This window comes from Porites lutea, chromosome 13 (assembly GCF_958299795.1).
Source record: "Porites lutea chromosome 13, jaPorLute2.1, whole genome shotgun sequence".
NCBI classification, from domain to species: Eukaryota; Metazoa; Cnidaria; class Anthozoa; order Scleractinia; family Poritidae; genus Porites; species Porites lutea.
This window is the reverse complement of record NC_133213.1, coordinates 19,091,982-19,233,200: the sequence shown is the minus strand read 5'-3', so window position 1 is coordinate 19,233,200 and position 141,219 is coordinate 19,091,982. Positions and strand designations below refer to the sequence as shown.

Sequence of the window (141,219 nt, the reverse complement as noted above, 5' to 3'; positions counted from 1 at the left end):
AAACTTTTGCCTGCTTTCTAAATCCATGTTATTGAGAAACATTACCTTTAGGTCAGAGATTTCTTGATGACAGTGAGCAGATGATGCATGACTGAAGTCTTGCCTGGCAGACCAAAGGTAAGTACTGAAAAAAAAAATGCAAACATGGTAAAAAAAAACCAGGAAAGAAAAATTGGCAACAACAACAGCAAACATGGCCTTCGCCCAAGTTGTGGACATATAGCACTGGGTCATTTCTAGAAGATGCCCAGGACGAGGCTTTTTTTAGAAAAATCTGTAGCCTTTGTTGAACTGTTCAGGATGGCAAGCAAACTTCATCCAAATGCAGTTTTCTTTTAGTTGAAGGTTCATTTTCCATCTACAAATGTCAGTATTACTAATTAGAACGCATCCTCTCTTCTTGACCAATGGACTTCTAATCCATAAAGGTTGCTGTATTTACGAGGCGTTAGTGGGATTCAAACCCAGGCCTACTATTTAAGAGGAGCGAAATATGCCGTAATAGATTCTCAGTTTTCAAAAGCTAATTGTCTTGTTCTTGAGGTGTTATTTATTTAGATCCTAAAAGACTCCAGATGTCGCACTCTGTTTGGTCTGAATTCATGAGGTCCTACCCAGCAGTGACTTGTAAACGATAGAAGGGATACTGCTTTTCGACAGAGGCAAGTACAAGAATAAAAAAATATCTAATACTCCTATTTCAACAAATAATTTTTGGAAAGTTAGCTAAAAAGAATTTGGGCTCGGATGGAAACTGTGTGCGGAAAATCCCAAAAGTTTTGTATTGATGGTATTGTACGGCTAGTTTGTACAGTTGGTTATTGCATGGTTAAAATAAGAGGTTACTATGATGTCGGGCATAGCAGTTTACAATACTGTATTTATCCAAATTGACAAGATCAGAAAGATCCTCAGCAGTATCCGGTAGTTTGAAATGTAGCTTGGTTTGGTCGTAGCAGTCCTTTTCAAAGTTGCAACTGTACCCATAAAAGTATTTCCGGTTTTTCCTTCGTTTCTCGTTACGTTGCTTCCCTGAAGCGCTTAATTGAGCAATTACACTTCTCACCTCAGCTTTTCTTCTTTTCATTTTTCAGATCAGACCATCGCGACTCCGACAGACAAGACCATGGTCGCAGACAGACCATTAATTAGACCATTAATCCTGTCCGTCAGACCCGATCCTACATAAGACCATTACACAAGATCATCAGTCCATCGACCCCAGATCAGACCACCACATCCGAATTCCACGCCAGACCATCGTCAGACCCGACCACCAAATCAGACCATCAGACCACCCCCACCGTCAGACCGGACCACCCGAATCAGACCACAACAATAGATCCCTGACTGCTCAGCTTCAAATCAGCACGGCACACCCAATCTACTGAAATGGTACAGGTCAGGTGCATTCCTTATGGGTTGGGTCAAGGGGGGTATATAGAGCTCTGGATGAACCTTGCAAAGCATACTTTCCACACACATTCGGCTTGAAGTCTCCGGGCTTCTTATTCGGCTTAACTTAACTGTAGTTAGACTAGCTAGCGGGTTCCCTGGGCTGGTAAGGACCTCCCCTTCCCTTTTCATTAGCTGGGTTCCTTTGCAGGTGTTCGGTCAGCGACAAGAATTCGGCTTTTAGGAATAGGTTCGGCTTTTAAGATTCGGTTCGGCACCGACTTTTTTCGCCTTTCCTCGGATGGACTTCGCCGCAGCAAGTTGTCGTCGTCGTCGTCTTCACTACGATGTCCCGCTTAGTTGCGCCAAATTTGAATTTATCTATCACACTTCACTTGATAGTCTATTCGCTGGTCAAGTGAAGCTTTCACTCGCAAGGTTCAACCAGACTGATTATTGTAACAGATAATTTAGTAAACTAGAGACTCAAGGTCATTCAGCTACAGTGAGAAGACCTCATTTGGTCACTGCTTACAAGCTCAGTGGTCTCTCTAGTTACAGGTAGATAGTTAGTTTAGCCTTGCAAATTCGAGTCTGCTCCCATCAATTTTTTGTCTTAAGTTTTAACAGTATTGGTGGGAATTGAAATTTTTTTTATGCGCATTTGCAGACTTCGAACTTGTGAGGGTAGATCAGTTGAAAGGTTTAGTCGCACAACAAAGGTAATCTGCGACTAGGCGTTTCTTCCCGCCAAGACTGGGTCAACACCTTGTTGCAGGTTACCAGGGTAACATGGGACAATCCACACACCATAGGCTAGATCGTTTACAAATCGTAAGCGTAGGAAGTCTTCGAGACCAATCTACGACGCAGTTTCATCGCTGGAGGATCACGAACATGCCGATATGCTCTTAGAAGAATTAGTAGCCCACGGAGTAATCACGAGAATGCTACTAGGCCGAATATTTCGGGGACACACATGTGGAGGCCCACCATACCTTGATATGCGTGTCCCTGAATGGCATTCACGTGATAACCTCGCTGGTTATAGATAGTCTTTCATTAAGTAGCAGGAGAGAAAATTCTGGTGAGGCATCGTTGACACTAAGACGATCTGATTTGTCTTCCTGTTAATTTTGCCTGGCTGGAGGGTTTTCTTCTTAGCAAGCCCTGCATTGCACTATGCAGGCACAGATCGTCTACAAATGGTAGGCGTACGTAGTCTTCACGTCGACCGTTCGTGGTTATTGGTTTCTTCATCCTCCAGACGTTGTCAGCTTGTTCTACCTCCAACAGCTCTTGAAGTACGTCATGACTGGGACCAAATCCTATGCAGCACATCGTTTCTTCAACATATTTCTGAATCTTGTAACAAAATGTTGGAAATTTGAATAAAATACATTTATTATACTGTTTCATATTGTATTGTGGGTCCACTGCTACATCAAGGGAAGATGCCGGCCGAAGAAAGAAGAACAAAGAACCTCAAGAGCGATAAAAAGATAGTCCAGTAGTCAATTCACTTAAGTAGGCCAGGTATTTTCCTTTGCAGCCATGAACGGAAAAGAAGAATCACGTCGGACCAAACTGGACAATCACGACGATGATCATGATCGTTTACACTAAGATGTCATTCTGCTTCTACGCAAGAAGAAACCGAGGGTATCGTAGTGTAAACGACTTCATGATTAGGAAGGCAAGGTAAAGCCAGAGAAGACAGCATATAGAAATAACTTTAAAGAGCTGTCTTGACTAACGTTGACATCCATAATAAGGTACTACATTTCACCCCCCCACCCCCTCCTTCCAAGTGCAAACAAATTTAAAAAATTTCGAAACGAATTTAAAAAAACATTCTTGAAATTAAGCAAATTAAACAATGCAATTACAAAAACTGTTCTGTGCGAGTTTGAATTTCATATTATTTCGGATCCCTCGTTCGGCAGTTGCTGTTGTTGTCGCTTAGTACAATGTTAGTTGAGACAGCTACTAATAATTAATAATACAGATTTTAATTGGCCGGCCGGACTTCATCTTTGGAGCAACTCTAATGCATCAACAACAACATCATCTTCAACAACAACATCAACAACAACAACAACAACAACATCGTCACCATGGATATACCTATCTACGCCTTGGTCTATTTGGATTTTTGGTCCCAGTATCCTTGGCTCTTTGTTGGAGGAACATGACGACAGAGGACAGCAGCCCATATAAGGTAGGGCTGATTGATGTTGGTACAAATTTTGCAAAAACAGACTCGTTTGGTCTAAAATAGCGTACGGCAAATTGAATTTCTACGGCAATGTTGTTTTTGTAAGAAGATTCGTCGCTTGTGCAAACATTGCACCACATCAATCAGCCCAAGCAAAAAATTCAACGTGGCACGAGGTATGTGGAATTTTTTTCTTTGTTAGGTGATCAGATTTTCGGTTCGGTCCATTCGGCTTTTTCCGATCTTCGAGTCAACATTCGATCTGGTTCCGTATTCAGCTTCGAAAAATGTGAAAGCTTGGTATCGACAATGTTTCGATAGCAAGCCGCCAATCCCTGCGTACCGTCTGAGGGACCCTGGTGTGTTTCATTCGAGGTGTCAATCAAGGTTTATGGACACATGTCACACTCCTCGGTCTCACTCGGACGCCAAATTCTTGTAGGAGCGCACCCCTTGGATTTCTTCATTTTTGTAATCGGCAAACTAATTCAATAAAAACTCTTTAATCAAGGTGTTGTCTGTGTGATTTTTTTCTTTAGTTTAATGTTAAATTTATAGATTAAGTAGCTGTAAGTACTAATGATGATTTGATTTGCAGGGATATTATTAATTACAAAATACTTGTTGTAATAACGGCACTAAAAATAAAACAAACAACAAAAACACGGAGTTGTGAGTGTGATGTCTTTTAACACATTCAAGCGCGCATTGACTGACGTTATGTGGTGCGTCAGTATGTTGTACTGTAAACACACAAATCACTAATTTTTCCATTTCAGGTACTAGTACGTCGAAAATCATATATTTTTTACGTTTTTTGGACTCTACCTCCAAGTTTTTCTTGACGGTTAATGGAACTTTTTTGGGCGCGCCCTTTCAAGATCGCACAACCTTTTTTTTTTTACTACATTGGTACTATTTTTTGGATGCGTTCTTGAAGAAACGCATGGAAGTCGGAAGTGAAGAGCTGAATGCAGAGAACAAACATTTAATCAGGGGTATTGTAATTGAGTTGTACGTAATTAAAAGCTGATGAAAAAATAAAGTTTAACAAACAAAACAAAAAATTCATCAGCTTGATTTTTTTCCTTTAAAAGTTGTAACCAGTACTTAATAACATAAATAAGTTAGATTTTGTTGTAACGGAGTTCCTTTTCTTTAATAAACAATAAAGGTTGGCCAACACAATAAAGCTTCAAAAGTGGATTTTTTCTATTAAAGCGATAACTAGTAATCTAACAAGTTTTATTTCAGGAACTTCGGACGTCATCTTTGAAGACTCTTTTTTTTGCTCGAACATCGCCGCCTCGAAGACGTCTTTTTGGGCGCGCCCTCTCAAGACCGAGCACGTCAAACTGATCGTTTGACGTATGCTCTCTAGAAGCTCGTTTTGGAAGTAATTCTGTCTGCGTTCCTGAAGAAACGCATGGCGACCCCGATTAGTTCGACTTAAAACGACTCCAAGGTCTAGAAGTTAAAGGTAAGGCAGTTATTTGTTTCTTTTGTCAGTTGTTTTAACTGTCAGATGATCTTTTTGTGTTTCAGATTTAGTGCGTGAAATTAGTTTTGTCAGCGCCTAAGAGGTAAGGAAGAATGATACGAACCAAAAGAACACTAATTCCGATTGTGCAAGTGAATGAAGTTATCTTCCGGATGATGCTAAACCTTTTTCATTCTCGCTTCAGTGGGATTCAAACCCACGATCTTTGTTTAGTTACTGGTGCTCCTAGCCCACAATGCAAAGAATGCAATTTTCAAGTCGTAGGATTCAAAATGATCCACTGAATCTGTTTGATGATAGCCGAGAGATGTCAGCAGTCAATTCCATGGCCTTTCAAAGGAAGTGAAGCTTGCAATTAGATTCCAACTGCACGACAAAGTTAGTGTTTTGATATTATTAATTGCTTTTTTTCAAGAAGTATTTTATTTAGGTCAGAAACGCCCAGCAGTGTTATGACAGTTCTGGATGAAGTCCCATCAGCAGCGATCTGCAACCTGTAAGTACCAGAATATATTAGGAAAGTCTTCATCTTCAAGAGGATCAACATGTAAGCCCAAAGAGTGCGTAGTTTCATTTGAGGGAAGAGTTTTAAAGTCATTTTTGCTCCTGCTGCAACAAACGTTGTACTTTTATAGGTAAACTGGCCTCTGTTCCAGTGGGATTCCAACCCGTGAACATTGCTTCATTAGTAAGCAAATGGATATCAAATATTTAATGAGATTCATGCAAACGTGAGGGCGTCTAAAAGAAGCTGTAAAGTTTGATGGGTGGCTCACCTATGCCCAAATGTTGGTCGAGTACCTCCCCCCCCCCTCCCCCGGTGTCTGAAGCAGATAAGCCACTGTCTGGACCAAAAGTACAAGGAATACCAACCTTCGAGGATTACAATGGATTAATATCAGCATTTAGTTGTAATAACCGAGGCAAAACGTTTGCTTGCTTTCTAAATCCATGTTATTGAGAAACATCATCCTTAGGTCAGAGATTTCCTGATGGCAGTGAGCAGATGATGCATGGCTGAAGTCTTGCCTGGCAGACCAAAGGTAAGTACTGGAAAAAAAAATACGAAGACGTTCATAAAATACCAGGAAAAAAAATTGGTAACAACAACAACAAACATGGCCTTCGCCCAAGTTGTGGACCTAGAATACAGGGCCATCTCTAGAAGATGCCAAGAAGGATGCTCTTTTGAGAAAAATATGTAGTCTTTGTTGAACTTTCCACGATGGCAAGCATACTTCATCCCAATATAAATATAGTTAAAGGTGCATTTTCCATCTACAAATGTATTACATATTAGAACGCATCCTCTCTTTTTGATCAATGGACATCTAATCCATAAAGGTTGTTGGATTTACGAGGTGTTATTGGGATTCAAACCCAGGCCTACTATTTAAGAGGAGAGAAATATCTAATAGATTCTTAGTTGTCGAAAGCTAAATTTCTTGTTCTTGAGGTGTTATGTATTTAGATCCTGAAAGACTTCAGATGTTGCACTCTGTCTGGTCTGAATACATGAGGTCCTACCCAGCGTCTGACCCAGACGATAGGATGGAACCTGCTGTACTCGACAGAGGCAAGTACAAAATAGAAAAATATCTACTAGTTATATTTCAACGAATAATTTGTAAAACTTGGCTGACATGAAATTAGGTTCGGATGGAAACTGTGCGCGGAAAATTCCAAAACTTTTGTATTGATGGACTAAGCATGTTTTAAAACTGCAAACCATTTTTGTCAAAACTTTCACTGATTTTGCTTGCTTTCTTGTTTCCTTCTTCTAGAGAGATGTAGAAACTATCTGGTAAGACACCGTCATGATTCAGTAGAGGGTTGGCCAGATAGATGACAACTATTGCATTGATTATGATGATTAAAGTCCTATCTTGCTGATGACGTCAATGATGACGATGATGACGACTTCTATAAAGAAGTGATGTTAGTAGCAAAGGACGATAGTGGTGGTGATGATGATGTATCTATGACGTTCTTCAGCAGGTGAAACTTGCATTGAGACTTAAAGTAGAAATACGTGTATCGCAGAACCTCGTGAGGGTCTGGGCAACCTCGTTCCCAGGTTTCTCTTGATGGATGAATAGAAGGGGACTGGGCTAAGGGTTGGATTGTCTTTAAAATGACAGGGATGGGTGGGTGAAGAGAAATAGAGTCAATTGTCCCGCTCAATACCTATAATAGAACAACAACAAAGGCAAAAGGGACTTGAGTTTTCTCGGTAGTTTGGGTGGTCTTGTCGTTCTTCTCGGAGGATTTACAAAAGGCCAGTAGGGATAAAACTAAAAATAATAACATGCAAATGAAACACGTGATGGCTGACTCATTTGAAGCACAAAAGGAAAGAAAATGACAAAAAGGGAAATAAATAAAGAAAATGGAACAAAAATGAACTTAAAATGAGAAATAAATAAACGAAAGAAAAATTAAACAGAAAAATGGTAAAGTGATACTTAAACAAAATATCACATAATAACCTAAATAAAAAAGAATCTAAATTGAAAATAAAGTCAAATAAATAATATGAGAATAGAAAAAACAATAATGATGACGATAATGACAGTAATAAGAGAAAAGGAAATAATTGCAACAAAAAAGACTTAATTGATTTTTGAAACGAAACTGCAAGGACTTCAAAACAGTCACGTTTCAAAAACTCAGGCAAGACGTATTTTTTATTTTTAAAGTCTTTTTAGTTGCCACTTTTAATGCTTTTCCTTTTTTATTACTGTCATTATGATCATCATTATTTATTATTATTATTATTATTATTATTATTATTTGTGTTCCTTTTTGTTACATTCTTTAAATTTATTTACCTTTTTCGTCTTTATACTTTTGTGTACAAGTCATTATTTTTAGGTTTTATCCCTATTGATCACGATAATTTTGAGTTTTAAACTATTTATTGTATCAAATTTTCAACATAGCCGATTTCATAGTATACGAGAACGACCTGACTATCCGAATTATCTGGAAACGCCAAGTCGCTTTTGTCTTTGTTTTTTTTTTCTCTAACGAGAGTTAATTTCACCCATTGATCCAATGAAGACAGGAGTGAGGGAAAACTAAACTTTGATAATAAGTTCAGTTAAACGTATGGTCTTGACTTCTTGAGAGACAGAAACAAAGTGAACGTTGACTAGTTGGGCAGCCTGATGAGAGACCGTGATTTGAAGAGCTCTGACGCCTCTTGCATGGATGTTGATGATATTGATGATAACGATAACGATGATTATGACGATGATGCGGACAATGATGTTGACGATGGTGATGACGATGATGAAGATGCTGAAGATAATGCTGACGACGATGCTGACGATGACGATGGTGCTGACGATGATGCTGACGACGATGCTAACGAAATGGTGAGTATCAGAACAGTAATGTTTGTTCTTCTTTAATAACGCAGGACTTGGGAGATCCTCTTTTAAAACTGAACCAATAAAGGAATCTTCTGTTTTCGTCTCAACAGCTTCCAGGAAAAGAGTCTAGCCCGGTGTGTTCACGGATCATATTGGAGGACGAGTGTGGATGTAAAGTTCCTTACAACACTACCTACGTGCAGCAGGAGAAAGAAAAAGCGCCATTGAAGACAACGGATTCTACTTCTCTCAGTATTAGATAGGGATTAAATTTAAGAATTTGTTCATCTCCTGAGCTTTTTTTGCTACCGCATATTTAACCTTTGTAATTTACCCGGCCATTTCTAAACAATACCATACCGCGGAGTTGGTACGTGCGCTTCAGTGCATAAATTGATATCATTTCTAAACAGCAAATGAACATCTAAGGACTAATATTTTCTCGGCCGATCAATCGATAACTGTTTAAGGCGGTGTATATACTAAATGAACTCTTTCAAAGTATAAAGGAAAATATAATTGTAGTTCTTACCTTAGAGTTAGTGGAACAAAACCTATGGGGTCATCATAAAAGCGAAACTTTTTTAGCAACACTTATTTCTCGTAATACTGTTTTTTAGGATTTTAAAAAATCAATACGAAGTAAAGAGAGTAACAGATATATATGAAGTGCAACTTTTGGTATTCTTAAGGCGCTGTTAAAGAGTGAAACAGTTGTCAGTTTTGTGCTAGACCGCGAGCAGTCTCCATTTCTTCAGATTTTAATAGTGAGGGGAAAGAACGCGCGCCGAGAAAGGAGGACGGCAGCCAGTGCTTAGAGAAACGTGACCGAATATGTAGCAAATGTAGGAGCCATTATGTAAAGGAAGAAAGCTATTTTACAAATGGACGACTTCTTTTGCGCGCATTTGTAGGGTTGAATTTATCAATTCGGCTACGCCTAATATTAGAGCGTAACTTGGAACTTCTGAATTCTTCTTAATTAATGCCATAAACGCTAATTTTGTAGCTTAACATGTAACGTAAACTGCAATAACGTTCTAATGCATGAAGACTTTCAGAGGTTCCGAGGTGAAAAGTTTTTTTGCCTGGCTTGGATCTAAATTGTCTGCAAAAATAAATAAATTAATAGATAAATCAAATTATAGCTACTATCTGCTGAGTGAATGGTAGAGAATAACAGCTTTCACCCTTTACATTGATCCAATAAGCTCGAGCACTTTGAAACAGCGACAGATATTCAAGTCGCGCGCTATTCTATAGTCAGCCTCGCCGACTAAACTCCGCGAACATTTTTTTATTTTTTTTTGCTTTTAGCCTAGCTAGGAGATATTATATATTTGAACACCTTAAGTTATTATTTTTTTCTCGTATTTATATACAGTAGCAAGCCTTAAAACCCCAAAGGCGTCACCATAGCACTGGTCGGGGGTACACGGTCCCCGCTTTTTCCAAAATTGGTTTTTCGGGGTTTACGTGTCCGGCTATGGTGTACTACGTAGTATACTTTTGATATAGGTATTCTTTAATGTTAGTTTATCAATAAAGTATACTTTTGCTTGTTGGAAAAACGCTTGCCTTTGTCAGTCTTCGCTTGTCCATGCACATTTGAAGTGGACGTACAGTATTTTATATCAACCAGAACAAAGCATGCAACTTAACGGGCAGTGGACCAGTAGAGCACTTTGTGAGTAACGTAAGCGTCGCAGACCTAAATTATAAAAATGCGCAAAATTATTATTTAAGAAAAATCACAAATAAATAGAAATAAAAGAATATACTGGCAGAACCTGCCGATGAAGTTTGTTTCTTGTATATACAGGTAATCGCTTGTTTCTTTTAGTCACCTGTAAGCCTGCCACCCGGAGGGGGGCACTCCCTTACTTGGTCTATACAGGTATGTGCCGCTGAATAGGGTATGGCTTTCAAGGTCTTGAGTCCTCAACAGGGCATACAATTTCACTATTAAGCGTCTTGAACAGGGTGTCTTTTTGGACTTTGCGATGAGCGGACTACATTTGCAATACTGATATTTTTTTCTTATTTCCACGATTCTAGTGTGAAAAATTACTTTATTCTGTATGCAAAACAAAAAAAATCAGGGTCAGAAAGTAGTGTCTCTTGTCTTAAACGCGGTAGCGAAATGAGCAGTTTTTGTCTTAAACTGGGTCGGGGCTTGAAGACTTAGGCGGCACACCTCTACCCAGATTTCCCTTGAGTGCCCCCACCCCCCCGCCGGGCCTGTCTTTTTTAACTGCGATATCCCACTGGCACGTCGGTCAAATTTTACACAGAAGGGAATTTCTCAACAAAGGTATGCTCGGGTTGGGACATTAGTCAATTCAATACTTCCTAGTTGGCAGAGGTCTTTTTCCCCTGATAACTGCACCACACCCAAAGTAATTATCGTGGGGTAGACACTAGCCAACCGGCTCCAATATATAACATTTTTTTTTCCAATTGAAAGTAACACATTATTACCAGAAACCCTTCCAAAAAATTGTGGGATTTGAACACAGTGATTTACAACAACACTAGCGACCCTAAGAAAGGGATAAGCATGCATAAAAGCCTGTTTTTCAGTTCTTGAATTTGTCTCATAACGTCACATATGAGACTGTCAATCCCGTGGTCAACGGAGAGGGCGTGCTGGAGAAATTTAGACTTAAAAATTCCTAAAAAGAATCTTTTTTCAAAACGCAATTTTTTCGTTGAAGTTCTTGCAGTGATGTCCTCTGTAAGTAAACATAATAAACATTTGCACCTTTGTACGGAAAGGTTTGTGAAGCATCCATCGCTATTACATTGATAAGGGCGTCACCCCCAACTAGGACGGAGGTCTGCTGCTCTTTGTGGGTCACTTGTTCAATAGGTGGACAAATGCTGTCATATACCTCCCAAATTTTCCTTGAATCATAAGCATGGCCTTAAGATTTTTATCTTTAGAATACCAGCATTTCGCCTAGAGAACCTGGTCATACACGAAGACGTTCAATAGTTCTTAGGGACGGACCATTAGAAAAGTTATGGGGTGGGGGGGAAGGGGAATTTTCGACCCGCAGGAATTTTTTTTGTTATCAAATTCCTAGTATGAATTTTTTTTAGGCCATAGCATGAATATTTTTTTAGGATTAATTGGCGTGCATGAATTTTTTTTCGTTTTATTTTCCCTTGCGCCAATATTTTTTTTATTAGTTCGCACGCCCCCCGCCCCCCCCCTCCAATAACTTTTCTAATGGTCCGTCCCTTAAGGAAGTGATTACACCCCATCAGGACTTCTAAACTTGGAGATTTGGGCGAAGAGTGATAATTCATGTCAACGTTTCGTTTGTCGCAATTCGCTTATCTCCCATAATACTCCTTGCTTACTCCCCGTCAAGTTTGCATAACCTTTGTTTGTAATTTTTTTTCTGGGTATTACAGTCCCCCAGAGAGAAATTGAAGACAATGTGCATGATTTTTTTTTGGTGGTGGGGGGCAAAGAAGGTGTATCAAGAGAGATGGACAAACAGCAAATGGTTCTACTTTAATTCACTTGTGATATATTTATTGTGGTGGCTGAATTTTTTCCGCCAGGTGTGAGAAAAAAGTCCGAAGGTGTTAGGGCCTGTTTACGTGGAAGTGGGAGACCCCAGGTAGGTGAGGTAACCCGCTTTGGTGGGGTAACCCCCCTGTTCATATAATCTCTCATTTTAATTAAATTGATCACGTTTACATGATAGGTGGGGTGACCGCCACATGTTACCTCACCTATCAGAGGTCCACCACCTCCATGTAAACAGGCCCTTGGTGGGCATAAGGTTGAGCGCGTATACAGTGTACAGGGCCCGGTTGTTGAAAAGGTGGATAGTGCTATCCCATGGATAATCTCTATCCAGTGGATAACGCAATTGGTTTCCCAAAAACTTTTCCGCTGGATAGTGATTTATCCGGTGTATAGCGCTATCCAGCTTTTGAACAACCTAGGCCTGTATTCTAAAGGCTTGGGTAAATCAACATAAAATAACATTCATATACCACTACACCACAAATAATTTTATTCATTTACTAGTTACCACCAAAATTTTACAATCATAACCTTTTTTTTGCAAAATTTGACGATGCACTATGTAAAGTCAACAAGAAAGCACTGCCAAGCAATTTCCATTTTTAAGCACAAGCATAAAGTAAATAATTATGTATAATATTAGCAATATACTATATTTCACTCATTCTTTTAAATCTTAAAACTGTAGGTGAGGGTGTCAACTTACCCCGGCTTTGGCAAACAGGGTTTTACCTAAAAAATTTGGGTGGCTTCCGAGAGTTATCCAAGGGAAGGTCCCACCCTTAAGGTGGTGATGGAGTGGCCAAGGGGGCAAGCCCTTTCCTCCCTATTTCTGTAAACAAAAGCTCCATACGCCACTTGCACATTTCCATAATGCACCTTGTTTGCCCTCCAAAATTTTACATAACCTTTGTTTTTCATTTCTCCTGGGTACTACAGTCGTCCCAAGAGAAATTGAAAACAATGCTTATGCAAAATTTTGGTGGGCAAGTAAGGTGCATTATGGGAGATGTGGCGTATGGGCCATTTCTAAATGCCACAAGCTATTGTTTCAAAGCGAATTTAAATGCCAAACCAGTGATGTGAAAATGATATTTTATCCTCACGCAAATAAAACTTACTTTCACAAGAACGATTTTGCATGTAACCTCGTTTTGAAAGTTTTTGGAAACCTGAAATGGCCTATTCTCAGGGCGTAAAAATACAGTGATTTGTATTATCCTCAGAACTGCCACCTCCTCCCTCTCTACGCCACAATCACCAGGCTAAAACCTTGCTTGAAAATATTTTCATATAGTCATCCTTTTGACAGTGACTAGCATTTAATAGGCAGATTTAGCAAAGACAATGTGATAGCAAAAACAATGGTGCATGCAGGCCGAAAAACCAGCTTGACCAATCAAAGAGCAGCAAACTAAGCACCAGAAGTCATGTGCTTTTGCGTTCTCATTTGGTATTGTGATGTCTTTGCTAAATGTGCCTTGAAATATTACGATCATGAGTATAAGGAAAATGATCACTAAAAATTAGAGTTATTAAATGTTGACATTCACTTGTATATGTATCCAACCTTAGTAGTATCATAAGAGAAAAGTCCTCACACTTATGAATTATTTTTGACAATAATTTTTAGCAAAAATAATTTTACTCCAACAGAAACACTTAATAAGATGCAATGGCTAATAAATAATCAAGATTTTAAGAAGCAACTATAAGTGCATAGTCACTCCAATATTATTACACACAACATTAACAACACTCTAAATAATTAACTGAAATATAAAATGACTTCACTACTATGAAGTTGACAAGGAACAAAGCACAATTTTAACCCACAATCTGACATCCTTTGCTCTTCCTTATTGCACGAATTAACTCACAAAGTAAGTCAGAATTAAAATGGGAAACTGTGTTATAAATGAATATAATATTAAATAGATAGTATAATCACAATAATTGCAAATATAAATTAATATTTTAAAGAAAACTCATTTAAGCACCCGCGATTGGCCTCATAAATAATAATTAAGACAGGCAGCCCACCATCAAGTACAGGTGTGATTTTCGGTGGGCCAAATTTAATTTTAAGGTAAGTGTCTTGCTTTAATGGCATAGAATTGGTGGCTAAAGCAGAAATACGATACAGTTCTCACCAGTGAGAAATGTATTTTCCAGACCAGCTGCTCACTCGCATGTCACCTCTAACCACTTGCTCTTATGCCAATGAAACAAGCAACAACTTTTCTTTAGCCTCATATTACAAGGTACCCACTTAATGCTGGCAGGTTAATTAATATTTATAGACATTAAACAATAATTTTAGTAAAAAAAAAAAAGTATGTTTATGTTAAGCTCACTGTACTATAGAGCGTTTTCACTCACGTGGCCAGCATCTTTGAAAAGGTATTAGAACAAAAGAGAGCATTTACCAAAAAAAAGAGTTCAACTCTTACTTGATTGGTTTGGGACATACACATGGCCACTGTTTTTTTTGTTAGGCAAGACTGTGCTCAAAGGAAAATTGAAAAGGGGGAGGGAGGGGGCTTATTTGTGAGGGGGAGCTTCACAGAGAATTAACAGTAGATTTTCTGGTCACCCGAGAGCAAAAGTTAGGCACCACGGTCCACCGGGCTCTGTTAGATCACAGTGGCTGTTAGGGAACACCAACATTGCCGGTGTGACGTACTGTGAAAACGCTCTATAATACTGTTCCATTGTTCCAGTTAAACATACTGTAAAATTCCGAAAATAAGCCCCGGGGCTTATATTTTTCAAAGGCCCTTTTTGAGGGGCTTATTTTTGGAAGGGCCTATATTTGGAGGGGCTTATGTACGGAGGGAAATTTGCATTTCAAAATCGATTGGGCTAGCCTTATAGTTGGAAGGAAATTTACCGTTTTTGCTTTGTTTTACTTTGTATTCGAGGGCAAATTCCAAGTACAAGCACCCCGGGGGGCTTATATTCGGGGCGGCGATTTAGCGAAGGCTTTTTTGCGTTACGATTTTGGGGGGCTTATATTTGGAGGGGCTTATACATGGAGAGGCTTATTTTCGGAATTTTACGGTACCATAATCAACAACATCTAAACTGACCGACTAGCTAGTGTGGCCGGTAATATTCTCCAATGATAAAACCAATATGACCCACCTATTAAATATTTTTTACATACCACCACTGTACTGTAAGAACCAAAAAAAACATAACTACTAATGCCCAGAAGATAATCATTAAAAATGGGGAAAAATTCAAGATAGAAAAAAAATACTCTTTCAATATTTTCTTTTTCCGATCTTTATGCTTATTATCTGCCTGTCAGCAAAATAAATTTTACGCTAGCAACTCTAAGATGGTGAAAACAGTCTTGATTGGTAAATAACCCTCGTTTAATAGGCGGCTTTGTATAACTGGTTTTCCCTTTCCGTATAAATATGTTAAATTGTAATGTTTACAATGATATAACTGATGCAAAAAGAAATCACATTACCGTGTACCCTGATTATAAATTAAAATTATTCTCTTAATTCCCTTTCTCAAAAACATATTTAAAATTGATTTCATGTTATCCCTTGCAAGAAGTTAATTCAAATTATGCAGAACAACATTTGACTGAAATTTGCATAACAAGGGCGGTTCACCCCCAAAACGCTCTGAGGGAATTTGTAACCAAGTAACCATTTCCCCTCAGCATGAAAAACCGAATTGTTACAGTATACATTGTAAATACATTCTTGCTATTAATTTTTCAACGTTTAGAGTGAGAAGAACATGATTTTTAACTTAATCAAGGCCAAGCTAATCTTAAGAATACTGACACAATAAATTATTCAAGGGATATTCCAAGTGGCTAATGAATACACCAAATCCTATTCAAATTAGAGTTATGTTTTTGTGTTGAACAGCTGTTCTTCTCATAGCCAAATTTCCTCTATCGTTGCACCTACCTTCATGGGATAAAACTTGACAAACAAGTTGAGAAATTACCTTTGGATTTTAAATATTCTGAGTAAAAACTTCAAGTAACTTAGCTGAGTTCCACATTTTGATTCTAAAAGTAGATATCCTAAAGGCTATGACAACATTGAAAAATAATTGTAGGCAACTATCATCATCTCATGGAAGCTAGCCAAAAACGTTTCTAGTCATTCACAAATTAGACTCAAATGGAGAAAACATTATTCCTTTGTTTCACAAATAACCTGAGCAAACCACGTTTTTTAAGTGAAACGAAATTTTGGATTAAAATCTTCATTTTGACGATCAGCATGAGTCAAGTAACATATAAAATCCATTGTAAACTGAAAGATATGACATCACTCCGCATTAGTTTGGTTGCAGAAATTTTAGAATAAAATGCCAAGCGAATTGTTGCAAAAATAGCTTGTTATCACTTTTATAAACCAGTTCCCCAGTACGATAACATAGGAAAATAATTTTTTTGCCATTGTTTTGCTACACAAACATGCCATTAAAACTATAATTTTAATTGACAATAAAGAATGCTGTGGCTTAAGATGAGGCAATTGCTGATAAATCAGAAAAATATTAACATATGTGGAAAGAAAGTGATTTCTAATATTTGAAAGCTTGTTCCTGTGAAAGATGCAGTTGACCATAAAATCAGCTAAATAACGGAGCAAAAAAATTGAGGCTTAGCCATCAGAATCATTATCATAAGCATAACTTGTTTCAAGAAAAAAAAAACAGGATTCAAGCATCTTTCAAAGAATAAAGCTCATTTTAGATCTAGTTTAACATTATTTATGTATTACCAGGGCTAAGTGTATTCTTAGTTGGACTTTACTTTAAATAATTTTAACCGGTCATATACATTAAGATTTTTGTGGCATACCAGTTGAGTGCAAGTAGAATTCCCTTGACGTGCTATGATGGTGGACCATGCCAGGAAGATGTTCCAGATTCGAACAATTCGGCCATACTTTTCTGTCATGGCTGCTTGATTTGCAGGCTTCATCCAGTTATCGTACCAGCGATTGATCGTCAGCGAGTAGTGAACCCCGATGGTCTCTGATGAATGGATCTCAAAGCCAGCTCGCTCAAGCTCGGTGACAATCCAACCCAAAGGACAGCTGGCATCTGCCCCAGGGAAGATGTACTTGGCCATGAACAGTCCCCAGATGAAATCTTCCCACTGCCATGTTCTGCGCAGGCCAGCGATCTGCAGAAAGAAGATGCCATCGTCTTCCAGCATGTCTCGCACCTGAGCCAGGAAGGACTGGAAATTTTTCACACCAACATGTTCAGCCATTTCCAGACAAGTTATCTTGTCATATTTTGTATTCGGGATATCACGATAGTCCATGCACAAAAACTTAATTCGGCTGCCAACTTGCTTTTTTTCGGCCACACCCTGCCCCCATTCAATCTGACGTTTAGCCAGGGTAACGCCTGTTGAGTGAGTGCCGTGATTCTCAGCTGCATAATTGACTAGCGTACCCCACCCACAACCAATATCCAAGTGTCTGTCGCCTTCCCTCATCTGACATTTCTCTCCGACCATTTTGAGCTTGTTCGATTGCATTTCTTCAAGCGTTTCCGACTCATTTCGGCAAATCCCCGAGGTGTAGATCATCATGGGACCTAGAAAAGCTTCATAGAAATCATTTCCACGGTCATAATGATCGCAAACCTGTTCGGCGTCTTGGATTTTCGAGTGAAAGATCAGCTCGGGAATAAAATTGTAAATCAAAAATCTGATGTGATCAAATGTCAGTTCGAAGGTAGAGAAGAGATGACGATTTTCCAGAGCTTCTAGGACATCACATTTAAAGTCTAGCTTGCCGTCAGCGTAAGCTTCGTACAGAACTTCCATAGGAATCTTTTTGTTGGCGTATTTTGATGCCAAGGTTGGGTCACTGAAATCAATGAACCGTGAGACGTTGGTTGATTGCACACCGTACTCAGCGACGCACATTCGGTTGAAGGCCATCATAAAAACTCCAAAAACAGGCAGGAACAGGATAGCAAACGCTATGGGATAGCACCAAAACGGCAAGCCCAAACCATACTGAACCAATGCAGGCGTAGCGAAGAGCAGCGCGAACAATGCTTTGTAGGAAATTCGCTGCCACGCCAGCTGATCAATTCCTTTTAACATCTTCCTCGACGAGAAACCGTTTGCTCTTGGGCCGCCGTTTTGAATTCGCTCCATCTCAATCGACTCCTAAAACGCTTCAGTCCTATGGAAATGAAGTGAACCTTCCTTCAGCCCCGTGACTTAACTAGAAAATGAGCCAACCAATGTATTCAAGCAAGTCACATTGGATGAACTTTGTCTGCCCACAGCTGCTTTTCTGAGATCCGCTTGTAATTTACATTTCAACACACAGGGCCGCGTCAAGTACACGTGTCATAAGGTCACGTGATCATTGTTATGGGAAAAGCCCGTGAATAAATTTCGCCGGTAAACAAAACGGAAAATTCCTAATCTGTCAAAGTAACTTAAAAAATAATTAAATTTTGCCTAACCTGCAACCTGTAGCTATTCTTTGCGTGTGGCTATTCTTTTTTAATTATTGGTTTTATATATTGTGTATACGCAAGTAATATTACAATCTAAACAATGGAGTTCATTGCGGATTTTTTCTGTAGCAAAACTACAAACTTCAACGAGCAGACCCTTCTTACAATTATTTTTAGTATGTATTGTGACTGATCGTGAGCGAGACGTTACTGATATGTAATTTACCCCGAGTTATATTAGACCGATGAGCTGTAATTCATTCAAATGGAACAACTACGATACAATATTTATCCACAACTCCAAATCCCTTTTGCCATAAAAGCGCCACATTTTATCCAAAACCTATCACTACGATGTTTCTTTCACGCGAACCTGATAAGGCAAGTTCAGGTCTTTACAAAAAGAAATAATTTCGCAATCATTCCCCTAGCGAATTAGCTCGAATTATATTTTCGCCAAAGGGCGATAGGGCATAGATCGTGAAAATTATCGCGTTGACTCACAAATTGCTGAAATCAAAGGGCACTTTCCATTCAACCAAAACGTCTGGTTTGAACTATTTTCTGCAACTTCCGGTAGCGAATGGAACAGCATTTTCCAAAATTTCCAAAAAGGAGGAAAACCTATACCCAACTCGAAAATTTTTTCCCGGAAATTTTCTTTCCATTCAACTTTGCTCCTAGAATTTCTAGAATTCTCCCTTGAATGGTTCGCGTTCGGAAATTTAACAGCCGAGCCGTAGCTAGCGAGGGGGGTTAGCTGCCTCCCCCTGGACCTGTTGAGCCAGACAAGTCAAGTCTGTGGATGGGACTCAGTTATTTTGATTATAGTGAATTGCAATTGTTTGCCGTTTCATAGTCAAGGTCGATTTCTCGGAGACATATCTCATTACAAATGCTGAAAATAGCGTTTTGAAGCCTCCAAATTTAGAAATTTTCTGCGGGAGGACCCAGACCCCCCCCCCCCCTACTACAAGGCTCGTGCTTTCGGCACTCGCTGTAGTGACCCCCGTTACAAAAACCTACCTACGGCCCTGAACAGCTTCTGGAATTTCTAGAAACTTATCCGGGTAATTTCTGTACCATTTGCCTCTGTTTTCAAATTTTAGAAAGTTTTGGTTGTTTTCCCAGGCTCTCTCTCCTTCCCACTTGTCATGCATTGTGCAGATTCGTGACAAACAGTGTTTTCATTCCGGAATCCGGAAAATATATGGGTCCTGGGCTTTGGAACTGTAGAATCCTGCAACCCGGAATTCAAAGAGAAGATATCCAGAATCCCGCTAACGTTTGGAATCTAGCCTGCAGAACAGGCGTTTTTTAACGAAAGCGCGACCTAGAGGTATATTGATCGTAGCCGCAATAAAAGCACCTCTCCCTTCGAATCTTTTTCTGGCTCGCCTCAAGTCTCTGTCAGTTCAAAGTCCAAATCATTCGCACTGCAAAATACGCCTGCACGCTTTTTCGCGCTTTTCAGGCGAGCGAAGGCAAGCGCAAAGCGAGCGAGCGAGGAGCCAGCCAGACACGCGCGAAATCCGCGCCTTCCCCCGTCGCGCCTGTCTTGAGCTCCACGCCCGCCTACGCTCGCCTAAAAGACGCAAAAAGGCTTAAAAATAACTCCTGTTTTTGTAGGCTATGCCACGCTAGCTTGTACTCTCCTGAAATCAGAGCTACCGATAACCAGTCAGATAGCAGAATGTTGTTTTAGTTGTGATAAATAAACTGTAAGTGAGCTAAATGGAAAATCAGGGCTGAAAAAGGATAATGACTGAGACGAAGTCTTAAAAGGTCTAGGTCATGCTATTTGCTATCTGAAAAAGCTAAAACGTGACTTCGCCGTCAATTGAATTAAAAAAAAACTACTGGTATCCTGAGGCTACATTATTTAAGAATACGTTTAGGCATGTAAGCTATTTCTTGTCGTCTGGACATGGATTAAAACGTGAAAAAGTTGGGTCACTTTTTTCAAGTTTTGATGCACTGCTTGCAAAAATCAACAAAAAATTTATGGTTTGTGCTCCCCGATGAAATTTGTTTGGTATCTTTTTCATAACTCTACAGGAACATTTTGGGTGTAGTTAAAAGCGACAAAAGTCATGATTTCAGCACAAAATTGACCTAAAATAGCAATATCCTCGTGACATATCCCTTTTAATCCTTTAAGCCCCCAGATCCACATACAAATTCTCCAGACTGATCTACATAGATTTCTTTTAAGAATAGTTGAGAGAATTTGGTTTAAGATCAAAGCATTCTCCCTCTGGTAATCAATTTAGTAATTCTCATATCCTTTACTCTTGCTGATCTGCTGATTTTGTTGGGAGAAAATTGATTTTGGTCACTCTTGGGCCCTAAAGGGTTAAACACAGCAAGCACGATCTTATCAACCGGCCGTAGAAAGTGTTCTTTTCTCTTAATAATACAACACAAACCGAACTGCAGATGCTGAGACAATTTTAATCCAGCTTTTAGTTTTTACTGTAGCGTTTTCTTCTTTACATTAAGCGCCAATTGCGCCAAACAAATAAATTATTTACATCCTTAGAAATAAGCACAACTATTTACACAACCGAGTGAATTGAACGATTCCTAATCTGCGGTTCAATCCTATATTATGAAAGCACAAAGGGACCAGTTTCTTTGTCGACTGCCAAGAAAGGCGAATGCAAAACGTACTTTGTGGAACGTGGGAGAGAATTGACGGAAAATAATTTTTCCTTTCAAAGACCCCTTCAAGCAAAGTTCAATCAGACTAACAACGGTGAACAAGCAAGGTCTGTTACTTGGAAACCGCTGAGAGAGCTAAGTAATTGGTATCTGACTCCGTATCACGCGCTTGTGACATCATCTGGGTCCATAAGATCATGCGATATCAGACCATGGGATCTTCAAAAGTTACGTGTTAAAGATGTTGCGCAGGTTTTCGGCAAAAGGGACAGCAGTTTTTCTGTAGAACCAGAAGCTCGTAGTCGTCGGTGTGGAATAACTGAAAGAGATAATGATTATCATTACAACAAAGCACTAATTGATCCTCTGGTTCATTCCGTGGCTTTAACGTTAATGCCGCAATCTCCACGAACGTCGCCACTAGTTGATCGGAAACTAACATAGCATCGACTACTACGATCAGGGATTTAAAATCGTGAATAAAATCTCTGACTTGGAGGGCGCTTTCCATTTAACCAAAACTTTCAAACTTCGGAAACAGCGGCAAATGGTAGAGAAATTTCCCGAAAAGTTTCCAGACATTCCGGAAACTGTTTAATTTGCGAAATGCGAACCATTCAATCGAAAATTCTAGAAATTCCGGTTGCAAAGTTGAATGGCACGAAAACTTCCGTGAAAATTTTTTCGAAAATTTGGGTATACCTCGCGAGGTTGTTCTCTTTTTTGGAAATTTTGGGAAATACTGTTTCTTTCGCTACTGGAAGTTGCTGAAAATTCAAACCGGGCGTTTTGGTTGAATGGAAAGCGCCCAGAATTTGTATTTTTTGACTGTGAGGTTTTTGCTACAGTTTCGCGTAATGAGTGCTATTTCGCTCGATCAACGGGGCAAATAATAGCAAACATACTATCCTCTCCATCTGACAACCGTCTTCTCGCTTTTGGCAAAGTGGGCAAAGTTCACTGACGTGTTAATTCGCGTTTTCTACAGGTTGCAAATTTTCCCGCGCTTACCACCCGTCAAATGTTTCCGCGCTTAGCAACTGAAATTTCCCACAAGTCACTGGTTTCGTAGCCCTCCCTGCAGACATTTTTCAAGGCTTTGTCACGAGTTCCACATGTGGTGGGCACGGGCTCTTTGATGGTCATCACGTTTTTTGCTTGTGTCGCAGACGCTTAAACCTTTTGTATATTAATGGTTTAGACGAGTGCGTGGGCCGGCTGCAACGCAGGCTTCATGTTTTAAGATAGCCCCCTTAACGGAAGATTGACTGAAACTCACCCGGTTACACGACGAGCAAAGAGTGTGGCCTTTGCTTCAGTTTTGCGTAATGAGCTCTATTTCACCCAATCAACGCGTTAATTAACAGCAAACATACTGCCTTCTTCATCCGACAAACAGGACGTTCATCATTCTTCTTCGCGCATTTGACAACGGTTACATGTATTCCCGCGTGTTGTGCCTGCTACAAATTTTCCCGTGCTAGCCACCCGCCACAAGTTTTCCCTCGCTTAGTTAGCAACTGAAATATCCCACTAATCACCGGTTTCTCAGCCTCCCACGCAGACGTCCTTAGGACTTCATCACGCGTTCCAGACGTGATGCGCACGTGTTCTTTGATAGTCATTTTAAGATAGTCCTAAGAACAAAAGACTGACTGAAACTCACCCGGTTACACGACGAACACAGAGTGATTGACACATCGGGTAGCAGTGATCTATAGTACTGGTACTTCAGAGGTGAAGGCCACTTTTTTACCAGTACTTCGCGGCTATTCATGGCCTGAAGTGTTGAACGACCCACACGGACTGCGACAAATTCGGATCCACCTTGCTGTAATAAAAACAAAAAGCCAACTAATTGGGCTTTTGGGGGTTCTGCGTAAGACTGGGGTGGCGTTGTGTCGAATTGCATTGTGGGACTATTTTGGGGCACGATTTTTGACCCACTTTCCAGTGCAACTTCGTAATAGCCAATAAAATAAGAGATAGCGAACCCCCAAACAGTCCCACAGTCCACTTTGGCACAACACAAACCCAGTCTTACTCGTAACCTCATCCATACAGAGTTTCTAAGCAACAAAGCAAAAGTTACTCAATGAAACTATCAGTAAACGAGGAAAAATTGAGCGGTTTGTGAGCAAGGAACTGTGCAACTATTCAACAGGTTTAGTTCAGTTTAAAATTTGCGTTCGAGCCCGAATAGTTACCAGACCTTTTGAGAAACGAGCCCTCGAAAGGCCCGGAAACTGTGGAAATGATTTTTCTCGCCCAGACCAATTTTGGAAATTCGTTCTACATACACAGAGGAGTTCAATAAACCCACAATGCGGCAAGTCAGTAATTGTAATCTCACCTCAAAACTCATCAGCTTAGCAGTAAAGGGATCTTCTTCTTCATCTTCCGGGGGCTCCTCTGTCAGCTGCAGGGACTGGAAATCTAGTCAGCCGTCAAGGAGTACGTTATGTAATAAAACACCACACTATAAATAGCTGAGAAGAGGACCGTTGCGTCTGATTTTGCGCAAGTGTACGGTAGATAACACTGGAAGTGATAAGTTACCATTTTCCGCAAAGTAAGCTTAATTTGGTGTAGATAGAGAGCCAAGGAAAGGCAGGGACTACATCAAGGTGTCCGTTAACATCAATATTCTTCTAACAACATCACTATGCATACATAATCAAGAGAAGGTTATAAGAATTATTAATAAAATGATTACCAAAGGGAAAATGCTTTGATCTTTTATCAAATTCTGAAAGGAAATGAATAAAGATCGCCAAGATAATTTAAAAGTCACCTGGCTTTGTGCTTTCACAAAGTGCTATTGATTTCACGACCTCACGAAAATGACTTTGTGCTTTTTGCTGATTTTTAGCTCATTTTGAGAGAGAGGGTTCTCATACCAGTAGTTTGTCGTAAGCTGTGCGCGCCATCTTGTACACTCCAAGATAATTTGCCTATGGATATAGCCGGGGGCTTAAGGGGCAAAAAGGATGCCGCATAATTGAATCTCTTGACCTATTTTCTTTTTTATTCCATTCTTCCTTTTAAAAGGATACTTCCCATATCTCTTTCCTGCCAGTTTGAGCCTCGCTTCTTCTTTTGACTTCTTAAAGAGTCTATTGCAATCAGTTTTAAAGCTTCCTCGTCACTGAAAAAGAAGGCAGTGATGGAAATGGATTAAAGGGAAAATTGAATTAAAGAATAACGGAAAGAAATTAGGAATAAGTTGTATTTTTACCTGATACCATCTTCCAAGACAAACTCGACCAACGGAAGGACCTCTGATAATGAAAACAAAAGAGTTTGGAGAAGAAAGAAACAATCAAGAAACCGTAATTGGGTGAATAGCGGTTTGTTTAAATGAGACTTACAGATAGGGAAAGGCAGATGTAAAGTTCGCCTTGTCATTTACGTGGGATAAAGAAACCACCTGAATCACCGACAATTTTCCAACCTCCCACGCAGACATTTTTAGGGCTTCGTCACGCGTTTTTGAGTTAAGAACATCTGCATGCGAGGCTTACGGGTTTGAACCCAAACACCCCACAATAATGGCTGGGCGCTTAACAAGTGAGCTAGAAGGAGTTCATGATGAACTACGCTATGATGATGGTTATTTTGGGTAGCCTTCTAGGAGACGAGGGTTATTAATGCTTGTGGAAGCCCCGTAAAGTGGTATTAAGTATAAGTAAGGAGGGGAGGGGGTGGTGGCGGTGGTGGTGGGGGGGGGGGGGGTGGTGGTGAGGGGGTAAGAAAGGGAGCGGTACAAATTTTGCTGAGCTCTTCTTCGATCACAACAAATAAAAGCCCTCTTACAAGGCATAATGGAATAAAACCTACCAAAGGAAGAGAAGGAGTAGACAAACGGCTGCCTGCAGTTGATGCATTGATTCCCTTTGTTGTTTAAAAGAGGGTTCGTCGTGGAACATCGATAGCACAGAGGAAGCAGCTCCTAAAACAAAGAACGCTTTTCACTACCAGAACCAACACTTTAAAACACTTATCGCCATTCATCCAACCATTTGGAGATCGAGCGTCAGACTGGGTCCGAGTTGGGTCGAATTGCACCACGGGATAGACTACGGGTAGTCTCCCTTTTATTTAGTCCGAGAGGAGACTGGAAGCGCGAGGCGGGAGAGGCTGCCGTCCTTTGCCGTCCTCGTTTCTACCGACTCGCGGGTTTGACCGCGTGAAGGTCGCGCGCGCGTACACTCCCCTTACTAAATCTGAAGGACACTATGACTTCTTTCATTGACTTTTATGAAGTCGCGCAGGAAACTCGGTCAAAATTATTAACCCCCCCCCCCTCCCCTAAAAATGGGGGCGAGGTAAAGTGTAATTTCACACAACACCGAGCCAGCTTCAAAGCCAACCTCCAAATGGTCCCTCCTTAAGAAAATAGCCTGTTTCAGGTGTTCAGTTTAGTGGGGACGGCGCACGATAAGTGAGGGGAAGGTTCCTCCGCTCTTCACTACTGAACGCCTGGAACAGCCTAACAAGGAAATCCTCCGGAACGTTCAAGATAAATGCCACGGACGCTAACTTTGTTTTTTGAACACTAGAAAATCCCTTATTGTTCTTTCCGGTCAGTATCAGATCCTGGGAAACCAACTTCCTTCCCCTCCCCTAAACTAATGTTAACACTAGCTTCTCTAAAGGGTGAAATGTTGGCTTAAGGAACTGGTGGCTGGGTAGTTTTTCAGAATCCTAACTAATCTTCTTTCTCAAAGACAACGGAGTGCCATCTATATTTTCCGAATTTTTTTGAACACACCTCGTTGTCATGGAAGGGTTTTGAACGAATGGTGACACTTCCTAGGTCAATGGATTCTTGAAAACGTTGAGGGATCTTCAGTGACTGCAAAGATAAAACGAGAAAAAAAAAGTAACATCACTTGGCTTTGTACTTTCACGAAGTGCTACCGTTTTCACTACTTCACGATAATTAATTTGTGCTTTTTGCTGATTTTTGGCTCTTTTTTAGTGAGGGTTCTCGTACCTGTAGCTTGTCGTAAGCTGTGCGCGCCATCTTATACGCTCCAAGATTCTTGCTTTGTTTGGCAAGTGCAAACAACGTCGAACTAAAAAAAGTTAAGGTATTTTTTCTAGTAATAACCAAAGGTTAGGGAATGCGGGCGAGATCGATGCAAAAGCCCCCCCCCCCCCCCCCCCCCCTCGGGGACACAAACATCTGCAATTTACACCCAAAAGGGAGACACGACGAGCATCCCTGTCAGTTTTATATGGGAGTCCCCCGGGGGCAAAAGCATTTCCTTCCACGCTGTACTTTGTGATAGAAGGTCAAAACGCGCGTGACCAGATTGCGTTACATACACTCTAAGTGTGAAAGCAACCTGGAGACTAAGACTGAGGGCTTCTCTGATTGCCTCGCGCCTTTGTGGTTGGACAAAGTAATGAATATGATGCATAAAGGATACACTCGCGAAACTCCAGATGGGATGTCTTTCACCAACATATGCAACAGGTAACGAGCGATGTTAAACAGTGTCTCCGGCATATGAGATGTGAATGGCTCGTCCTGTAAAGATGATCACAGTCTAAGGCTACTGGGATAGGCACAGGATTACCAAGATAATCACAGTCTGGTAACCCTGTGACTATGCCAGTTACCTTATCCTCCGTTTAAGTTATGAACCGTGTGGTTATCCTAAAAAAGGTGCAATTTAAGGTTTTTAAAACGAAGGAAAATGAGCTTAACACCGTCAGAATTACAGCCAAGCATTTTCTTTGTTTTTGCCTCTCTTCTTTGCTGTCGTTTTGTTTTGGGTTTTTCACGTTGTTTGTATTTTCCGCGAGTAGCGGCTCAGAAAGCATTTTCTTACGAAGTACAATAAATATGACACTCTTGCTCTTCCTTCCTGAGCTATTCTATTCTATTGAATGACCCTTTGAATTATCGTTTTAGCGAGCATTGAATCTCCATTTTCGCATGCTCTAAGAGGACTACATTTCGCCTTTGTGAAGCCTGGCTTGATAAATAGATAACTAAATTAACGAGGGTGGAAACCAAACAAACAAAAGCTGGATAATGGTGAAAGCGGTGGGGAAAATTAGTTGTACCGTGTATCTCTGAATGGAATGATAAAGATGATAAATTTCTGCTTTTTCCTGGTATTCATGGAACTTGTCCAACATTTCGTAATCGGGTTCGCCCTGAGGATTGTCTGTAAGAAAAATTACAAAAAGAAATAGTTAACCAGGAAAAAGTTTAAATAAAAGCTACAAATGAGTACTTCTTTGTGGTGATGTTTGCTACTGTGAACAACATCGTTCTAGCTTTTGACTCGTGAATAACATCCCGCTGTGGGATTAGTCAAATAAAACGGCTTCAGTTTGCTTCCCAGTGGTTTTGATTGATAGAAAATTGCACTCACTTGCTCTACACCATGAATTGTGCAGATACGCCATGAACGACCATACGCAACACAACCGAAAGCCAACGATGATCAAGTGGAATAGCCCCATTAAAATCTGGGGTAATAGGCCATTTACACGAAGGCGTTAGTTTACTACTACTACTACTACCAGAATCCCCTTCGTTTTTCTTTCACATCTAAATCTGGTAATCCATGTGAAAAAGTCCTAATTTGCACATGACAGCGAAACTTTGAAGGATTTTGTTATGTACAGCGAAACCCCGCCTTCCGGCCACTTCGGTAATACGGTCACCTCGTTATTACGCCCACTTTTTTGGCCGCCTGGCAAAAACCACCATACATTTTCTTGTAAAACAACCCTCGTTAATACGGCCACCCCGATAATACGGCCAAATGTTTTTGGCCCATTGGTGACAGTATTAACGGGGTTCCACTATAGTAGAATGACGTAATCATGCAAATGGCCTATTGAAGTAACCAAGCTACCTGCACCGCTGACCAGGTCCAAACACTGTACAGACAGCTTCCAAAAGTAATACCCCGCATCATGGAACCTACAAATAAACATTTATCAACACAGTAGCTATATACAATAGTAAAAGCGCTGAGTAGAGTTCAGTAGGGATTGTAATTGTACGAGTAATCAAAGGAGCTGTGTCACGAAAATTATCAACATTCTGACTGTAGAAACTGCCACCAAATTGAGTGAAACAAAAAATAACCCCTCAGAACGTGAAGAGAAGGTATAAATAAGATAGCAAATACAAAAGAAGGCACCTACGGACAAACTTGAGAAGGATTAAAATGAAATCCATTTTTGCTTTTTAAATAACTGGTTAGCCTTACCCGGGGAGGGGGGGGGGGGGGGTAGCCAGCCCATAGACTTGTAGGCCCGGGCCTACAAATTTTTGTTTTGATCACTCTACCACTTGTAATAAATTATGCGTTAATGGAGTGAGCTGAAAAGCTTAAGAGCTCAAACTGTTGGTGAAGTCAGTGCGTACAAGTCATGCGTGCAATTTTCAGGATATGTGGAAATGAAAGTCAGCCAGGCCTACAACTAGTCTGCCTCGTACCCAAGCGCGTTCTAGCGGATTCGAGAGCGGCTAGCATTTTGGTTCCGCGCTAGGTATCATGGGAAAGGCATTTTTCTTGTTCACCATACCCAGGTCCTTTGCGTCCACGCCAAACGTTCCCATGGTCCATTGCAAGATACTCGTTGATGGCTTGTGCAGTCGCGATTTCCGTTTTCCACACTTGAGACGCCTTGGAACGAGGCAGACAACTAGTCGAAAAGCTGGTTACGCCCCTGGCCTTACCATTTTTCAAAGTTAATTTTTGTTGTTTGTAAAGTTTGATATGACGCTTGGGAAGTATATTTGTTGAACAAGAAGCTGTGATTTTGTCATTTACAAGTAATTTCTTCGCTAAAGTTAAGTTCCATGGCGCATAAGGAGGCGTAATTTGCAATATTAACAAAATCAACTAGACAGACGTGTCACAGCTCCTTTAAATAAAATCGAACAAGCGTGTGGCGTAGTTGTACCAATAATAACAAATGTAGAAACATTTAAGGAAAACAAATTGAAGGTCTTGTCTTTTTTAAGAAAAGAGCAAGACTTTTTTGGCCAAGCACAAAAAAAAAAAGAACCTATTCAAGTGCAAATAACTTCTTACAGCCTTTGCGATAACGGGTAATGCCCAGTTATATTGTCCTAGTTAAAATCAGTGCTGCTAATAGCCAATCACAGAAGAGAACTTTGAACGATTTTCGGCGGAGTAACCAAAGAAATCTCTCACTTGCTCGCCTCCGATTGGTTCATAACACTTGCGTAATAAAGATTGATTGGTTCATAACCGATTGGTTCATAACACTGTCTGTGTTTGTTTGAACAAAATTTTGAGTCACGACAGGGATATTCAAGCTTTTAGAAATAGTCATTGAATGACAGTAACCTGTGTTCCACCACAGCGTTATGACAGAGTTGTTCGAGAACTTTCACAGCTTGGTCTCTTCGTCCCGCTTTGTGGAAAGCTAAAGAGAAAAAATTAAACAATGTAAGCTAGGCTAAGCTGAATACATTTTGTTTTGGCACAAAAGTAATTCAGGGAATAGAAACCACCATAATTATTATTAATCAAACACGTTCAAGTTTAAGAGCGCTTTCGATTTGTCGGAACTGAATGGCCAGACCATTCTCGTCGTAGCGAGAATTTCATTTTTAATCAAAACTATCCAGCCACATCAGTCAAATCCTAAATAGTATGCAGGAAGGAGATGGTTTTCAAAAAAAACACTCTTTGAAAAAGCCTATTTCATTGTCAAAAATGACTGGTCCGTCCGGCCGGCCAGTTCTGACTTTTGGAAAGTGCCCCCTTGGAAAAGAATACATTTCTTTTTTACTAAAACCTAAATCGGCGACAAAATTGTTGAGACATTGTACTCAAATAAATTACCTTCAGAGAACCAAAGAATCCGCACGTCCCTCCCCTGACCTCTCCATTCAATAGTAGCGTGTTTGTTGTTTTCTATAAGTAGCTCGAACATCGGCACAACATTGCATGGAGGGAATGGGGGAGGAAAAGCTATATTTCCTCCTTTTGAAGTCAGTAAAACATAAAAAGCCCAGTTTAGGGCGAAGTGTCTCAACTCATTTTATCGCCGATTGTAGACGTAACTCCCAATATTGGAAGGGTACAGCACAACCAGTTATCTCTAAAAATTTAAACCGATGTAGCATAGGACTCTGAGTAACACTGTTTTCAAAACTCGGTATATTACAAAGAATAAATGGCTTATTGGCGTTTTTTTGCCACCCAGCCGATCTGCCGTCTATGGAATGCGAGGGGCTCAAACACTACGAAGATTGCGACGTTTGAAGACAGTAGAGTTTATCGCGATGTCTTTACCGAGTAAACTAGATCGCTACTCAACTAAACTGTAAACAATGTCGGCCGCCAACCTGTTCATCAGCTACCTTTGAGACTGGGTTGATATTGTGTCGAAATGCACTGTGGGATTGTTCTGAGGACGCCAGCGAGTTTTTTATTGGCTACTATGAGGCTGCGAAGGAAACTGGATCAAAGTGCGTGCCCAAGAACAATCCCATAATGCAAATCACGACAACACCGGCCCTTTCTCAAAACGGCTAATAACTGAATTAACTTGGGTACTGATTTATCACAATCTCTTTTACCTTCCTGTGCTTCGTCAAATCTGTCGTTTTCGGCCAACCAGTTAGCATACGGTACGAAAACTTCATCCTGAACAAAAACAAACGAAAAAATAATCGATCGGGGACTGACTCTCTTTCACTATTGACAAATAAATTCCCTTGAAACAATCTTCAAGTCAAAGTATCTTACCTTAAATTCTGGATGTTTTTCAGAGAGTTCAAAAGCCTGAAAATAGACAGAAAAGTCAATCAGCAGAAGAAGAGAAACGGCAGTGAGAAAATTTAAGGTTTGCCCTTGTTAGATTCCAACAACGACGACTAAGCTTGTAACGTAACATTTGTTATATAGCTGGCATTTTTCCCTAACAGCGTACATTCTCATTAGTTACTTTGAGGTCACATGACATCTAACGATAAAAGTGCTCTCTGCCAAAAGTATCTGAGCGGACAACAATGCAAAATGTATGACGTCAGGGGGTAACAGTGCAACGTTATCCGCGACTGTTGACCACTCTGTAATCACGTGATAATGTTAGATCTTTGCGCCTGTATCACGCATATGTCTTCACTAGATGACGTCATACCTCGTCCCAGTGCTTTGTTTCCACATGCAGGTCAAGCAAGGCTTTAACGTCACCAATCTTGATATACATCTCAGTGGCATAACCATGCTGATCACAAAACAGGAAAAAAGTATTTCAAGATTAAAGAAACAAGCAACCGCAAGCATCTGGTCATATTCACGATCTATATATCAGCTTGAGGCCGGGATCACCCACCCATCCAAAATATTGTCTTTTATCCCATGCCATAAAGTAGACAGCCAATCAGAAAGCGACAAACCCGTTGCATATTCTGTGGTATGCAACGGGCGGTATTTTATAAAAAAATCCCCAGCAATGCTTGCGGCCTCCACATTTTCCCGCCGAAAACAGAGCTGATAGCGACAGAAAAAACTTTTCATTCTAAAAAATCAGCCAGAAGCAATTTTGTGTACACATAAATTTGGACATTCAGTATTCTTCTAATTAACCTGTAATGTCGAGGTACATTTTGTGTCGTCAAGAGTGGATAGGATAAATTAGTTATGCAATGCTTTCTCGTGGAATACCGTGATTTTTAGCGAGAAACAATACTTAGAAAATAACTTGAGGTTAACTCAGGTTATTTTCACACGTTACAGGATATCTTTTCCGCCGGCACGTTTACACAGAAGAACGGTGATCTCGGCGCGATTTCTGTAACAAAGCGAAGCTGCGGCGCGCCGATCTCTAAAGGGGAGAGTCACATATCGGATAGATGTGTTCATACTATAACGGATAGCTTTTCGTGTCATATCCGGTAGAGTGTGAACATAGCCTTAACTTGAACAGATGATGCGATTTTCACTGGACTTTCTAAAAGTCCTTGATTTTTTTTTCCTGGTTGGTTATGCCATTTTAAAGGACTATTCATACCTGTTTGGCGCGAAATTCACCGGTCGAAAATTCTACCAGTGACGTCATGACAATTGACCAATAGGAAAACGAGTGATATTTCACGCCACTCCGGACACAGCATACGTCAATCATTTTTCCCGCGTGAATTTATAACGACCTCGAGAATTTGTCGCTCGCCCGGTCGCTGCGCGACCTCATACATTGAAGCTCTTTTCGCTCACTTTGAAGAACTTATGAGGGGTCGACTTGTAGCAAGTCTAGATTTTCACATGCGCGTGGCTTTTGTTACGTAAAAAAAAAGAGTATTCCTAAAGTTGTACCTGATCAAGCTGCTTAAAGTAGTAAGCACATTGCTTCAGACCTTCAGTGTCTGCTTTGTTGAGGTTGCGACCAACTTCTAGCAACCTAGTCGGCACAAAAATCACGTTTAGTTACGTCAATTCACTATGTGTTGATTTTGTTTTTTTTGTTTTTTTAAGTCTTGAATGCGCTTGGATAAAAAAGAAAATAAGCTTACTTTTCTACCCAGCCATTCTGTCCAATAATGTCAATCGCTTTAAGATTTTCACCAGCAGCGAGAAACATATCCCTGGAAAGGAAAATAGACAAAGAAAGTCAGAAATAACAAACAGGAACAATTAACTTGGAATAAGGTTCTTCCGCCTCACTTTGCTCAGTCGCTCCAGTCTTCACGCTTTGGTTTTACATTGATTCACGTTATGATCAGCTTAAAAAAAAATCGCGCCACTAATTGCCACTAAGACTTTTTTTTGGAACCAGCTAAACGTCTTTGCATCGTGTTCAGATTGGTTCACGGAATTGACCACCTGCTTCCTGATTGGTCAGAGCAAACCAACAGCGACCTTCCCGCACTCATTTCCCGCGCCTCGGCAGCCGGCTACAATGTATTTTCCTTGGATTCTGATTGGTTCACAAAATAAACTACGTGCGCTGTGATTGGCCAGATGACCAAGACGAAATAAACCAGAAGTGACTTGGCGGTTCCCCGCGCCAGGCACCAGCGTTATTTTGAGCTCTCACTGGTTTAGTGAACTGACTGCATCTATTGTGACTAGATCTCCAGTGATAATCAACACTTACACCGCTGCCTTGGGGTCGTTTGTCGTTTCACACCATTCGGCTTGTTTCTTGATAAGCTGCTTGACATTCTTTTGATCACTGCTTCCGATAAAGTCCTAGTTTGAGCAAATTACAAAAAAACATTTGCAGCGCAAAAGGTCATGTTAAAATGGTTTAAACCAAAGGAGTTCTGTGGTTTGCTGTTAGATTAAGTAAAAGAGATTAGGGTGTTTTAACCCGAAACGTCAATTATTTTGGTCCTTGTGATGGTCGCTTATGTTGTTCTAAAATTACAATTTGTTTTGTCTTCTCTCTTTGGCCAAAATATTTGTCACGTACTCTATACAAGAAAAACAGTTCAGAAGGCTATCACAACTTCTATAGCACTTCTGCCAACTGGAAAACTTTCGACCCCTTTCCTAGGTCAATACATAAAAGAGATTAAATGAATTATAAAAAGAATAAAGCGAGAACTGAGAAAAACGTATAGTTCTCTACCTTGGCATATTCAAACTGCCTGAGGTCAGTAAACATTTCCATCGCCTAGAAAAATAAAACAAGATAAAAAAGAAAAATACAATAAAATACTTAGTTAGGAATTTTTTTCAGTGTGGGTGGTCACTTTATGATGCAACCAACAAACCTTTTCGTCGTTTCCAGTTTTCTTGTACAGCTTTCCGGCTTCATGAAATTTGCCCTGAAACAAAAATCGTAAAAAGAATTAGTGTCTAAAGCTCAACCTTCACGTGAACTTCACGTTACATCAGATTGTCGATGTTATGCAATTTCAATGTCCTCATTTGTAAAATCAATGAAGATAAATTGAATCCTAAAATAACACTAGTGTCCTTGCCAACAGCTTGAAGGGTAGCAAGTTTCACCATTTTTGGTCCAAGCTGCGCTGAGATTGTAGGGGAGTATTCTCAGTCATCTTTTCTCATTTTATGAACTTTAAAAGAAAGATATCAAATGACTCTATCAAAGGGAAAGCAAAGCATGATCGATTTTTGGTCATTTTTGACAACACAAGAGTTTAACTTGAAATATAGCTGGCCCATCTTTTTCAAGTCGTAATCCGTTTTCATCCTGGCCATCAAAAGCTAAAGACATTCACTTAAAGTTGAGATTTAGTAAAAGATTAATTTTAAATAAAACTGAACCATTATTCCAGGGTTTTCTTTGATTGCAAAGTGCTTTTTTGTGTTTTAATTAAAGCAACAAAAAATCGTGACTCCACGGCGTGGAGTCCAAGACAGTCTTGGATAACCTTATACTGTGCGATCCTGTAATGGATCCCTAGCTGGCTAACACTAAGTACGAGAAACAGAAACGTTACAAACCTGATATGCGCACACATCTGCTAAAAACGCCTGCTCATCCGTTTCTCCTTTCTTTTTACGTTCCTGTTAAACAACACAGATCACAGAGGAAGACATAAGCCAGTTTTGCTGAGCTTTCGCAGGAAGTCAACCACGAAATATAAATTATAAAATCATGCACCAATCTTGTGTTTTGTTAAAAATTATGAAAGAACTTTGTCAAAAAACAAAAAAAACAAAAATTTTAGTCTCACTAAAACTAACCTCGATGTTGTGAATAAGCTCCAGATATCTTAAGTCCCGAACTCTGATGAATGCCTAAACATGGCAAATAAGCAAACTTTACTCAAATGTCTACCTCAAAAACCTAAACGGGTAGGTCTCTTTACAGGTTACAATTTACGACAACATTAGTAGTATTCCCCGGTGTGGTGGAGGGACTGTAACAGGCCCGCATTTATTGGGGCCATGCGCTGTTGCGGTGACCCTGCCAAGAGTTGGCGAACCTAACAAAACAATTACTTTAGCTAGTAGGTTTAGAATCCTATCATAGAGCGGTTTTCATTTGAGTGTCGAAAAGTAATTGGTTTTGCACTTTCTACACGATGCGATTGGCTTAAAAGATTCGCGCCACCTTTTCATCCAATCAGAAGTAAAACCAAAGCCAATTGTGACGCGCTCGCATGCATTTTCCCGCGCTTTGCGTCAGCCACATGTAATTACTTCGAGTTTTGATTGGTTCAATGTATTGTCTGTGTCCTATGTGATTGGCCAGAGTAATTACTTTGGTTTTGGTTTTACGACACTCAAACGAAAACCACTCTATACAAGGAAAATTACAAACACGTCTTGGTAAAAAAGATAAGAATTATTTTTAAAATATTAAGAATATTCAAGGTTTACAATGCAAACCTCACCTTTTTAGCTGTGTCAAAGTCCAAGCCCTGTGAAGGAGAAACGTGGATCATTGCTGTTAAATAATAGTAAAAAACCCCAACAACTGTCAGTCAGAATCCGTCTTGGAAATAGAGGTACACAAGTGTACTTTTTGATTTTTGGCATCCCCTAAAATGGAGGCTTTTTTTTGTTTTTCTCTTGAATTTGACTTTTGCACTCTTGACAGTACAGTAACTTTCAAAAGTAATAAAAAAGTTAAAAACCTTAAATGGCAGGAGACAACCAGTTGGCTGTTTACGATGCACAGCTGACCTATAGTGATCCAAGTTTGAATTTAAGTCAGGGGTAACTGCGTTGAAATCCAGTGACCTAATGCTACTTTCTAGAAAGTTCAGGTGAATAGTGTCCATGAAAAACAAATCACCTCAAGGGCGTCCATGGCGAGTGCTCTCCAGTCTCCTTCAGTGACACCAAGACAAGCAACTTTGTAGGCATCCCTGGAAAAGTAAATTTCCACAGTTACAGTGTATCTATTATGAACCGTGACAGGACTATCGTAAATCCTCTATTAAGCCCCATGGGGGGCTTATATATTTCAAGCCCATTTGAGGGAGAAAGGGGGGGGGGGTATTTGAGTAAGAGGCCTATTTAATTTAGAAACGACGATGGTATCAGTTCTCCATAAAGAACTAGAATACAAAGTGGAAAAGTTCAAGAACAAGAAGTTTTAGGTCATGCAGCCGACGATCAGAATCAACTCCAAATCTCCAGTTAGTAAATAAACCATCCCGGATCAGTCCACACGAAATATTACAGTCGTGATTGATTGGTACAGTCTATCATTTATTAGTGAATAATGATTAGGGGAGGGGAGGGGGGCTTATTAACTTTCTTCCCCTGAACAAAAGGGAGGGAGAGGGCTTGTTTGAGAGGGGGCGCTTAATAGAGAATTTACGGAAGCTAAGTTGCGAGAGCACTTGCTGCGGAGCCTGATTTTAGATCCCCGGGGCTGAGGCAATACTCGGGATCTTAAAATAACTGACAAACCGAATGAAAGTTCTGCCCTTGTCCTGCAACAGCCGGGACTTCGCGTGGCTCGAATGAGCACATAGCAATAGCGGATACTAAGGGGGGAACACAGCGCTAGCCTGATCTTAACTGTCTTTTTGTAAAGACTATAGTTGGTAGTTTGGCAAGGTTTTGAACTCTGACCTCGAGTTCCGCAGATCACAGCTCAACCAACCGACCTAAGTGAGCGAACGTGGCAACTTGCTCTCCTGGACTCTGGTAACTTGCCAACTAAAAAGAGGGTTACCGCTCCTAAATATTATCCTTGAATTTTCACATTTCAAGTCAAAATGGTAGATGATAAATGGCTGAAATGCTAGCAAGATTTACGAAGCCAAAATGCTTTGCAAGTATCGAAAACAATAGAGCGGTTTTCATTTGAGTGTCGAAAAGTAATTGGTTTTGCACTTTCTACACGATGCGATTGGCTTAAAAGATTCGCGCCACCTTTTCATCCAATCAGAAGTAAAACCAAAGCCAATTGTGACGCGCTCGCATGCATTTTCCCGCGCTTTGCGTCAGCCACATGTAATTACTTCGAGTTTTGATTGGTTCAATGTATTGTCTGTGTCCTATGTGATTGGCCAGAGTAATTACTTTGGTTTTGGTTTTACGACACTCAAACGAAAACCACTCTAGCCCACGTTTGTTGCTATATTCATTACCTGTAGAGTTTCTTCTCCAAGTACTGATACATAGGGGCGGACTGAAACATTAGTTAAGAAACTGTTAATTTTTGTTGAATATCAGTAACTATACTTTTAAAACGTCCTTGATATTTTAAGTAAATTACAAAAGATCTAGTATTAATTATAAAATTCAATTATCTAATCAGTGACGTCGTAGGTTAAAATCCTTTCTCAAAATAAATGAAACCAGAATCTCAGAATGGATTTTACCTAAAACAGTAATACCTGACCGTTTTTTAATCAAAATCCAGGAATTATTTGAAAAATAGACAGATCTAGAGGAAAGTTTTTTTAAGACCATTCAATAAACTCATGCACGGTTCATATTTATATATTGTATATTGATATGAACTTTATTCACATTGACCAAATACAAGTACAAAAACAAAGCGAACTATTGAACTAAAAACTGACTGAAGCTTCAACAAACTACGGACAAATCATTACTGAATGACTTAGAAGAGATCTTTAACTTATGAGTACAAGATTTGACGTTTTTGTGGGTATTTCATCACAAAAGCTAACGTGGTTATTTTTATTGAAGAAGGTTAAAAACTCTCCCGATCGCAAAATGATAAAACTTATAACATTTGATTTCTTGCTTCCGACATGAAATGACCACTTTGAGTTGACTTGGGAACGGGAATGGCAAGGCGATAAATTTGAGCCTCTCTCCCTGAACTCGGACGCTGTCACCTCTCTTCAGCTCCAACCTAACTTTCCTACTTCCAAGTAAATGGGTGACTTGGTATATGGGCGGGGGAAAAGTTTCATAGGACCCGATTTTTCAGCAACGTTTTCATTGGTGTCGCCGTTGTCAGATCGTAAGGTCCCTAATGTCTCTCGTATCATACCTGTGGAACTTCAACTGCGGACATGGTGTACACGTGAAGACAGAATATTTTAGACCCAGTGAAACCAACCACAAAACCCTAATGGGTAGAAAAAGAAACTCATTACTATTTGCAAAGTTTTCCTGATAAAGCAATGTCAAATTACGATTGAAAATTATAAATATTTCATTGACCCTTTAACTTCCAGAGTGTGAATAGTGGAGTCTAATAGGGTTGTTCTAACTTTCAAGTCTGTGGATGAAATCCAATAGTGTTACAAATCAAATGAAATCTTTTTGCCAGTACCTTCCCGTAGTACTATTTGTTTAGTACGTAGTCCTAACTTTTGAGTCTGTGGATAAAACCCTATGGTGTGAACATTCAAATGAAACGTCTTCAGCAGTATTTTCACATGATACTATTTATTCAGTATGTAGTTCTACCTTTTTAGTCTATGCATGAAACCCTATTGTGTGACCATTCCAAATAATGAAACCTTTTGAACAGTACAGTCACATGGTACTATTTATTAAGTATGTTGTTTTAACTTTTGAGTCTGTGGATGGAATCCTATGGTGTGACCATTCAAATGAAACCTCTTCAGTAGTACTTTCACATGGTACTATTTATTAAGTATGTTGTTTTAACTTTTGAGTCTGTGGATGGAATCCTATGGTGTGACCATTCAAATGAAACCTCTTCAGTAGTACTTTCACATGGTACTATTTATTTAGTATGTTGTTTAAACTTTTGAGTCTGTGGATGAAATCCTATGGTGTGACCATTCAAATGAAACCTCTTCAGTAGTACTTTCACATGGTACTATTTATTAAGTATGTTGTTTTAACTTTTGAGTCTGTGGATGGAATCCTAAGTGTGACCATTCAAATGAAAGCTACTCAGCAGTTCTTTCCTGTGATACTGTTTATTATGCTGTACAAGGTGGTTCTAACTTTTGAGTCTGTGGAAGAAACCATGTATGCAGCAGTCTCTTCCCACGGTATTTAAGGTTTTAAATCAAACCTGTAGTTTTTGCTGATGGACAGGAAAATTACTGGCTTTGATATTGAGCATCCCACCACCAGAAAAACACAACATGTCCTGAAAAAGATTCAAGTAAGAAAATAAATAATGGGATGAGGGATCACTTTTCCTCTTCCCTGTAATGAAATGCTTAATGTTCTTCTGGGTTTCCTTATGACTTCAAACTAACACTTAATGATACCAACTTACTTCATTGTGTGTGTTCCAAGCCACACTGTTGGCATTCGGCTCCTAAAGAACAAAAGTCACACAATAATTGGTAACTGTTAAGCAAGGAAAATAATAAGTGTGGACTGATCCACTGGCTAAGCAGCGTGAAAGAAAGCTCACTTGTTTTGGATATCACTAAGGAGCGAATGAAACGGAAAACTTTTCTGACACTCAGTTGAGTGTATGGGGTCTTCAGGACAAAGCGAATTTAAACTTCAGGGCCCAGTTGTTCGAACGCCGGTTAGCGCTAACACGGGTTTCTTTTTTCTTTTTGTACAAAGTATTCTCTCGGATAATTTTCTCTATTCTTTTTAACGTATCCGATCATCAAGTTGTAGGCAAAAAGAATTAAACTGAATTTGCTTTTTACGCTCTCATATAATACAAAAACAACTCCGAAAAACATCTTGCTAACTTAAAATATAAGTATAAGCAAGAATTGACACAAACGTAATATAAACGTAAAGCTCTCATGTCTGAGTTCAAATTTCGCATTAACCCTGGGTTATCTTAACCCAGTTTCAAACTACCCGGCCCAGGCCTCAGTGGTTCAAAAGCTGGATAATGCTATCCCCTGGATAAATCACTATCCAGTGGATAAAGCAATGAGTTTCTCTAATAATTATCTGCTGGATAGCTCTATTCAACATTTGAACAACCGCAGCCAGTTTGTTTTGTTTCCATCTGCCATTGCCTAACCTGCCCCGCCCACCTTGGCTTGATTTGGATAGGAATGGCTAACAGTTGTGTGTGAGGACTGAAAGACTATTTTGCAAAACTGAAGTGAGTAAAGGTTTGGCCTTAAAATCTTTATTGACTCTCATACAGGCATTGGTTTTGCTCTCTGTACAAATGAGAGGCTTGAATAAAATTAAGACAGATAGAAAATGAGCTATGGCAAAACAAAACATTACCTGGAAAAGGAGCTCATTGTTCTTGATGTTGTAAACCAGACAGGTGTTGTTCTCATCAACCACAGCCAACTTATTACGGCTACAAAACAATTTGAAAACATTTTAACTGGTCAACTACAGACTAAATAAACTTGGGTTCACTAAGGCAATTTAAACACATCACAGTAAGTCTGGACTGTAAGTTACAAGAACCTTTTATCGCCAGTAATCCAAGAGGAAAACAGTTGATCCATAACATACGTTATTACAGGGTTGTCACTAAGATTTCAAGTTGCCAGGTAAAAACAACAAGTAGAAGGCAAATCGAACAGCTAGGGATTTCTTTTGGTTCTATTTTTCTTCTATGTTCCAATGAAAGTAGCAGGAGACCACTTTCGTAGTAGCTGGCGGAAATCCCCGGCCCCCGGCACTTAATGACAGCCCTGTTATTACACAGCTGAATGCGTGAGAGTCCAAGATGAAGTTAACCTTTTGTTTTCAATGGTTATCTGAGTGGGCAAGATAAGCCCATCTTGCTTTCTTGGGATTTCCCCTGTTGGCTTCTAAAGAAATGGTTCTCTTTTTGGCCTAATTAATAATGAATCCTTTATTGACCAAGTTTGTTTGGTCAAGATGGCAGGATATCAACCCACCTCAATCTTTCTTGCGTTTTTATTGACCTCGCATTTGTCTGGGTCCATAAACAAACAAAAACAAGCTTGGCTAATACTCTGCTAACTTGACCTCACGTTTGGTCTCTCAAAAACGAATTTGTACAGACATACATCGAGCTAGTTGGTAAAGAGTCACATTTGAGCGGCAAAGGTATAACTTACCTGCTGCTCAAGTCAAGACATCGAACACTTGTCTCTTGCTTCAGGATTTGCAGTGGAAATGGATTATTGATAAATATCTTCATGATCTGATGAAACCATAAACAAGAGACTAAATCAATAATAAACACCTGTCATTAAAAGTTAGGGCCTTCTTGAAATAGAGTCTGGATTAGAGGCTTTTAATGTAATCTTACATTTTGCAATTGTTTTACTGGCAAATACAAAGCAGCTTGGAAGGACAATTGACAAGTTCATTGCTTAAAGCATAAATCTTTTTTCCGTACATTCCACAAAGTTTGTGATTTTTATCCATTTAAATTCTTCACTAAGTTATAGCAAGATTATTATTCACTCTACTTTTGGAATCTGTGGATGAAATCCTATGATGTTACCATATTCAAATGAAACCGGCCTCTTTGGCAGACCTTGTGGCAAGGGTTGACTGCAAACATATTCAATTTTTAAGCTGTTTTGTTTTTTGTTGTTTCAAATTTCTTCTGAAAAACAGGGAGTCAATAGGCCATCCAAATCCTCTTCTGCTTTAATACCAGAAATATAAGAGCATAATAAACCAGCAATGAGCTTTCATTTCAAGTTTAATTACTTATGGCACTGGTCTTTTCAGGCGAAGGAAGAAAAACATTTCGAGGTTGTACACGCGCAAAAGAGGAAAAAAACTCCTCTCCCCTTCACTTCACATGTTCTCCTTGTGTGCTCCATAAAAACTAACCCAAAAAACTAACCGGTGACTGCCACATAGACTCTATCTTTTGACCCACTGATTTATTCACCAGATAGGTCAACAATTACAGCTCAATACTGAGCATTTTCTTTTAGCAGAGATAATTTTATTGTAAGTTATATTCAACACATAATGTAACTATACGGTACCTGTCCATTTTTCAAGCCAACAAGAAGTCCCTCTCTGCCAGAGGGTCCTCCAATCACTTTGATGTAGCGTATAAGTGACTCCATTACCCATTCTCTGTCACAAATAAAATATAACAAGGGGTGTTACCACCTTTTGAAGTATTATAAGAACAAGCAAAAATAGACAACATTGGGTACAGCTGTTGTGGTGTCCTAACCACTTTTTTCTAAGTAACTTTGTCTTTAATAATTGTATGTGCTATTGGACAAGTTGATAAAATAGAATGAAATACAGTTAAACCTCCATAAAGCTAACCTTGGGGTACCCACAACTGGCCATTTAAAGGAGATTGGCTGTTTAATGGAAGTTTGTCATAAAATAGCAAAATCTTCAGCAGAAACATCAGTTTTGGAATCACAACACTACAGGTCCACAATCAATCCTCACCTTCTATTGCAGACTGTACAAGTATTTTCCTTCACCACAATTATTTTTAAGATAGAGCAAAACTACATTGTAAGTGCAGGGCTGTCACTAAGAGCCGGGGGCCGGGAATGTCCCCCAGCTACTATGAGCATGATTCCCAGATATTTTCGTAGGAAACAAAAGGAAAATGCTGTTCGCTTCCCCACTTACTAACTGTATCTACCCAGCAACTTGAAATCTTAGTGACAGCCCTGAAGTGTATCAAGCACCACTTGAGAGGTGACAACAATGGGATAACTCTCGTCAGGATGGCCAAAAGGTGTCCATGGATGCTTGATGGAGGTGGCTGCTTAACCCTTTACACCCTAACATCAAAATTCAAATTCTCATTTGTTATCCCTATACGTTTTCAATAGAAGGAGTGGGGAGAATTTGTTGAAGCATCAATTATATTCATCTTGTGTGATCATGTCCGTAATTCTCATGACCACCCTGATTTATAAAGCAGTGATATTGCAAGGAGAAATTTGACGCTGATAACTCTTAGAGCTTAAAGGGTTAATAGAGGTTTCATTTACAATTTGTTGCTACAACTATTTGGGACTTAAATAGTGGCCTTTTAATGGACCAGAGGTTCAGTTGTGTCTGATACTTGCCTTTCTTTGATCCCTGTAAATGCCAGGCACTGGAGTCTTCTTTCCTAAGGTTAGAAGCATATAATAATTCTAATAAACATTCATCATAAAATTATGATAACCAACAAATATCTCAGAAACTTTAAAAGTTTCATTTTTACCTGGCAAAGGATGATGTGATTGGAACAGCAGACGAGAAGATTACACTCAAATTTGCGGTCAATCTTGTCCTTAAAAATGAAAATAATTTATTAAGAGGGAAAAAATTTAGCCTTTACTATATTATGCCATGCTATACTAAAAAACTAAAAGAAGTTTATTACCTACAAAAAAAAAAAGAAATGTACCTTGACTTTATAATGCATGTCTGAAATATCATCCGTGTTCAGTTCATAAATGACAATCTTGTCAGGTAATTGGACCTGATAGAAGCAAAAATGGACAAGTGAACAACATAATTGTGGAACACAATAGCAAAGAGCTGAGTGAGAGAACAAATGTCTAAAAAGGAACAACTGACCAACTGACAAGTTTGAAAGAACAAGTGATCAGCAGACAAAATGAACAGATGATTTCAATACTTACAGCCAGTCTGTGTCTGTAGATTGCAATCTTCTTCACCAAGTCACGACACTTAATGCGAACTGTGAAACAAATAAAAAAAGTTGACACCCAAGCTCATTCATTTATAATAAAGTAAAATTGCCTGCACTAACATACCTTTCTGCTCCGTGATTAAGTGCTGAATAATGACATCTGTCATGTTGTCTCGGAAAGCATATCTGTAATTCAACACAAGAAGGAGATTGATGATCTCATAATTTTACTAATGCTGTAAAAAGAAAACCAAGCAACATAGTATTCTACTTTAATGGGCACAGAGCTAACCAATGGGGGTGGGCTAAAACAGGATTTAATGTGGCTAAATGTAATTTAGGCAAAGTTAACCTCGAAGCAATGCTGGTCAGCTGTTTCCCCAGCTATATTAGGGGTGGCCCGATGTATCCAGCAGGGGCACCTCGTGACTTATATACGCAGTTGCTTGCTTGCAGTTCTTCGCAAAGTGTTGTTTCAATTGCTTGCTGTTTGCCTGCCAGTTTGTGCTTTGGTTTTTCCCATCCCTCCCTCCCTCTTGGTGTGGGCTAGGTAAGTATTGGGTTGGTAAGTATTCCACTGAATTGTTCAGTGTGACGGTGCCTGGTGGGGGCCGCTCGCAGGGTTGCCATGGATACCTCCTCCTCATGCTAGAGCATTGCCCGGCTCCACCAACTTCGAAGGCACCAACGCCCATGCTCATCTATTGGTGATGAGTTTAATATGTCCCATGTGAGTGCCCACCCCTCCCTACTTATTCCTGCAACCCATGACAGATAGACACTTAAGGTGGTCACTGCCATGGCTTGTCCATGTACAGCCACTCCCTCCCATCTGGGAGGGGTTGGGGGCTGTACATAGGCTATCACAGCCAGAGATTGTTACATCCCTAATGGTTCTCATATATCTCACAAGAGTCATATCAGAGAAGCACTGAGATGGAGCGTTCACCGTTTTGTCCTTTTCCAAGAAGAAGGTCTCACCTATTGCAGATGTGAAACAAAGGCAGTGCATTCTTCTGAGTTATTTTTACTTAACCCTTTTGGTCAAAACGTAAAATTTGAATAAGTTGACTTTTAAAATAGCATTTGAAACAGAAATCTGCCTTAAAGCACTTTCACTATTCTGAGTAAGACAAAATGCAAGTATAGAGGTTAATAAGGGTCTGAATCGTACTATTATTATTTTGCTATCTTTATGAAAAGCTTAAATGTGTCTTTGCATCATTTAATTCTAAAAATAATGGTCTAATTTTGTTATTTTTGACTGTATTTAGTCAATGAAACTTTTTCCTGTCATCTGTTGCTTTGGATGGCAAAAATGCACATGGATTGAAACGCTAACTTTTTCAAGTTTTAATACTATGCATCCAAAAACTATTATGGTTAGTGCTCCCTCATGAAATTTGATTGACATCAGTTCTTCGTAACTCTACAGGAGCATTTTGTGTATGGGTAAAGGTACCAACCAACGACTTCATCACAAAATTGATTTAAAACAGCAATATCCTTGTGACATGGCCCCTCTCTTTAAGTCTCAATAGTGACCAACGTCAATTTTCTCATAATGATATCCATACATCGTCAAGAGATTAGGTTATGAGAATTAATAAAAGGATCACCAAAGGAAAAAATGCTTTGATCTTTTATCAAATTCTCTCAACTAATAATTGTTTAAGGAAATGTATAGAGATCAGTATGGAGAATTTTTATGTGGATATTGGGGCTTAAAGTGTTATAAATATCTCCAGCTGCCAGAAACAAACCTGTCTTTGTACAAGCCATGAACAGTACTGAAGATAAGTTGATAATATGCTATTGTACCATCTTGACAACCCAAGGCCTGCAAAAAAAGGAACAGAAAATATGACCACATAGAAATGTATAAAAAATAGGAGTTCACTATTCCATCATCATCACTGTTATTTTTGGCATTGTCATTGTAGGAAATCATTATTTGGATCATCACAAGTCATTTGTTTTCACTTGTGGCATTACCAGCATCAACAGCATTGCCGCCAACAACAACAACACCACTGTCACTATCATTACCACCACTACTGACACCCCCACCAACTCATCACTAATAACAACCTATTATTACTGCCATCACCATCGTAATTATCATTATCAGCAGCACAACAACTCTATCATCCTCTATCACCAACATCATCATCCTCATTAGAGGCCTTTAGGCTGGACTATGAGCATGAGATTGAGTACTAGTAGAGTTATCAGACCAAGTTCACATGCCCTAGATTCATGTAATCAATTGACAAACCAATCTTATCTCTTACGTCGCGTTATGACTTGTGCTGGTCACCAACATGGAAAAGTGAGAGTTCTGGTGACTTGATTAGTTTTAAAGTCGTACTCATACTTGATATTGCACTTATAGTTCAATCGAATGTTTGCTATTATAATCATCATCATCATCATCATTATCATCTTAACAACAATGAACTAAAAGATCATATGAAGCAATCTAATTCTTACCACATAGTTAGAATCAGGTCTGACTCTACAGCACCAAACCCAACTTTGTTGTTCTCCGATAGACGTTAGGCATACTCCTTCTTTTGTGTGGAGAGAACACTAGGGAAATAAAAAATCGAAAAAAATCATTAACACTGTCATCCTGTTTTTACCTTTTTTGAGCATCACTGTAATTAGTCAAACGTTCCGTGGGCAACAACCCAAAATACACAGACTTGTGGTCGCTTATGAGAATAGAACCACAGGGGCCAGGGGGGACTCCCATATAAAAGTGACAGGGATGCTTGCCGTGTCACTTTGGGGTGTAAATTGCAGATTTTGGTCTCACTTGGGGTGTTTGGCCTGGAAAGTCACTATATTTGTCCATTCAGGTATCGCTTAGGACTGTGCATAAAGAAATTTACAAAAAATGCCTGGACACCTTGGGGGTAGTTTAAGCCGGAGCCACACCCATATTGGTCTCCCTTAGGGTTTTAATTTGAATTTTCTGACGAGCATCCCCGTCACTTTTATATGGGAGTTCCCCCGGGCACAGGGGGACTTTTCGGAGTAGAGGTCCTGACACATCTACTTTCTGGAAAATAATTTGTTATGTTTTCACATTAGCACCCAAAGATTATCGTACTAGGGCACCATGCCCAGACATCAAGTGTGAAGGTTGCCTTAAACTCACCTTTTTATCAGATCCCCCAATAACAAGGTATTCACCTTTGGAGAAAAAACTTAGGCAACATGGGTCATAGCCCAAGTGGCGATCCTTTCCAACCTGTTAAAATAATAAATTATTTGAGCAAACACCTGTGTAATAAATTAAAACGTATCAAAACTCTTTTTCAAAGAAGCCTTTTCCTCCATCAGGAACTGTGAACAACTGACTGCATGACACCCTTGAAGTACAGCTGATGATTGTGTACATGACATGGTTACCACAGCCAGAGGTTTCCAAACTTTTTCCTGACAAAAATATAATTTCCCTGACCAAATTTTTTAACAATTTCACAAATTTGTTCTGATAATGGCCTCCATCCTCCCCTCACAGCCACTGTCTCTGCCCATTTCTTTATGCTTTCAGCAACTCAGTCATGCAGTGTACATGAACAATAGTTCCCTAACATGATCTGCAAAAAGGATGGCAAGATTCTCTTGAAAACCCAACACCAGTTCATTGTTCAATTTCATGAATACGACACGATTCATGTCTGTAAAATGTACAAAAGAACTTTAAATGTTAGAAAACAACAAATGTAGAGAGAAGATAATAAATATGTACTCTTAAAATTTTACTTTTCCTTGACTTCCTTCAAAGACTTAAATTTTTCCCGACTTGAAACTGGTGAAACACCCTGAATTTTCCCTAACCTTGAAGAAATTTTTTTCCCCTGACCTGTTGCAACCATGCATGACTCAGAACAAAATGTGGCATTCATTTAGTGCAGTTTCACTTTTAAAAGATGCATACAGAATACCTTATCAGAAACAACTACAGCAACCCCTGTTTAACTTCAAGCAAATTCAATGTTTCTATTTAGGTAGAGTTAAAAACCACAGGCAACCAAAAAAACATTAATATTAACCTGTTTTCCACTGAGCTGAAAAAATGAGAGCTTCTGAGACCAGTCACCCACAGCTAAAATGTCATATGGCTCTTCTCTGTTAACATAAAACTGGGAATTATTATGGTGAAGAAAACTTCATTTAGTGAGGGTTACACTTCACCCTTGAACTCCCAGAAGTGATCTACATGTAACTTCTCCTTGTAATAAAAATTATCACTACATTGCCCAGCAGACAGGTTATGAGAATAGAGGACGTTATCTTGATATAAACCCAAATTCCCTTAAATAGAGCAAAAATAGCAGCCAGAAAAAAGAATTACTAAACAGATCATGGGAGTTAAACAGTTAACAGTTCCAAGAATAGCCTGTGAACAAGTTCTCCAGGGCACTTTGTGCTCATTGGCGGAAATCTGACAGCTCAGTCGACGGGGAGCCACAGGGGAATTGGAAGTGAAATTCAAATTCCACAGACATAGTTGTAAGTTCGACTCCTAATTGTTTCCTTCCTTTTCCTGCCCCGCTGCCAGAGCACCCCGATCTCTAAGTGCCATGCCCAACTATCTGAAAACACTTTTTCTAGTTCAATTTGGAAAGTGTACAGTTGGTTTTTGAGAGAGGAAACCCAGGGTATGTGCCTGGAGGAACAACTCTTGAAGCAGGGAAGAGAATCAACAACAAACTCAACCACACTCAGTTACAATGCCAATGCTGCAATTCAAACAAACAAGAGCTGGGAGGCAAGAGCTCTTAACAATGTGCCATGCCTGCTCCTTTTTATCCACAGAATGAAAAATAAAACTGAGAATTAGATTGTATTTCCTTTATTTAGCACCCTGGAAGCTAAATAGAGGAACGGGAACACACATGTTGACACTTCCTAATAACTTACTTGGAAGGATTCCAGCTCAGTGTCCAAACTGGAGAATTTCCTGGTCTCTCAATCTTAACCTTTTCTTCACCACCCTAAACAAAATCCAAAGAAATTTAGAAATTACTAGAGACCTTAAGATTGAGGTTTTTCAGCATTTCCAGCAAACTGCGAACATCAAGAAGTCACATGATCAGGGCTTTGCTGTCAGGTTTGTGGTTTGAGGTTCATGTTTGTACGCATAGACCATGCTCCAGCAGTAAGTGTTTTACCACAAGGTTTTTTCACACCTAATACATAACAACCCCACATTTGAGAAGAAATACGACTTTTTAGAACTCTTTTGCTCATTGATTATCAAATTCTATTTCCAAAAAACATAATTTTGAAGACAATTTATCAGCTAAAGTAGAAGAAAGTTGATGAATGAAAACAAATGTGGCAGCCGCGAGCTACCACTTGTGAATCTTAAGTCCCAAATATGGGCAGACGTGAAACTGTTAACCGCAAACCGCAGTTTGTTGTTTGCAGTAAAATAGCTAACCCTCGATCTTTAGGTCTCTATTAGCAATAGTTAACCTTTGACATCAGTAAATTACATCAAAATTTGATAATAAATGATTGCTGATTGGTGACTTACAGCTGTAATTGAAACACAGACACAGAACAAAAAAGGGCTTCTGATAGGTCGCAGAAGAAAACGGCAAATTTCGTGAGATTTTTAGGGACAAATTCACTGAAAAATTGGCAGATTACACTAGAATTTTGGCGGCAAACTTCACCAAAAAGCAATCAGCAAAAATCGGCTGATTTTGTGGTTATTTTCAAGGCAAATTTCACTAGAAATTGATCGGGTTTTGTGCTGATCAGACCAGCGTTTTCAACATTTTCCAACAGAGGTCATCATTTGCTCTTTCAACAACAATAATTATACTCCAGAAATAAAGCAATGGCAAAGCCTTTAACATCAAGGTTAGTGCCCTGTTTTTCGCAACATAATCTACGCCTAGTAGTTTCGGGACGTTGTTTGCACGTCTCAGTGACGAAGTTCCAACATAAATTTGCAAGTTTACTACAACTAAATAGGAACAATCCTTTTTTACAGCATGTACCTTGTTCCTTATACTGATGAATCCATTAAAAAGCCCAAGAGCCAAATATTGACCATCATTTGTCCAGCTGAAAAAGAAAGACACACAGAACACACACAACAGTCCAGTTGTACAACAAATGTCCTGGAAAGTTCATGGTTATCCTGTTATTTATGCGTATATTATTGTAAAATTTAATTTCACTATCACCTGCATGCTTAAATGAAAGATTGACTTTTTGATTAACAATAAAATATCATTGACTGATTGATTGATAGTTAATGAAAACATTCAAGCATTTTGAGCACAATTTAAATCATGTACAACTTGAAGTGGGTCAGTTATACACTCAGCCCATAACAGCATTGTGAGCAAAAGCATTTTAACCTTCAATGAATTTTGCCCACACTTCCTAGCTTTGGGTTATTCAAGGCTGTGTGCTCTAAGAAAAATAGAAGGAGGCCCAGTGTTCTGAAACTGTGAAATCCAGGGTACCCATCGTAGGATTTTTATGAAAAAGCTAAGATTTTGTGGTCACCCTGAGGAGCAAGATTTAGGTACCAGGGGCCACTGGGTTCAGCAAGAGTTCAGCCTCGGTTATGACAATGACAATGTAAAAAAACAGTTGGTTTTATGAGCAAAATAACAGCTCTTCATGCTTTTTAGTACATTTCAGTTTGATGTCCACTGCACGATTACAACGTCAAACCACCTAATGCAAGTTTTATGGAGGACGTGAACATGTGACGGACGCCAAATTTCCCTTTTTTTGAAGCTGGTTAAAGTTCTTAAGAATTCAACTCAAAGAAAAATCGCCCACATTCAACAAACTGAGCGCGTCAAAATAGATGTGATAAAAATTGGAAAGGACACAAATTCATTTTTTAGCGACGTTTTCACTACCGCTGTCGTCATTGTTGCTTACAGTGTGTAAGTTCCATATTACTAGTTGTAAACATAGTTCTACTGGTCATCAGTGCTGAAAGTCTCTCATAATTTACTATACAAATGCACCCACCTACAAGCTGTTACCCTCGAGGGCACTTTATGCTTTTGAACTGACTTTTGTTCAGGAGACCATAAACCTTTAGAAACACACACAGAAACAATTATTGTTTGCATTCATGTACAATACACTAGGAATCTGCTCAGCTGTTCATCACGCCTGGCTCAGCGTGGAATAATGGCTGTGGACCAACGTTTATTCAGATGCTGAACTTCACATGAGCCAAACCAAATGCATAAATTTTTATAATGTAGTTTAATGAATGTTTTTTTTCCCTCCTTGAATTTAATTCAGCTGGAATGAAGATCATTGACTGAATAAATTCAGCTAGCTAAATTAATTTAAGTCAGCCTAAATACGGATTTGATCCAGCTCATGTGAAGTACAGCGTCTGAACCAGGCCTAACTCTTCCAACATTGGCTTCCTTTGAAATAACTAATTTGGATCCGGGCAACATTACATCTGATCTTCTTTGACTCACTTTACATACTATTTCCTGATCAGGTTCAATTCACTTAGAAAGTGCCCCTTTATTGAATTATGAAGAAACCTTCACAATGAATCTAAAGTTTCATTAAAATGGGCAACAAAACACGCAACTTTTTTATTCAACATTGCTGCAGAACATGTTGAAAAGCGATGCTGCATGTTTGACTGCCCATGTTCGAACCTGTCTTGCAATAAATAAAGGTTGCTGCAAGTTGTAAGCTTGTTGTTAATAATAACAAACACACTCACCAAAGTCATTGGAGGTACAGCTTGCAAGTTGTTGAGTTAATGGATTGTAGGCAAGGCACTGGATAGAGTCATTATGCCTAAAACAATAAAATTTTGTAATTACCACAAATGTTTGAATTAGTGCACCCTCTTTCAAAATGAAATTAGTGACTTCTTGAGGCTAAAAAAATACGAGCGAAGCAAGCCTCGCGAAGACAGTCGGCTTGCTAGGTGGCCAGCTTAATGCCTCGCGAAGTATTCTCGATTGTGGTGAAAAGTGTAATGTAAGTGCAATGTAAGGTGTAGATTCCCTGGAGATTTCAGTAGCGTTAGATTTCACATGTAGTTTCACGTGACTTTTGATGACCTTTATTGTAAACAGACCTTCAAAGTTCAGACATTGCTCTCTGCCACACTACTGTATTTGTACGAACTACAACACGCTATTTCAAGTTTGTGCTGAGCTATAAATGTTATTTCCCTTTTGGTGTTTGAAACTCGACAAGTTTAAGGTTCAAAAATGTCTAAGCAGAAGAATGAGAGCGATTTTAAGGCCAAGAGCATGGCAGAAATGTAGGAACGAGGAGTGTTTGTAATGGAAATTCTCGGTGGTAAACATTGGAACTAAAACCGGTGATGTAGGCAAATTCTTTTTCTTTCGTAGACACTTAGCGAAAGCTACAACTAGTTTTTTATCTCAGGTAATAATTTTATTTTTATTTTTCCTTTGTTTCAAATTCATTAACATACCTTACCATACCCAAAAACAAAAGAAAAACAAAAATTACCTGGGATAAAAAATTAACTACAACACTTACGTGTATTTTAAAATGCCTTCTAATTTAGATGTCCAAATGATGACACTCTTGTCAGCTCCACCAGATGCAAATCTTTTGCCTGTTATAAACAAAAGATTGTAACAACATATTTACTCTGCAATCAACAGACACAATTTTTTTAAAATTTTGATAAGTGTAAGTCAATGCTATGTTTAATGTTAATGGCAACAAAACCCCATTCTAAGCCATATTACAGTACATGCAACTACTAAAAAATCGACATTTGAACCAGGCCTTAGTCATGAAATTTGACCCTGCCCTGTTAACCCATTCGCCCCTGAACCGCCCGTAACCGCCCGTGTGGATCCAGGTCCTTTCTACCCTTTGTGACATCATCAGTTTTAACGGTCAAGGACAACTTTCTTCGCTAACTTGTGCAGAGTGAAGAGATCTTTCAAACCATACCAGAATGAGCACAATTCAGTCAAGGACACTGGAGAAAGAAGCAAAAAACCACGTGACAAGGACCTGAAAATCTCCATGAAAATCTTGTTCCATTACCCACCTACCTTTCCTTTCACCTAATCCTAAGATCCTAAAAGCTTTCCTAAAAACTCTTCCCACCAAAATGAAGCCTACTAAATGCCCAGCAAGAGAAAAAAAAAATGAGGCAAGAAAAGCGAAAAAAGAAGGGAGGAGAGAAAGCGAAAAGTAAAAGTCAAGACTGCTGTGTCACTTTTAAACCCAAAAACTATGTCGAAATTTTGCTTTCTGCGCATGCCCGAACTTCGCAAGCTGATATTTTGCATCTGGATCAGAAGGCCGCCAAGTGTACGACCTGTAAACCGGTTTGTGGTAAGTTTTACCTCTTTATAGCACGACAGTGACCAGAAAACCACTCGACTGGCTTCAAAACGTTTCTTAACCAATTGTCTAACTCCTTGGATGGTTCCAGGAGTGCTGCAAAGCCCCTGCTAATTTCTCTTACTACCGTAAATCCTCTATTAAGCCCCCCAGGGGGCTTATTTATTTCAAGTCCATTTGAGGTGGGGCTGAATAGAGACGGGGGGCTTATTTAATTGTAAACCAACAATGGTATCAGTTCTCCATAAAGAACTAGAATGCAAGGTGGAAAAGCTCAAGTTCAAAAAGTTTTAGGTCATGCAGCCGAGGATCAGAATCAAATCCGATCTTCCAGTTGGTAAATAAACCATCCTGAATTAGTCCAAATGAAGTCTTACAGTCGTGGTTGATTAATACAGTCTATCATTTATTAGTGAATAATGATTAGGGGAGGGGAGGGGGGGGAGCTTATTAACTTTTCTTCTCCTGAACAAAAGGGGGGGGTGCTTATTAGAAGGAGTAGGGAGGGGGCTTAATTGAGAGGGGGGGCTTAATAGAGGATTTACGGGAGCTAAGTTGCTAGAGCACTTGCTGCGGAGCGTAAGGTTAGATCCCCGGGGCTGAGGCAAAACTCGGGATCTTAAAATAACTAACTGGGAGGGGAGGGGGGTCTTAATAGAGAGGGGGGCTTATTAACTTTCTTCCCCTGAAAAGAGGGGGCTCGTTCGAGGGAGGGGGCTTATTTGAGAGAGGGAGCTTAATAGAGGATTTACAGTACTTAATTCTGGTGCCAGTTGTTCAAATGTCGGATAGCACTATCCATCCGATAAATCACTAGCCAGCAGATAAGTGTCAGAAAAAACCAATTGTGCTATCTGGATAGAGATTTATCCACTGACTCATGTTTTCCACCCTTTGAACAACTGGCGACTCATCGCCAAACATACTTTTTTGCCATTATTTTGCCCCAGTTGAAAAATCTTCTTATTTTGCTATCCCAAACTGAATCAACCAAAAGTCAATATTGGCTTATCTCTATGACTATCCATGACTATACCCCACAAGTTGAGGTCACAACCCTATATCAGAGGAATGTGGTGTGAATCACTGTGTGTCACTCAGTTAATCAATTAACAGGAAAACCAACTGTTATGTTATCCCAGTATTTTTAAGTCTGTTATTGTGATCATTCAAATAAGAGACATCATTGGGCAGCACTTTCCCACTAACATTTGAGACTGTTGATGAAATCATGTGGTTTGACCATTCAAATGAAACCCCTTCAGCAGTAATAACTTTAAATGGCCTGTTATACTTCTTAACAGACTGACAGAAAAAACCCGCACCATTAACATTTTTTCTCCTTTTTGATATTTTAGCGATCTGAAAGGTTAAATGGGGCAACCTCAACTTGTTTTGGAATTCTTCCAAATACAGCTGTTTATACAATGTATACATGTATTAAATCGGTTTTGCAGACGTTTTTAAGTTATTAAACTGCTAACGTACATGGTAAGACATAACCAACCAAAATCATGTTTAAAAAAAATAACTCGCTTAAGGTATCTGAAGGTGTTAGATCTCGACTAAACTGGGTTTCTAGACAATGCGGTTCCCGAAATGTCAAGAGGGGTTATCGAAATTCTGGGGCTTCAATTAAATTGTAAGTTAGTATAAAAGGCGATCAAATTCTCAAACCGCATGTCGAACGTGAAGAAAATAGGATAATACAGTGAATATAATTTCTACGCGAGTTTTGCACGATTTAAGAGACAGATCAATCAGTTTGGGGAACATGATCACGAATTAGGTCGAACTATTTCTAGCAGATCTCTTACCATCCCGGGAATAAGCCACACAGTACACAGTCTCCTTGTGGCCTTTAAGTGGCTGAATAAGTGTTCCATCGTTTGTGTCGTAAACCTGGGAAAACATTTGGCAAACGATCACCAAAATTTCATAATTTATACGGAAATTTTCAGTCAAATCTGTAGTTACCAGAACGCGGTTTCCAGCAGCAACGATAAGCTGACTACCATCTGGCTTGAAGGCGAGGTCGTAAATACTGCAGCGCGAAAAGATTTCATATCAGAATTGAATTGTACGAAAGAAAAATGTCTGAATATATCACAGATCTCACCATTGCTCGACTCTATCCTTATCATGAACTTTATCGACCCATGTTGGTAGCGCTCTCATGATGGAAGAAGCAAAATAAAAACTTTAGACGACCGAAGAGACTTATGGGATTGTAAACGAAACTCTAGACACGAAGGGATTCATGGGATGGCAAAATTTTTTTTTCTGGTTTTTGGCGCAAAATCGACGGGAAAAGAAATTACGATTAAGGATTTTCTGACCGATTTACTATGCGTACAATACAGTGCACAGTACACTAAATTGGTAATTTAGAAAATTAGAACACATTCCTTTCCCAAACTGACTGATCCGTCACTTCACTTAAATCGAGCAAAACTAGTGTAGAAACCATGCATTTATTCAGTGCATTCATTCATCCATTTATTTTTGCCATTAGCCACAAATCACTTTTCAGTGTTTTTTTTTTTCATTTCACGTTCGACATTGAAGCCCCAGAATTCGATAACCTCTGAGCTGTATTGTCTAAAAACCCAATTTTGTCGAAATCGATAACCTAGAAATACTTTAAGCGTATGAAGTTAACTATAAAAAGAAGAAGGAAATTAAATTAGAATTATTAAAGAACGTGTGTTTTCTTAGTGAAGAGTAAGAAAATGAAAAAAATCTGGGTTCGAATTGACCGAAACTGGGCAAGGATGAACGACCGACTTTGGTACGAAACGACAGAAAAAGTTTTTGGAATGAGAAACGAAAAATCCCAAACTCCTTGGACTGCGATTAACATAGGGTAACAAAAATTGGACAGTTAAACGTCATGCTGCCTTATCTTACAAGAATGCATGCAAGGGTGCTTCCATTTTTGCGGCAAAAAGTGCTCTTAAATGTATCTAAAAATAAACTGGTCGTGAAAGCGCGGTGACAGAGAACTAGTATGGGAGTTGCTCTCTCCGGGTAATGGGCTCCTAACAATGCCAAGGGCTTCACAAATTCAAGTTACAGTGCGAAGAGGCGAAACAGCAGATGAGCTTCCAAGAATACAGATTACACGGATTAAACACTCAACAAAGGACTCGAGGTTCGAGGCGACTTGTGGTATATAACCGATAATTGTTGTAGGTCCGCAATAAGTATACACATATAAACCTGCCAAGTTTGTATTCATCAAATACCATACGGTCTGAAAGAGTACACTAAAAAGCGTTAAATCTCCTTTAAACCTCACATTTTCTTGTTATAAATTATAAATAATTCTTCTACTTTAAGAGTCTTTTAGACTTTCCTTCGTTCATCTTACCAGAACTTTCATACGCCAAGCAGTAAACTGTGTCCCTATGCCCTTTTAACATGTCCACCATGGTCCCTTCAGCTGTGTCGTAAACCTTGAAGAAAAAAAAAAAAACAAAAAGAAAGGCAGTGTTGATAATGCAGATGTGATGTCATCATGGCAGCGGTCTGATGTCACGGTATCAGTGAATGAAAGGGGCTATGTCACGCTAATTGCCATCTTTTTAAAAAGCCAAAATTTTTTCGGATCAATTCAACCTCGTCCCCAGGGCTTTTCCCATTTCCTCTCCGGTAAAGCCCTGGGGACGAGATTAACATCAATTAAATTTAAAAAATAATGGTCCAGTTTTGTTCTAGAAGACGCCAGAGAGAGACGGAGGTTATCTTAATTAATTAAAAAACATTCAATTTTGTTTCTCTTTGTTTACAAAGTTGGCCTTACCCCGCGTGGAAGGAGCAAAAGAGGGAAGGGGGAAGAGAAGCCCGATTTATATCATGGAGCTAACACCCGGAGCTAACCCAATAGCATGCAAAAGCCTTGAAATTCTAGGACATGAATTTATAATCATAAAGGAAGGATACTTCACCCTTCCCCTACCCCATTAAAGTCTATTTGTTTACTAGCCTGTGTACAGCACCCCCTACCCCCCCCCCCCTTCAGAAAAATCGGAGCTTCCTCTTTTCGGATGTTTTCTGAGGGGAGAGGGTGGGTGTTCACAGGCAATAAGTTTGTCTTTCTGCTTAGCCTTCATCCGCACATATCTGGATGTCTTAAAACTCTCCGTTTTCGAAAAACTACGCGTCCACTTGAAGCGTATTCAAATCTTTTTCGCCCAAAACGCCCAAACGACGGAAATACCAGAGTATCCCTCACAGGGCATGCGCTGTGTAAAAGAATGACATCATCGGTAATCGAAAACCTCCGCTTTCGTCCATCGATCCTCACGAAAACGACATTAGCTGGTGTTTTCAACTCCTCTTTTGTCGTAAGGTCAAAGGTGGTTTAAGAGGTTGTTCGCGCTTCTTATGGTTTGACTTTATGTCCAAAGGGTCTTGACGTGCACAGAAGCTGTTTTTGACAAACAAGATGTCACCTTACACCTAAGATTTTGATACAAAAGAAGACGATCAAAGCCGCCTTTTACTATTCTTGCAGCAAAAGTGATATATGTTGTGTCGACAGATGTTAAGAGACTTGATGTCTTCTGATTTATGGGGCATGTTTTTTTGCTGATAACGTTTAGAAATATACTTTATCTACGCACGAATGAAATAAAACAGGAGTGCTATTGAATCGAAATTTTTACCACCAATCAACGCTTTGAAGATTTTTAATGATGTCAATTAATAAACGTCACTACTTTGTTTTTTATCCATCTAGGAGAAATAAACCAGCATAGTTTTTGAATGGACTAATTTACCGTAAATCCGTAAATCCTCTATTAAGCCCTCCCCTCTCAAATAAGCCCCCCCTTTCCGGTATCGATAATTTTATTTTCGGACAAGTAATATGTTTTTAATGATTTTTCTACCATAAAATTGATTAATTGCCTTCTTTCACTGTATCCGTACCACCCGCTCGTATCACAAGAGGCAGATCAAACGCTTCTATATAGCAAGAAAAGGAGCGAACCGTATGGAGTAAAAACTTATCTTCTCTGCGATCCTAGAACTGAGAAAAAATCAGATGTATTCTAGCCGTGAATCTGTTGTACGGGGCAAGCGTTACAAGTCGGCAAGATCATGTTTGGCGTTTTTAGATAGCCGCAATTCCTCTTTATATTACAGTGACCTTAGCCCTACCACAACTGAACAGGACTTCCTGAGACATAAAAAGTTCGGTAAATAAACTTAACCTTTTAAATCACAATGCACTGTACTTGTCTGTAAGTATTCCAGAAACGTTTTAATGGAATCCACTTTCTTGAAGCTCTTTTCTCACCCAGTTTCTCGTCTCTAAGGATTACTATCAAGCTATTGCGCGGAAACCTAAGGAGTCAGGTCTAAATTCCAATCATAGCATAAGTTTGCGCCATAAATTAAAGTCGCGATAAGTAGAGCTCGGCTGCTGGCCAACGGAAGTTTGTTATCACTGTGTTGCCCTCACTTAAAAGTATCACAGAACAATGTCAAGTTTTGTTATTTTTCCGTCCTGCACCTGAGCGCACGAAGGAGTTTATTATACCTCACTGTAAAGCACCGCATCAAAGAGACGGGTCTTAAAATAACGAAATATTTTTTCTCCTTTTTCTAGAAACATCAGAAGAGAAAAAGAAACTGACAGAATAGAGGGCTACCACTTCCAGACAAGGTATAAATCTGGAATCGATATTCATTATTCCTACATCCCTTATCATTGCAGTAGTTCGTTTTTGAAACAGTATAAACCAACATGAACATCATAAGGCAAGAGGCCGTACTTTACTGTGTACAAGCTCGACCTTAGGAATGCAGGTCAAGTATGAATTTTTGACCCGAGATTCGTGAAAGGGGAGAGGGATTTATACAGGGTAATTGCCAAGCATAGAAACAGGGAAATGTCTGCAGGAGTTCAGGATTGGAGACGCGCTTTTTGTAGAGCTGAAAATATCAAGAGATCTGATAAAAGAAGCTGCCCACTAGTCCTTAGCCTGTGAATACTGCCTCTTAAACTCCCCCCTGTCTGGGTTTAATCCACAGAAGACACAAAGCATGACAGAAGACAGGTTAATTTCAATAAAAAAGCCTCGTCCCACAAAATTTTGGGAATGAAAAGAAATTATATTTTCAACTACGATTTATTGTAATGTACTACTAAACCTTATTAAGGACGAATTTTCGACCGGCAGAAGAATTTGATAGGACACTTTGTGTTACGTTGGTTCCATATCAATGTAACATTGACCTAAATGCACGAATGTTCAGCCAGTGAAAAATTCGTCCTGCAGTGCCGTGTGAAGATAGCCTAAACGAATTGTTAGTTAACACGACATAGTTTACAAGAGTATCCAAAATTCAACAAAGATTGAACTGAAGATATATCTTAACCCATAATACTTGTGGCTCTTACTGTAATGGACTCCCGGGCGAGTACTCTCGGGCGGTTTGAGGTGAGGGTGCCGGAAGTGCCACCCGGTTCTCCACTGACCCTGACTCACACCCTTTTTCAGACCTGGCGCCGGTTGTTCAAAAGATGGAAAGCGCTATCCATCGGATAAGTATTAGGGAAACCAATTGCGTTATCCACGCACCTTTCGCGCGACTTTCATGCCTGACTTTTAAAGGTTGTACTTGATTTGCCAGCCCATTATATTGTCTGAGAGAATACTTTTTTTCACGAATGTCTACGAACTTTCTATTATTTGGTACTTTGACACAAAACGGTCTTTTGGAAGTTGAAAGCTGAGACAAATACGTTTATACTCCCTCATGGTTCCCCTGAAAACCACACCAGATTTCACACCATTATGGACAAAGCCTATACTCGTTTTCAGACCAAAACGTTTTAAACACTATACCCTCTAAGAGGCCACATACCTAGGAGAACTATCCTCGGTTCCTAAGTCTACGACCCTAAAAAGCCACAGACATTCACTTTAATCAAGATAATGGCACATGGCATTAGGCCTTAAGGCACGAAGAAAAGCGAGATTCAATGTACATTCCCAAGAGACCATGTCTGTTTCTAACAAAACTGTGATTCATTTCAAAAGCTGGTGTGAATTTTCGTGCTTCGAGCTCAACTATTAAAGTTTTCTTTCTTTACAGCGGATCTAATAAATCGCGTGTTGCGAGGAGATTCTGTTGCGATGATCCATTAATCAGTCAACAACATTTATGAAATTATGACAAGTAGATGACAGTCACGGGAAGTTGTCAAACAAAAGTGTACCACTGTACAAACACGCGAGCAAGAAGAACCTGCATAATCATTACAAGCGGCATTTTACTTTTTTTTATCCATTTGTAAATGCACTTACCAAAATAAGGTTTCCTGCAGCCACGAGAATGCAAGATCCATCGGGACTGAAAACAAGGTCATAGATCCTACAAAACGACAATAAGAAATCGAGGAAGGCAATTTCTTGTCAGTCGGTTCTTATAAACGGCTTTAAGCCGTCAGCACTTTAAACACCTTTAAATCATCTCTCTGTCAGAAGAAAATGAGTGTTCCCTATTTTTTCACGTTATTTTGTGAGATATGAATAGAGAAGAACTGGCCCCTTAACTTTGATTAGTGAAGCTTTTAGTTTACTTGTGTCTAAGTATTTCATCCACGGAGTCCAATTAGGCCATGGGCCTGTTTGAAAATCAGGTCAAATGAATCAAGTGTCTTTTTAATACTGACAAGGTTTTCTAGACATTAAAAATCTACACTCACCATTGGCTATGTTTTGATCTATCCACAACTTGGTCGAGCCATAATCGATTAACTCTCGCTAAGGCCATTGTCAAATCTAACACTTCTTTAACAACAGACCGTCACTGGGTCACGTTATATACAACTCAACAACGACAGCGGTTTAGTAATAGATCGTGAAAGACAAGAATAGTGACTGCTTGGCCTGGGCAGCGTGCATAGCCGTCTGGAATTCCACAAAATCACGGCGCGGGTATTTCATTTCGAGCATCGCATTGCCCTAAACTATTGAATGACATGACCTTCAAAACAATTTAAATCCAAAAGTATTTACATATTTATCCTTGGACTCTTAAGATCCCGAAAAAATCTAAAATTTCATTTTGTAAACAATTTAAGGCAGGCAGAAGGTTAATTGGAAAGTGGCTTCTTTCCGCAATCAGCCTATGTATTATTTAAATGTAATTGATTTTTATCATCTAATTGGAAGCATTTCCTTCTCCTTGACTCGTATTAGATTTTGCATGATTTTCAAGATTGCTAACGTCTTTGCGGGGTCGCATCTATTCTTCAAGTATTAATGAATCTTTCATATTTAAGAGTTTAATCCTCATAATGCGAAAGGTCAAATTCAAGAAGCACCGCGCTGGTTTGAATATGAAATGCGGAAACAAAACCATCTTTGAAATCCAATATCGATCGTACCAGTTGGACACGAAGGCTGAAAAACAGATTTTTTCATAATTTTACCTGGGAGAGTATGAAAAAAAAACATTCCAGGGGATTAAATATTGCTCTTTTTAGTTGACTTCGGTCAAGTTAAGTTAATTGTCGTTTAAAAATAATTACTTGGCTATAACTATTCTATTTTCCTGATTTATGAGGGATTGTCATTAAACAAAAAATTTAGTTTGCTTAAAGATCTTATGCTTTGGTCAGGTACTTTGATTGTACCTGACTAAATGGAAGTAAAGAAATCAATCTAAATACTCTTAAAAAAGAGTATTTAGATTGAAAATCTCCGCGTTTGTGTGGAGATATACAAAGTAATAAAATGAAAAATTTACGAATCCGAGGACTTAAATTTGACAGATGTGGAAAAACAGATTTATAATTATATCAAATTAACAGGTATTTCAATTTCATTTAAAAAAGTAAAGGAGATCGAAATCAAACTGGATAAAAAGTCTGGGTGATCTAGAATCACAGCTATATATTGATAGCTTTGAAAAACAACAAAAATCAGCCAAAACCACAATTAATGTGATCACAGAACGTCACGTTATTACGAGGAAGTTTAGACCAAGTTGTCATACACCAATCGGATTAGTATAGGTAATAGCATCATTTGTGGTGATATTTGGCATAAATACCACGAGTGATATTTCGAAATTGTTATACGTAATTTCACGAGCCGTTAGGCGAGTGAAATTTGAGACAATTTTGAAATATCACTAGTGGTATTTATGTCAAATATCACGTACAAATCATGCTATTATTTGTTTATACTACTACCCACAAAAGGTTTGTAATTTTCACATGTAGGTATTTCAAATTAAGCTGAAATACCACTGCTCTAAGCCAATCAAATTGCAGTAATTTTTTATGTAGTAGTATAAGTCTTGTAAGGTGGCTCTAACTTTTAAGAAATTCCGCGGGGTGACCATTCAAGTGAAACCCTTTTTGGAAATTTTGTCAAATTTTGACTTTGCTTGTGAAAGGGTCAATGATTGTCCTCGAAATTATTTTTCCTAATAGTTTTGGATCAGGAGTACTTATTGGGCGTTGGTATAAGAGGATAAAAATTGTGTCCGATTTGAAATCTTTTTATTAGCGACAAAGCGCACAAATGACCTTTTCCTGATTTTTTAAAATCTCCTATAATTTCATACCCATATTTCCTACCACAGAATATTCAAAGGCTTACAGTCATCCATTCCCACGATCTGTTGACCATATGTTACAAGAAATATGGCTCACGAATGTCTGAACGATTTGTGCCAAGGGTGACAGTTTTTGCTCTTTTCCTTGACAAATATGACTACCAGTTTGAAATATGGTACCGGTGAATGGATTGCTATTATTTCTTTTTATTTTAAAAAAAGGCTGGAATTTTTTAAAACGACATCAGATATTGCTAAAAATTACAAAGAAGTTAAACGCTTTAGGCCGGCAGTTAAACTCGCGACCTACGTTTACACAGATAAGCTTACATTGCTCCGGTCAATAAACAAACTTTCGATTCCCAGTATAATTTGCACATATATATGCTTTCAGTTCGACAGCTATTAGTAATATTTGTCGCATTAAAATATAGATAAGGCGAAGCGTAACCATTGAAATCAGGAAATGTAGCTTGCGACTGAATGATATCAGTTAAGTTAATAATTCTTTTCTGTTTTCGTATATTAGTTTTCAGATTTTCACTTAAGATTAAAACCACTAGTGAACAGTTAAGATTGTTTCTCTTTCTTTTAATAAATGGATGTCATGAAACCAGACATGAAGACGTCACGTAATTAAAAAATGGGAAGTCCAAAATTGTCCAAATTTTAAGTGATTTGTTTTTCTTTTTCGTCTTAAATTTCAGCGAGTAACGCCATATACGGAACATTTTAGTGGCGATAGCCATGGTCGCGTGCAGTTCATAATTTTTCCGTATTATTTTACAGTTTGTTTTGAAACAAGGTCTTGTGCGGCAAAGGCAAATAACACTGAAATGTATACCACGCACGAGTCAATTGAAATTCAGGGAGATATGGATTTTATTGACCTCGTGAAATAAAGAGCGACGTATTTTCTTCAGAGATGTTGGACCGAGATGTTGGACCGATCAAAGTGAAACATAAATCCAAGGTGCTACAGGAGGAAGCAAAGTTCAAGTAGAATACGCGTTTACTGAGTGACGAAAAAGGTAGTATTTCGTTAAACATGGAGGACAAAACGGATAAACAAGGCACACGAAGAAAAGTGTCACTTACAGGCCAAGGAAAAGCAGCTAAATCGTTACGAAAACGGCTGGCTTTTGCCCTCGCGAACAACGCAAATATTAAATCGGATTCCTCTACAAGTACTAGCGCTAGCGCAAGCGAAGCGTCGGATCAAGAAACAGTGAAAAAAGAATTGGAAGGACAAGAAGAGAGAAAATCCTCTATTCCACGCAAAATATCGCAAGGGAAAAAATCGCCACAAGCGATGCAGATATTAGCGGCCCTAAAAGAAAATGTCAAGTCTTCAAAAACGGACGGAAGAAGCAGGAAAGGTTCTTTGCCGACCAACGATGGAATTATTGGACACAAAGAAGAACCTAACGTGGAATTACAGAAACAAAAAGGAAGTGCGCAGAATTTAGCATTTATGGCGAATATCAACAATGACGTGTCTGAGAAAAAGATAGCTGAAAGGCAATCACAAGATACTGAGGGTCATGACGAGCTGATACCGAACATGCACGAACAAATCACGACCAATTCCGAAGATATTCTTGGTTCGCCAAATCATGTGAAGCATTTTAGTCTTGAAGATGTTGAAAGAGAAGTAGTCAATTTGAGTAGGAACATGGATAAAGTACTTCAAGAATTTCCGAAAGTCAACATCGCTACTGACCGCATTAAAATGAAAGTTGAAGAGTTAAGAAAAGAGAGAATTTCGTATTATTCCAGGGAAATCTTCTGACAAAGACGCAATAATCTATAGTTTTTAAGTTTGTCTTGCTATTCACGAGTAGGTCACTTAGCAATATCGAGGGAAAAAAAGCTACATGACCGATAACTCTCTTTGCTTTCACTAACTTGTGAGTCTGTGGATGAAATTATTCAAATTGAAAGCTACTGAGTATTTGCTGTATATCATGGTTCTAACGTTTGAGTCTGTGGATGAAATCCTAAGTGTTATAATTCAAAGAGAAGCTACTAAGCAGTACGATTCAGTGGAAAAGCGATCATTTTTACATCCAAACACGGCACAAGGATCTGTTTTCTCATTACAATCCTATTCTAAGAAAACTTTAAGAAAAAATGTCCCGAAAAGCGCTCGAAAATACAAACGAAATGTGCTCATACCCCCTGGGCATCCTATAATACTCTTTAAATCGAATTAATTCAATATGGCCGCCGTATGGGTAAAAAGGTCTACTGCTCTAACCTCGTTCCCAGGAAGAAAGAGAGGGGACTCTGGAAACAAGATTGCAGACGCTGATATTTCGAGTTGGGCTACCTGTAGACCCTAAGTATTGTTCGGCAAAAAAAATACCAAGGAAACTCAATCACCTCGTCTAGTATGCTTTTTACAACTGGTGCCTAAATTGCGAGGTGTCAAATTAAAGGTTGAGAAACCAAAAACTTGACCAACATAAAACTGTGGGTGTTTTTCCGTGAGGAAGACTGATAACAGCGTTAGCTTACTGAGAATGTAGCTACTGAATATGGGAGACAACGGATAAACGGATAAAAAATTGAAGGTGAGGACATTTCTGGTAATTTCGTTATTGCCTTAGATACATGGAGGAAACTGCTACCATCGGAACGGGTATTTTTCTGATCAGAGCGCAGTACAGACGAGAAATTGAGAAACTGAAAAGTTCTAGTTTAGTATTTTTAACACAAATATATATCTCGGAGAATTGGTTAATCAAGAGCATTTTTTTAGTTCAAATAAGCTCGTTGTTTAAAGTAAGTTTTACTGATTAAAAACATGACACCTTGCAAACCTTTCTGGATAAAAAAAAATCATATGATAAGTTCCAATGCTGTTGGGTACGCAAGATTTCTTTTGTCATCGTACGGTCTTATGTCATCAGGATTTATGACGGTTCTTAAAACAGTTAATACGACAGTTTAATCCTTGATTAAAAGAAACAAAAGCTTCCTCGTCACCTTCCCCCGAGAAATTATTCAGTTTTCCGGAGTTTTCAGTTCAAGTTGTTTTGTCAAGATTTTGGCGGAAAGAAAATTTAACCTAACTAAAGAACCTCTTCTACTCGTCAAATGAAAGTTGCTTTAACCTAAATCCTTTTCGCTTGTAATGATTTTGCGGTATGTTCGAGGTGACACAAACTTTTCAGTGAAAATGTTCCTAAGTAATCCTCAATTATGTGTTATATAATTGTTACTATTTCTTACATATGTTGGCTTAGGCTTAGTTTCAAGAATTCGGAAAATTGTGGATTGTATAAGCACCATCCCGGATTGAAACTAATTTGTAGTGGTATAACAAGATTTTTGTATGATGCCAATTTGAAGAAATGATAAAATCATTAAGTCCAGCTCTTTCAATTAGGAGGAATATAGAATTCTTTTACTTTTTGAAACAATCACTATAAACGATTTCTTTTTATTTCACTGTTTTTTTCAAGGGTGGTCAGAGTTTCACTGATTGATATGTAAAAGCGAGAAATTTAACTTGAAAGTGTCGGTGAAATATTTTGAGAGGTGAAGTGAAAGGATTAAACGTTCCTCAGTAGTGTACGGCATAAATCACTGTCACGATTCGTTCTTGTCTCCATAGCAGTCAGTTGTCAGTGAGTAATCTTTTATTCTGAGTTTTAAGGCTTAAAGCCCCCGTAGGTTTTACGTTAGTGGTGTGCACAACTGCGTCCGTTTTCTTTTCTTTTTTTTGTCGGCTGTTTCCTACGGAACTAGAACCCTCGTAATTGCGGGAAAGAGTCATAAAATTTTAATTCAAATCCTAAATGCGGTAACCAGGTTTAGAATAGGATCCAGCTGTGAGGCCCAGAGCTGATTTTGTTCAAAGCACTGAATTTCTCTGTGGACTTGCAGAAGAGATACTGTATTCTTTTTCTCTTGGCAGAAAACTGGTCAAAGGTTAGTGGAGGGACAGATGCAAATTACAAACAGTTCACTATACAAAGCGAATTCTTTTTTAAATTTTCGTGTTTGCAATTGATTTGTAACAATAACGTATCTATACAGCAGGAAATTTAACCCTTAAATTGAGCAGAAACCTCACAAGTTTGAACGTCGTTAACTAAGGAAAGTATATTTAAAAGTCCTATATTTTTCATTTTATGTATTATGGGGCATTATAAGTGTTCAAGAATTGCATGTCTCGCGGAACAGGAACGCCCGTACGTACAAATTTTACATTTGTTTTAGATTTTTCTACATTCCAATGCTTTGTTCAATAAAATTCAGATTTTAATGTTTTCGTAAAATTAAGACGCGGTCCTGCCATAAATATCTATACACGAGACAAAAAAAATTCAGAACTACCCAATGGCATAATTCGGTCATTGCATAGTTTAAAGAGCAGAACACGACTCGACAAATTGTGAGGCATGACCATTTAGCTTTTTAACTCATGTAAAACGCTAATTTTTTCGAAAAAAAAAATGCCTTCACATATTCACTGAAACGTGTCACTCTAAAACAGGCCTCCGGCTTCAATAGTCTCAGTTTTGGGTATGTACGCAGCGTGTCCATGGAAACAATGCCGTTAGAGAATCATCTTCCAGCTTTCTTTCTCAAGGCTAGGATTTCTCCTTTACATGAAAAAGTTAACGTCTAAGCTCATATTTAAAATTTCAACATTTTCCAACACGTTCTTATAACGCGAAAAACAATTTTATGTTCACTCAAGAGCCATAATGGGACCATTGTGGCTCTTGGTTCACTGAAATCAGATTACTTATCTTAAAATTAACTCGACGTCTCAAAGCAAAGCAGACAATTTCACGTGGCTTAAACTCCAACTTCCGTTTCCTCTAGGTCGCGCAGAGAGCCGCGCGCACTACTAAGTTTTTTTGAGTGTTTATTTCTTCTTCCATGGCGTATGCAGACCTTGCGGCGTTTCCAACGTACTTGTAACTCCACTGATGAAGGGCCAGGAACTCAAACCAGAAGACGGCACGTTTGTTCATTAGTTTTTGATGAACATTCCTTTACTTAATTTCAGTAAACCAACATGTGAAGATCGGTTGCACTTATCCGAGTAGAATTCACGAAGTTTTAACTCTATACAATGTTAGTTGTACTGCGAGCAGTGAAGAAATATATTTCATCAGTTATCAAGTAAGGATGCTATCGTTTTCCCATACAAGATTTGCCAAAAGTATTTGATAAGCGAAAACAAAGCTATCTTTTATCTCGCCATTTTAGGGAACTTGCAAACATAGTCACTCTAATATCACTTTATGACCTATACCACACTGAACAGAAACTTATCCAATTCCTTATTTTGTCAGTTGTGAAAAAAAATTGATTTAAAATATAGCTAAATCGCTGCCAAGTCTTTGAGTCTTTGGCAGAATTTGCAAGACATTCTCATAACGAGGCAAAATAAAAAATCGAAAACAGAAATATTGAGTTATCACTGAATTAGGCAGAAATATTACAACAGTTAAATTCTAATCACTTTTTCAATATCGCTCTTTTGTTTTCAGTTTATCTGATCCAAAACCAGACTCAAAAAAAAATTGGCGCAATTTATCTTAGTTTTCGATCTTTGCCTTTTTACTTATATGTGACAAGTGGCTTACACAAAAATGATGTCGCAAATTTACATCGTGTGACGATCGAGCGGCTTTTTTAAATTACTGTGAAAATATGACAATCTACTTGCTAAACTAAGAAGTTTTACTTTGTTGTCTGCGCATGTGCAATTAGACCTCGTAATTTCGGAACTCCTTTGAAAGAAAACTTGGATTGAAAGCGTTAATCGTGGCACACGTTGTAGGTAAAATATTGAAAAAAAGAATAATTAGTTAACACCTATATCTTTCCTGGACAAAACTCTGCCAATGATAATGATCAAAGAAATCCCCCCAAATTACACAAATTAGTAACAATTTCGCCCAGAAAGGTCGGTCATCGTATTCAATTTGACATGTACGTTTGTTCTTCAGCGAATGAAACTTCGATTGACGGGGAAAACGTTTTTCTGCCTTTCTGACCGTCTTCAGTTTATTCTCAACTCACGAAGTCCTGTGTAATTGGGATACTACGCCAGCTTTCGTCTGAAGGTTAGGGCCAATTTTTTATATACATATTAAATATCTTTCCGTGTTGATTATATTTGACAATCCTATAATCTTTATCCGGCGGTTTGTGGTGCAATCATACAGTTTCTGTAAAAGCTCAAAAGAGCTTTTTTTCATTTCATTTTTCTTCGTTTCTTGATGCTCTTGCAATTGATTGTTGTTTTGCGTTAGATATATCAGTACAAGTTATATGAACTAAAGCCATTTGGATATTTCCACATAAAGTTCTTAAAACGCTCGGCTTAAAATAGAAATTGTTTTGGTCTTAGCTCATCTACATTTCGAAGTAATATGAAGTAAAATACCTAGCCTAGCGATTTTTTTTTTTTTTTTCATGTCCTCCTAACCTTGTTTAAGTTAAGCTCGAAAAGTAGCATATGTAACTTAAGACCAAACCGAAACAACGCTTTTTTGACAAAAATTAATAGCTGGTCTTCACGAGGCCCTGAAATCACCTTGGTCAACTGAGGATATTTATTTAGGATATTTAAGACTGAGCTGCATTTACGACATCGTTTTAGAGAACAGTTTGCTGCATGTATACAGTTTCGTCCACCGACGCTTACGATATATCATTCAGTTTGACTTCAATATTCATCTCTCATAATTAAAAAGCTGGTCAGTTGTTTGTAACTATAACTTTAACATCAACATTTTCTTTTTTAAGTGAACCAGTTGGTAAAGAAGGTCCTCTATTTGATTTTCGTGGACGTTAGCATTTTTCTAACGCCCTGTAACAAAACACGAAATTCTTTATCTTTCTTTGTGAAAACAGCTTTTTCACTTAAACACCAGTATGGAAACAGATTTTGCCTTCACAAAAGGATAAACTAAAGGAAGGGAGAAAAAATTTAAAACTCTCTGAGAGAGGCCTTTTCCTGGCTGTGCGAAGGCACGGATCGAATTTCTTACGCCTGTTGAATACATTTGAAACAATGATCATAGACAGAACTTTGGCTCCAATGTAAGGGTTTAATCCAAGACGTATAACCAACAATAGATGTAACCGAAGAAATTCATACAAAGCACTCGTACTTAACTCTAAGATAATAATGATGCGATACAGATTACATCTTAACTTAACGAGTCAAAATTACCGAATACAAAAGTCATTTGTGAAAGGCTATTGATGTTGTCTTCATAATTGTGCTTTGAAAGAAAATATTGTTCATATGTCCTCTTACCCCCAAATTAATTAAGCAATGGTTTCTTTAGTTGGAAGAATATCATTCTAGTGTATAAGTATGTGAAGAGACCTCAAACGAAGTACGGGCCAGGCGGTTTATTATTAAAAGCCACCTCGCGCTTCCTCGTTTTTTTTTATCTCTGTGTCGAGTCAAAGTTTCTTGAATCAGTTTTAATTTCTGTCGAAAATTTCTGTAATCGTATTGTATAGTTAACATTTATTCCTCTTTGAAATCGATGTGAATAGTGGCTGCATACCCAATCAATCAGTACATTCGTTTTTTCCGATATGTCTCCTCTGAATTTCTTCTATGTATTGACAAGTTTTAGGGAGTTTTTTTAGTAGTTCTTCTGATAAGAATTAAATGAATACAAATGGGAAACAATCGATAATAATCTCAAAAGTTTTTCATCGATTTGTCATCGCGGTTTTTTTAATTTCATCCGGCGATAATTAACTTGAAAAGACTCATATCTTTTCAGTTCATGTTAACTGATTTATATCCGGTAAAACACATTTTCGATGGCCGTAGACATTGTTTAAAGCACAACTTTAGGGAAAAATGACATTATTTAACTGCCAAGTGCGAAATGGGCCTCTAATAATTACTCGAAAACCCTGCGCTATTATCTGTGTGTATCAGTGTTAATTTTATTCATTTTACCAAACAAACGTTAATCTAGGCCCTATAGGGATTTTAACCTCATTGTAAGGTTAATCCATGAAGGCTGCATGGAACAAATAAGCTTTTAACTCAATTTATGATGATGTTAATACTGAACGCTTACGTAACGGTAAAAGGCGACGAAAATGAAGTCAGAAATTAGAGCAAAAGTAAGGACTTAGCACAAGGTTAGTAGGCTTTCTTGGAATTTACAAAAACCTGTTCATTACTAGAGTTAATGATCAAGGTATGTAAGGCTGTTTTTACCCTAGATTCTGTGGACAGAATCCTATCGTGTGATCATTGACCATTCAGCAACTTCGACCTTAATTCTTGATTACAAGCACTCTGAGAAGTCAGTAATTTAACTGTTTAATAACAAGGGATTATGTGAGTTCACATGAGCTATTTTTCTAGTACATGCTTGTTCATTACATTCTCGGATAATGTATAATCCTTGAGTTGTTTGAATATCGTATCGTTTCTGTAATTGTTGTTATTTTCATAAACTTGAGAAGCCACGGGGGGGGGGGCTCAACACATGTTGTTTGGGGAGGCTATGCCGTAAGGTTCAACCGTTCACCCTTTTATATACCATTTTTGACGAAAAGGTACCCCTTTCATACACTTTCTATTGAAAATGGTACCCCTGTCCCATACCTTGTTTAGAACTTTGCATCTCTTTCAACTGCTGTAAATTCACTGCCTTTTAAACAGGAATCAATCACAAAAATAGAACGCTTTCTCGGCTTTGTAAAGCCGTAAAATTCAACTGTTAGCCCTGTTTCAGAGACGCAAATGACAGTTTTCCCTACCATTTTTATATACTTCAACTAGTGAAATCCCTTCCCTTTCATTTACCTGAAGCCTGAAAAAGATACCCTTTCGGGCGGAGCCTCTCCGTATAGGCCCTTTATAGGGAGTATTCCCCCCCCCGGAGAAGCCACAGTTACTAATTGGACCCATCACTAGAGCAATTAGTGAAGTGCTGTTCTGTGTACAATGACTTACTATTGACATCAAATGAGTGTTAAAACTCTACACGAGTACATACGGGTAGCACACGGATGTATACGAGTACATACGAATACACACGATTGAGTAGCATACGGGTAACATGAGAGTAAAACACGGATCCCGAAGATCGTACGAAAAAAACAGGGGATAATGAAGACTGGCATAACATACAAAAAGGAACCAATCCAGATTGAAGTTGAAGAGCCATTAATAATGATCAAAGTGAAAAGTCTGCTCTTTGATAAGATTTTCTTACTTTTAATTTTATTCAGTCTTTTCTGTTACATTTTAATGTCCACAGGAAACGGACAGAAGCAAAGACAACAGCAAAGGTTTCTCACTGACTAACACAAGAATCTGTTGCTATTCAGTGAAGTTCACCAAAAAATCAAGAAAATGAATAACTTAACAGAGAATTTCTCACGGCAAAACTTCTCAACTGAAGAAACTTCAGAGGATCTTACGCTTGATACAGAGACTAAAGTTATTTTCACATTCCTGGGTATTACAGCTCTTTTAATAACGGTAGCGAATAGCCTGGTGCTTGTCTTAGCGTGGAATATGAAATTTTTGCGTACAAAAACCAACTTATTTCTTCTGAGTTTGGCGGCAAGCGACCTACTGTCTGGAATCTTAGTTATTCCCCTGGTTATTGCATGTAATTTGGTGTACGATTCTAATTCTGAACAGATCTGTATAGCTATGGATATTTGTCAACGTGGACTGGCAATCTCAACTATTTTACATCTGGCGTGTGCAGTCATTGAGAGGTATCTGAAAATTTCCGCGCCTTTTAAGTACGTATCTTTAGTTACAAGACCAAGAATTCTTAAAGTGCTATTTTCTGTTTGGATATCCGCCATATCTATATCCCTTGTGCAGTTGGTTTGGTTTGCTCCGAAAGAACAGGAGAGTGCAAACTCTCAATATCTTATATACAACGTGATGGTTCTCTGCCTTTTTGTGTTTGTTCCGTTTATAGTAACCCTAGTTGCGTTTATTCGGATATTTATCATAATGAAAAACAGCCAGGAGTGCCGTAAGAAAATGATATACAGAACGCCTTCAAGTGTACAAAAGAGAACACGAAGTGTTAACGGAAAACGTTCCCTACTCATTTACCTCACAATGCTTATCTGCTTTGTTCTCGCGTGGTTTCCATACTTTTTCTTGACAATGTTTATAGACATGAACTCTTCCATTGTCGAAGGTATACCAGCTTGGATAAATGTGATGTTTTTGTTTCTCAAAACCAGTTCCGCATTGTTCAACCCGCTACTGTTTACATATTTCAAGGCAGATTTTCAGAAAGCTCTCCGGAACATCTCTAGTGGCTCGTGGAAGAACGCTTCTGTTACATCTGCCAACATCGCCATTATGAGGAAAAGAACCATGTCTAATACATTAACAACACAAGCGGGGAAAGATACAGAGCTAAAAAGCAAGAGACCATGATTGAACAGAGAGGATGTCTCCCAGTCTTGCCTTTGGGCAAAAAAAGTTATTTTTAGAAACTATGCGAACAATGCGAAAACAGTTTCCGGTAAACTGATTCACTTCTGCAAGACTCGCTGTCATGTTTCAGTGCATTAAAGCGAGTCCGATTATGATCTCTCGAAAGAAGTCATAATTTTGTTAACAGCATGAAGGTTCAGACGAAGAATGCTGCAATGAGACAGAACTCAAGGCAAACTTAGTATTCGGTGCCATTTGACTAGAGCACCAAGCGAAACCTGTCCATAAACATTTCCCCCCGTTTTTTGGCAAAGAATTTGGCGTGCACACGCCAAGCAGGAGAGAAAGAAAAAGGAAACTCTATTTTCCCTTTTAGCCCTTCACATCCGCTTGCGCACGCAAACGGTCGCAAAGCAAAGCGATAAATCCCCTACGGTTTTTATTTACTCTATAGGCGTGCTCGACAATCTGTTAAGAGAAATAAATATTGGTATTCGAAATCTACCCAGAAGTGGATATTCGCACACAGTTGTTGTTTTGCTCAGTAACCTATTGCTGTTAAGAACTTTCATGTTATATAATAGTAGGGTTGCTTTAGTCTCCATAATCTTTTCTCTCCTGTTGCGCGCAGCAGCGAAGGGAACGTTTCAGGTACGTCCAGATGAACAATGCAAGCATCCAGTTAGAAGTCAGAGTTTATTACATTTTCAGATTATTGGCTGAGATTTCTTATATACCTGAAACTCTTATCCATAGATGAAGTTTTTTTTGTGCAAGAGCTTTTTGAAAACACTGACAACATCTGACCAACATATGAGAGACAATAATGTATCTGTGAAAAACCTTTCACCTTGTTTTCAAGAACTGTCTTATGCAATATATCTCGATAACACCGACCAAAGTTATTTGTATCAACGTTTCAACGGTAGATATAAACTTTCGAAATCAAGGGGATCGGTTAGACTGGTCCGGTAATTGGGTTACCTGTGCAACAAACATTACAGTTCGAAAAACCTTTGAACCAGAAAAATATTGACAAATCTTCTCTGGTCAAACAAGCTGTTACTATCAGGAAATATCCCTATTGGCCTGTGCAATTGACTTAAAGTTTCTGCCCTATTGACAGCTGCAGTGATATTTAACATGTAGGAGGGAGTTAAGACTTCGGGGAAGCTTTTTATTTAGGCAACAAATCGTCGATGGACTCTCCTTTCATAAGTCGCTTTTCCATTTCAACAAGCAACTTCACACCGTCCACAACTTTTTGAACAAGTTCGACTTCAGAGAACCCCAAACGGTCAAGATTTGACACATCAAAAGTTCCATCAGTAGACGCCGTATCCACGCCTCCCGTGCCACGCTTTTGAAGTCGTAATGCTTTTAACACGTCATCAAACCGGGCATCTTTGGCTAATGAAGGCAATTTCACGTGCACACCCGCGCGTAGTCCCGTCCCGAGGTTGGAGGGGCAGGTGAGGATAAACCCAAGATGTTCGTTCCACATGAATTCTTTCCCCTTCTTCTTCATGGCGTCTTCGATTTGCTGTAGGCTCTGACAAAAGCGAGTGAATACCTCTTTCATATTACCCCCTTTCTGCATGGAGATAACTCGCGTGTGATCTTCCTCGTTCACCCAGACAAGCACAGTCTTTTCCGAGTTATACCAGATCCCGCGGGCATCGGGCCAGTCCCGTGCCATCCCGGCTGACAGCAACAGTGGCGAAACCGGTTTATCAAACAGGAAATGGTCGTCAATTAGCTGATCTTGTTCCTGTGGAGTCATCTTGTTCAAGGGGTAATATTTCCCTTGCAAATTCCCAGTCAGCGTGTCCAAAGCTTCCACCACAACTTTCTCGACTTCCCGGCGTTCAGCGCGGGTGCAATACGGTGGCAGTGCCAGTCCCCGGATACTTCGCCCAGTCCTTACGCGGCTAGAGAGCACAAAATCAGGGTCCAGGTCGTCTCCGCCGACGAGGTTTTCTGGATTCAAATCAGTCTTATGACGTGCGTCTTTACTGTAACCATTATGGCGCGCCTCAATAACTGGATCCAACAGGTCAGCAAACACATCATACGATTCCTGAGACATAAGAGAAAAGTCAATTTTAGTACGGAAGTTATTCATGAATGTGAGGTCTTATCTACGTAGCGGCCTCTAACGTTTTGGTCTGGCACTCTTTGAGCTCCTGCTCATTATGCTGTACGAGGTCTTTTTAACTTTTACTGAGAAATCTGTGGAGGAATCTCTTGAGTGTGACCATTCAAAGAAAGCTACTGAGCAGTACTTCCCTGTGGTATTGTTAATTATGCTGCACAAGGTAATTTCCATTTAAATTTGTTGGTGAATTATTTAAGTGTGACTTTTCAAGCAAAAGCTACTGAGAAGTGCTTTTCTATGGTGCTGTTTACTAGAAGGTGGGTCTAACTTTCGAGTCTGCGTTACCTCATCACCAGCCACACAGCCAACTGTCATAATAAAGGGATGTCCTGGGTTGTCCACTCCAGTTTGAATGACTTTATCTAACGTGTACCCTGATGGTGTCTTGCGCGAGCTCAGTCTGTCGTAAATCTCTTTGGTAAGGCACCTAGACATCCAGCTATTGTGCTGAGAAAGATCAGGAAAGTTACTCTCGGGTTCCCCAGTTATGTCTCTTGTCCCCTTTTCCGCGGGCTCGGCAATCTCACGTGCGGGGGTCCCGGACACTAACTTCTGATAAAGCTCTGTGATTGGTTTTCCCGCTTCGAGGCATTTCTCCATTGCAATCAACAGCTTAACACCGTCCACCACTCTTTGAAGCTGCTCCACTTCAGATGACCCTAGTCTGTCTGAGTTGGAAATGTCATAGGTACCCCCAACAGCCTCGGTATCTACTCCGCCTACACCTCGTTTCTGAAGACGGAGTATCTCCAGAATGTGAGAAAACTCTTTCTGTTGGCTGACTAAGGGGATTTTCAGATGAACCCCGCCTCTAAGACCTGAGATATAAATTGCAGAAACTAGGTGAACCTTAGCGAAAATGACAAACTAACTACTATGATTTGACCTTCTAAAAATTCAGGTTACAGGTAGGTGGAACATGATCGTCCTGTGAGTGTATAGTCCTGAAGGACTGTTGTTGACAGTGACTAACGTTTAGACAACCCGGCCTGTGCGATAGTTATCTTCAGAGTCAAACTGAGATCTGTATCTTCAGAACCGGCAGTTGATGGTATTTAACTCCACGAATTCGTAATGTTGTTGGCCTTCTGTCTGTTGAGCCGTGATGCTATAGTCTGCAAAGATTAAATAATCATCTAGACTACGAGCAGTCTTTCTGTTTTCTTAGTCCGTCGACCGAAACGCGCGAGACAAGAACATGACCACGCGCGTCACTGAAAGCGGGAGAGGCTCTTTTTTTATTCTCGCGGGCTGTCCCTCTTGTTTCTCGCTCCTCGCGGCGGCGCGAGTGCACTCCCCTCACTAAATCTGACGAAAAATAGAGACTGCTCGTGGTCTAATACTCATCTTGCTTGGTAACATCTGCACGTTAGTTCACTTATGAGTCTAATATGTCTTTTTGAAAAGCGGTTAGCTAGAATGGAAGAAGATACAAATTTAATTTTTACCTGTTCCAAGGTTGGACGGACACGTCAGGATGTATCCCAAGTGTTCATTCCACATAAAGCCATACCCCTTTGCTTTGATGGCAGTTTCAACTTTATTGAGTCCCGTGCAGAACCGCTCAAACACGGCCTTCATATTCCCGCCTTTTTCCATTGAGATCACTCGAGTATGATCCTCTTCGTTCACCCACACAAGAAAGTTCTTCTTGTCATTATGCCAGATCCCGCGGGCATCGGGCCAATCCCGCGCCATACGGGCCGCTAACAGAAGCGGGGAGACGGGCTTGTCGAATAGAAAATGATCTTCAATAAGTTGTTCTTGTTCCTTCTCGCTCATTTTCGCCAGCGGGTAATACTTGCCTTTAAACTCGCCATCGAGAGAGTCTAAGGCCTCAGTGACAAGGGATTCAACTTTTCGGCGTTCAGCGCGCGAGCAAAACGGTGGCAAGCTCAAGTTTTTAATACTTCGTCCCGTGCGTACGCGCGAAGATAACACGTACTTCTCGTCTAGTTCCCCGCCAATCAGATTCGCAGGATTTAAATCGGTTTTATGACGATCAGTTTTCTTGCAGCCAGCATGACGGGCCTCGATCACTGGATCAAAAAAGTCCGCAAATACCGAATACGATTCCTCATCTCCTGCCACGCATCCTACTGTCATGATAAAAGGGTGTCCTGGATTGTCCACGCCCGTCTGTATGGCCATGTCGAGAGTATATCCATTAGGTGTCTTCTTATCGCTAAGTTTGTGGTAAATCTCCGGTGTCAGACACTTTGCCATCCAGTTATTATGCTGTGACAAGTCAGGGAAGTTACTTAAGGCAACCGGGGCACTAAATTATAAGAAAAAACGAATCTAGATTGAGTGAATTAGTTAAATAAATCATTTGAAAGCGGGGTCATAAGGTTATTATTCCTTCTCCGTGCGCATTACTAAGGCTATCTAATTCCACCCAACAACTACCACATGGCTAGAAATTGTCGGTTAAAGGGGTGTTCCGAGAACTCTGCCTATCAAGTAAAACCTTTGCAAGTGATTGGGCTTCGCGCATGTGTAAAGTACTTGTCATAATTGAAGTGGAGATGGGTTTAATCTTGGCAGGCAAATTTTGCTACTTTTAAGTTTCCTAAATCTACCAAAAGTCACAATTCTGAACTTCCTGAAAATAAAGCCTACCCTGCAAACAGAGGTATCTCTCTTGCATGGCTTTTAAGGTTTGCGTCGCTTGTCACGAACGACTGAGTTCGTAAGCGCTAAAAGCCATGCAAGATAGAAACCTCTGCTCGCCGGGTAAATAAAGACGGAATAATCTTTTTTTGTTTCTTAGCCTGTTCCAGGCATTCAGATAATGTAGCGCGGCCGAAAAAAAGTAAAAAAATGAAAAAAGAAAAATGATCGAACAAAAAATTGAACCAGTTTGGCGCCCATATTTAAACCGCATAAACAAACTAAGCGAATGCAAGAGCTAAATCTTTACCTTTGTTTTGTTTGAACAGCTACCGTCTTTGCTGACTTCGCCACATTTTTTGAATCCTTCTCCTTCGAGCTTGCCGCGGTGACAATTTCCTCCTGAGAGGGAGGGGCTGGATAAAAATGTACATGAGTTGCGTTGATTGTCTTCAAAAGCTTCCAAGTTTAATTTACATCATTTACTTAAAATACGGGAGCGTAGAAATGAGTGTAAGAAAGACACTCTTAGTTTTGTTTCTCCTTCTAAATAGTTGATAAGGTAGCATGATTTTTTTTCATTGACTTTGTTGGGTTGTGATTTTAGTTTTTTTCTTGTCTTAAATAAGGTTATAACTAAAAAAGAAAACCGTTTTCGAAAGCCGAAGATTCGTCCAGGAGACAAGCAGAATTTCTCTCTTGGTTGCCAATCTTTCCCGCTCTCCACCAATTGATATATAAGCCACACACAACCCACAACCCCTTGATTTGCTCAAAAGAAAAGCTAGAGCCTCAAACATCAGCTTTTCAATCTTATTTTACGGAAGTGAATTGTTTTAGTTTGTCAAAAGTTGATGAGCCATTTCTCTGTTTTTCACTCCCTCGCCGACCCATGGCCACAGTTTCTTGTGAAATCAACCCCTCAATTCATTATTTAATTTTTCCAGTAGACAACATGGTTCCCAGTTGAAATTTACGACTCTACGGTTATCTAGTTAGTAAGAGCAACACGGTTTGATTTTAATACTAGGAGGGGTAATGTCACGTGACTCACCTATCTGAGCAGCAATTCTCGATGCTCCACAGCCCATCTCAGCCTTTAGTCACTTCAGTGACTGCTCGAATACCCTTTACTTTTGTGATTTTTTCTTAATATCTACTTATTGAGTCTTCGTATGGTTTACTAACTGCGCGTGCGACTCTAAGCCGCGTAATGATACAGATTTTTGCGTCATAAAAGACATAATTTAAATTTTTAATTAATTCTTAATTATTCTCATTAATGTTTCTGTTCGGGTATTCATCTCAGGATGTAGCTCTTTTAACTTTTAGATCATGCGTAAACTATTAAAAAAAAACATACTCAAATCTGAGCTGAGTTTAAGAGTTTAAGAGTGAGTTACGCTGGAGCTACCGTTTACTAATTTTTTCCTTCTAAATTCTTACTACTCGTTCAAAGCACATTATCTTTGACAAAAAAGAAATTATTAATTTCAGGGGATATTAACAAAAAAGTATTAAACTGAACCCTAACTCAACCCCAATTCAACTCAATCCCGTAACTCGACGATCAATATTACTATCTTTGTCTCACTTAATAAAATCAATTCCCATTCTGAATCCAATAGAATCTTGAATAATGATCATCATTCAAATAAGTATACCGTATTTTCAAAGTAGTCATAGTAAAAAGAAGCCTGTGTACAGCCGCGCCCCCCCCCCCCCCCCCCCACACCCTCTACGCTAAAAAATCTCTCTCCCCGATTTTGTTTGTGTGGGGAGGGGGAGGGTGGGGGCTGGCTGTATGTAAAACCTGCAACAGACCTAAGACAGACCGGAAGCTTTAGAACACCCCACTCCCGAAACAGATCGAGAATGAAAAAAACAGAGAATGACATGACTCTCCCAGGTTTTACAAACGCCTTGGAACAATATTAAATTTAGGCAACGCCCCTATGTATCGTCACGCAACTTCCCCACAAATGGAGCGTTGCGTGATGAAATGAAGAACCGAGAGGGACTTGGGCTGAGGTTTGTCCAATCCAAGATGGCGTCCTTTCGAACAGTTCTAGAGAGACTTTTGAGGCCTGCTGCACGATCAGTTTCTGCAGGAGGACGAGGGTTTCTTTCTCTTAGGACGTCTCTAGGTAAACCAAGAATGTATCGGGCTGCGCTTTGCAAGGAACTCGGCAAACCGCTTGTAGTTCAAGAGGTCCCTGCCACCGAGAACTTGAAGTCAACGCAGGTTTGCTTTTAAAAATAACTTTTGAATACATTAGAGACGATAAAAAAATTGAAAATTTTTAGGTGGGTTACTTGGTATCCCCGGCTTCTGTGGAAAAAAGTTACCTCTGATTTAAAATACCTTAATCTCTTCAATATACCGTAAAATTCCGAAAATAAGCCCCCCCAAAGTCGTAACTCAAAAAATCCTCCGTTAAATCGCCCCTCCGAATATAAGCCCCCCCGGGGGCTTGTACTTGGAATTTGCCCTCGAATACAAAGTAAAACAAAGCAAAAAGGGTAAATTTCCTTCCCACTACAAGCTAGCCCAATCGATTTTGAAAGGCAAATTTCCCTCCGTACATAAGCCCCTCCGACTATAAGCCCCTCCGAAAAAAAGCCCCTCAAAAAGGGCCTTTGAAAAATATAATTCCCGGGACTTATTCAGGGGCGGATCCAGGATTTTTTTTAGGAGGGGGTGCACCCGTCTCTTGCTCTACTTCAACACCAATAAACCACATTTTTTTTTTTGGCAGAATACCAGTTGTATTAGAAAACCGCAGGTCATATCAGGGGGGGGGGGGGGTGTGCACCCCCTGCACCCTCCCCCTAGATCCACCCCTGTTATTTCCGGAATTTTACGGCATATGAAGTAAGCCCTTCTCTCAAACAAACGCTTCAAAAAAGTCTGACTTTTCTCTAATTAGCCCCCCTCCCCCCAAATGTCATGTCTTAAACTATTACGCTAACAATCACTTTATGTGAAAAATACTTTGAAAACAACTGTAGTAAGTGTGAGATAAAGCCTGGTTCTCATTGTATGCCGCAACCCTACTTACAACATAGCCATTGGTAACCAGCCATGATACAGAACATAAGCCACTGGCATCAAAAAAACATGGCAGGTCTTGTCCCCTGGCCTGCCTGCAAAGTTGAAGTTAACTCAACTTGGCAGGCATGCCAGCAGTAGGGGCTGAGATGGCCTCTCCTGTTACTCCTGTTTTCATCCCATTATTTTAAAGAGTACCAGCGGTTATATTACAGGTAGGTTGGGGGTGGCATTTGTAACTGAAAACCAGGCTTTAGGGAAAGATAAAGTGAGTTTGGAAAACCATAGACTGAGCTGGGGCAGATCCAGAAAATTCAGAAAGAGGGGGTGGGACTAACTTTCTAGCTAGACAGTTACTGTTTATATAAACATAACCCATTTGCTCTTTGTTGAGAAGTTTTCTAGTCATTGTCTGGCTATGAAAAGTTAAAACTTACCACAAAGCTGTTTTCAGGTCTTACACTTGGGGGCCTTCTATTCCAGATGCAAATTATTAGCTCACTTGTTAGAGAGATTACTTAGTTTTGATTCTAGAAGCCCTCATCACCCCATCCCTTCCTCTCCCAAATGTTATTTTAAAGAAAAGAAGAAGTGTAAAATTTCATTTCCTTGTCAAAGTAATTGCCGAAGTAGATTTTGGAAAAAGTAGCTAAATGATTTTTGTCTTATAAACCTTTTTCTTTTGTTAAAATATCACCAGGTCAGAGTTGCAATTCACAGCTGTGGTATAAACTTTGCAGATATACTCATGTGTCTGGGAAAATACCAAGAGAAACCACCACTACCATTCATTCCAGGTGATAAGCTGACGTCTCTTGTATTTTTTGATTTGAGCTTCTTTGAAGGAAACTGAATGTCGGTGACCTTCATCTCCCTACCAGGATTCTCTGACATGTATGTCTTGTTAGATGGGATGTGGAGGAGAGAACATCTGTCTGGGGTTCAGGCCTCGCCTGTGTGGTTGTTTCCTTAGACAAAATACTCCTAGGTATGCTTCATACTAAGGAAACCTGGATAAGCTTTGGCCATTTGGGCCTTTGGCTCATGTGTGCCTTTACATTTTTACCTGGGTGTAGGGTGCAGGTTGTTGGTTTTCCTTGGGGATAGCCTGCAAGCAAGCTTTCTGGGGTGCTCTGGTGGTTGGGTGGGAAAAGGAAGGAGATCTTCCAACTAGGTCTCTGGAATTTGAATTCCACCTCCAATTCCCCTGTGGCTCCCTGTTGACTGAGCTGTCAATTTTCCGCCAATCTGCGTGAAGCAGAAATGAGCGCAACACTGCTCTACAATTGTTTCTTGAAACCTCCATTCACAACACAATTTTTTACCCCTTTTTCTCTTGGCTGAATTGTATTTTTTGGTTTAGCAATAATCCTTTCAGTTCCATCCACATATCATTTTCCCTTTAGTGATCATTTTATTAATTCTCATAACTTTTCCTCTCGATTGTGTATTGATATTGTTTGGAGAAAATTGATGTTGATCACTCTTGGGACCTGAAAGGTTGAATAACACAGCTTGCTTTTTATGGTGCAGGTTCCGAAATTGCTGGTGAGGTGATTGAAACTGGAGATAAAGTAAAAATGCTTTCGAAGGTAATTGCTTTTTGACTTCTTATGAAAAGATCTGCAGACGGACGGACAGACAAACTCTTAGTTGCTAGACCTTAAAAAAAGAGATAAAGTAAGAGGTTGGCAGAATGGAGATAGGAAAGAAATACTCTTTACCCCTCACCCCCACCCATCAGCTTGCATATTCTCCACGCACCTATTCTCTATACATTTCCCTTGGCAATGATGAGGAGAGCTTGTTTAGCAAACATACTTGGTGATCATTCTTTTTTTTACTGGACTTCTATTCCCACAACTGTTTGTTAGATTTAGCAGTGATGTTCTAAGGGGAAATAAAAGTGATGGGGATGCTCGTCGGAAACTTAAAGGGAGACCAATGTGGGTGTGGCTCAAGCTTTAATTGACCCCTAAAGAGGACCATGCTAAAACAGACATCTAAATAAGAGTTAGCGATCTAAATAATATGGCAATGATGTCGTGATCTTTTTTAAAAGTTAGATTTCTGTGAAGTCAGTGTCATGGCATTTTGTGTAAATTTCTTTATGCACAGCCCTTATAAGCGATACCTGAATGGGCAAATTTAATGACTTTCCATCCCAAAGACCCTAAGTGAGACCAAAATCTGCAATTTACACCGCTCAGTGAGACAACGAGCATCCCTGTCACTTTTATATGGGAGTCCCCACCCCGGGGTAAATAAGTTACTGTCCTTTCTTAGAGGTTAAAGGGTTGAATGTACCCCTTCTCCTTGAGCTTGAAATTGCTTCTGCTAGATCCTCGTACTCCTCCTCTGCTCCTTATCCCTTCAGTCATGTAGGTATCATAATGCTGTTACATAGTTTTGGGAGAATTCTCATGATTTTTCTTCTTTAAGTACTAGAAAAAAATACTGGTATTTGATGAATTTCAACATTGTGGAACTGTATTACCATAACCATTCCGTCTGTTAAAATGATTTTTCTTTTACTTGTCCTTTTTCTATCTTACTACTATGTATGATTATATATAATTATTTATTGAATATATATCTTTTTTTTAGGGTGACAGAGTGCTTGGAGTAACATTACTTGGTGGGTTTGCTGAGGAGTGTGTTGTGGAGCAAAGTGTAAGAAATCTTCCTTTATGACTTTTGTAACAGTTCATAACACTACTGTAGTGCATGTTATAAATTAGCTTGATTCTCAAATGCTCCAGGTCACTCACAGCCATGTACTGTCTCCCAGGCTAGTAACAATTAAGTTTTATTGTTTTTGCAAGTCGTTAATCAGGTGTAGCCAGGAGGATTCATTAAATTGTATATTCCAAATGTTTATATGGGGAGGCTCCGCCCTAAGGTCCAACCCTACCCATTTATATACCATTTTTCATGAAAAAGGTACCCCTTTTGTATACCTTCTATTGACAAATGGTACCCCTGTCCCACACCTTGTTTAGAACTTTGCATCCCTTTTAACTGCTGTAAATGCACTGTCTTTGAAATAGGAATCAATCACAAAAATAGAACATTTTCTTGACTTAAAAAGCCATAAAATTCATCTGTTAGCCCTATTGGGCCCTTTCATGGACTCAAATGACAGGTTTCCCTAGCTTCTTATGTACTTCAACCAGTGAAATTCCTACCCTTTCATATACCTGAAGCCTGAAAAAGGTACCCCTTTCTGGCACAGACACCCCCGTAAAGGCCATTATAGGGACTCTTAGACCATGTTATGGAGAGGCACTTAGTCATTCTATGGATGCAGTCCAATATGGTGTTACCATTCAAATAAAACCTCTGTGGCAAAACTTTTACCTGGTACAGTTGAACCTCCACTAACAGTGACCTCTCCTCAACAACCACCTCTCTGCAACATCCACTTTTTTGTCCTGGGAGACAGCCCATACATTGGCTATTTTTATCAAACATCTCTACAACAGTGACGGTAACTAAAAAGTGTGTCCCCAACTGCCAAAACAACTTCTCGACAATAGCCATTTTTTTTCAGTGACTGACTAAACAGTCAAGAGTGGTCATAAAAATTTGATATGCATGGCACATCAATGTTTTATCCCAGCAACTCTTTCACTGTAAATACAGTATTTTTTTATTAGTAAGAAAATTCTTTGGAACATTCTTAGATTACCATGATTACATTATTTAAGTTTTCAGGGTGCAAAGAAAGTCAGTTTTACAGTTTGCCATTCGGGCAAGCAGTACCTAGCATGTACTAGCCTGAAAAAAAATTTATGAGCAGGGTTGATTGCAGTTCTTCTGCAATTTGAATTCCCCCAAAAAAACCACTTGCGGATCGGGCAAGTTAAGAACAGGGCTCACTAGCTTGATAGCAAAATCCACTGGCCCCAGGTTATTGGCCACCACTTTCTTTGCACGCTGGTTTTGTGTATTTTATCTATATATATTTATTTATGGTTGGCTACAGTAAGCGTGAACTTGGAACAATAAACATGTTGTACTTCCCCCCCTCCCCTCCTAAATCAGGTGTCATATTACACCCCTTCCTCTCCGTAACGGCCACTTTCTTCTCTCCCCCAAGGTGGCCATTGTGGAGAGGTTCAACTGTACTATTTATTTCTTAGGATTTTACAAAGAAACATTCAGAATTTTTTTGTGAAGTTTTATATGTCCGTTAGTAGGAGTGAAAAAGTTAACTTAAGGTGAGTGTTTACAATTTGATGGTTTACAGGGACTTTGGAGGATTCCATCCAGAGTGGGATTTCAACAAGCTGCGGTTCTTGCTGTGTCATATGGGACAGCTTATGTTGGACTTACAAATAAGGCCAACACACAGCCTGGGTAAGTATATAATACTACCTTGAATACATGTGAGTTTTATATCAACAAAATAACATCCATGGATGCAGTGTAAATAATAGCAGTACTCATTCTACTTGTGAATCCCTGGTATTCCAGGTGTGTGGTTTTCCACCCCACTCCAACTGCTGTACCCCTACTTCTCCTGCTATGCCCCTATGTATGTATTAAGCCTGCCCACCCCTCTCCCCCTGCTACATCCCCATGTATTTAGCTCACCTACCCTGCTCCCCTGCCATGTCCTTATCTGTTTAACCCACCCACCTCACTCCTCCTGCTACCTATACATGTCCTTATGTGTTTAACCAACCCACCCCACCCCACCCCTCCTGCTACATAATGTTCACACTGTCCTTATGTATTTAACCCACCCACCCCACTCCTCCTGCTACCTATACATGTCCTTATGTGTTTAACCAACCCACCCCACCCCTCCTGCTACATAATGTTCACAAGGTCCTTATCTATTTAACCCACCCACCCCACTCCTCCTGCTACATATGCATGTCCTTATGTGTTTAACCTACACACACCATCCCTCCAACAACATAATATATCTCCTTATGTATTGAACCACCCACCCCACCCCTCTGCTACATATAAATGTCCTTATGTGTATAACCCACCCACCCCACTCCTCCTGCCACATATACATGTCCTTATGTGTTCAACCTACCACCGCAGTCAAACGTCTAAATCATTATTTTTGTTTTTTATTGCTGGGATTTCATTTACCAGTTAGAGAAAAATGGGCAAAGATGTATAAATCAGTTAGTCAACATAACTATCTTTCCATTTTTCTCAAAATTTTGAGCTTTTTTCGCTGAAAACGCTTCGCGCTAAAAGAGAATCATGTTTTAAAATGGCGCCGATAATAACGTCAGCATCGGTTTTCAATCACTTAGAACTTTTTTAGTAAACTTTTAAAAAGTTTAGTAAACTAACAGGATGTTGGTAATACCCTAAACTTTCGATAGTGAAAGTAGCAACCTTAACTTTGAAGTATTTCGCTTAACTTTTGCAAATTTCACTCGTTTGACCGCTGTGAAGTTCAACCTACACACCCCACCCCTCCTATTACAAGTCATAATGTATGTCCTTAATATGTATTTAACCCACCTAGCCCTCTTATGCTGCTATGTCCTTTTATTTGTCTAATTCATAGCCAGACTGTGTTAGTAACAGCTGCTGCTGGTGCTCTTGGTTTGGCCACAGTTGACATTGCTGCAAATATACTACAGGCAAAGGTGTGTAGTTTCTTAATGAAATGTCTCATTAGGTAATGATTTCAACAACAATTTAGAAAGGCAGAAGGTGTAGGATTAGTAAGAACATTTGATTGTTCAGTTTGGGTAAAAGACAAGTTTTAGTGTTGGAATCTCGGGGAATCTCGGTGGCTGGTTTAAAATCCCAGTGTTGACACCATCTGTGGGTTGAGTTTGTTGTTGGTTTTCTCCCTTGCTGCGAAAGGTTTTTCTCTGGGTACTGGGGTTTTCCCCTCTCCTCAAAAACCAACATTTCCAAAGTCCAATTCAACCAGGAAGGGTAGACAAAGAACCGCATTATGTAGATGTGCAACCTCTAAATTGTATTTATTTATATTTGTTTTCAATCTGTGCCTTCTTTAGTCGTGAATCAGTGATTGTAAGTTTACTCAAGAAGCAGTGGTGGATCGGGTGGGGGGGGGGGGTACTCCCTATAATGGCCTGTATGGGGAGGCTCCGCCCTAAAGGGGTACCTTTTTTCATGCTTCAGGTATATGAAAGGGTAGGGACTTCACCCATTGAAGTACATGAAGGGGTATGGGAAACTGTCATTTGGATCTGTGGAAGGGCCCAAAGGGCCGAACAGATGAATGTTATGGCTTTATAAAGTGGGGAAAACATTCTATTTTTGTGATTGATTCCCATTTAAATGACAAAGCATTTATGGCAGTTGAAAGGGATGCAAAGTTCTAAACAAGGTCTGTGAAAGGGGTACCGTTGGTCATTAGAAGATATATGAAAGGGTACCTTTTTCATGAAAAATGTTATTATAAAAGGGTAAGGGGTTGGACCTTGGGGCAGAGCCTCCCAACATAGAACTTTTTTGAGTAACCCCCCCCCCCCCCCCCCCCCAAGGGGGATGCAGTGGAGGGGCCGGGGGGGAAGTCTGGGCTTTCACCTTATTAACAGGCCAATCTGAGGCCCACACAGCCACAAAAAAATTATTTTTGAGTTTGGGCCCCATTCCTCCCTCATGGTCCTGAAGAGTCAGCCCCTCACTTACTCGATGGTCAACACTCAAACAAGGGCTGTTTGAATAACTTACAAAATTGTTGAAGATTGAAAAAGGTAACCAAAATAATGAAAGTGGTCTTAAAACCAAACTTTTATTTTTATTCCCTTAGAGGAGGTCATTCTAGGATTGATAATGACAAATTAGTGTAGCTTTTGTTCAATCTCATCATATTGTGTGATGATGCTACTTTTTGGCCTTTTCCCTACTTAATTTTTCAAAAGGTTATTGGAGCGGCAAGTAAGGAGAAGCTTGATGTTGTAAAATCGATTGGGGCTTCAGCTGTGATTGACTACAATACTGAGAGTATAAAAGACAAGGTAAAGATGTTTTTTCAGTGAAAAGTTGTGTGGCAAACGGCTTGCCAAACATACAGAAATTAGCATAAAATGCATCTGTTGCATGTCAGCTCTTAAGACTAAAATACTGAGCTACTTTTGCAACCGAGAGTTGACTTTAAACAGTGTAATAATTATGTATTAATTATTAGTTATTAGTTTTTCTAATTTCACCTTAACCTTTGTCCGTCACATCGTCACTGTGTATGGTAAGTCTAGTTAATGTATTTATTTATTTATTTGACTTTAAACTTCATTAATATTATTGTATGTCAGGTTACCTTTAGGGATTGTTGCATGCACTACATACTCGTCCAACAGGTTTTTTCAAAATACCTTTATACATTTTAGGCCTACCCTAAAATGTGTGTTGCTGTTACTTGCAGATGCATGGTCAAGATCTGGCTTTGTTTAGAATATATTCTATTGTTTTATAGTTGAGAATTTAATTAGTTAATTTATTTATTTCAGTAATGTTGTACGTCACACATAAAAAAAGAAAGAAAGAAATACAAATGTATCATGTATAGTGCAAAAAAAGGAATTAATACATCATCAATCATGTTTTATAATTAAGTAACAAAATATTTCCTCACTTCACTTAATGCCAGGTTAAAGAATTCACTGAAGGAAAAGGAGCTGATGTGATAATGGAAGCTGTCGGAGGAAAGGTCTTTAATGAATGCTTAAAAAGGTAAATCAACTTGCCTTCACTAGCATGAAAAAGTGATGAAAACATAGTGTTTGAAATAATCTCAAATAACTTTTAGAACAAACATCATGTCAAGTTACTTTTAATTAATGACACATCAGCAAGATGATCCACTTGAATTCCATCTAATTTGTTGTAGTTAAAGGCAGGTTTATTTTTTGAAATTTCTGATAGTTAAATTATCTATTTTGATCCAGTATCGCATGGGGTGGAGTTATTTTACCAGTTGGTTTTGCCTCAGGGGAGATACCACAGGTATGAAATAACACAGAGCTAGCAGAACTCACTAAATGTTGGTTACTTTACGCAGAATTATATGAAAATAAATCTCCTCTCCCTTAACAGACACTACTATAAGACAAACACCTTAGCTAAAAAGAACACCTAGAGTTGATCCCTGTCTTTTTTTGTTGATTCTCTATGAGATAACATCTCTCAGAAGGATGACTCTAAGACAAATACTAGTTAAGATGTTTTTTTCAGTTTTCTACTGAGCCCAGGTATATGAAGAGTACCCTGGCCTAGTGAAAAACCCTCCTTAACCCATTCGCTCCTGGGGATTTTGCCGAAAAACGCGTTTTGAAGCTAGTCGAGTGGTTTTCTGGTCACTGTCGTGCTATAAAGAGCTAAAACTTACCACAAACCGGTTTACAGGTCGTACACTTGGCGGCCTTCTGATCCAGATGCAAAATATCAGCTTGCAAAGTTCGGGCATGCGCAGAAAGCAAAATTTCGACATAGTTTTTGGGTTTAAAAGTGACACAGCAGTCTTGACTTTTACTTTTCGCTTTCTCTCTTCCCTTCTTTTTTCGCTTTTCTTGCCTCATTTTTTTTTTCTCTTGCTGGGCATTTAGTAGGCTTCATTTTGGTGGGAAGAGTTTTTAGGAAAGCTTTTAGGATCTTAGGATTAGGTGAAAGGAAAGGTAGGTGGGTAATGGAACAAGATTTTCATGGAGATTTTCAGGTCCTTGTCACGTGGTTTTTTGCTTCTTTCTCCGGTGTCCTTGACTGAATTGTGCTCATTCTGGTATGGTTTGAAAGATCTCTTCACTCTGCACAAGTTAGCGAAGAAAGTTGTCCTTGACCGTTAAAACTGATGACGTCACAAAGGGTAGAAAGGACCTGGATTCGCACGGGCGGTTACGGGCGGTTCAGGGGCGAATGGGTTAAAGTCCCAAAAGTGACCAACATCACGTCTTTCCCCTAACAGTATCATCCAATCAATGCATAAATCCGGAGAGATGGTAAAGGAAGGAAGTAATCACTAAGGCCCAGGAAAATGCTTTGATTTTTTAACAAATTCTCTCAGCTAATTCTTTAAGGAAATGTATGGAGATCGGTGTGGAGAATTTGTATGTAGATGTTGTAGTTAATTTTTTATCTCAGGTAATTATTGTTTTTCTTTTGTTTTTGGCTATGGTAATGTTTGCTAATGAAGTTGAAACAAAAGAAAAATAAAAAGTTACCTGAGATAAAAAATTAGCTACAACGTAGATATTGATGCTAAAAGGATTAAATGATGTTGTGATACGGCAGAAACTTTCACCCCATTAATATTTATGCATGTGAAAGTGCAATGTAACAAACCAGTTATCAGTTATTCAAAAGCAGTTCAGTAACTGTTTTTTATATCTGTCATTTTGTATTTCCAGATTCCAGCAAACATTCTGTTGGTAAAAAACTGCTCAGCTGGTAAGATTATTTGGTCTTTTTTCTCTCTTTCAGATAGATAGGTTTGATTTTTTTATGCTGACCAAGGTTGTGCGCTGACTTATTTGTTTTTCTTTTTTATCTATTCACAGCTGGTTTATTTTGGGTGAGTTTTACAACAGTACAAAATAATATAATACATCATTTTTCAGCATTTTCCTAACTAACATTTATTTAGTAGGAAGTCCTCCTCATAGAAAAAGATTACTGGTACCTGAGTTTGGCAACTTTGTAAAACAATGAAAAATTTCTACAAAACTTTTAGATGGGAACATTTTTCAACAACTGTTACAATCACTTTTTTTTATCCTTTTTTCATTACAGTGTTTAATTTCAGTAAAATGATTTTGACTGTACAAGTTGAAGGATTATTTTACTTTTGTTTATACTGCTGCGAGTGGTTTATAGCCGAACCTTTCTATTCATCCTTTGCAGGAACAATATTTTTGTTCAGTAATTCAATATTTCTGAATATGGATTGTCCTTAACTGGCTTTTCAAAAAATGGCTTGTGACTATTGATTTGATTCTGCCAGGGATCACACATGAAGCACAATCCAAAGTTATTGAAGGAATCAGTGGATAAATCTCTAGAAATGCTGCAACAAGGCAAGCTGAGAGGACCTCATATCTCTGGACAGTTTGGATTAGATCAGGTATCTTGGAATTAATATTTCTCCTGAATGGGATTGCAAAAACCCTCAGTCTTTAGATTAATGGAACTTGTAACTATCATTCAAAATAATAAGTTATTGTTCCAGAACAAAAGGTAAGGGCCCTCTTATCTTAAAAAGCTTTTTATGCATCCTGGCCCTGGCACTGATCATTATCCAACGATTTAGGACCTTGATTCTAGTTTAATTTTTAGTGACTGTACAAATAAATGTGACCAATGGACATGCCACTGTCAAATGGCAAAGACACTGGCTGCTCAGGTAGGAATGATTTTTGCCTGAAGGATAGCAAAATGCTAAGCAGATTACTTATTTGTATGGCCATAACGTGAATTAAACTGCAGTCAATATGATGAGTGTCAGCTTGTTCTATTTTAATTATCATATATTTCCGGTACACAAAAATGAGAAAAAATTGAACCACAACATACATACAATCGTGACATGTTTTATTCTTTTCAGCGAGAGAAAAAGGGCCTAAAAACACTTTGCATCTTATGCAGGCAATGTTAACAATAAATTATGATCTCTAGCATGGATACTTCTTGTCAAAAAAGAGCACAAACAGTTATTATTCTTTTCTCTTTTTTTCAGGCGAATGAAGCTTTTAAGTTTGTAATGCAGAGAAAGTCAACTGGGAAAGTTGTGATAAATACAAGATAGACATTGCATAAAGTACGCAGTAGTGGTATTAATTTTATGTTTGTCTTGATAAGAATACCTTATGCATATGCTGTGGTTCAATTTTATCCTTGGTATAATTTTATTTTCCTTTGTTTTAGAATCATTATCATACATTACAATACCCAAAACAAAGACAAAAAAAGTTAAACCAAGGATTCCAATAACATTGAACCACAACATGTGTGTCAGGTATATTCAGGCTATGTTCATATTACATCTGTGAAATTTTCAACCATTTTGAAAATTTGTGCATTTCAGTTATGTAGGTGTTCTGTTTATATGGAACCACCTTCATCGTACAAACACTTAGGCACCAAGCTGTTCAAAGTTCTGTGTGAACAGAGAAAAAAAAGGAATGGTTCCATGCAAACAAACTATCTGGTCAAATTTTCAGCAGGTCAAAAAAACTGTTCAGTGCCATGTGAACATAACCTTAATGTCAGTCTTAGTTAGAGAATTGAAAGCACTTTCAAAAGTGTGCATAAGTATAGCTATATCTAAGTCAAGTAAGAGGTTTAAGAATAGAACACCAAACATTTGAAATATAATTTCAGTTTTTACAAGGTTTAATTTTGCTGCAAAATGTATTTAATTAGCACCATGATCATTATAAAATTAACACTTAAATTAGTAACAAGATGAATTATTTTTTTCCTGACCCTTCTACTTCCAGAGTGAATGATCAAAGCTAGTTTGGTTGCTATAACTTTTGAGTCTGTGGATGAAATCCAGCAGTGTGACCATTCAAATGAAACCTCTTTGCCAGTATTTTCACTTGGCATTTTTTGTTTCTCACCATAAAGTATCCTTCTTAGGGAGGTATCTACCTGACAGATGGATAGTTAAAAGCTAATAAAATGACTAAAGAACAGTAGGGACCAACTTTGCGCATCAGTTTTAGCAAGGTTTGCATCTTGACCCTTTACGTCCCAATAGTGACTAACGTCAATTTTCTCCTAACGATATCCATACAATGTCAAGAGATTAGGTTATGAGAATTAATAAAAAGGAAAATGGAAAAGGAAAATGCCTTAATCTTTTATCAAATTCTCTCAACTCATTCATGAAGGAAATGTATCGAGATCAGTTTGGAGAATTTGTATGCGGATATTGGGGTTTAAAGGGTTAAAGGATGAGAGAGTTGGCTGTATTTTTGACTGGTTTGCCGACATTACATGGAATCTATTACAATGTCCTCTTTTTATAAGTTTTGATTTGGTTCATGATTTTAGCGTCATGTTTGCTCGGCACTGTCCTCTGGGCAAATCTTTGTCTAGCATTTATCATACAAGTTTTTCTTTAGTCTAGCCACAGAGCAACATGCTAATCTCTCTGTGACAATGTAAAATTAATGAGTGGTTGGTTCATTGCGACCTCTGCATGCTTATCAGACTTTTGCATTCTTATGTAGAGTCAAAAATTGCTTTACAATAATATTTAACGAGCTTGTTCTACTCTGCAGTGTGCTGTTAATGTCAAATCAGAACACTTATGGGGCCTGCAGGCCCTTAATTCCTGTCAACAATGAAGGGTCTCATTGATGGACCTTGATAAAGGCCGCTGAAAAAGGAGCCTTTTGCTCCATGAGGCTCTATTAGGGTTAAATTACGACAAGCAGCATGGTCTTGAAACGGCTACATAAGACAGATGAATTGGTGACAAATGACGTGAAGTTGGTTCAAAACCACGACAGCGACAAGGAAAATCACAAATACAATAGTAAAATATCTACAGCAACATTGCCTCCTCTTCAATACGCAAACCAACCGCTTTTGAAATTCAGACGAGAGACATACGTAACCCCCTCCCCCTGAAGATGGCCTCCCATATGGGCTTCTTGATTTAAATAACTAGGTTTGATGTACTATAGATTCAGTTTTCTTCAACCAAAAGCAAAAAAATTGTCAAAATAAGACTGTGAACTGTAAACTACATTAATTTTATTGTACATTACATTCTAGCCTAAACACAAATAACAAATTAATTTCTAAATGATTAATTATATATTAATTATTATGACCTTATAAAATAAGCAACTTATGCATGTACAGAGGGTGTAGACAAAACTTCCGTAGATCAGAAAAAAATACACATTTTACGTACATCCACTTTCAAATAAACAGTTATCTGTTCTGTTGCCCTGAAATTGAATTAATGAATGTAAAGGGAAGTTGTTAACATGACTTCCCAAAACTTGTAACACTGTTCTGTTGCCTTTGAAATAACCAAAGATGCCATCGTCACTTTTCAACTTTCCCAAAACATGTCTTTCAGTAGGAGCAAAACAGGCTCCTGTGCAGCCTTGTTCAAGTCTTTGTTATTAATAACTTGGCGCACATGTTAATCAATCCACCTGGCACTCTAGACAGGCATATTCCAAATCTTGTCTTGTAATGAGGTTAAATGCAAACAGCACCAATCCAATTGACAATAAAACACCTTAATTCACTACCATGTTGTAAATACATTATTGAAACTGTGGCTGATAGTCAAATTCCGATCCTTGTGTTGGTTGTGGCGTTGGGTTGAATGGTTTGGGTGGTAACTGGGAGGGGTCGGGTGGTTGTGGCATCACTGAAAGAAAAAAAAACACACTCAAAACATTTTACTCCTAAATTAAAAAGCCATACCTCAATTCAAGAATTTTTTTCACATTTCTTAATTACCAGTAATCTTTAAATAATGAGGGTTGAGGGAAGGGAAAGGAGCCAAAATTGTGTCCTAATTTAAAAATGTTTCTTGGTGTCAACTGCAGAAACTATGGTTTGTTAAACATTGTCTTGTAGTGTTGGCCCAAGTTGTTCAAAAGATGGATAAATCTATCCACTGGATAACATAATTGGTTTCCTTAACATTTGTGCACTAAATAGTGATTTATCCGGTGGGTAGGGCAATCCAACTTTCGAACAACTGGGGCCAGGATTTGACAAAATCAGGTATTCATGTCAAATGTTACAAAGAACCAAAATGAACTTTGAAAGACTGTTACGCAAACAAGTTTTCTACAACCACAATTGCAATCCATTTCAATCTTCTTCACTTTTATCCATCTTTGCCCCCTTTTGTACTTGCTCTGTTATATGTACCTTCTTTTCATATTTTGAGCAGTTGTTTCATGTTTCACTCAGTTTTGGTGGCAGATCCCACAGTTATAATTTTAATAAAATTCTGGGACACTGCAGTTCCTTCAATGACAGCTCTGAAAACACTAACAAAAGATGAAGACGAACCTGGTTTAAACTGTTCTGCAGTCATTCTTGTGATACAGATACCAATTCCTTCAATTAATGCCAGCAAGATAGCTCCAACTGCTGCTGACCTGACAGCCGCTGAAGGTCCCCCTATAAACAATCAGTCAACAAGATAAGCAGGTAATTTCTCAGGGGCTGTTTTAAATACATGGATGAGGTAGGAAGATCCTAGCACCAAGACGATCCTAGAAGGTGGATCATTTTTGAACAACTGAAGCCAGATAAATAACTATCCAGTGAATTGGATAGTATTAGGGAAACCAACCAGGGTATGGAGATTAGGGTTGCACGCTCCTTATGTCACTTAGATTTAAACAAAGAAGCTTTTTTTCCCTCTTTGTTGGCTATTTTGACTATATTTCCTAGGCTTGATTAGCAGCCGCTGCTTGGGAAAATGGGCCCGCACTCATCCAAGACCGGACCCGGGAGACGGTGGAAATCGAGCCTATATATTTCCTACCGGTGTTTTGTATGATCTTCCTCCCGAGCTTCACAAGGTTTAGCAAGACATGCATTTCTAGAAGTCTCTAACTCTGTTAAGTTATGGTTATTACCTCTCGCAGCCAGTACAGCTCCTGTGATTGCACCACTTCCTATTGAGTTCCAAGGATCTTCTTTTCCTCTTATTCCCATTAAACAGCAGTCAAACGTAGAAAATAGCCCTCCCCATACAGCAAAATTACCTGTAATAAACAACAAGCACTAAGAATTAAAATGTGGTTCTTAATACCAGGTGGTTAATTGTGCCACAATTATAGGAAAATTGCCCAAGTTTTAGGCTTATTACATGAATAGTTGCAATTTATATTCTTTCAGGAGTGACAATTATTATTTATAGTCCACCTGTTTTGAATTAATGGATGGACATGTTGACTAACCTCCAAGGACAGGAGCTCTTGTCTTAACCGCCGCTATACTGCCAAATAGTCTGGAACCCTACAGACAAAGGTATGATTGATCAGAAACATGCCAGCTCTTGCAGTTGATGCTCTAACCAAAAATTAACAATTATTGGATAAGGCTAAGTATGATCTGAAGAATTATGGCGATCAAGGAGGGTGTTTTCCACAGAGGCCAAAGGTGGAGGAGGATGACACACTCCGTGAAAAGTTCTGCCATTTTGTTTGCTCTACCAAAACAGTGCAACCTCGTTTCCAGGGCTTCTTGGTTGCAGTCTCTTTTGCTTGTGATGATTCTGTACTATTGATGTCATTTTTCGGATACTGCACACTTCTTCCAAATCTGTTCGATGCTAGCTGGTTATTAAGAAATAGCGTGGGACTTGAGCCAATCAGAAATGGAGAAATATTTTGAACGATGAATAAATTATATTAATTAATAAAACAAAGTATAAGCAAGTGGCCTACAGAATGTACAGCCACTTTGGTCAACCTTGTCAGGATGCTAAGTGGAAAAAGGCATGGAAGGAGCTTTTGTGATAAGGGAATGAAAATCCATCAATGGTATAAGAACCAAGCCCCTAAATGAAGTTTCCACAGGGCACCCACATTCATTCGCCCAGTTTGTATTGTATTTTTGAGGGGAACAGTATATTAGCCAGAATATATCAACCTAAATTGGCAAAGCAAATGAAGATGTCTTGATAATCATTTTTACCCTAATAAAAATAATATTTCAAATTCGTTTTCAACCACCGTGTGCAGTGACCTTAATTACATAAGCTTACTACACACTGATGATTCACGCCACAAATAAACTAACAGTAGCCTTACTTTTGGCGAATTTCTCCATCCTTTCATGAAGGAAAAGATTCCTCCACCGATCGCTCCCATCGCGAAAGCACCGCCGCAGTCATCGACAATTCTGTAAGGGCTGCAAAAATTCGAAAGGAAAGTTTTTTCACTACAGCTTTCAAAAATCCCAAATTTGGTAACAAAACGTGCGATTAGCAAAAGGAATGTATTTTAAAAGAAGATGGATATTACAGTTTATAAATATTCGCACAGTAGAAAATTACAGTGCAATTTACCATCTAAAATATAAGCTTAAAATATTACCAAGGTTCTCTCGCATACTCCTCCATCTTGCTTCACGCACGATTTTTTCAGCGGTTGTGACGCAATAGTTGCAAGTATGTTTTATCGCGATATTTGATTGGTTTACACCGAAGACCAATGAAAATAATTGAAAGAAACGTAACAAAGACTGCACAGCATGCTGGGCAAATCAGTTTTCAGCCAATAGAAAAATAAGATATTTCCCGCCAATTCTTTGTTTCCAAAATGGCGGCTCTTTAGCGTTGAATTTTGGTGAAATCTTGATGTTTTTTCCACTGATTTTTGTCGTTTGAAGCGAAAATGTTGCCTTTCGTGAATTCGAAAAGTTCATTAGCTAAGTTAGCAGAATGGAGTCCGTCGGATTGGCCAGAGTCCTTGCCAGAAATGAGGGTAATTCTTGAAATACCTTCACTCCTATCACAGGAATTTTTGCAACATTCAAGCTTTAATTTTTCTGTTTATACGATATTTAATCTCATTCTTTAGACGATCGACAATCTACTTAGATGTTCTATTTGCTACGAATTCTTTGATGTTGCGTTGATGATTCCCGATTGCTCCCACAACTGTAAGTTAAATTATTTAAAGACCATTGATTCAATTTGTTTCTTTTTTGTTTATTTTTTTTTTCGAGAAGTACAGGGCTAGTATTCTTCCTGGGTGTAAATCCCTGAGGAATTTTCCGTGTCTTTTATAAGTCTCTGGCCAAACAGTGGAGCTGTGCCACGTGATTATTTCCAGTGGATGTTTATTACACATACGATTTTTTACTACGATGGAATATTGTACTTCAGGCCCCGGTTGTTCAACGGCAGCACTAAAACATGGAATCCGGAATCCGGAAACGGAAACGGAATCATGGAAACGGAAACGGAAACGGATACGGAATCTGTGAAAGAAGGTTCCAAGCGATCGATTTGAAAAAATATATATTAGCAATGACAATAAAATAAATAAACAGATAAAAAAAAAGACACAAATGAATAAATTAGCTGAGAACAGAAGAGGAGACTGCTGTATCACTAGAGGAGTCGATTCCGGTGAAAAGACGCTTGATACCACTATTGGCAATAAATGCAAATTCTCATGGGACAGCAAAGCGAGGAGAAAAACGTTACTGACAAAAACTAGTGCCATTTTAGAAAAAGGTAAGTTATATGGAGACAGACTTCGTTTGAATCGTCAGAGGCGTCGTTTATATAACTGAAAGGCGTCGCCGTCAAGTTTTTCTTAGTGTCTTTTCTGGGTTGTCTTCAACAGTGTTCAGTTTTATTTATCAAGACAACTTACTCAAGAGAACCATGGCATTGTGGAGTCCAAAGAGAAGAGAGAATTGTGCATGCATTTGCTTGATTCCGCAACCGATTACATCAAAATAATGCACCATGTTTAATAAGCCTCTTCAACAAAAATACGGACATCCACGTAAACTCAATTACCGGTACACCAGTATTCCATCAGTATTCAGCTTGGCGAAAAAGTTGAACTTATTGCTAAAACACCGGAACTGTGGTCACGTCACCGGTCGGTCATGTTTGGCGTATTCAGTTTGGGGACAATCACGTGGTGTGGTCTGAGGCTAACTACTACTATTCTTGACAATTAGCCACAAAAGTAATATTTCACTGTATTATTCAACCCATGAACTTGTGAATAAAAATTACTCGTAAAATTACTTTGATCGGCCTTGCAGTGCAGTAACCCACACTACGGCAAACCTTATCAAGACACAATAACAAGAATATACCGTAAATTTCTGAAAATAAGCCCAGGGGCTTATATTTTTCAAAGGCCCTTTTTGGGGGGCTTATTTTTGGAGGGGCTTATACATGGAGGGGCTTATTTTCGGAATTTTACGGTATTTAAGGGAACTGCCAAGAAAACTAAGACAAATTCTCTTTGGATTGTACTAAATTGTGTAATGTGAAATTCTTTAATTTTCTATCATTGATATTTGATTCCGTATTCCGTTTCTGTTTCCATTTCCGTTTCCGTTTCCGTGATTCCGTTTCCGGATTCCGGATTCCGTCTTTTAGTGCTGCCCGTTGTTCAAACGTTCGATAGCGCTATCCACTGGATAAAAATCTATCTAGTGGATAAAGTGGATAATGCAATTGGTTCCCCTAACACTGATCCGCTGGATAGTGATTTATCCAGTGGATAGCGCTATCCAACGTTTGAACAACTGGGGCCTGTTCTGTTGTCGTAGTCATGTGATGGAAGATCAAAACTTGCGTGATCAGATAACAAGTGATAGAGGGTACAAAAGAATGTGATCAGTTTCAGTTTAAATTATTTTTATTTAGCCAAAATATAATACAATACAGGAATACATATCTGAATTGTAAATAGGTAAGGGAGCCCAGAAGAAACCACAAGGCTTATGAAGTCCGGGCTCCCCAGTCCCAAAGAAATAAGTAAAAGGAAATTCGCGGAGGGATACGTTGAAAAAAAAAATTGTGTTCTGAGCATTCCATTCATTCTTAGTGGGAGTCCAAATGACCTCTTGCAATCAGGGATAAAATTGTTGAGACATGGTAACTTTGGAGAGCAAAACAGTATATACCTGTCCTGCCCATCCCCCCTCCATTCAAAGTTGGGGTGTTGTTGTTTTCTACAGGTAGCTCGAACAGCGGCTCAACACAATTCCATGGGGGGACCGAAGAGGGGGGGGGGGGTACTCCTGGGAATTCTTGGTGGGGTTGTGCTGCCCGGTTCTCTAAATCCTGACCCTATTTCAGACCAAAAAATGTTATTTCCTAGACCCGTTTTCAGACCAGACCTCTAAAATCCATACCCGTTTTCAGACCTGGCCTTTAGGCAGAAATTATGTTATCATTAATTAGATTAGAGCACAAACAAAAAAATTCTTCAAACCCATTTCGAATTCGTGTACTTCTCTTTCTTTCTTACTCATTTGGAATTGAAACGATTAATACGTTCATACGCTCCCGTAGTTCCCTCAAAAACCATACCTGATTCCAAACCAAAATGGGCAAAGTGTATACCCGTTTTCAGACCAAAACGGTGCAAAAACCCTACCTGATGGGGGGGCACATACCTATATAGCTTGTATAACTTTATAGCTTTTTAAGTCAGCAAAATGTCATAGAGGGCCTTTAGGGCAAGGGGTCTCAACTAGTTTTCTTGCTGATTGTGTTTACATTTGTGCCAAGCATGCCAAATAGCAACCTGGAGACTAGAATAAGTGCAGGCTCCTCTTGTCACCCCCAGTTAATATTGCAACCTATTTTTCAGATTGTTCTCTGTGTATCAGAAGATCTCTGAGCTATGAACCACAGTGTCCAACATGTTCTCTTGTAAGTCATTGATTTTCTCTGTTATAAATAGCTGGTTAACAATAATGTGACAAATACTAGTCTAAAAGCCAAATTTTATTTCATCTTGTCATATAATGATCACCCCCAAGTATATCTGCTTAACAGTGAATGCGTACATATACAAAGCCTCCATTTTTGCGGGAAAAATATACCATTGCACAGGCTAAGTATGGGAGTTGCATGCTCTGGATTTTAGCATCCTACTAAAGAGCAGTAGGGGCCAACTCTAGGTAGGTGTCTTATAGAGTTTGCCATGAAGAGAGAGTTGACCATAATGAGGGACAAAAGTGTTAGGACACTTCCATAAAATGACCCCTTTTTATAGTGGACATATCTATCCCCTCCCCCCAAAATTAATGTTGTATTTTAGACCCATGACAGGGGCAGATCCAGACCTTCAGGTTGGGGGGGGGGCTGGTCATCCAGACCCTGAGTTAGAGGGAGGGGGGTCTCAAAAAAATTTTTTTTCAGCCCCTCGGGCCTCAATTTGGTCTAAAAATAAGGGAGGTCCTGGGTCCCCCATGCCCCTACCCTAGATCCACCACTGCTTAAGTCTTTCTTTCACTACAAATAATGTTGATTTTGGGGGGGAGGCAGGGTACTTACAGCATTTAAACAGAATGAAATATTACATGAATGAAATTGTTGATAAAATTGTTATTTTAGACAAGTGAGTCACTACTTTTGTCCTTGATTGTAGGTACATGTAGCTAATGGACATTTGGGGAGATAAACATACAACAAGCGAAAAGAACATCTCCCCTGGAGGCTGGTCAAGTGCTAATTTGCAAGTTTTTTGTTCTCTTTCAGAAACTGAATTCTCCAACTTTAAAAAATAACAGAGTATTAGATGAATTGGTGCAAAACTTCATAAAAGTCAGGTATATTGTGTTCTTTCTGTTATGTATAATAAAAGTTAAGGCAGGTTTCAGGTAGAAATTTACTTTGATTTGCTTAATGTAATAATATTCCTATAATATCTGTTCCAGGACAAAACTGTTAGAATTAGTGACTAGTAGCAGCATAGAAAAATCTCCATCAGTGACTGCGGGCACAGTTGCCAAAGAAGGAGAAGAAGTGAATAAGAAAAGCAAACTAACGAGCACAAAAAGAAGAAAGGTACATTATTTTATCGGAATGACAAGAATAAGAGTTTGAAATAGACTCTTCCACATTTTATTTAACTTTTGACCTGGACCAGTTAGACATACATGAAGCTCCACACAGCAGCGAAAATTTATAGACGTTTGTATGGTGGGGGACAAGTTTATGCCCCTCACCATATAAATATCTGTAAAATCTCTTCGTTAGTTTTCAACAAATCACTAATTTGAAGGCGCTCTTTCCAGTGGTGTTGATTTTCCCTAACTTGTCTATGTCGAAAGTTAAAAAAAAAAACTGTTGAAAGGTCTTTTAACACTGGAAAAAGGATGGACTGAAAGGAAATAGAACGAACTATATTGGAGCTGGGAGAAAATAGGATGGGAACTGAAAGAGAGGTAGAACATAGGAGAAAGGGAATCGGAAAAGATGGTCTTTAGAAAGTGGAAAGTGGAAAGTGGAAGAAAGAGAAGTAGAAACTGGGAAAAAGGGGAGGAAAACTGAAAAAAAAAAAAGTAGAAAAACTGGGAGAAAACAGATGGGAATTTGGTGGAAAGTGGTAAAAACTTATGGAAAGGGATGAGAAATATGGGAATAGATGAGTGTGGGAGAAAAGGATTGGAACTGGGATAAGAAAAGGAGTTTTAAGGGGGGCTTCAAAGCAAGATTTCTTATTGAGTGCTAGGAAAGAAGTGGTTAATTTGTTAATGAATGGAAATTTAAGTTTTTTTTATTATACATGGCAGGATCATGGAAGATCTCAAAGGAGCTCCAAGTCTTCAAGTCCGGATACAAAGAGGCAAAAGCTTGATGAGGGGAAAGAGAGCATCTCAAATTCAGAGGAAACTACTGAAAACAATCTGAGGACAACAGCAGAGTCTTGCAGTAATACAAATACAGAAGTGATTGTCATCAATGCAGAGGAGAGTTGTCATGAACAAGCTGCCTCTGAGATGCAGCCAATGACTGTGGATGAAGATATGTTGGAAAAACAGACACCACAGCAACAGACAGATTCTGATGTTGGTAAGTGGTCAACTATCTGCGGTCTTCAATGAAGTTTTTCCAGTGAAGAAGTTTGTAGGAAAAAGCCCTTAATGTCATGTGCTAAACTGCTAATTTCTCCTCCTGAATTGCCTGATATTTTCTTGTGAAACTAAAGGAGAATATCCTCAATATCCACGTACAAATTCTCCAGACTAATCTGCTTGATAAAAGATCAAAACAACCCCCTAATTAACAAACATTTTGGCAATTCTCATAACTTTTTCTCTTGTTATGTATTGATAATTATTGTTAGGAGTAAGTTGATGTTGTTCATATACATGTGCTAGCCCTCTTGGGCCAAGTGTTAAACATAACATCAAGAGTCACTTAGATCTTTATTCCACATATCCCTCCTTTTATAACTGAGGGGGTGTTTACATGGGAAAACTCGCACCGGCGCGAGTTTCATACCGCGATGAAATTTTTATTTTGTATCGTGTTTACACCATGACTCGGTCATTTCATATCTCGTTATTTGAAGGTGCACTTTATGTTGATAAATACATGTGTGATTCAAAATTGCAAACATTACGCATGCACTACCAGTTCCAGTCTACCAGCAGACCGATTTCACACCGAAACGAGCGGTTGTTTCACGTTTACATGATACTGTTGCAAGATTTCGTACCAGAGTGAAATTCTCACTCTGGTACAACAACCGGGGTGAACTCATGCCGGAGTGACTCGCGCCGGCATTAATGAAACCAACAATAATATTTATATCCATAACATTAGATAATGATATACATGATATACTTTGTTGGTTGAACATATTTTTAGCTGAATGCCCAGTTTGTGGTGACATGGTTCCTCACAAAAGAATCAATGCACATCTTGATACTTGCCTTACCAGAACAGAAAAGAAAAGTTCGCTACGGAGGTTTGTACAATAATTTACTTTGTTAGATTCCTCTTTTAGAGGAAATTAACGCTCGCACAGTTTGCATAAAAAGTGGTGTTCAATATCCTGGGGCTTTTTTTTTTGCGATCGGAGAAGTGAATTCTGTTCTTAACTTGCCTGGCAAGCAAGATGGAATTTTGGGGGAATTCAAATTAAAAAACTACTTTAAGACAAATATTGTTAGAATTCGTGATTAATTCAGGCAGGTCAAAGGTGAAGGTGATTTGACAAATGGTTATAAGTGAAAAAATTACATTTATTATTACAATAAATATATAAAGCAAGTAATTTATTGACTTATGGTTTAATTAACCAATAAATGATATTGAACAGAAAATGACTCAACTAGCTTCAAAACACAACTTATTTTCGGTGAAATTCTCAGGAGCAAATGGGTTAATAATATTAATTATTAACCCTGCTTGTATTGCGAGTCTTTTCAAAAAGCCACTGGCTCTCTGTGATTTGTAAAAATGTTTCTAACCTTGCGTTATAAAATAATAATGAAAAGCAGAAAGACATCCAAGGAACCCAAGACTATATGTAGTACATCAGCTAAAAGGAAACATACTCCACGTGTGGAATCTAAGGATTATGAAGCTGTTTCAAGTGATGATGCATCATCAAGCTCATTGGATCAACAACCTTGTTCATCAAAGGCCAGGGGTTCATCCAGTTTGGCAGTAAAAGGCTCAAATGCACTTATGTAAGTTTAGTCCCAAGTTTGCTTTCATTACAGACAGGATTTTGTCTATAGACTAAAAGTTAGCGCTACCTTGAACAGCAAAATAAACAGGAAAACACTGCTCAGTAGCTGTAGCTATATATAGCTTTCATTCAAATTGTCACTCTTTAGAATAATTTATTTGTCCACTGACTCATTCATCGAGTTTGGCTGTAAAAGGCTCCAATTCACTTACGTCAGTTTACTCCGAAATTTTACTAATACAAGTAATACAAGTCTTGTATTACAGACGTAATACAAGTCTTGTATTACAGACAGAATTTTGTCTATAGACTCAAAGTTAGAGCTACCTTGCACAGTAAAATAAACAACACCCTAGGAAAATACTGCTCCGTAGCTTTCATTTTAATGATCACATTTTAGGATTTCATCCATAGACTCAAAAGTAATGTACAACATAATATTGAAACAGCACCACAGGAAAGTATACTACTTGGTAGTTTTCGTTTGAATGGTCACACATTCAATTTGTCCACAAACTCAAAAGTTAGAAACACCTTGTAAAACATAATAAATTCTACCATAGGAAAGTACTACTCAGTAGCTTTCATTTAAATGGTCGCACTTCAAGATTTCATCCACAGACTCAAACGGTAAAGCTACCCTGCACAGCATAATAAACATTATGTCACGGTAACAATAACCCTTTTGGAGTTCACATCAAAATTAAGAACCACCCAGCACAGTTTTTTGAACTTGGAAGGTACTAAGGATGGGCATTAACTTTTTTAACTTGCATATATAGCCAGACAGTGCAAAAGAGGAAACCTCTTCCAAAGCTGGTGTACAGTGTAATGCCAGAGAAGGAACTACGACAGAGATTGAAAGAGTGGAATTTATCAACAAAAGGAGATAAAGCAGTCAGTATAAACTTTTTTCCACATTATTACAGTGTAGACAGTTTTCCTTTATAAGATAAACGCGCTCAAGAGCTAGAGGCCCACACGGCTGCAGCGTATACCAGTTTCTGTAGCATGAAGCAAGCCTGGGAGTATTGCTACTCCCCCTGGACGTGATGCTAGTCCATCGCAGGGTTACCCCCCAGCAGCATGTCACCGGTCACATTTATAACCCTGGGTGAGGAGAGACAAAGTGGAGTAAAGTTCCTTGTCTAAGGAAACAACGCAACAAGGAAACAACGCAACGGGTGAGGCTTGAACCCTGGACCTCCAGATCTAAATTCAAGGTGTTAACCTCTCAACCACACTCGCCTCTTACTGTTTTTTTCCTTTATGTTACTGTAAAATTATACTGCTTTAGGCCTCAGCTCTAGTAGTACCTGTCGGTCTCTGGAGTCTTCCTTTTGCCTCTGAGTGATAAAGAAATGCGGGAAGTTTTAGTTGTCCTTTCTGTAGCCTGCAGTCCAGGTGTATTCTATGGCCCAGGGAGTGCTCAATTATTTCTTGCAGTTTCCATCTTTGATTTTGAAAGCAGATGAAATTAATTTGGGGAGAGTAGAAAGTGGGTTGAGATAATTTGAAAGGCTAAGTTAGCCCTGCCCCTTGCCATATCTCACGAATGCACCACGTCATGGGACAAATTCTACTTCTTGTCACACTACCCCCCAGGGTTATCAGAAAGTTTTGAAGTAGACGGCTGAGTTGTCAGAGTAAGCGGCCAGTCCAGGGATATTTTATTTAAAAAACGCCATCCATAAAGAAATGCCAAGCAGAGTAGCTGGCAAATACTAACCAAGTAGATGGTGATTTTTGCCAACCCTGCCCCCACTCCCACCCAGGGTTTTCAATAGTATTTTAAGTAGGTGACAAAAGCTTTGGAGTAGGTGGAGAAGAAAAAACCTTGCCACAAAGGCACGAGTTTCTGGAAATTTTTTTTTGACATTTGGGCTTCTTAGAATTGAATTCCAGCAAAAATTAGAGTGTTTGAACAGAACACAGACATCATTAAATTTTCATTTTATTTTTTTTTTATTCAGTGACAGCACATGCATACTCTATTTAAACTGGGGTAATTTCCAAAGAAAAGTAGGCGGCGAGTTCACGTGAAATTGTTGGTGAATTTTGCCGGCCACTGGCCCTTATTGATAACCCTGCCCACCCCAAATAAAAAGGCTAAACTTTAGGCTAGGTTTATCTTTAAAAGCCTGAATTGTACTTTTTCCATTCCAGAGTCTTGTTAAAAGGCATCAAGATTTTGTGTTGCTTTATAATGCAGAGTGTGATTCAATTAAGCCAAAGTCAGGTATGGATGATTGTTACAAAAGATTTTTTGTAAATAACTAAATAATTTGAATTATTTTTAATTTTGTATGATGGGCAACATAATTGAGTAATTAACAATTATTCCTTGAGCTAGAATGGGCTCTGAGTCAGAGGCCATGAGGGCGAGAGGAATAATTATTGTTTTAGTAAAACCCAACTAGTTGGTCAAAAATATTGAGAATAAAAAATTTTAGCTGGTTAAAGCTAGACTGTAATCCTTATATGCCGCCAAAAAGCCCGCACTTTTCGCTACCAGTGGGCTATAACATATAGCCTAGTGGTAGCTCATCCAATCAGAATGCAGCATTGATAATAGACCACTAACTGGATTTTACTAAACAGTGATATTTCACCTCTTTTGCAGCTGCTCAAATTGCCAAAGAAGTTGAAAAAGCGGAGAGAATAAGAGCTAAAGAGGCCTCCTCCCTCAATGAACCTTCAACATCAACTGTATGTACATGCAGTAGTATCTGAATTGGGCAAACTTTCCTCACTGTAATCATAAATATTCGTTATTGGCAGAGTTTGATACAGTGTTGAATTCCTAAAAAAGTATTCAATTTCTAGGCCTGGAAAAAGTTTGGAAAATAGAGATTAAGTCTTGAAAAAATGGTAAAAAGTCTTTTACTTTTACTTTTTTATAGTTACAACAAGTGCTTTATAAGACAAATTTTTTTGTGCTGATCAAATCTTATTCAATCTGGCCTGTACATTTGCAGCACATCACGGAAAAAGCCTTGTTCCATCATATTTTTTACCGTCTCTATTGATCACTTATTTGATAACTTTGAGTTTTTGGAAAAACTCTAGAAAAAGTCTCGAATTTGTATCCAAAAATGTGTATGAACCTTGTATTTGTAAAAGCTGAAGAATTTTTGAAGCAACAATTAAAAATTTCTTTTAATCATAATTTTTTTTACTTTGGGATTTTTACCAAGTAGGGTGCAACACGCTTAGCTTTGTCTGTGATGCAGTAATAATTTGCCAAAGAAGTGAAAGAGCTCAAAAATGGAGTAGGTCAAGTAGAGCTACTACATGGTTCCAGTAATCAACTCCAGTATAAATTTGTTTCAACAGGGTCTTCGTTTTGAGAAAAACCAGACTGAAGATGATATGGATAAAGTGCGTCAAAAATACTGTGAGTTGGCATCACGAGAACTCTCAAGCTCTTGACTTGAGCATGGGGTTTGGGGAAGGGAGATGGAAATGTCCCTACAACTCCCCCCCCCCCCCATATCCATCGATATGTCAACTGACCCTTGGCCTCCATCAGTTGACACCCCCTATAAGACACTAGATCTGTCAGCACTAGGTAACTGGGCCATGTAGTAGAGTATTACTGTGAGGTGATTAAGGAAGGATGCACTTCTTAAAGTTCTCTTGTTGGGTAGCAAACAGAAAGCTAGCTTGTAGAAAGACAACACAAAACCCTGCCTAAACAATAATGTAATGCAAGGACTTGCCCTCTTGTAATAAATTTATTACTGTTGCTTTATCTTCCAGTGAAAGAACATGAGCGTGAATTTGACAAGTTAATCAGTGATGTAAAAAATAGGCAACGAGGCAAGAGAAAGAAAACTGCAAAAGAAATTCCAGGTTAGTAGGGACATGCGAAGAGAAAATACTTGTTTTTCCTTTGTGTTATTGGAGAAAGCTAGAATCTTAAGGTTATTTATTTAAATCTTCTTGTAAATAAATCACCATAGTTGGAAGTTTCTATTTTTTTCCTCAGGTAGTGAAAGCCTTTCAGTTTCGAAAAAGTGTGAACCTGGTGAAAAATCGGCAAAAGATGAAAATGATGAGAGTTGTATCACAAAGCATGATGACATTGATGCAGAGAAGACAATTGCAAATCTTGAAAAAGGCCCCTCAAGTTTTATGGCAAATAATAAAGATTCCTCAACGCTTGACCAGTCCAAGAGTTCATCTATTATTCCTGAACCACCTTCATCCCCAAGCCTCATTTCACTGCCAGATGAAGAAGATGAGTTAACTCCTTCACTAGGATTGGAGAACGATGATTTGGTAATTGTTGCTTATACATTCCTTAAGTAGTCTCTAATGGGGAATGGCCAACTGACGGCTTAACCCTTTAAACCCTAAGGTCAAAATTTGAATTCTCATTTGTTGCCCCTATTTGTTTCCTACAGAAGTAGTGGGGAGAAGTTGATAAAATATCAATATTAATAGAGGTGAAGCCAATAAACCAAATCATTGGGACCTCAAAGAAGGAAACCGTAACCTCTTAATAAAGGCCCCTTCATACACGTACAGTTAAACCTGTATTTAGTGAACCTGTTAAAAACTTCCACCCTCAAAGTTGATCACAGAGATGTTGTGATTCAGTTTTGTCCATGGTTTAAGTATTTTTTTTTTCTTTGTTTCAAACTCGTTATCATACACTACTTTTAACCCAAAAATAATGGAAAAGGATAAAAATAGAACCACAACACAGACATGAAAAAATGTCTAATAATTTGAGTAATCGAAAAAAGACTCTGAGGCAATTTTTTGATCCCTTAGGACTGTAAAGATGAGGATTCCAGAGATCTAAATATTATTCCAGAAAGGTATTGTTTTATAACATGATCAGGGTGCAAGGAAAATCATTTTTACAGCTTGCCATTCGGGCAAGCTGAAGCTAGCACTTACTAGCCCAGATGTCATTTCAACTAGCCCCAAAAACTTTTTGTTCTTCTGTTATCCGAACTCCTCATAAAACATCACTTGCCCGTTGGGCAAGTTAAAAACAGAATTCACTAGCCCGATAGCAAAATCCACTAGCCCCGGGCTATCGGACACTACTTTCTTTCCACGGTGATGATATAGCTGTGTAAGTTGATGTTTGAAATATTTATTAAGCCCGTTTGTGGGTCAATCCAGATTGTCCCCGCGGGCGGCAACAAAGGGACGGGAGGTTTTGGATGGGGATTCAAAGTCCTACCTTACGTCCTCGCCGTGACCCCTGGGCAATGCCGAAGAGGGCTCAGTCGCTAACTGGGTCTTCTGATGCCGCTAACAAGACAATAATGCCGCAACTGAGGGCCAATCTCCCCTTTTGCGTAACATTGGATTACGAAAGCAGAAATCTTAATTTAAATGCATGTGGCTAACCTAGGTTAACCTTTAGGCAGTGCTGCAGTGATTTCTGGGTACCTCTAAGCCCAGTCAAATCAGGCAAATCTCAAATCCACAGACAAATTATTACCATTGCTGTTTGCAGCTTAGTTGTCTCACACAAAATTGTAGCATTCCATACATTTAGCAGTACTCATGCTAACATCACCACTGATGTCAATGTGCCAATCAGAAGAACAATGATTCTTGAAACAAGATTCAGTTGTTTTATGCGTTACACATTTGAATAATGAATTAATTTAAAACAATGTTTGTAAACAGTGAGTATCACTAATTCTGGTGTTCAGTCTTCTGAGTTTCACAGTAAAAAGCCTCTGCAACAGTAAATACAGTCAACTCTCTCTAAGACGGACACCTTTGGGACCGGCACTAGCTGTCCGTCTTAGAGAGAGTCAAATAGAGGGAGGAAAGAAAGGCAGGGACCAACTCTAAGTGTCCGTTTTACAGAGGTGTCCATCTTATAGAGGTGTCCGATAAGAGAGAGTCGACTGTATACAAAAAAAGATGGAACACGTCCAGAATTCATTCCTCTTTCTCCAAAATAATATGCAAAGTCTGACTCTATCTTTCCTCCTGCTTGACTTTCAGCCCTGTTATAAAAGTAGGAAGAGCTGAGGATGCAAACGTTAACACGCACACTGCGGCAAGTGACAGTGATGAGGAGTTCCAGCTTCATGCATCAGTTAGCAGCAAAAGAATAAAGTCAAACTTATTCTGATCAAACGACAAGGTTTCCAAAAGACCGGTATTCAAAACACTTCTGGCAAATATATTTGTAAGTGGGAATAAAAATTGTATTAAAATGGCTGCAAAAACTTTTTTTCTGAAATATGTCTGTCCAGGTCAGCCGTGTATTCAGACAAATCAGCTTGGTTGGTCAGCCATATGTTATTATTGACTTTAAGTATAAAAAGTACTATACATAGCTAGATCTTCACCTTCAAAATGATTATCTTTAGTGATATTTGAACCGTCAAGTCATCGCATCCAACTGCAGAAAGAATTTTGTTGAACATTTGTCACATTTTAGTGTGACGTTGTCAACTGACCAACTGGTATTTGCAGCTCTGTGTAACAGAAAATTAAACCATTTTTATAGACCCACCAGTTTTAGATCCAAATGATAGAGATTTAATATGCAACTGAAGGAAAGTAAAGAAAATAAATTTGTTGTCGTTCAAATTGCATCCTTGGTTTTCTTTTTGAATGACAATGTATACCGATCTTCATGAAAAAAAAGGAAAGTATAATAAGATTGGAAGCAAGGATAAATCACATCATGCTGATTGCAACTTTCCATGGTGCACCATGTAAATTCAGCATTGAAAATGTAATGTCAATATTATCAGTAAGTGAAAGTGGCGTCATGAATGTAACCATGTATATACCTATAAATAATCATCATTCAATTTTAACTCAAGTGAAGCAATTAAATATATTATTTTTATACATTGTACTCACTATCTGTTTTCTCCTTGGTCAACAACATAAAGTTAATTTTGGGAATCAGCACATCCTGTCAAACTGTGTTCTACACAACATTCTGTATTTGGTTATTTTCTTCAACTGCATGCTATAACAATAGTAGATTCGGTTTTGTGATAACTGGAGTAACAAAGGTTGAGTAAGTGTTACAACACTTAACAAGACCTTGATTTTATTGGATATAACAAAAACCTGATCTAATAAAATTTGTTGTTTACTGTTTTTCATTATAAGTTTACACTTTGAACTTGAAATTCAAGGTTGCTCGTAGAAGACAGTTTATTTTGGGTCTTAGAGGAAAACAAAACCCAAGACCTTCCAAAAAGTTCATGTCTTAACAGTCAGACAGCAGAAATCCAGGTTAGGTTAATTTCCAATAATTTTTTATTATTTTTCCACAAATAAATTTACATGAAGTGGAGACAGAATAGAAGAATACACTAAAAATAAACAGCAAAACACATTAACATTACAATAGTTACATGTATAGAATGACTGCTTATGTAAAAAAGTGTAAGAATAAGACTAGGAACTTTTGAGACCAAAAATGTAAGATATGTCTGATAGCGCGTATACAACATGGCCAACAGTCCTCAAGAAATTCAAAAAGAATTTTCACAATGTTGATTGTGTCTGAGTTTACAATGTGAAACCTGCAAGCTTAAGCTGGTGATGATTCGGTTGTCATTAAGAACATGCTCATGCAAGTTGTATGAAATGTGGTGCAACTTGATGGTTGACTTTGGGAAATTAAAGCAAATATTGCACCAGAGTCTTACAAAAAAGGTACTGACATTGAAGAAAATTTACACTTTGTGGTACTAGGTGCAATGAGAAGCATTTGAAAGAGTGTATAAAGAGACATTGTTACACCCGCTGTTTGCAGTGAAATCAGACAAAAACATAAACACCAACAACATTCCTTGAATGGGAATTTTAACATCTGATACCCTTTACCAAGAGGCCAAAAAACCACCAAAACTTAAGCTTTTTGGCTAAGGAACACAGAATCAACCATGAGCAAGAACAATATGATATGGCACTTATGCATGTGCATTTTTGTTAGAATTCTATTCACTATTTATGCAAATAACAGTGACGATATAAAGAAGGAATATGCTGTACAAGTTAGTATGTTACACTAAAAACACTTTTTTTCCCACCAAAGATGAGAACGTTGTTTGCTGAAGATAACAGTGAATATCATACTAGCGGCACGCAGCGGCAACTATTTGCGCTCCGAACATGAATGCTTTCATGGTCTAAACATTACACACCTATGTATGTCAAATCACTTGATGTCTAAGCCAGTTTTGATAATTTGCCACATTGTGAATGATCTTGAAACCTATTTAATATCTGAAAATTAATCTAAAAACAATTGATTTTTTAAACCTATGGTAATTTTAAAAAATTATTGCTATTTTGCAGCTTTGCAGCTATGGAACAAGCTTTTTACCATATTTTTTGTTGTTGTTGAACAAACAAAAATGCCCAGACAGTGATAAAATATACAAAGCCCTTCCTTTTAACATTGTTGCACAGGTAGCCCAAGCTCTGTATCCCAGCCCTTATAATGTATCTATTTATATTATGTAATGAATTACATGTGTTCACTGCAGGTGAACCTCTTCACAATACGACACCCTGGAGATAGAGGAAAATTCGGATATCTTCATCTAAACTCTCCACACTGATCTCATACATTTCCCTAAGAATTAGTTAAGAGAATTTGATAAAAGATCAAAGCATTTCTGTTTGGTCATCATTTCATTTATTCTCTACATTTATTCTTGATGAAGTCTTGATATTGTTTGGAGAAAATTGATGTTCATCACTTATTCTCAAGGTTTCAAAAACTGAACTTGGGCTACCTGTGGTTCTTGGTGTCAAATTAGGCAGTGAGATCCCCGAGAAAAATAAAGGACTCAAGGAAAACTTGTAGCGTATAGAAAATCATCAAAATAAATATAACTGACTTGAAAGTAAAACCTATTCCAGCTGACACATTTTGTGATAAAGGCTGCTTGCTCCTTATATAACAGCATGAAAAAATTTGAAAATATTCCTAATAGAACTAATGTTACCCAATTTTAAACGTCATGAACTACCTTCCTGATTACTAACACCATTACTATGTTCTGTGCCAAGTGATGGACCAGGATCAGCATTGTCTTCGGATGTGGGTGCAGGTGAATTCCTTTCCGGGGTCATTGATGGTGAATTCTCTGGTTTTAAAAGTTTATAATCTGTTATAATGACTGTTATATTTCCTACGGTGACGGCCATATGCTGTGCACTGCTTCTGTCAACATTTTTTAGTTTTGGCCTGCAAGGAAAGGTAAGAACTAAATTAATGAAAAATGATTTTCATCGCCATAATGGCAGTATATTTCTTAAGAAAATTAGAACACCATTTACAGATTTTTCAAATCCTTGGTTTCTCTATCATCCCAATAATTTATTTAATGCCCTTCACAAGCCAGAAACTATAAAAATAAAAATATTGTTTTATCCTGTGGGGGGACTCTGGTCAAGTCAAAAACTGTCATAAGTAAAGGTATGTGTAAGAGTATGCAATGCCAAACAGGGGGCGGTGGCGGGGGGGGGGTTGCATTAGGCAGCCATCTTGGATGAGTGTCAAAAAGTAGTTTTGGCAACCATCCAAGATGACTGCCCATAATGCAAACAGCCCCCCACACAGACGTTCTTAGGGGTTTGTCACACGTACGGGAACGTCTGCGGGGAAGGCTATAACGCAAAGCACTGAATTTCAACAATCTTACGAAAAAATGGGGGGCATTGGTTTTAGGCCCCTAGTCTAGACTGGGGGAACAATATTCAACACATTGCGAAGAACAAGTTGTCATAATTTATTTCAAGAACAAAGATTTCAGCACTGCTTTGCAGATGTTACTAACCAAAGTTAGATAATGTCTGTGACATAGGCTATGATGTTCTTACCTGGACTTTTTAAATGGTTTCTTTGTCATGACTTTTTTTAGTGGCGGTGGTGATGTAACAAACTGCTGTGCGACTTGCTGAGCCACTAACTGAGAATTAAGTTTTGGTTTCCTGCAAATTGGAAGACATTAACACCACCCTCAAAAGTGGCCAAAGTCTAAATTCAACATTGTATAATGCTGTAAAACAAGTTAGCAGTACCACGTCAAAGCAATGCCAAAGAGGCATGGGCCCGGTGGGGGGGGGGGGGGGGGGTACTGCCATATGATCAGGAAACTGATCAGTTGGTTGAAGATTTTATCTAGACTAGGGAAACAGCTACTCTAGGATAGCAGGGATTTGGGGAATTTACTCTAGTATAGGGTAGCAAAATTCAGCTGAACTAGCTCTGGTATAGGTTAAGGGTTCCAGGGTCCCAGTGGCACATCCCCACCCCCTCCGGGCATGGGTAATAGACATGTCTCCATACCACCTGCCTCAATTAGCTCCACTATTTTGCAGGTAGTCTGTATTTGTAATTTATTTATTGTGAATGTAAACAAATAAGGCTTGAGTTGCTTCAGCTGAATAGTCCCACCATAGGATTTCATCTAAAGACACAAAAGTAAGTACCACCTTACAACACTCCATGAGTCACCCTGGGAGTGAAAGTGTTAAACCCCCAGGGAGGGGGACTACCACATAAAAGTGACAGGGATGCTCGTCAGAAAATTCAAATTAAACCCTAAGGGAGACCAATGTAGGTGTGGCTCAAGCTTAAACTGACCTCTGAGGGAGATTCTGTGTGGTCAGTGCCAGGGCATTTTTTGTGAATTTCTTTATGCACAGTACTAAGCGATACCTGAATGGGCAAATATAGTGACTTTCCATCCCAAACACCCTTGTGAGACCAAAATCTGCAATTTACACCCCAATGAAAGACTAGGAGCATACCCGGCACTTTTACATAGACGTTCCCCCGGGGGGGGGGGGGGGGGGGGGGTTAAATCTTACCCACATATTTAGTGACTAAGAACTTTATAACCATCTGTGGCCAAAGATTAAGGCTCTAGAAGCTGGATTTTACTGAAAATTCTTTCAAAATAAAACAGTTTCAGAGAAAGAAGGTGTGGTGGACAACCCCCACAGATCCCAGGGGTCTGAGATGACTAGCACTAATGAGGAGAAATTGTTTTTAATATTAAGTGATTATTTATTTTATTCTTACAACATTTATTTATGATTAAGCAGTGATATTGTTAGGAGAAAAGAGATCAGATGCTGGTCACTGTGAGGGTTTCAAGGGTGAAACAATGAGAGGAAATCCTGATAACATTTTTCAAATTTTTCAACTCATTGAAATGTAATTTGAGATACTGTCAAAAAAATAATATTTTTCTGAACACAAGTGAGTTTTCTTTATTTTTGCTTACAAAAAGTATTGAGAGCTTCCTGTTTTTATGTGATTGTTTTATGTCTATGCAAGTAATAATGTTTTTCTAATTTTTCAATGAAATATAGATATGTCTGGGATTCCAGACAGTCTGATAGATTCCCAGGGGGGTGGTAATGAGAGAATTGTACACTGTACATTTCAGCTGTGGTCACAAAAAAAACGATTGGGGAAATGAAAATATCTTTGACAGTAACAACTGGCCACAGACGCCTTTGATTTTAACCACAAACATCTTAGGAAACAATTACAAGCATGTGTTTCGAATTTTATCTGATGATAGGTCGTGCAGAGCGGCGCGTTGGTAAATCCACATGGCTAAAGAAATTGTCTTGGGAATCCAGCTCAAATTGCTACTTTGCCAATTAACATCTATAAAAGTTTCAGATATAAAATCATAGTCTGTGGTGATAATTTTACACTAGAGTTACAATGAACTGAAATGCAAGACTCTGAAAAACATTCTTTTTGTATTTTTTCAAGACGTCTTAAAATATACAAAGCGCAAATGCAAACAAATAAAGTGCCACGCTATCTGCCGTACCTGGTAGAAGTTCCTTTTCTCACATCACACATGGCGCATTTAAAAGCTTCGGCCCCATTTCTGTACGTGCAAACGCTGCAATCCCAATAATTTTCATCCATTCCTGGTCGTAATACTTTGCGAATCCTGTTAAAAGGAACACAACAGCTCAAAACACTTGAAGAAAGTCAAGTGCTTGTGGAGTGAAACGGAGCTCAATTCGAACCACACGATACTTATGAAGGTTTGATTTTACAGTGTAAGATTTGAAATCAGCCTTCAGGTTTTAAATGCAATTGACCTCTCATGAACTGAGTAAAGCGTTCACCGATAAGTTTACATAGAAGATATAGTTTTTCGACTTGAAACCTAACCTTGGACTTGTGCTAAATGCAGTTTCTCAAATCTGTGAATGCGAGCACTGTTCACGGCGAAAATTCTTCTCCGATATGTCACCAAAAGATAGCTTACTTTACAGGGATTTTCTTGTCCAGCTTCTCTTCCATAATCCGTGGAACAGAGGCTTTAGAATTGAGAATAAATTCTCAATTTTGCTCTGGTCTACACTGGTCGTGTATGTTCGCGTTTTGTATACAGGCAAAGCTAAATGAAGAACAACCAATCACAACACAGAATCGCCGGTAGATGGAGGAACAATCATTTGCCAAATATGGTTGGTGAGAGCGTGACTTCCGCTATCCGCAGCCGCGTTTTCGATCAGCGTACTTCCCCTTAACAGTAGGCTGTTATGTACGACGACATATAGTGTACCACAACTTCAAATCTCAGCATTTCACATGAGACATTTTCCAGGAGCCGATTTCGAAAATGGATTTTAGCAAGTTTGTGAGAGGTTCAGAGCCATTTTTCTACTACAGAAGGTATCCCACAGAAGCAACGAAGAAAGTCTTTCAGGCTGTAAATTCCGGAGATGCTACTTTGCTTAATGAACTTCTGGAAAAGATGCAAGGCTATGAAAAGGCTTTCACGCTGAAAACAAAGATGGAAGCCTACAGGCTTTATCAGGCGTATTATACAACTAGGGCAACTCCGCTAATTGTTGCGGTTAAAAAGGGAAATCTTGATTGTGTGAAGGTACTTCTGAAGCACAAAGCAGATATCGAAGGCCGTGCTGGCGATGACGATGTGGAAAATTGTTTCATGTATGAAAATTGTACACCTCTGTTTGTTGCCGCTGTCTCAGGCAACCTTGATGTGTTGAGTTGTTTGATTGAAAATGGAGCAGATGTCAATGCCTGTTCAGATGACCAGAGTACTCCTCTCATGATAGCTGCCAAGTATGGTCACCTGAAGGCAGTGAACTTCCTTATAAAACATGGAAGTAACATTGACCTCCGTGACAAAAGAGGTGATCAAGCTCTTCACCATGCGATTCGTGAGAAAGATGACTCATGCGATGTTTTGAGATGTTTGATCGATAATGGAGCTGATGTCAATGCATGTACTAATAAAAACGCCACCCCTCTGATGATCGCAAGCGTAGGCAATAAGATCAACCAAGTAAGCTTTCTTATTGAGCATGGAGCCAACCTCGATCTTCAAGACAACAGCGGAGATACTGCTTTTCACTATGCTGTTTATCGCAACGCACCCAAGGTTGTTGATAAGCTACTGTCTGTTGGAGCATCGCAGTTGCCTAATGGTCATTGTTTAACCCCTCTTCTTCTAGCAAGCAATCAGTGCTGCAGTTCACTGGTTGAAGAACTAATCAAGAGACCAGAATACTCAAAGGAAGAAGTAATCAATGCTCTTGAGCTCCTAGGTGCTTCCCATATTACTAGGCAACCTCCAGGAACTTTTGTGGATGACAATCCCGCATTGGAGGCCTTTCAGTTCATTAAGCGTGGCATGGAGGAAAGATTTTCTAATGCTGCTCAGCCCATCTTAAAACAACCAATGGAACCTATTGAAGCCTATCAGAGCAGAAAAGAGTGTCAAACTCTGGAGGAACTTGCTTGGCTAGAATTTGATGAAAATGCACTTATCATGGAGGGTCTTATCATACGAGAGAGAATTCTCGGAACAGACAATGTAGAGTTGATTGCTCCTATCCGTGAGATTGCTAAGTACCACAGCGATAGTGAAATTAATATGGATAATGATATTTCAATATGCATTGGACTGTATATACATGCCATGAAGAAAGCAAGAATTTGCAATGAATCTGCCATCTCAGATGTAGATGGCTTAACTTCTTTGTTGTACGATAGGGTAATTGGTAACAATCCCCTGAGAAAGCAACAGCTACCACTTCTTGAATTGCTTCAGCAAACAGTTATTGAGTTTAAGAGACAACAGACGGAAGGAGTTGTAAAAATTGACTCATTTGTATTCAAACCTTTTGAGTCCCGAGAACTTTTTGATTCCTTTCAGAAACTTTTGCAAATTATTGCCAAATATGATGATGGTGATGAAACAGATTCTTCTCTGTCAGAACTGCTGGATAAACTTCGCTTGCTGAATCCTACCACTTCTGAGGGGGATACATTGTTGCATGAAGCTGTTGACAGAAACCCACTCCACATTCCCTGCCCCAGTGCAGTGAAGATGTTACTGAACACGGGATTTAGTGCAAATACTACCAACGACAATGGAGATACACCACTTCACAGAGCTATAACGTTTTCTCCCATCGATGACATTCATCTCCTAGTTCTCCAGGCATTGTTTAATGGAGGTGCTCATTATGATTTTGTCAACAAAGATGGCAAAAGACCCATGGACGTCGCTCAAACTGATGAGGCTCGCATGATTCTTTTAGAAGGGAGGACAATAGAGTTAAAGTGTATCAGTGCCAGGGCGGTCAAAAAGTTTGGAATTCGTTATTTAGGGGTGGTACCCAAAACACTGGAAAAATATGTTAGCATGCATTAAATACCTTTACAGACATTCCAGTTATAAGGACAGTTTCTAAATTCCTGACAAAAATGACAGGTGTTTCATGTAATATATCCAAAACGACACGCAGTGTTTCATCCCATATTGAGACACCGAGAAGTGGTTTGAAAAACAAGGGGCAGCCGAGTTTCTTAAGATCGACTTTGAGGTATTTGGATATTGGATGAAACACTGAGCGGAGGTTTGGATATAGCTTCTCAATTGAACATTAATATTGGAGAAATTTAAAGATAACGTTCACAAAATTTTTATGGTAATTAGTTTTCTCTGTATGAATTATTAGTGAGTTTGAGAAGATTAAAGAAATTTTGCTATTCAGTGATTTTATTACAGAATCATGTCCTTTAGTTACTCCCTATGATGTTATTATCTTTTACAAAATTGCTGGCTATTGTATACTTAAAAATACTTCACCTCTTTGTCTTGACATATGCAATATTTTATTGCTCTCTGTTATATTATTACAGTGAAACCTGTATTAAGCGGACACCCTCTATTAAGCGGACAGTAGCCGAAGTCCCCAAATTTATTTCCCTTATTTACTTCAAATGAAACCTTTATTAAATGGACACCTCTATTAAGCGGACGTGGACACCTAAAAAGTACCTAAAAAGGGCCATTTCTATTGTTGCCAACCTGTATTAAACGGACACTTGTAATTAAATTCCACCATCCAACATGCCAGACACCGGAAATGCAAAAGATTGCCTCAAATTGCCACCCACAAATTTTTCGATTTTTACATTAAAAAACGTGACTTGATGAACTTATTTGATTAGTTTCACAGTACAGGATTGTTTTCTATTTCGTTTTGTGTGTCTAGAGCTTGTTTCACTCATCTGATTTCTTCAAATTTGAGTTGCAATCCATGTTTATGGTAGTATGATCAATAATTATTGGTTCACTTTGATAAAGAAATTAATGCAAACGTGTATCGTCCTAGTCTCTGGGAGTATTATAAACGCTTCCACTGTTCATTTGAATGGCATTTGACACCATATGACGTTATATATTGAAACCTGTATTAGGTGGACACCCTGTATTAAGCGGACACTACAGCATTCCCCGAGGGTGTCCGCTTAATACAGGTTTCACTGTATATTTTATTTTTCAGTAAAATTGAAAGTATAAATTGCCAATAGAAACAAAAAGAACAGAAAAACAAAGCAACAAAAATGAACAGGTCAAGGTACAAGAAAAACGGTGCAATTGCCTATGTAAGTATATTTTGTTCAAAACAACTTGGTGTTTGCATTGAAAAGTCCTCAGCAGCTGAAAAGAATTAATTTTGAAGATATTGTGTGGGACCCCACCTTACAGCCACCTCGTTAATATGGCCACCTCATTTATCATGGCCACTTTTTTCGGCTTACAGGCAAAAACTCCCATTCATTTTCTTGTAAAAAAAACCCTCGTTAATACTGCCACCCCGTAAATACGGCCATTTCTTTTTGGTCCAATGGTGGCTGTATTAACAGGGTTCCATCAGGAAATCCATCAGGAAATTGAGAAATTTCAATTTTCAGTGGACAAAAACCTTGTACCAGAATGACTTAAACATTCTTTTTTTACATTTTTCAAGGGCTATGATATAATTTGTTATCTGTATTAACACCAAAGACTATTTCTCACTGGTGTTATTTACAGATAACAAATTAAGTCTATAGCCCTTGAAAAATGTTAAAAAGAAAATCGTCAAAAAAAACGCTTTTCGGGCAAAAGTACTACAATATATCACAGGTAAGGTAATTCAACGTTTATTTAGCATTGATTTATATACAAACTTAGCGATATATCAGTCAATTTGGGCTGAACCCTGGGCATTAGCATTTTTTTAAGCCTTGGATGGCAAATTCCCAGGGGTGGGGGGTGGGGACTCTAGAGCTGTCAAATCTCCCGGGGTGGGGAGGAAAAAAGAGGGCAAATGCCCCATCCTCCGTCAACACTGCAACATTTTTCATTGATTGCACAGTTGAATAGTGTCGTTTTAAGCATTTTAATGTGCAATTTTTTGTTTCACTTAAAGTCTTCTTTGTAATAGCGCTAGGATTCTAATTAAGGCTTCACGCCTCGAAGACATGCACCAGTTTATGGTTTTAGAGTGGGCATAAAATTATTTTACATTAAAATTTATAGAGTGCGGTGAAGTTATATGTCATGAATAGTTTTATAAATATGAAAGGATGTTCTTCCAATAATATCAACGGAAATTAGATTCAATAACAAAAAAACGTTGATTCACATCGATAGCTCCGGATTTTGCTCCGTAATTCTGGCTTGATAAGCAATAAAGAAATGCATGCATAAAATCGGGAACATGCCTTTACAACCCTCTTCAATTTATTCCTGTCCTTGACAGATCAACATCGTCCCAGGGCGCTTTTCCCTGGCTTTTCCCACTCCACCTCCAAAGCCAGGGAAAAGTGCCCTGGGGACGAGGTTGCTTGACAGGTGAGCCAATCCGCTTTTTTTTTTCAGTAAAACCTTTTGTTTAGTTATATTCTGATAGGAAACCGCGTGCGCGTCAAATGCTCAGGAATGGCCCTGGGGGTTGGCAAATCCCCGGCCCCCTAGACCACGAGTAGTCCCCCATTTTTCCTCAGGAATAGTAGAGCGAGCGAAACGCGAGCGGGCGTGAAAATCATCCCACGCGAGAAAAGGCGACACGCGGCGGGAAGAGAGAAAAATGAGGTGTCGCCTTTTCTCACGTGGGGTGATTTTCACGCGCGCTCGCGTTTCGCTCGCTCTACTATCCCTGAGGAAAAATGGGGGACTACTCGTAGTCTACCGGCCCCCAGGCAGTGCAAAATTTGTAAATAGCCCACCCCCAGGACTGACAAGGCAGGCGAATGCCCCGCAGAGGGGCCCGCAGAGGCCCCAGGGGATTTGGTGGAGGGGAGGGGGGCTGGGCACAGCTGGAATAACAATCGGTTTGGCATAGATTGTGTGGGCTACCGTGCTTCGGCATGTGATAAAATATCGACTGGACTGGGTTATAAAACATTGATTAATAAAACATGGCGTGATAAAACATGGATTAATAAAACATGGAGTGATAAAACATGGATTAATAAAACACTGAGAGTGATAAAACATGGATATATAAAACATGGCGTGATAAAACAAGGGGTGACAGGCCGCACATCCATACCGGCGTGAAACGTTGTGTGAACCTTTTATATATTTAGCTCTAACGAGCAAGTCCTTTAGGGATTTTCCTTTCTTGTAGGAAATGATACGTAGTTCTTTTTTTGAGCGGACATATCTTATGAATGGGCAACAAATTCAACAGGAATATGCGCGAACTGAATAAATATATTCTCTGTTGTACATCTATTAAAGGTTCTGCTCAACTTACAGCTTTTGTTTAGCTGGGGAAAAGTCAAGTGTACCGAGCCGCATAGTGATCCGCTGGGCATAAAAGCTATATCATTGTTCAATTTTAAAGTGTAAAATCCGTGAAAGAGTTCTCCTCACTAGGGCAATATGTTAAAGCTATTCAAAGGTTTCACGCCGGTGAAGATGTGCGGCCTGTCGCCCCTTGGTGTTTTTCCTTATTTTGGTAAGCAAGGTTATTCTTTCATGCTACGCTTGATACGCCAAATAGATATATCAATTTCTACCGCGTTGATTGGATGAGGAGATGACGTTGGTGCAATTTAATTTCCTGTCACTGTGTCTCTCGCGCGCGCGTGTACGATACTTCGCCGGCGCTGGTCAATAATTAATGAAACTGTCTATTTTATACGAAATACTTTTGTTGTTGGCAAGCAAAAGTGTCACCCTTTTGAGAAAAAGTAAGATAAAATATAACTGGCCCTATTTAATTTCATTTCCGACCGGAAAATTGCGTGACAGAAAGCGGGAGCTACTGGAAGGAAAAAACCCGTTTCTTACTTGGTCATAAATCCTTGTTATATCACTACATGTTTTATTAATCTATGTTTTATTAATCCATGTTTTATCACTTCATGTTTTATTAATCTATGTTTTATTAATCCATGTTATCACTTCATGTTTTATTAATCCATGTTTTATCACTTCATGTGTTATTAATACATGTTTTATTAATCCAGTCCATGTTTTAGCAATCCAGTCCAGTCCATGCCTATGCTTCAATTTCAGCTTTCATCAAGGGTACTCGTCTGTGCCGTTTAATATTCTAATATTTTTCCGTCCTGTTTTAGTTCCCTGGCATTATCCTGTCGTTCAGAATACCTAAACCACAACGGAGTTGTCACGTATCGGTTGATACAAACTGTAGTTTATATGGCTCAAGCGCATATCGATGTTGATGAAGTCTGTTTGCGATTGTGCGATGAAGCACGGCGTGGAGATGCTGGCGCACTTGATAGAGTTCTTCAAGAGGTGAATAGCAGCGAAGGTGTTACATACCCTGACTTAGTGAAAGCCAAAGCTGATGCACTACTCATCGCTGTCAAACACCGAAATCTTGATTGTGTGAAAGTTCTGCTAAAATTCGATGCAGACATCGAAGGTCGTTTCTGTCGATCTACCAAAAATGATGATGATGATGATGATGATGATGATGATGATGATGATGATGATGATGATGATGACGATGATTTGTTTCATTTCCCTGGCTGTACTCCGTTGTTTATCGCCGCTGCTTCTGGCGATCCCGAGATTATGCGTCTTTTGCTTGAAAAGGGTGCTCAAGTGAATGCATGTAATGAAGCACACTGCACTCCATTGATGATTGCAAGCAGGAAAGGCCACGCGAATGTAGTAAAATTGCTCATTGAACGCGAAGCCGACCTGGCTCTCAAGGACCGAGATGGTCAAACAGCCATTCACTATGCTGCTCAGAAATATTATAGGGACGGTAACTCAGTTGAAATTTTGAGTTGTTTGATTGAAAATGGAGCAGATGTCAATGCACGAACAAACAACAACCGCACCCCTCTCATGTTTGCCAGTAGTATAAGCGAAGTTAATTGCCCCATTGACCTCCTTAAATTCCTTGTTAAACATGGAGCTGAAATAGATCTTCAGGATGATTATGGTAACACAGCTCTTCATTATGCAAGTTATCCTTATCCTAAATCTGGTACTGTTTTCTACGCACTGCGAGATCTTGGAGCAACCTTTCTGGAGAAACTGCCGATTAACACCTCTTCTTTTGGCAACTCAGATATCAGTTAACACTTTCTTTGTAATGGATTCAATACGAACTCTGGATCTCACAAAGAATGAGAGCGTGGATGCACTTGAGCTTTTAGGAGCATCTCTTGCAACTAAACGTACTTTTCAGGGTTTTATTGGATATGGATACGATGTTGCAGAAGGATTTCATTACCTGAAGCTTGGAATGGAAGAAAGGTTTTCTGACCTTTCTTATCCTTTGTTTAAACAACCAATGGAACCTGTTGAAGCTTATCAGAAAAGAAAAGAGAGTCAAACTCCTGAGGAACTTGCGCAGATTGAAAACAACACTGATGCTCTATTCATGGAGAGCCTTGTAATCAGAGAGAGAATTCTTGGAAAGAACAACCCAAAACTGAGTGGCCGAATTATAAGTGTTGCTGAATACTATAAAACCCATGATATCATCAAGTTTTCATTGTTGTATAAGTATGCAATAAGGATAGCCCACAACTCCAATAAGTCTGCCACCAGATGGTTGGACTCTCTAGTTTCTGGTCTCATGGAAAGGGCGCCATATAAGTATTCTCCAAGGGCAAATGACATAGTTGAATTAGGCAATCTGATCGTTCTTGAGTATGAGCTACAAGAAAAGATATTAAGGGAAACTGAAAGTTCCTCAAATAAAAAGGGCTCAAAATGGCTCAAAGTGGATATGTTATGTCTGTTTAGGTCTTCATGGCAACTTGTGCAGTTAGTTGCTAAATATAAGCTTTGTGATGATGATGAAGTGTCACTAGTACTTAAAAAACTTGTACGTAAAGATCCCCATTTGCACAAAAGAAACACACTCCTTCATGAGGCTGTTGTTAACTATGGTTGGCTTTCTGGTCCTGAAACAGTGAGGATTCTAGTGAAAGCGGGGATGAATGTTAATGCCGTTGACCACAATGGAGACACTCCACTTCACATAGCTGTTACTTCTCGACCCTGGCGTGATGAGATCCATTGTTTGATGGATATCCTGCAGCTTCTGTTTGATGGAGGAGCTCATCATGATTTTGTCAACAATAATGGTAAGACACCCATGGACTTGGCTGTAACTGATGAAGCTCGCATGATTCTTTTAGAAAGAAGAAACCTGGAGCTACAGTGTATCAGTGCCAAAGCTGTAAAAAAATTTGGAATTCCCTATTTGGGAGTGGTACCCAAAGTACTAGAGAAATACATTAACATGCATTAAAATTATTATTAGTTCATGGACGTTATTGAAGTAGATTGAAAAAACTATTTTGAAAGGAATGTGAAAAATATAGGTATTGGGAAACTGTGAGTAGCAGACTAAGCTGAGTGGCTTCTCACAGATGTAGTTGGATTGCACATTCGAGTTGGCTTTTGGGCAAAAGAATTCATACTTCCAGGGATTAAACAGGTCATGAAAGTTTACCACGGCATTTTGCAGGACTGAAAAGTCTTGAAATGTGACTTCAGGATTTGGAACGTCCTGGAGATCTATGACATCAAATTAATAGTAATGGAGCGATTTTCGTATGACCTTGAAATGAAAATGTGTGAACAAAAAAAAACAACAAACCAACAGAAATAGAGTGATTTGATTGGTTTATCAAATGGACACAAACATTCGTGGCTTTTGGTTAGTCAAGCGAATGCTTCAGTGAAAAAACTTCATGCCCGAGAACTTTCTAGAAATCAATCTATACTTCGCTTTGGTGTCATACTGCACCACGATTGGCAAATTGAACAATGCCTAGTTCTCCATAATTTTAGGGTTTTCTTTGGCGGGAAAACGAAGAGTCCTTGTTTTGATCTCTTCATCCATTTGCTAATAAAACAAAATAATGAAGGTCACGCAAAAATTGCCGTAATTGTTCAAAGCAACCATTTGCACTGAAAAGCCCTCAGCAGATGGAAATAAGTTTTGAAGATTTTAAATTTCTATTGCATTTGGGACCCCTGGAAAAAACTTTCACCATCCTTGAAAATTCCCAGAAATTAACCCTATAGTCAAGTACTATGCAATCAGAAACATTCATCTGTATGTTATTGTCCCTCTTCACATTGTCATTTGATGTTATGGGAACATCAAAATGCTGGCTGATAAAGTATTTTTATGCTAATAATTTATTCTCAAATGTGTGACTAAATTTAATTTGATGTTGTAAACTGTGTGAACTCCACACAGTAAACGTGGTTTACAAAATAATGTACTCATGGTTTAGCGCCTGAATATTTACAGGATAGATTTGTAAACTGTGTTTCGAATTATTTCCGTCTCCCCCACACCAATTGTCTTAAAAATAGTTTTCGTTTTAACAGGGTGGTCTTATGGAATCAGGTTTGCTTTCGACTCTTCGGCAAGCAGAATCCATACACATTTTTAAATCTAGCTGCAAGGAATTCTTCAAATAATATACACTCGGCATCCATGGAAAGCAGGCTAACTTAATAAGCCATTTCTGAGTTCCCCTGGGCCTCTGTTTCAAAACGAGGGTAGGTGCTCAGCCTTTGATATGGAAATCATTTTTCATTCTCATGCAAATAAAACTCATTTTCACAAGAAAGGTTGTGCACCTAGCCTCACTTTGAAACTGAGGGCTTTTAGAACTTGAAAGTGGCCTATTTATATACTATTATTTTATTAATTATTAATTACTTGATATTATATATGTACATCTGTTTTATATTCTATTTATTATCATATTATTATATTATAGGTTAGATCATAGGTTATATATTATATGTATATATATATATATATTATAAGAATAACTTAGAATTTTATCTTAGTTATATGCCTGATGTTTTTACCAAGTTTAAATAAAGTTACTTGAATTGACTTGACTTGTAGATGGCCATAATAGTAGTAAAAGTATAATTTTTAGACTAGTTTTAGGAAGCCAGAATCTTTTTGTGTAGTGTATGGGTCATTTCTGTGACATTAAACTGGTTTCTAACAACTTGTGCAATTTAAATAATAAATAATTTAAATACCTTACAATAACTTTAAGTACACAAGAGAGTGAATAAAATATGTTAAAAATTACCAGTTTATTCAACTTTCTGTTATTTTCGCAGGTGACCCATGCATGCCAGTATGAATTTAATACTTCGATTAGGCAGCCTTTGTTCCTTTTGGGAAAGAGTGCAATATTTGTGGATGAAGGAAATCTCTATAGTCACTCCCACCCCTCACCGGATAGAAGGGATTGGAAATAGGGATTATCCCTGGGGGGATGTGATACCTGGAGGACAGAAAAACATCTGTCCATGGCTGTCACTGCTGGGGTGATGTGATTTTATGCATGCGTAAGGTACTGGCCATACCGCAGAGTTGGTACTTCAATGCTGAAATTGGTATTGTTTTTGATAATTTTGTGCCTGGTTTCTGGTTTTGGCTGCAGCCTTGCTCAAGTTTTCTTACATGTTCTGTAATACAAAATACTAAGAAAACTGTGAACGCCACAATTATTTCAGGAATGTTGATTGAGTAGAGGCCAATCACAGCTTATAGTTAAGTTTTATCACTTGCTTTTTCCTACATTTAGAGATGTTTTTGGTGGTCATGATTTTCTTATTTTCACATTCTAGCCCACAAGCTAAATAAACTGACTCTTTTTTTTCCCTCCTGAACCAACTAGAACTGATGTTTAGAAAGTTCTGGTTTTGACAGTCAGTGGTCACTTCCTTCACTTCATACAACTGTCTGTAATTCGCATCTTCCATCTAACTCGCCTCTGTTGTCCAAGTGTAGGATAGCGTTACTCAGCGGATAAATCACTACCCATTGCACAAGTAATAGAGAAAGCAATAGGTTATTTACTATGAGGTTATATTATCCACCCTTTGAACAACTGGGACATGATGTTGATGTGGATCAGAAAATGGGCATTCTTCAGTCACCATTTCATGACATTGCATGACCACCATTCATCATCTCCACACTTTTTTGTTACTGTCACTGCACAACTGAAGTGCTACAGCCTTGGTTCTCGTCACCTCACAATACTTCAAGTACTGTGATCAAATAAGAACAAGTGTATCTTGAAAATTTTAAATTAAAAACACTTAACTTAGAGTAAACATAGACTGGACTAGCTATCTAATCACAGACGCAGAACAAGTAAAGCAGATAGGATGACAACAAGATTACTGTAACAAGAAGTACTGACGACATTATAGGAATCTTAAAAAAACAGGCAAACAATATACCAAACAAAAGACACTGAGCACATCTACAAACACGATCAACAACACACACACGTGCGCAATAAACACCACAGAACACAACACAAACCGAGAAGAGACTGGGGAGAAAACCTCACTCCAGAGATGAGACTCGCTCTTCTAGGACTGGAAACTAGTACGAGAAATCAAAATGGCGGATGAGTCGACAAAAACGAGTGGAGAAAATTTAACCGAAAAACCGACCTGTACGTTCTTTAAAAAGGCAAATAAGAACCGTAACGTTCGTAAAAGAAAAGTGGAAAAGTCGGATAGTGAAGACGATGACGAAACCACGGTTATCAGAAAAGAGAAAAGGACAATTTCTAACCCCATGTTTCAGAAGACTGAAGGATTCGGTTCGAAGTCAAAACGTGAAGCAGACGAAGAAGATATCGATGTATCATTTAAGTCGACTCGTTCTGCTATGAGCATTGGTCCGCAGGATCTTGGTGCAACGGCAACCGTGGAGATTGATACAGAGTTTGATCGGGATGCCCAAGCTCTGTTTGAGAAAAAATTAAAGACGAATGAAGAGGTAAAAGAGCAAGGAAGCAAGGATAACAGGAAATACCGAGGGTTAAATAATTACATGACTTACTATGAGAAGAAAGGAACTGCACAGGGAAATGCTTCCAGTGGAATGGTCAGGTAATTAAAGTTCTTCTACTTTAAATAGACACTTACGACGTAAGCATGAAGGCGAGGTCTATAAGAGCAAATTGCAGTTAACTGAATAAAGAGGCAGGCAAGCGTACCCTAAAAGTATAGCAAAAAATAGTTCTCACAAATGCTGTACTGCTGTGCTTTGTAATAATCATTCTCATAACAGGAGAGACTTGACGTTTCATGTATTTATTTTCTGAAGGATCCTTTCCGAAGGTTAGTTTCTCCACTGTCCACTTTCCAACACACATTCATTTGCCGCTCTTTTTACTTTTTTGAAGTTCGCAGGAAATGTGGTGGCACCTAGGCCTCGCTGTTATATACCCTTACACCAGTTTTCCAACTTTTGACATGGACCAGTTGGAAAAAATCCATCAACACCGCTGGAAAGAACACTTTAAAATAGGAAACTTAGCTAGATTGAAAGTGATTTGTTGAAAATCAATGAAGATATACAATCAGTGTTTGCCAATATTGCTGTGACACAGTGCCCCCCAATTCAAGGTTGGAGTGTTTGCCTGGTGGCGGATACTCTTACGTCTCTTGTCTTTGAGGCAGTTGAGACAGTTATATGGAAACTACCAATCGCCCCAGTCATCCAGATCATCTCGAATTTTTTTGAAGTGACTGAGACGATCCTGACAATCTGAATGATCATATGGAAACCAGGCTTAAAAAGTGACATCTTTCTGGAGCTATAACTTCGCACTTCTCAGACATACAGTGTATCACTTTCACAAACTGTGGGAATTAAGCTTTGTGTGATATGAGCCTTCCATACAACAATCACATCTTTCTCAGGCACACTTAAGTAACTCTCCATCAGCTTCATAAGAATCTACTTACCGGTAATTTCTTTCAGACAAGGACCAATCAGGGCACCAGCAAACCTTCGTGCAACAGTTCGCTGGGATTATCAACCGGACATCTGTAAAGACTACAAGGAAACAGGTTTCTGTGGCTTTGGTGACAGCTGTAAGTTCATGCATGATCGCAGCGATTACAAACACGGCTGGCAACTAGAGCGAGAATGGAAAGAAGGGAGCTACAGCAAACAAGACCCTCATGCATATGAAATTGACAGCGATGATGACGATGATCTTCCGTTTGCATGTTTTATTTGCCGAGAATCTTTCAAGAATCCAGTTGTTACAAAGTGCAAACATTACTTCTGTGAAGCGTGTGCTCTTAAGCATTACAGAAAAAGCAAAAGGTGTTATGTTTGCGGTGTGCAAACCAATGGCGTTTTTAACCCTGCAAAGGAACTTATAAAGAAACTTAAAGTTTTAGAGAATGAGGAGAAGGACAAGGACAAAGAGGATGATGAGGAAGAAGACTAGAAATAATAAGGAGTATAGATTAACAGCATATTTAATTCTCAATTAACATTTACAATAAATTGAACCCTCACAACTCATCACCCAAAGGCAAACCACTCCTTCACCTAACTGGAGAAAACAGCTGACATTTCATAACAACACCAGTAGTTATTTCCCCATGAAGTAACATCTGAGAAATGAGCACAGAAATTACGTACTGATAGCCTGCGTAGCAGTTACTGATGACACGTCATTACCCAGATCTGGGTAGTGCTTCTGATTGGTTTGTAGCAAATTTCCCATGCACCACGAACAATCATAGGCACTACCCAGATCTGGGAAGCAACATGTCATCAGCATGGAATTTCTGCACGTGGTGGAGTCACAAAATGCTGGCTGTCTCCAGTGGCAGATCCAGGGGAGGGGCCCAGGGGGGCCACCCCTCTCCCATTATTTTTAGACCAAACTGAGGTCCAAAGGGCAGAAATATTTTTTGTTTTAGACCCCCCCCCCCCCCCATCTCGGGGTCAGGGTGACTGGGCCCTCCCTTATCTGAAGGTCTCGATCTGCCACTGGTTTCCTTAGGCAAACCTAGACCACCTACAGAGCTTAACCTCTGGTTAAGTCTTTCTGGAAAACATTGTTGAAATCCTTGTTCAAGATAACTACCTGTGTACCTGGATTTGAGTACGCACTATGATTGGCCTGTTTAAAATGCCACTGTCTAATTGCCAATCAGGACAAAAGGAAATTCAAAATGTATTTCTGGTAATTCGATGAGTCCAGTATTGGCCTTGAACAAGGATATTGGTGCTGCTTTGCGGATGTTGCTTACTAGGATTAGATTACATCTGTAGCACTCATTACACTCAGCAGCAAAAGTGTTGAAATACTGTCATGAAAAGGGGTACATTTTCAGAAAAAATCTGGACTTTCCCCCCCCCCCCCCCACCAAATTGTTGTTGTTGTTGTTTCCTTTTGGCCATTTTCAGTGCTAAATGCAGACCTTGAGATATAAGGGGGGGGGGGGGGGGGCGGTCATTCAGTCCCTTAGAAAAGGGGCCCAGTCTCCAAAAATTTTTTCCAGTCCTTCAGGCCTCAGTTTGGTCTAAAAATGAGGGGGGCGGGGGACAGGCCCCTCCCCTGGATCCACCACTGATTTTTAAATGTGAGAGATGCTATTTGAAAACAGCATCTCAACATTGTTTTTAAGGGGTAGGGGAAGGAAGGCTTGTTTCTCCTTGATGAAGTCTAGAAACATGTATTGTTGGCAACATCCAAACAATTTTATTAAGGACAAAGTGTATCAAATAATTTTTCGGTGATCATTGGTGGTTACTTTCAACAATTCTTGCTTAGGTTTGAATTAGTGACCTCAACACAGTGTTTAAATATCAAATATTTCATCACTCATTTAGATAAACTAGGTAAACTCACTGGAGCTGTAGTCAATGATATTCTGCTTGCTGCTTGTTAAACCCAGGGGGATTACTCCGGATTTCAAGTGACAGAGATGATTGGATGAAGGCAAAAATCAACAACCAAAAAAATCCGCGGACCAAAAAGTAATCCCCCAATAAGCCCATGCAGAATTGATTAATTGTGTACTTATTAACTGGCTTGATGACACGGATGCAGTGTTGTGTGTTAAATATTGTTCTTTGTTCGCAGAACTACGCGGCTGGGATATGTGGGCTTTAGCATGAATCTTCAGATTGTTTCAAATATTTAAAAAAATCCCTTCTTAAATAATACTTGTCGAATATTATTTATGCTACCCAAAAAAATCCCCGAATCTAAAATTTCAAACCCAACAAATCTTTCGATCTTCTTCGTCACTTGAAATCTGTAGTACCCCTTGGGTCTTTAAACAGCAATCCATAATCCCATTGGCATTTTGTTGCTAGGAAAATTATAGAGCCTGCAAAGTACCTCAAATGGACAGTCCCTCAAATGCGATCAAACTCCTGTTGATTTGTTACAATATCAAAATGTAAATATTTTTTTGGTTGAATATTCCGTCTGTTGGCAAGTGCCTGCAATATACAAGCAAAACTATCCAAAGAAAAAAATAAATATAAAAAACAAAAGCTGCTTGAATGACATGAATCAGAATGAATGACAAGAAGTCAATAAAATCCTTGAATGTGATTGGTTGAAACATTGTCGCGCAATTTGTGGAGTATTGAATTTCATTGTCCTTTATCTGTTCAAGCTGCAAACTCCAGACAATCGGAAAACATTTCTTGCTGCGATGTTGAAAGTGTCCCTGGCCGTGTTTAGAAAATAAGAAATAACTAAATGCAAGATAATACGATTAGGAACGAAACAGAAAGGATATTCTGACAACTGGAATGATTTTTGTTGTTGAACATTGATTTGTCCACTTCTTTCGTTTTGGTTGTGTCCCCGCAAATGCGAACAGTTAGAGAAAGAAAAGCTGGTGCTTGTTACAGGTCTATAAAGGCTATCTAATGATAGCTTATAAGAAGGTAAGTGCATTTTAATCTTTTGCCGCTAAAGCAATAACGTTTCTCGTCTTAATAACCTCTTCTATCGCTCTTGAATTATTGTGGTGTGAATCAATATTGTACGGTTTGATCAATTCATATGCAGCACAGACGTAAAGTTGACCCGGTCAAGCAGATCCTGGCTAGACTCGACGAAAAGCAAAGCAAGGTAAAAGGAAACCTATCATTAAGCATTTTATATATTGTTTATGTTCTTTGATCGTAATCCCCGCTGTTTTGTGTTCTGTTGTGGTAGCACTTTGAATTTTTAATACCCGGTTCTAGTTCAGCACTCATGAATAATTTGTTTATTCAAATAAAAATCAGCCTAGCGTGCTTTATTAATCCTCTTACCAAATTTTGAAAGCATATTGAAAGTTTTGCTGCTAAATTACTCGTACTTAAGTGTGTAGTTTTATTGAATGAAATTGAAGATATGAAATATAATAATTACATTTGGTAAAAGATTGTGTATCCATGGGGACATGATTGGAAAGCTATTTACATTAGTTTAATTAACATATCTGGTCATGCATTGGCAAAAGAGATGATATGAGCCTTTGTAGGCACTAAATTCCCGTTAAGATAAATTTATATTATTAATACTATCAGGACAACTCGCTTAACAAAGGACAATTTTCCATAATATTGTTGTTTACACTAGCACACTTGATCTTATAGACCATAGCAATGAGATTAAAATGTTTATTTAAAACTCCTTGTCGATTATAATGTAAATGTTGTAGTTAATATTTTATCTCAGGTAACTTATATTTTTCCTTTGTTTCAACTTCATTAGCATACATTACCATAGCCAGAAACAAAAGAAAAATAAAAATTACCTGAGACAAAAAATTAAATACATCATAGAAACACATTAATTAGTTTCAGTTCTATAAATGCTTACACTTTTGTATTTTAGTTTTTAATTTTCTCAGATATCAAATTGTGATGTTTTGCATTTTAAATACTTATTGTAGTTTGTTGTTTTATGTTGCAGTCAGGTTTGTCATTGTATTCAAGAACTGATCTCCACGAGTCAGCAAAGGATGGCGTCTTGCCTGTAGTCCAACCAGTTAGCGGTAAGCAATAGTACCAGTACTTTTAAGGTCAAGAGTGAATGATAGTATTGGTAATGAGACATTTTTTTTTTGTTTTTAACCTTTCGCCAGGTTTTTTTCATTATTATTAAAGATTTTTAAAACAGTTGGAAAAAAATGAATAAAATAAAAAAAAAATAAAACATAACATATAATGACAGAAAGCCGAAGAAACGGAGCATTAATGCTAGTGATATCACTACATCATTACTCCGTTAAGCAAAATCACAATGTACAACACAGCTACATCGCTATACACTAACACTAAAATATGCTAAATGCTAGACACTGGGCAAGTGCCACCTAAAGAAACAAATAAGAAAAAGCTGCGTTGGTGGAAGTTGTTGTGAAGTGTAGTAATAGCTAAAGTTTCATTAACGGTGGGAGAAGTTCCCATTTTTTATTGTGGAAGTGGAGTTTGTTATTTTTATTCACAATGAAAGGTTGGATTTCATATGTATTTTTGCATTTTGCTAATTAAAGGCTAGTCAAGAAAGATGATTTACTTAACTTTGAATGAAAAATCAGATATTTACTCTCGAGAATAATATAATTAACAAAAATGCTGTCATCGTTATCCGAGCAAAAATGGCCAAATAAAATATCTTAAATATCGAAGTTGGTAAAAACTAGGTCTTGCGACTTAAGAAAGGTATTAATGTTAATGTTAATGGTGGTAATGAGACATGCTCAGAACAAACTGTAAGAAGTCTTGAGCTCATCGAAAAAGCCTAATCACCAGATTTAACCTTTTAAGCCCCAAGATCCACATACAAATTCTCCAGACTGATCTACATACATTTCCTCCAAGAATTAGTTGAGAGAATTTGGTAAAAGATCAAAGCATTTTCTCTTTTTTGACCATTTTCTTAGTTCTCATAACCTTTTCTCTTACTTGTGAGGTGATCATTGTTGGGAGAAAAATTACGTTGATCACTCTTGGGACTGAAAGAGTTAAAATTCAAACTTCTTTATTGATAAACTTGTTGGTTTTACATACAGGGACAACCACGGGTTCTGCTAAAGGCTCTAAATTTTTCCCAGACCTTTCAGCAGCCAGGCAGAAGGCTCAGAGGAGGTGAGTGACTATGTACTTTTTGACTGAGTGGGAGGGCAGGACTGGAAAATACTTGGCTTGACAGGTCCAATCTTTGAATCAGAAAACACTATTGAAACGTTGTTTGTGGCAAATTACTTCATCCCCCATACTATGGTGCCCTCAGCTCTCCGCAGATTTTAGGTTAAAAAAAAAGGTCAAGGGTTTGCTTATAGTGGGAAGTGCACTCTTGGTGTATCCAACTAGTTTTTAGGCTGTCCACTCATGTAAATAATACTGGGTTAAGCCACTTTAAACTTGGGAGGACCAAGAACAAAATTAATCTAGCAAGTGGTCAGAGTGGGACTTCAACCCAGGACTGCCTGATTGCAAGTTCAAGGCAGTGACCACTCGGCCACCCTGCCTCCTTATCTCTCTAGGAGATAAGCATTAGCTCTTTGTATACTTCTCTCTCTATAAAGGCTGGATTAGATGCCATTTGCTTATAAAGGTGTTCTTTTGGTGAGGCAATGTAAGGGTGGTATGCTGTAACTGAACAAAAGGCAGAGTTTTTCCAGGCTATAGCAACTGTTGTTTTGTACTACAGCAGTGTGCAAAGAAAGTAGTGTGCTATCGGGCTAGTAAATTGTATTCTTTGCTTGCCTGATAGGCAATTTTTTGAGGAATTCAAATTACGGAAGAACTATGAGATCAATCTGCTCATCAAAACATTTTTGGGGCTAGTTGAAATGTTGCACCCTGAGTACAGCCCGCTTCCATTCAGCAAATTTAACCTCTAAGATAGTTTTTGTGATGAGATTGTGTGGGTAGCCTTTAGCATGAAAGGTGAGTGAGTTAAAACTGAGAAGTTTGTTCTGGGACCTTTCTGATCTTTTCTAGAGTCTCGCATGAAATTTCTCAAGGTCCAAAGTCTACTTCCCAAATCTGGAAGTGTGCTGTGATTGGTCTACGTTTTTAACCACTCGTTTCAGTAGACCTTCGTTGGGAAGGATTCCGTGACAAGCCAAAAGAACATCTGCAAGGGAGGCTATAATGCAACCTACAAAGGGATCGCTATAAGAGTTGGCGCAATAAACCTGAGCCTTGCGGAATCTTTGAGTCATTCTCTTTTCCTCTGGAGCTGACACTGCAACACAAAGGAAATAAACCTTGACTACTTTGAAATTTTGTTGCAGGTTAAATGCAGGATTGAAGGAGTCAATTCATGAGAGCAATCGGAAGTCAGCACTCTTTGCGGAAGCAAAGGCTGACAGACGGTTAAACCTTACATTTCCTCCTGCTGGCAGCTCTCACCAGATGGCTGGTACTGTCAATCATGGTAGACAGAGTTATGCATTTGGTGGTTGGTCTGATAGCCCTGTAAGTATTTTTGCTTTTTCCTTTAAGCCCTAATACTGACCAACATCAATTCTCTCCTAATAATGTCAATACTTAAACAAGAGAAAAGGTTATGAGAAGTCATGAAATGATCACCAAAGGGAAAATGCTTTGACCTTTTAATAAATTCTCTCATCTACATGTGATTTTTAAGGAAATGTATAGAGATCAGTCTAGAAAATCTGAACAAAGTTATATAGTGGAAGGCTTCACGTAGAGGTCCAACCACTTACCCTTTTATATACCATTTTTAAAAGAAATGGTACCTCTTTTCTAGGCCCTCTATTGAAAAGTGGTACAGTCAAATCCCATTAATATCGACTCACGAATAGCATAGAAAAAGCGTGGCTTAGCTCCCACCCCCCCCCCCCCCCCTGATAAATCCTGAATATTTAACTGATGAAGTGAATCACCTTAATCAGTAGAATATTAATTTCTTTTACAGTACTTAACAATGTAGAAAATGAAATTTACCCTCAAAACTCTTAAGGAACAAACCGCTCTAATACTAATGCTGTAGTATTGTAATACTGATTGTAGTCAGCAGGAGTGGAGAATCTTCGCAACAGTCACGGTACAAGTATGAATCCATTTGGATACAGCAGACGCACCTTAGCATTCCAACCCACATCTCTTAATTATGTCGTGGAATGGCCTGAAACATGGCCTCTGAAGATCATGTAAGTATTTAATCCATTCGCCCCTGAACCGCCCGTAACTGCCTGTGCGGATCCACGTCCTTTCTACCTTTGTGACGTCATCAGTTTTAACGGTCAAGGACAACTTTGCCCGCTAACTTGTGCAGAGTGAAGAGATCTTTCAAACCATACCAGAATGAGCACAATTCAGTCAAGGATACCGGAGAAAGAGGCAAAAAACCATGTAACATTGACCTGAAAATCTCCATGAAAATCTTGTTCCATTGCCCACCTACCTTTCCTTTCACCTAATCCTAAGATCCTAAAAGCTTTCCTAAAAACTATTCCCACCAAAATGAAGCCTACTAAATGCCCAGCAAGAGAAAAAAAAAATGAGGCAAGAAAAGCAAAAAAAGAGGGGAGGAGAGAAAAAAAAAAACTCCAGGAGTGAATGGGTTAATGTGCAATATAATTTACTCTTACCATAGTTAGGAGAATTTCAAACACTAAGTAGTGTGAAGAGCCCATTGTCAGAAATTTGCTGACGTCAATGGCCTACTAGTGTGGTTGGTCAACATCCAGTTTCATTCTGGAATGCATGATCAAGCGTGTTTTAGCAGTAAAAACAATAGTCACCTAGGGGATATGGACATGACTGACCTGCCAATTCTAGCATCGCAGTGATCAAAACTCCTCTCGTAGGATGGCTGCATTGCCAAGCAGGCCTGACAAATAGAATGAAGAAGTCATCAACTACAGAATGTACTAGTGTACCGCTAAATTCTACTGATTGACATCTAATTTCTTCTCTCACCTAATTTCTACAAATGAGCAAGCTTGGTGGTCAATGAGGGATCTATTCGTAAAATAGCCAACTGGTTTGCCTTCTACTAGTTTTTTTTTTTTTTAACCATGTTATGTTCTATTTAAATTATTTGTTTCATTAAGATTTATCCCTGAAAATCCCCATAAGGGGACACCAACTTTTTTGTGTGTGCTCATTTGATGTGCTACCTAGTAACTCACATAACAATGTAAGCAATTTTAATGATGAAGGGTTATTTATTTAGCACTAACCAAAACATTCATCTGGAGTAGCATCAGCTATGAAAGTAGACAGCAATAACACTTTTTTCTTGACTAATTTCTAATGATCAACATATAATTTCTCCTAGCAAAATCAACACTTTGTCAAAACAGGCAGCTGGTGAGAAAAAAGAATTCAATATGTATTTACTTGTCGTTGTTATTCCAGGAGTATTGGAAGAGGGACTGGAAGATTACACAAGAAGAAAACAAAGCCTAAGTATGTGCTGATGAGTATTTACTATGGCTGAAAAAATATTTTGTCATTTTGTCGCTGCATTTTCATGTTAGTCATGTTTTTGGTCTGTTGCCAATGTGCACAATTTTGGTCACAAACAAGGCTGGTGGTGTTGATGCAGACATGTCCAGGTGCTATTCCCTTTCGTGGCACGTTTGATTTTTAAAGCATAAACCAGCCCAACTTGTATTTCAGTTTTTGAGAACTGTCTCATTTTTTTGGGTGTAATATTGTTAGGTGTGGTTGTGACACAAGGTGATAGAATAAGGGTTGTAACAAGACCTTTAGTTACACCTGCACTCACACACATCCGTAAATTTAACTCTCCATTTCTCATTACATGTGTTTTACTTACTGCAGGCCGCAACATATCCGTAAAGTGCATTTTGAGAACTCTCCGGCACCTCGTTCATCACCAGAGGAAGAGAAAAATTACTACAGTAAAATATCTGCAGCTGCAGGCATGGCAACACCTTCTCAAAACCAGTCCGTTCAGGTTTTACCAGATAGGCAAACTCCTGTGACAAGCTTATCAACTGATATGACTATACCACAGTCACCTGATATCAAAAATATCAAACAAGAAAAACAGGATGAACATGTTCCTCAAAGCAATGAAGGGGTTGTTGATACTGTCACAGCTGGTAATTTGCTTGAGGCTGGAGACATAAACAGCACTGAGTACACAAGAGTGTTTTCAGACACAAGTTCATTGTCTGAAAGTGTTTATGTTAGAGAGGATAACAGCAAGGTGGGTAATCTTTTCCCTGCACCTTGCTTATTATCAGAGGTAAAATTAACACAAAACGTTGTGTTATATACCATAATAAATCCGGACACAGAGAAGTGGCTGGCAGGTCAAAGCATTAGCTATTGTAACCTCAAAAGCTAGACGTACTATTTTGTACAGCATACAAATAGTACCACTGGAAAGCACTGCTTTGTAGCTTTCATTTGAATGGTCACACTTTAGGATTTCATCCACAGACTCAAAAGTTAGAACCACCTTGTACAGCGTAATAAACACTACCACAGGAAAGTACTGCTCAGTAGCTTTCATTTGAATGGTCACACTTTAGGATTTCATCCACAGACTCAAAAGTTAAAACCACCTTGTACCGCATAATAAACAGTACCACAGGAAAGTACTGCCCAGTAGCTTTCATTTGAATGGTCACACTTTAGGATTTCATCCACAGACTCAAAAGTTAGAACCACCTATCTAACAGCGTAATACTGAACAGTACTTTAGGAAAGCACTGCTAATAAAGGTCTTTGTGATCTGTTATTAAGTTTATTTTCAGAGAATAAAAAATTGTGACATTGCATATGGTGACTGTAAAAATAGCATTAGAAATTAATGTAGATAGCCTTAAAAAAGACGTTATTTTATTTCTGTTTTCTCTCTGATTTAATGAACAGAAAACTGAAATACCAGATGAAACAGAGAACCAACAGGCTAATAACACAAGGAAAAGTTCCAGTGTTCCCCCGTGTACGCCTACCCCTGAAGGTGTGGAAAATGCACCCAACTGCGGGGAGAGTGAGGGTCAGGATTTACAACAACCTGAAGAAGATGGTGGTGATGACGACTCCAAAAGTGTGTTGATGGAGATCGTGTCACAGATAGCTGCAGAGCCTGGGGCAGATTATATGCAGGACATCTGACAGCTTCAGCTACGTGACCTGAGGGATGCATGTTTGGAGTGCATCCGCTGGCCTGAAACAAAGCAGTAACCTTGTTCATGTATGAGAAGTGCATCCTTCACTGATAAGTTTTGACCTGCTTGTTTGAAGGAGTCAATTTTTCAAAAGTACTCTTCTTTTGGTAATATCCTATTTCTCTGACTACTGACAGGTAATCTAAATGTGGCATTGTTAGACTCTTTTATCCCGTACCTCACTCTGCGTATGTGTCCAGTGTCCAACACTAAATTATTTTTTTAATCCAAGTTCTGTCTCACTTTGAAACCATAAGTTTAGCCAGGAAATTCAGTGTGGGTATCCACCTCAAATCTTGAGCCAGTAAAATGAGTAATTCTTCAACCAAGTGTTTTTCTAAAAAAAAATCTGGGCATGCACAGGACACCGAGCTGACTGAAACCTTGAGGGGAACATAAAATACCAAAGAGTTGTAATGCAGGCTATGGCAATATTAGATTTAGCTCTTATTAAGCGAGCAGGAGGTCTGTATGGGAGAATCTTGACCAAGGTCGCCAGTACAGACCGAACACAGTGAGGTCTGTACCAGCCACCGAGGTCAAGATTCTCCCTTACAGACCGACCTAGCTCAGTGTCTATGTTTATTATATGGCCAAACAAGGAAGCAAAGGAACAAAAACATAAATAATTTTATTTACTTCCCTGCGCGGGCTCAAGTATTTAGCTGGCTTTATTCTGTCACTGGTCTCCAGTCCAAACTGGACGAAATAACTGTTCAAAGTCCAGCTTTGTGCAAACTTTGTACAAACAAGCCAATCTTTTCATATTCTTTGTTTGTAACTTTTTGAGGACAACTGTTACAACAAGAACGGTCTAGATGCCGGTCTAGATGGGAAAATGTAGACCGCGGTCAAGATCGATTTTAGCCAATCCAATTCTTGAATTTGTTTGTTTCCAGTCCTTTTGATACATGGCCATATAATAAAAGACAATGTCACATGTTTAGATTTGTTATATTACTTCTGGAAACGCCTTTGGGGTCAGATAAAATAAAATAGCTAAATAGATAAAGGTTGTCAATTCTGTTTTAAAGTTTTTATTTTCCATAGAAAATATTTTATAAATATCATATTTATGAACAAAGATGAAAATTTTAAGCTGCTCCTTACCAACATTCTCATGTGGAAAAGAGTGTTTATAAAAAAACTGGAATATAACAGTATGTGTATCATAGAAAAAACATATATGTTTGCTTCTCACAAATTTGTCAAAGGAATGAAGTGCTTTTCATTGCAGTAACACAGTGGAGTATTTTGTAGCAGCTTATCTGAAAACTAAGAGTGATATCTTCATCCTTGAAGTATCAGGAAAAAAATCTTTCAGTTGTTGGTGTATACCCTGATTTACTTTTATAGCTACAAAACTAAATGGTGTAACATCATTTGTTTTTTATTGATTTAGTACTATTTTTATTTTTTATTCTGTGAAAAATTGTGATCTTTAGTTTGGATACAAGTGAAAGACTGAGTATGAGTTCATAAACTGAG

The 141,219-nt window shown here is 38.8% G+C and overlaps 13 protein-coding genes across 15 annotated transcripts; 8 read left to right on the top strand and 5 right to left on the bottom strand.

Annotated features, from left to right (window-relative positions):
* Positions 1–12,505: 12,505 nt before the first annotated feature.
* Positions 12,506–18,396, bottom strand: LOC140922753 (uncharacterized). Its single transcript, XM_073372772.1, has one exon. It carries the CDS (start codon positions 18,205–18,207, stop codon positions 16,825–16,827), a length of 1,383 nt encoding a protein of 460 aa, XP_073228873.1. The 5' UTR covers positions 18,208–18,396; the 3' UTR covers positions 12,506–16,824.
* Positions 18,397–20,952: 2,556 nt separating this feature from the next.
* Positions 20,953–60,930, bottom strand: LOC140922768 (intraflagellar transport protein 122 homolog). Its single transcript, XM_073372791.1, has 48 exons — positions 60,691–60,930; positions 60,290–60,356; positions 56,341–56,425; positions 52,143–52,221; positions 51,346–51,422; positions 50,619–50,685; positions 49,622–49,688; positions 48,531–48,604; positions 47,660–47,735; positions 46,759–46,851; positions 46,086–46,184; positions 45,356–45,432; positions 43,717–43,778; positions 43,582–43,640; positions 43,344–43,418; positions 43,158–43,226; positions 43,018–43,061; positions 41,956–42,049; positions 41,065–41,150; positions 40,250–40,328; positions 39,315–39,356; positions 39,105–39,182; positions 38,103–38,180; positions 37,225–37,265; positions 35,916–35,988; positions 35,512–35,538; positions 34,859–34,912; positions 34,616–34,678; positions 33,919–33,972; positions 33,774–33,818; positions 33,297–33,391; positions 32,713–32,784; positions 32,516–32,600; positions 31,341–31,427; positions 30,947–30,982; positions 30,778–30,844; positions 29,537–29,615; positions 28,067–28,134; positions 27,264–27,367; positions 26,621–26,721; positions 26,182–26,263; positions 25,957–26,040; positions 25,023–25,134; positions 24,421–24,463; positions 24,239–24,330; positions 23,536–23,618; positions 22,849–23,013; positions 20,953–21,501 (listed from the first exon to the last, which is right to left on the bottom strand). Exons 1-48 carry the CDS (start codon positions 60,756–60,758, stop codon positions 21,418–21,420), a joined length of 3,591 nt encoding a protein of 1,196 aa, XP_073228892.1. The 5' UTR covers positions 60,759–60,930; the 3' UTR covers positions 20,953–21,417.
* A 2,397-nt stretch (positions 60,931–63,327) lies between these two features.
* On the top strand, positions 63,328–65,147 carry LOC140922763 (uncharacterized). Its single transcript, XM_073372784.1, has one exon. It carries the CDS (start codon positions 63,601–63,603, stop codon positions 64,342–64,344), a length of 744 nt encoding a protein of 247 aa, XP_073228885.1. The 5' UTR covers positions 63,328–63,600; the 3' UTR covers positions 64,345–65,147.
* A 6,690-nt stretch (positions 65,148–71,837) lies between these two features.
* Positions 71,838–73,549, top strand: LOC140922756 (histamine H2 receptor-like). The gene has a single exon (XM_073372777.1). It carries the CDS (start codon positions 71,929–71,931, stop codon positions 72,985–72,987), a length of 1,059 nt encoding a protein of 352 aa, XP_073228878.1. The 5' UTR covers positions 71,838–71,928; the 3' UTR covers positions 72,988–73,549.
* A 115-nt stretch (positions 73,550–73,664) lies between these two features.
* Positions 73,665–77,559, bottom strand: LOC140922498 (creatine kinase, flagellar-like). The gene is made up of 4 exons (XM_073372476.1): positions 77,555–77,559; positions 76,594–77,423; positions 75,431–75,963; positions 73,665–75,067 (listed from the first exon to the last, which is right to left on the bottom strand). Exons 1-4 carry the CDS (start codon positions 77,557–77,559, stop codon positions 74,165–74,167), a joined length of 2,271 nt encoding a protein of 756 aa, XP_073228577.1. The 3' UTR covers positions 73,665–74,164.
* Positions 77,560–79,799: 2,240 nt separating this feature from the next.
* LOC140922772 (quinone oxidoreductase-like protein 2 homolog) lies at positions 79,800–92,519 on the top strand. Its single transcript, XM_073372796.1, has 13 exons — positions 79,800–80,003; positions 81,511–81,607; positions 82,344–82,402; positions 83,418–83,483; positions 85,063–85,172; positions 86,356–86,437; positions 87,692–87,787; positions 88,417–88,499; positions 88,715–88,772; positions 90,170–90,209; positions 90,320–90,333; positions 90,763–90,882; positions 91,495–92,519. The coding sequence occupies exons 1-13, from the start codon at positions 79,806–79,808 to the stop codon at positions 91,561–91,563; spliced, it is 1,092 nt and encodes a 363-aa protein (XP_073228897.1). The 5' UTR covers positions 79,800–79,805; the 3' UTR covers positions 91,564–92,519.
* A 978-nt stretch (positions 92,520–93,497) lies between these two features.
* On the bottom strand, positions 93,498–96,931 carry LOC140922765 (mitochondrial import inner membrane translocase subunit Tim17-B-like). Its single transcript, XM_073372787.1, has 6 exons — positions 96,854–96,931; positions 96,569–96,668; positions 95,714–95,771; positions 95,390–95,518; positions 94,815–94,925; positions 93,498–94,158 (listed from the first exon to the last, which is right to left on the bottom strand). The coding sequence occupies exons 1-6, from the start codon at positions 96,877–96,879 to the stop codon at positions 94,052–94,054; spliced, it is 531 nt and encodes a 176-aa protein (XP_073228888.1). The 5' UTR covers positions 96,880–96,931; the 3' UTR covers positions 93,498–94,051.
* Positions 96,932–97,044: 113 nt separating this feature from the next.
* Positions 97,045–110,804, top strand: LOC140922770 (E3 ubiquitin-protein ligase RAD18-like). The gene is made up of 16 exons (XM_073372794.1): positions 97,045–97,243; positions 97,340–97,421; positions 100,112–100,173; positions 101,005–101,075; positions 101,184–101,313; positions 102,042–102,321; positions 103,123–103,222; positions 103,755–103,949; positions 104,734–104,848; positions 106,118–106,190; positions 106,575–106,660; positions 107,288–107,348; positions 107,714–107,806; positions 107,943–108,235; positions 108,734–108,780; positions 109,937–110,804. Exons 1-16 carry the CDS (start codon positions 97,154–97,156, stop codon positions 110,064–110,066), a joined length of 1,908 nt encoding a protein of 635 aa, XP_073228895.1. The 5' UTR covers positions 97,045–97,153; the 3' UTR covers positions 110,067–110,804.
* Positions 110,805–112,706: 1,902 nt separating this feature from the next.
* On the bottom strand, positions 112,707–116,360 carry LOC140922766 (YY1-associated factor 2-like). Of its 2 annotated transcripts, none has more exons than XM_073372788.1 (4): positions 116,224–116,360; positions 115,774–115,899; positions 113,798–113,908; positions 112,707–113,162 (listed from the first exon to the last, which is right to left on the bottom strand). In XM_073372788.1, the coding sequence occupies exons 1-4, from the start codon at positions 116,256–116,258 to the stop codon at positions 112,934–112,936; spliced, it is 501 nt and encodes a 166-aa protein (XP_073228889.1). In that variant the 5' UTR covers positions 116,259–116,360; the 3' UTR covers positions 112,707–112,933. The 2 variants fall into 2 exon arrangements, with proteins under 2 accessions (XP_073228889.1, XP_073228890.1); XM_073372789.1 differs by having other exon boundaries at positions 116,127–116,347.
* Positions 116,361–116,539: 179 nt separating this feature from the next.
* LOC140922497 (uncharacterized) lies at positions 116,540–123,837 on the top strand. Its single transcript, XM_073372475.1, has 3 exons — positions 116,540–118,643; positions 122,859–123,132; positions 123,343–123,837. Exons 1-3 carry the CDS (start codon positions 116,581–116,583, stop codon positions 123,835–123,837), a joined length of 2,832 nt encoding a protein of 943 aa, XP_073228576.1. The 5' UTR covers positions 116,540–116,580.
* Positions 123,838–123,850: 13 nt separating this feature from the next.
* LOC140922496 (protein fem-1 homolog B-like) lies at positions 123,851–125,020 on the top strand. Its single transcript, XM_073372474.1, has one exon. The coding sequence runs from the start codon at positions 123,851–123,853 to the stop codon at positions 125,018–125,020; it is 1,170 nt and encodes a 389-aa protein (XP_073228575.1).
* Positions 125,021–128,167: 3,147 nt separating this feature from the next.
* On the top strand, positions 128,168–130,048 carry LOC140922758 (E3 ubiquitin-protein ligase RNF113A-like). The gene is made up of 2 exons (XM_073372779.1): positions 128,168–128,670; positions 129,548–130,048. Exons 1-2 carry the CDS (start codon positions 128,174–128,176, stop codon positions 130,023–130,025), a joined length of 975 nt encoding a protein of 324 aa, XP_073228880.1. The 5' UTR covers positions 128,168–128,173; the 3' UTR covers positions 130,026–130,048.
* A 2,169-nt stretch (positions 130,049–132,217) lies between these two features.
* LOC140922754 (uncharacterized) lies at positions 132,218–140,165 on the top strand. Of its 2 annotated transcripts, XM_073372773.1 has the most exons (9): positions 132,218–132,496; positions 132,621–132,683; positions 133,515–133,596; positions 134,617–134,692; positions 135,847–136,030; positions 136,589–136,728; positions 137,942–137,992; positions 138,371–138,761; positions 139,433–140,165. In XM_073372773.1, exons 1-9 carry the CDS (start codon positions 132,479–132,481, stop codon positions 139,676–139,678), a joined length of 1,251 nt encoding a protein of 416 aa, XP_073228874.1. In that variant the 5' UTR covers positions 132,218–132,478; the 3' UTR covers positions 139,679–140,165. The 2 variants fall into 2 exon arrangements, with proteins under 2 accessions (XP_073228874.1, XP_073228876.1); XM_073372775.1 differs by lacking the exon at positions 132,621–132,683.
* The last annotated feature ends 1,054 nt before the right edge of the window (positions 140,166–141,219 follow it).

Excerpts from the sequence above, each read along its gene's own strand:
- LOC140922753 (XM_073372772.1), bottom strand. The coding sequence starts at position 18,207 with ATGGAGCGAATTCAAAACGGCGGCCCAAGAGCAAACGGTTTCTCGTCG.
- LOC140922768 (XM_073372791.1), bottom strand. The coding sequence starts at position 60,758 with ATGGCCTTAGCGAGAGTTAATCGATTATGGCTCGACCAAGTTGTGGAT. Across the intron at positions 43,227-43,343 it reads ACATGCATTATAAAGTCAAG|GACAAGATTGACCGCAAATT; the intron begins GTACATTTCTTT and ends TTCATTTTTAAG. Across the intron at positions 30,983-31,340 it reads AAACAAAGCACTGGGACGAG|GCTTTTGAACTCTCTGAAAA; the intron begins GTATGACGTCAT and ends GTCTATTTTCAG.
- LOC140922763 (XM_073372784.1), top strand. The coding sequence starts at position 63,601 with ATGGAGGACAAAACGGATAAACAAGGCACACGAAGAAAAGTGTCACTT.
- LOC140922756 (XM_073372777.1), top strand. The coding sequence starts at position 71,929 with ATGAATAACTTAACAGAGAATTTCTCACGGCAAAACTTCTCAACTGAA.
- LOC140922498 (XM_073372476.1), bottom strand. Across the intron at positions 75,964-76,593 it reads TCCGTCCAACCTTGGAACAG|GTCTTAGAGGCGGGGTTCAT; the intron begins GTAAAAATTAAA and ends TTTATATCTCAG. Across the intron at positions 75,068-75,430 it reads GCTGTGTGGCTGGTGATGAG|GAATCGTATGATGTGTTTGC; the intron begins GTAACGCAGACT and ends CTTATGTCTCAG.
- LOC140922772 (XM_073372796.1), top strand. The coding sequence starts at position 79,806 with ATGGCGTCCTTTCGAACAGTTCTAGAGAGACTTTTGAGGCCTGCTGCA. Across the intron at positions 83,484-85,062 it reads AGTGTGTTGTGGAGCAAAGT|GGACTTTGGAGGATTCCATC; the intron begins GTAAGAAATCTT and ends GATGGTTTACAG. Across the intron at positions 90,883-91,494 it reads GACAGTTTGGATTAGATCAG|GCGAATGAAGCTTTTAAGTT; the intron begins GTATCTTGGAAT and ends TCTTTTTTTCAG.
- LOC140922765 (XM_073372787.1), bottom strand. The coding sequence starts at position 96,879 with ATGGAGGAGTATGCGAGAGAACCTTG. Across the intron at positions 95,519-95,713 it reads AAGAGCTCCTGTCCTTGGAG|GTAATTTTGCTGTATGGGGA; the intron begins GTTAGTCAACAT and ends TGTTTATTACAG. Across the intron at positions 94,926-95,389 it reads AGCTGTACTGGCTGCGAGAG|GGGGACCTTCAGCGGCTGTC; the intron begins GTAATAACCATA and ends GATTGTTTATAG.
- LOC140922770 (XM_073372794.1), top strand. The coding sequence starts at position 97,154 with ATGTTGCCTTTCGTGAATTCGAAAAGTTCATTAGCTAAGTTAGCAGAA. Across the intron at positions 101,314-102,041 it reads CGAGCACAAAAAGAAGAAAG|GATCATGGAAGATCTCAAAG; the intron begins GTACATTATTTT and ends TATACATGGCAG. Across the intron at positions 103,950-104,733 it reads AAAGGCTCAAATGCACTTAT|CCAGACAGTGCAAAAGAGGA; the intron begins GTAAGTTTAGTC and ends TTGCATATATAG.
- LOC140922766 (XM_073372788.1), bottom strand. The coding sequence starts at position 116,258 with ATGGAAGAGAAGCTGGACAAGAAAATCCCTGTAAA. Across the intron at positions 113,909-115,773 it reads AGAAAAGGAACTTCTACCAG|GAAACCAAAACTTAATTCTC; the intron begins GTACGGCAGATA and ends TCCAATTTGCAG. Across the intron at positions 113,163-113,797 it reads AAACCATTTAAAAAGTCCAG|GCCAAAACTAAAAAATGTTG; the intron begins GTAAGAACATCA and ends CTTTCCTTGCAG.
- LOC140922497 (XM_073372475.1), top strand. The coding sequence starts at position 116,581 with ATGGATTTTAGCAAGTTTGTGAGAGGTTCAGAGCCATTTTTCTACTAC. Across the intron at positions 118,644-122,858 it reads GAAAAATATGTTAGCATGCA|TTCCCTGGCATTATCCTGTC; the intron begins TTAAATACCTTT and ends GTCCTGTTTTAG. Across the intron at positions 123,133-123,342 it reads AACACCGAAATCTTGATTGT|GGTGCTCAAGTGAATGCATG; the intron begins GTGAAAGTTCTG and ends TTGCTTGAAAAG.
- LOC140922496 (XM_073372474.1), top strand. The coding sequence starts at position 123,851 with ATGGATTCAATACGAACTCTGGATCTCACAAAGAATGAGAGCGTGGAT.
- LOC140922758 (XM_073372779.1), top strand. The coding sequence starts at position 128,174 with ATGGCGGATGAGTCGACAAAAACGAGTGGAGAAAATTTAACCGAAAAA. Across the intron at positions 128,671-129,547 it reads GCTTCCAGTGGAATGGTCAG|ACAAGGACCAATCAGGGCAC; the intron begins GTAATTAAAGTT and ends AATTTCTTTCAG.
- LOC140922754 (XM_073372773.1), top strand. Across the intron at positions 134,693-135,846 it reads AGGCAGAAGGCTCAGAGGAG|GTTAAATGCAGGATTGAAGG; the intron begins GTGAGTGACTAT and ends ATTTTGTTGCAG. Across the intron at positions 136,729-137,941 it reads ACATGGCCTCTGAAGATCAT|GAGTATTGGAAGAGGGACTG; the intron begins GTAAGTATTTAA and ends TTGTTATTCCAG.